Source organism: Macaca nemestrina, chromosome 1 (genome assembly GCF_043159975.1).
Source record: "Macaca nemestrina isolate mMacNem1 chromosome 1, mMacNem.hap1, whole genome shotgun sequence".
NCBI lineage: Eukaryota > Metazoa > Chordata > Mammalia > Primates > Cercopithecidae > Macaca > Macaca nemestrina.
In genome coordinates this window covers 64,127,002-64,238,748 of record NC_092125.1, presented here as the reverse complement: position 1 = coordinate 64,238,748, position 111,747 = coordinate 64,127,002, and the positions used below count along the sequence as shown (strand labels likewise).

At 46.8% G+C, this 111,747-nt stretch overlaps 2 protein-coding genes and 1 long non-coding RNA gene across 7 annotated transcripts; all 3 read left to right on the top strand.

The window, feature by feature from the left end:
- Nucleotides 1-33,171: 33,171 nt before the first annotated feature.
- On the top strand, nucleotides 33,172-49,126 carry LOC105484834 (cathepsin E). 3 transcript variants are annotated; one of them, XR_011613281.1, is made up of 12 exons: nucleotides 33,172-33,526; nucleotides 33,748-34,128; nucleotides 34,225-34,409; nucleotides 35,061-35,217; nucleotides 35,855-35,972; nucleotides 36,957-37,075; nucleotides 41,879-42,078; nucleotides 44,122-44,244; nucleotides 45,608-45,749; nucleotides 45,851-45,949; nucleotides 46,147-46,254; nucleotides 47,904-48,007. XR_011613281.1 is itself a non-coding variant. In XM_011746873.2 (11 exons), exons 3-11 carry the CDS (start codon nucleotides 34,342-34,344, stop codon nucleotides 48,066-48,068), a joined length of 1,191 nt encoding a protein of 396 aa, XP_011745175.2. In that variant the 5' UTR covers nucleotides 33,172-33,526; nucleotides 33,748-34,128; nucleotides 34,225-34,341; the 3' UTR covers nucleotides 48,069-49,126. The 3 variants fall into 3 exon arrangements, 2 of the variants coding, with proteins under 2 accessions (XP_011745175.2, XP_070935298.1); XM_011746873.2 differs by lacking the exon at nucleotides 46,147-46,254 and having other exon boundaries at nucleotides 47,904-49,126; XM_071079197.1 differs by lacking the exon at nucleotides 46,147-46,254 and having other exon boundaries at nucleotides 33,748-34,409; nucleotides 47,904-49,126.
- A 7,465-nt stretch (nucleotides 49,127-56,591) lies between these two features.
- On the top strand, nucleotides 56,592-82,597 carry LOC105484833 (RAB7B, member RAS oncogene family). Of its 3 annotated transcripts, XR_011613278.1 has the most exons (7): nucleotides 56,597-56,816; nucleotides 65,341-65,409; nucleotides 65,942-66,068; nucleotides 66,791-67,006; nucleotides 73,767-73,892; nucleotides 79,927-80,923; nucleotides 82,115-82,597. XR_011613278.1 is itself a non-coding variant. In XM_071079183.1 (6 exons), the coding sequence occupies exons 2-6, from the start codon at nucleotides 65,357-65,359 to the stop codon at nucleotides 75,260-75,262; spliced, it is 570 nt and encodes a 189-aa protein (XP_070935284.1). In that variant the 5' UTR covers nucleotides 56,592-56,816; nucleotides 65,341-65,356; the 3' UTR covers nucleotides 75,263-77,818. The 3 variants fall into 3 exon arrangements, 2 of the variants coding, with proteins under 2 accessions (XP_070935284.1, XP_011745174.1); XM_071079183.1 differs by lacking the exons at nucleotides 79,927-80,923; nucleotides 82,115-82,597 and adding an exon at nucleotides 75,215-77,818 and having other exon boundaries at nucleotides 56,592-56,816; XM_011746872.3 differs by lacking the exon at nucleotides 82,115-82,597 and having other exon boundaries at nucleotides 79,927-82,097.
- Nucleotides 82,598-96,808: 14,211 nt separating this feature from the next.
- LOC105484832 (uncharacterized) lies at nucleotides 96,809-98,934 on the top strand. The gene is made up of 3 exons (XR_989239.2): nucleotides 96,809-96,887; nucleotides 97,735-97,792; nucleotides 98,744-98,934. It is a non-coding gene; the product is annotated as an uncharacterized lncRNA (long non-coding RNA).
- The last annotated feature ends 12,813 nt before the right edge of the window (nucleotides 98,935-111,747 follow it).

Genomic DNA, 111,747 nt, shown 5'->3' with positions numbered 1-111,747 from the left:
AAATCCCTGGGGGGACCAAAGGTGCTGAACATATCCAGCCAGCAGTCTTCCAGGGCCCTATGTGTCGTGGCAGTCTAAACGGTGGTTCTTCTTTTTGGTCCCTTTGGTCCTGAGGCCTAGCCCAGTCCTGGCTAAAGCAGATACAGGCCACTAAAAAACCGAAACACCGATGGTTGGGTCCCCACTGCCTTCTGCACCCCTTCTGTGCAATGTCCCATGCTTCCCACCCTATCACCAAGACCAGGCCAAGCTGAGGGTACAGGGCAAGCAGCTGCCCATTCTGAGACCACATGTGGATGGAGAGGCGTGTTCCCAACATGCTGGTCCTGGCGAGAGGCCTAAGACTTGTTGAGTCCTGGATCCCTGTTGTCCCACAGGCAGGACTTGCCTGTCCCTATCCTCTCACCACCTCTAACTATCAAGCCCATTAGACTTCTCCCTAGGTGGAAGAAGATGAAAGAAGAGGTGGGGTTGCCAGAGCAAGACTCAAGGTAGAAGGCTTCTGGCCTTGTTAATCTTTGACCAGCCTCCCCAGGCACCTTTCCCACTGCCACCATTGGTCCAGTCTATGGGGTCCCTGCCATCCAGAGACTGACCTCAATATGGATTTCTCTCTTCTGCCTGGCGTCCTGCCTTCTAGCTGTCTCCAGAGAAGCATGCAAGTCCTTTTGTTTTGAGGGTTTAACCACTGGGCATTCCTGCATTACTACCTTCTCTACTTCCGCTCTCGCCCCTACAGTCTGGCTCAATACAGAAAAATCTTTTCAAAACACAAGCCATGCTGGAAACTTTCCATTTTCCAAGCCCCCTCCTAATAGTGAAGAACCCTGACTCCCTCCACATCGTTGCTCTGACCCCTGCGATCCCCCAGCTCCACTCCAGACACATTCACCTCCTCGCTTTTCTTTGACCATGCCAGGTACCCATCTACCTCCGGGCCTTTGCACTGCCTTTCCTCCTGTCTGAAATACTCTTTCCCTATTTATCATCAGATGTCACATTCTTACCTTTTTTTTAGGTCAGATGTCAGTGAGACCTTCCCTGAACACCTGATACAAACTAGCAACCCACTCTCACCTCTTACAAGGAAGTGTAGGGTAGAGAATGCTTGCTTTATTTCCCCATAGCACATCCCACCATCTGACATTTTGTGTGTTTGTGTGTTTCTTTGTTCATTCTAGAAGGTAAGCTCTGTGAGGACAAGGCTTTGTCTGTTGGGTTCACTGCTATATTCCCAGGACCTAGATCATGGAAGTGCTTAATGAGTATTTGTGAATGATGAAAAGAAGGAGTGAATCAATTGTAAAGTTCCAGTCATCTACCACAGTTCCCACGGGAGCTGTCTCTGGCCAGCGATGACACACAGCCCACTGCCCGCTTGGCACTCCTTCCCTGCCCTCTTTCTCAGGCGGCCCCCATGCTTCCTGGGAGCTCACCAATTCCTCAGTAGGAAGCACTTCCCAGGCACCTGCAGCCCTGCTGTGCCTCCTCCCCTACACCTGGCATATTGTCCAGCAATTGTACTGTGCAGACACAGCAGGCAGTCAGCCACGCACTTGATCACAGACATGAGCATGACTCCTAAGTTGACTCCCACGGGATGTTAACTCCTGATAGGGCGAGACTGGAGAGACAAAAGCAGCTGGGCCTGAAATGGTCTGAATCCCCCTCCTCAGCCCTTTTGCCCCAGGAGGGGCAGGAGCTCAGAGGGTTCCCTTATTGGCCAGTCTGTCTCACCCCGTGCCTCTGGGGCTGGGGGTGGTCTGGATGAGCATGTCCTGTGTCTCTTGTATGTCACTCCTTCCTATTAGAACTGTACTTTGAGTCTAATAAATTAAAAGAAATGTTCAGCCATCCACTTCCCTCAGAATATGTTTTTATGTTTTTTTGTTTGTTTTTTGTTTTTTGTTTTATTTTATTTATGTATTTTTTTTAGAGATGGAGTCTTACTCTGTTGCCAGGCTGGAGTGCAGTAGTGTGATCTTGGCTCACTGCAACTTCCGCCCCCTGGGTTCAAGTGATTCTCCTGCCTCAGCCTCCCAAGTAGCTGGGATTACAGGCATGTGCCACCACGTCTGGCTAATTTTTGTATCTTTAGTAGAGATGGGGTTTCACCATGTTGGCCAGGATGGTCTCGATATCTTGACCTCATGATCTGCCTGCCTTAGCCTCCAGGGATACAAGTGTGAGCCACTGCTCCCGGCCTATGTATTTTTTTTAACACACACATAAATCTAAAGCAAAGCGTATGCCACGATCCAGCTGGGCCAGGTCTGACCCCCACTCTGAGCATCTCGTTGGCTTCCCATCAGTGGAATTCAATGGAGGCATATTCCACTTGGTCTGGCGATGTCCTCCTGGGGTGATGAAAAGGGGGCATGTTGGCATAGACAGCAAAGTCATCCTCCTTCTGGGGGGCCAGGTTGATCACGTTGGAATATATGGCATCGGCATGGCGGGAAAGATCCTTTAGAGACAGAACCCTGGTTAGAGGCAGACCGCTGGGCGCCAGGGACTCCCAAAGACAAAACCAGGCACTAGGCTGTCCCTACAGGACAGCAAGTAGAATGCTGAGTTCTTGCTGCACAAGCCCTAGATCTGTTTTCAGAAACATTTCCTCCAGATCTGCCCCCTGCCTCATCCCACCACCCTCTCTGTGGGGTCTAGGTAGGTAGGAAGCAGCAAGGAGGCCAGGAGCCCCCCTCTACGTGCGACTGGACTAGCTCCTTACCGAGGACTTGTGGGGAAAGTTGGCCTGATGCCTCAGTTGTTTCTTAAATAGTCCTAGAAAAATGGATAAACTCAGAGTCAGTCTGTGTTGGGTTAATAACCATCTTTACTCAGTTGTTTGCTGGATTTAGGGCTTAACTTCAAAATGCAAAATCCACCTCACTCAGCCTATTGGGCCTCTGAGACTAAGTTAAATTCCCAGGAAGACACAGGAGAAATGAGTACACTTTATAATTTATAATTTTGTTTATGATTTAGAAGAGATTATTTGGCATCAATATTTCTTTTAGCTGAGGCATGTAGACCATAAGCATATATGCAGATGGCTTATACTATATATCGCTTTCAGCATGAAGAACTTGCATGATGAGTAAGTCTTATTGCTGTGCAGAGTCCCCAACAACTCTACAGAAGAGGTCTCCTCTTCATATCTCCTTCATATTACCCTCCCACTACCTGCCCCCTACTCCGACAAGGCTGCCCGTAGGGAAGACACCCCAGTCTCTGCCCCCAGTTTCTCCTCTCTTCATTCCCAGTTCCAGGGCCAGCTTGTTCAACTCACTCTCATGCCTCCATTTCTTCAGGGTCATGGACAAGAGACCCACCAGGAGCAAGATGAGGGCCACCACAGCAATGGAGCCAGAAAGGGCTGTGGCTGCTGTGCTTAGACTGAAGGAAGCAACCAAGAGACATGAGGATCATCCAGCTGCTCTGGCTGGCTTTGGTGACCCTCCACAAAAGTGCCCTGGGGCCTCCTCGCCCCTGTAGGAGCTCTCCCACTTCCAGGCTTCCACCTCCTTAGTGGCCAACCATCTCCTGCCTCCATTTTAGCCCCTCTCTTCAGCTCTAGCCTCCATAGCCGTGGCCCCACTCACACCAATCCCCACAGATCCCTTCTCCAGGAGCCCACCTTCCTCCTTCATGGGTCCAGCCCTTCTCTCACCCACCTGCTGAGTCCTTCAGGGTTAGTCTCTGGCTTCAGGGTGGTGATGTTCTCTGCGTAAGGGAAAGGAGAGGAAAGTAACATGAAGGAGATATGAAAGTAATTCTTGCACACCCATGCAAACGAGCTCTACAGAATCCTAAATGGTAATATTAGCTACTGTTCATTGTGAACTTAATATATACTGGGCACATTCATTATCTTGTTTAGTCTTCATAAATAGACTTGAGATAGGAACAATCATTATTCCTATTATACAGTAAAGAAAAACAGCTCTCGGGGATCACACTTGCTCAGAGTTATAAGACTGATAAGTGGCAGAGTTCGGACGTAAACCTCCATGTCTCTGACTTTAAATCGTGTGTTCATACACAGTACATTCTGCTGCCTCCATGTGATTGGTTCACTCCAGAGATCTACCATTCTTACCAAGGGTTAGCAGATACGATAGGAGGTCCAGAAAAAGAGATAACCAGGATGGTGCAGTGCTAGGTACCTGGGGGAGGAGCAGTGGCTCACGCCTGTAATCCCAGCATTTTGGGAGGGGCACGTGAAAGGGTTGACAGGATCAGGACATAGGCAAGGCCAGTAGAGCTACGACTAGGAAAATGTGGCAGGCGTGAGAGCTTGTCCATGCTCTGGTGGGGAAGGGGAGAATTATTCACACCGGGAAAGAATTTCTCCTGCCTCCAGGGATGGAGACACAAAGCCCATCCCCTCTCCAGCCACATTCCATCTGTAGATTCTCAGAGCTAGAAGGAATCTTAAACTCTCCCATTGCATAGGTGAGGAATCTCAGGGGAAGGCACTTGCCTGAGGCAAATACTGCAGCCAGGACTGGAGTCCGCATTTTGACTCCAAACCCAAAGCTCTCTTTACCTGCATTCAGGCTCCTTCCTGTTTATTCCCCATAAAGTGAAGTTGCATGATTCAGCCCTTATAGTGTGATACCCTACCTTGTTTTAACCTGAATTGACTCTCCCTTAGCTAGGATAGCCAGACAGACTCCATCTTGGCTCCTTCATTTGCGGCCCCTTACCCACCCTCCTTCCTCAAGGACTTAACTTGTGCAAGCGGACTCCCAGCACATCCAAAATGAAATTAACTGATAAGATACTGTGGCAAGCTATATCCGCAGTTCCCAGGAATTCACCCACTTAATAGCACCCAGAGCCCCTGCGTTTGTGTCCGGTTGATAGCACCCAAAGCCCAGCGTCTATCACCTTGTGATAGATTTAAAACCCCTGCACCTGCACCTGGAACTGTTTGCTTTCCTGTAACCATTTATCCTTTTAACTTTTTGCTTACTTCTCTAAGATTGTTTTAACGAGCCTCCCCTTTCTAAATCAAAGTACAAAAGAAAGTCTAGCCCCTTCTTCAGAGCCGAGAAAATTTTGAGCACTAGCCATCTCTTGGTCGCCAACTAATAAAGGACTCCTGAATTCATCTCAGAGTGTGGCGTTTCTCTATAACTCGCTTGGTTACAACAACAGCAGATAGCACCTCTCAGACCACATGTCTTGAGGAGCTGGCTGCACAATGCAGAGACTGCAGCCAAGGTGGGGTGGGGGGAGCTCATTGGATCACTAGAGCAATTTATTAGCCACCTTGGATAAATTGCATCTGGGAACACAAATACCAAGTTTCACAGTCTTTGGGGGCACCAAGGCCAGATGGAATACTGTTGGGTATCCTAACAGCTCCCTTCCTTTCTGCCTTTTTCCCTGTCTCCCTTCTGAGTGACATAGCTGACCTCACCAAGTTTCCCTTTGACAGCTACTGGATGGAGGGTAGGAAGGGGTCTTGGAAACCAGATCTTCCCAGTGCCCAGGGCACCAGCCATGAATCACACAAGACGAGGCACCAAGTCACAGGGCATGATGTATGGGGGAGTGGGGTGGGGCAGATGACACACATAAGCCCTGAGCAATGAGAGGGGAACTTGGGTCACCAGCTGGGGGAGGCTGGTGGGAGTGGAGCACACCTGTTTACAGCAAGGGGGACACAGCATGAGGGTGTCTATCCAGGGCTAGAAAGGCAAGTACCTATCCTGGGCAGGCAGAGGAGGTGGGTAGGGGCGAGAAGAACAAAGGAGGATGTCATGAAAGTGCCTGAGATTTAAAGCTCAGTGACCTAGGTCTCAGACACTTCCTAACTGTGATCTTAGGACAGACACTTAACCTTTCTGAGCCTCATCTGTGAAATGGACAGAATATGAATATCTACCTCATGGAGTTGTTTAAGAACTCAGTGATCAGACTATTATTTAACAGTAACAACAAGCCAGGCGCAGTGGCTCACGCTTATAATCCCAGCACTTTGGGAAGTCGAGGCAGGAGGACCGCCTGAGCTCAGGAGTTTGAGACCAGCCTGGGCAATATTAGACTAGACCTTGCCTCTACTTAAAAAAAAAAAAAAAAAAAAAAAAATTCAAAAATTAGCTGGGTGTGCTGCTGCATGCCTGTAGTCCCAGCTTCTTGAGAGGCTGAGATAGGAGAATTACTTAAGCTAGGGAAGTCGAGGCTGTAGTGAGCCATGATCACACCATTGTACTCCAACCTGGATGACAGAGCAAGACCCTATCACAAAAACAAACAAACAAACAAACAAAAAACAGGAATAGCAACCATTTGTATTGGTCTGGTTTTCAGTTGGTCTTACCTGAGCAGAGTAATTGAGTGGGATTGTCCAGGGAGGCATTGCTGGCTCTCCAGTCCTGGAACCTATGGTTGGTCCAATTCATTTTGCCAAAGGGTCCATCCACGAGGTTCTTGTTCCAAGTATTGAGATTCCTGAGAGAAGTAAGTCCCCTTAGCTAGAAGCAGAGTTTCTGAGAGGTATTTAGCAGCAGCTGGTGGACACAGGACTCAGGGAGCTGGCCCCCCTCTTCCCCTCCATGTCTTTCATTCCTGCATAAGAACCTGTCAGATGGGGAGATTGTTAAAATCTCACCACTGGAGGGGAGGCCCTCAAAAGCCATGGAGACAGCACCTCTCTCTTAGTGAAGGTATCTTCAGATAGAATTCAGCACAAGTCCAAAGGTGGCTCCCCAGCCCCTATCTGTCACATTGCCCTCTTATCTATTAGTATCTGAAGTTACCTTGATCATTTATTTGTTTGCTTGATTACTGTCAGCCTCTCATCACGTGAATGTGAGCTTCATAAGAACAGAGACCTTATCTGTTTTGGCCAACATTTCATCCCCAGTGCCTAGAAAGTGCCTCATGCAATGAATAGGTCCAATACATATTTCTTCAATGAATGAATGAATGAATGAATGAATGAATGAATGAATGAATGAATGAATGCCAGACTCCTTTATAAAAGCCAGGGTCACCTGACCTCTGCCAGAATTTTGGAGAGCCTACACCAAAGACTTTTGAACCTCTTAGCTGATGACAACTCTTTATCCTTTGAAGCAGAAATTGATTTGAAAGAGCCCAAAGTACTCTGGTAAAGTAGGTGATATTGAACTGGGTAATGTCAATTTCAGAAAAGGAGGACACGTGCCTTTGAAACATCAAAAGCAGTGTCCTGGGGTTGGCGAGGACACCTGCCTGGGTGTGGGTGGCCAAGGGGAAGAAGGAAGAGAAAGAACAGGGGAAGAAGCTGTCCCACAGCCACCACCACAGGTGTTCACTGGCCTGAGACGCCAGACCTGCTCAGGGTGAGAGGCAAAGAGGGAGGTACGTTTAAGGCCAAATGAAAGAGGATCTGCCACCCTCTCCTCCCCTCACTCCTACCACATCCTAGCAGAGAGAGCTGCAGGAGCAGTCTGGAAATCTCCTCTCTAACAAAGCAAGCATTAGAACCAAGAGCCCAGGTGGCACTGATGAGTCACTTCACCTACCTGGACTCAGTTCCCCTATTTGTGAAATGAAGCAAGGATGAGAAGAGGAACAAGACATGATTAAGAAAAAGGCGAATATTTTCACAAGTGCCTGTCATTGCCCCCTTCTGTTGTCCCCTTCCACATGTCACCTGGTACTTTGTACATTTATTCTAACAATTGTGTAATTGCCCAGGAAATACACAGAATTCTTTTAGAGAATAGGTTTTCTAAGTGTTAAAATTGTTTTTATTTGTAATTTTGTAAGGGGAGGACATCATCATCTTTTCAGTTTGGGACTTTTAAAGTTTATGTTTCATTAGGTCACATTCCGATGGTTTTAGAATTCAAAAGGTACAAAAGGACAGTCCTGGAAAAGCTGCTCACCTGCTCTTGACCCCAGCCATCTAGTTCTCCTCCCTGGAGGAAACCACATGCCCAGTTTATTGTGCACCTTATGCATACATGAGCAAACACATAGACACAGACACACACTCACTATACAGGCGTCTTCTTTACAGATGATAGTATACTACATACTTTGTTTTGCCTTTTGCTTTTTCACTTAATATATCTAGGAGTTAATTTATTATTAATACATACAGAATTTTTCTCATTCCTTTCTTCCGCTTCAGAGTGTTCTGTTCTATGGTTGCTCACAGTTTATCTAACTGGTCACCTAGTAGTAAATTTAGATTGTTTCCACTTTTTACTCTTGAAATGATGATGTAATTATTAAACTGTGACAAACATCATTTGCATAGGTATAAATATATGTGTAAAATTAGAGAAATGGCCATTAAAGTAGATCTGCCGTCCCAGTTTTAGGAAGACAGTATTCCCTTTTACAAATCCAAAATACAGTGTTACCCAATTTGACTACTCATATTAGAAACCAGATTTCATCACTCTGGCTGTTCCCAAAAATCAAAGTGCTTCTCAGAGAACAAAGATATGGCATCATGGAGGATATTCAACGGAACTACCGATTTCTCTAAAAGCCAGCCTCCAAGGAGAATCCAAACGCCTTCAGCAACAGCAGCATCACTAGAGTGGGTATAGAACGTCCCTGGATGCTGATGATAGAGCAATAAACCCTCATGACACAGACATTTCCAAACAATTCAAGCAAGGTTTACTGAGTGCCAACTACATAGTCTGTTTAAAACCCAGTCTGTCCTATTACATTGGTCTTTAAGTTAAAATAAATAAATAAATAAATAACCCAGTCTGTAAGGATGAACAGAAAATGGCCTTGTCATCAAGAAACCGATGATCTAAGCAGCAGTTCTCAAAGTGTAGAACCCTGGGGGTTCCAGAGATCTTTTCAGAGGGTTCATGAGGTCAAAACCACTCTCTTAATAATACTAAGATACTAGTTGCCTTTTTCACTCTCAGTTTCTCTCAAGCATACAGTGGAGTTTCCCAAAGTCTATGTGACATGTGGTATGGCACGAGACTGAGTGCAAAGGCAGACCTGAGAACTCAGCTGTCTGTTATTGAGCTAGGTATGAATAATGAGATTTGCACATGCATAAAACAGTGCTGCTCTTTTCACTAAATTATTCGTGCTTTGGGAAATACAGTTATATTTTACAAAAAGTGTTATGTTTAAGATGTAGTGGCTTTAGTACTATTTTCTAAGGGGATTAGATAAATATTTTTAAGTTTTCTTAGTTTTAATTTCTGATACGGTCAATATAAATAGACATAAACTACATAAACAATAGCGTTTTGGGTTCCTTAGTAATTTTTGAGAGTGTACATGGGTCTGGAGGCCAAAGAGTTTGAGAATTGCTGATCTAAGGACACATGGCATTTCTTCATCATAGGGCAAGAGAGGAGCGTATTGCCTTATTTGCCAAGAGTGTGCTATGCTACATCCAGGGGTGCAAGCCAAAAGATTCAGGAGGTACAGAAATGGGTGTTCTCAAATAGCGATGTGTCAAGAGGACAGCAATCGCTTGGGCATAAGAATTCCCCCTGGAGCCTCCTGGCTGGCAGTGCAGCGGCTGTGTAGAAAGGCTCTACTAGACGGGCAGCGTCCGGGCATGAGGTAACAAGGAGGCTCTGAGGTTGGGGGAGCCTGGAGAAGAAGCGGAAGCGGAAGCAGGATAAGTCCGCCGCCCTTGGACTAAGCTGCTGACTACCTCCTGCCTTGATTCCAAGAGTCGCTGCCTCCTTGCAGGCGCTGGTGCCTGAAATTCCAGTGGAGATGTTTCATTCCCTTAGCCGAAGGCAAATTCAATCCCAACAATGGCAAGTATCACTCAAGCTTACACAAGTGTGCAAATAACATTATGGAAGATAGATTCGAAGGTCACATTTCAATAAAACAAGAGAGTGTGTCTATAACAGGAGTGGGGTGGGATGGGTGGAGTGGATGGGAAATGGAGAACAAAGAAGACTCAAAAATATGAAATAAATAGAACATAAGAACAGTTCGTGGACCCACGATGTAAGAATGCCACTACGGGGATTGACCAATCTAATTCTGGGCATCTAAAGTAAAAGAAAAAAAAATCCAATTCAAACTTTTCTTTAGCATGTGGTATGTCCTTAGCAGTGTGAGACGGGTTTCAAGGATAGAAAAGAATGAGACATGGGCGCTGGATTTAGGGAGTGCTGCCCCACGCTCAACCCCACCCCTATTTAGCGAGGAAAATATCCGCGGCAACCATAGCAGCTGTAACAAAAGGTAGGTGTATAATCAAAGCTAAAAAGATGTACGAAAACAGGGCTATTGGATCAGAAAGGAGGAGCAGGTTGTTTCTAACTTGAGTGACAAGGGAACACTACATGGAGGAGGTGGCTTTTGTTGTGGTCACGGATGTGTAGGAAGGATTCCTATAGGCAGTGCTGAGGCTGTGGATACACCAGGTGGGAGGGTGCTTGGAGTGAAGGCATGGCAGCTGGAACGCAGCCATTTTTCCTTCAATGAACATCTGAAATCATTGCTAAGCGGGAGAATTGCACACCTAAGGGTGAAAGGAAGGCTGTCACCTAGGATGCAGAAGGAGGGAGGAACAGAACCTAGGAAGACAGAGGGCAAGAAAGACAGTTCATGAACTAGACTTCAAGAGCCCAGTGGACTGAAATCATGTCTAATTTCACTTATCTCCCCAGCTTCTAGGCCAGTGCCTGGAACACAGCAGGCCTCAATAAATGCTCAGTGAATGAATGAGAACTTGGACACATTCCCTTTGCTCATTTTCAGGCTGGCCACAAATGTGCTGGCTTAATCAAATGGAGCCATCAGGAGCAGACGGGAGGGGGATGTTTGAGCAAACTTCCTCCTGGCTTCCTCTGAAGTCAATACTCTCACCATTTCTATGACTTTAAATGTTTTTTTTGGTTGTTTTTGCAGAATTTCATTTCTCAAAATAGAAACCCTGTGTCCTCTTGAGGTTTGTTGCAGAGACATTCATTGGTTGGGGTTGCTTTAAAGATCACCATCAGGTTTTCATTTTGCACAGCAGCTTATTTGCAAATGTCAAACAAGTGCCTTAACATTTGGCATCCTAAGAAAATTAAACTGTCAGCCTCTCGGGCTCCTACAAAAAAGCACCAGTGAACACGTGAAACCAGAACCGTCCACTGGTGACTTAACAGGAACTGATCCCATATTACCATCCTTTACTGGCTCTGCGCATATCCTTCATTCAATTTAAAAACAAAATAAAAAAAAAATTAAGCAAGCACATTTTACTTACTTGTTTATTTAGACAAGAGTCTCCCTCTGTCACCCAGGCTGGAGTGCAGTGGCGTGATCTCGGCTCGCTGCAACCTCCGCCTCTCAGGTTCAAGCGATTCTCCTGTCTCAGCCTCTCGAGTAGCTGGGATTACAGGCACCCACCACAATGTCCAGCTAATTTTTGTATTTTTAGTTGAGATGGAGTTTCACCATGTTGGCCAGGTTTGTCTCAAATTCCTGACCTCAAGTGATCCACCGGCCTCAGCCTCTCAAAGCGCTGGGATTACAGGCATAAGCCACTATGCCCGGCCGCAAGCACATTTTTAACAAGTGCAAAATGGAAACCTTATGCACATCTTATGATTTCATTGACTGTTCAGAACTGGGGATATCTCGTGTGACCTCCGGTCAGCAGTTTGAAGGATGAAGCATACATAACCCCATTTGTAGCTGAGGTAACTGAGTGATAAGTGAATTGCTCAAGGTCACGGTTAGCAAACAACAAAGGTCTCACAATCCCTTAAACTATGCCTCCATTTACTACATAGATTGTTTCTATATTATCTTTATTAGCTGTAATGACTATGTAAATTTTGGAGCTAAGGACAGTTGTTCAGGTTGTTTATTGCTCAAGGGCATGACATCTAAAGAAACTATCCAACCTGTACTCCCAGGACTTTGAGAGGCCAGAGGCCGGCAGATCACCTGAGGTCGGGAATTCAAGACCAGCCTGACCAACATGGAGAAACCCTGTCTCTACTAAAAATACAAAAAATTAGCTACGCATGGTGGTGCATGCCTGTAATCCTAGCTACTCGGGAGGCTGAGGCAGGAGAATCACTTGCACCCAGGAGGTGAAGGTTGCAGTGAGTCAAGACCGCACCATTGGACTCCAGCCTGGGCAACAAGAGTGAAACTCGAAAGAGAGAGAGAGAGAGAGAGAGAGAAGAAAAGAAAGAAAGAAATTATCCACATCACAGACATCATTATGTTGAATTTTTTTCACTTTTTTTATGTAACTGCTAACTCTAAAGGTAGATGACATATTCTTATTACAATAATTTTCTGGCAAATAACAATAAAATGTCTTCTCTAACAAAAATCCTTTTTTATGACAACTTTCTTTCAGGTGGAAATAGGCTTTCTAACAGGGTTGACATTTACTTCATAAGCTGAAACAGAGTGTTTGACAAAGACCTTACTGGCTTAAGTAACGAGTGCCACAATAACTAGTGCTTCCAAACAAGGAGTTGTTTTCCAACTCTTGTTTCGATTTTTATCTAATTTTTTAAAAACTCCTGTGTTAGCATTTGTGTGTTGGCTAAATTTGAAGTTTTGCATTACAGTTCATGTTGTCTGCCTGAATGGTAGCTCTGAATTCCTAGTTTAGATCTACAGATTTTTATTATGACACAACTCACTTTTGTGGTAATTAATGATCAAGGCCATTATCTATTCATAAAATAATTATTTTATATTCATAAATTAGAGACTATCATATCATGAATTGCTAATTGTATCATAACTATTGTTTATGGAGTGTTAAAGAAAATTTCTTCAGGAGAAAAGTTAACTGCTGGTAAAGTTTCACGGTTCATTATATATATATATATATTAAAGTTTTAAGTTCTAGGATAAACTACGCTATTATGTTTTAATTTTATATATATATACATATATAATTTTTTTTTTTTAAGATAGAGTTTCTCACTCTGATGCCCAGGCTGGAGTATAGTGGCATGGTCTCAGCTCACTGCAGCCTCTGCCTCCCGGGTTCAAGCGATTCTCCTGCCTCAGCCTCCTGAGTAGCTGGAATTACAGGCACGCGCCACCACGCCCAGCTAATTTTTATATTTTTAGTAGAGACGGGGTTTCACCATGTTGGTCAGGCTGGTCTTGAACTCTTGACCTCGTGATCCACCCACCTCAGCCTCCCAAAGTGCTGGGATTACAGGCATGAGTCATCATGCCTGGCCTTAATAATATTTCTTTAATATTTAATAAGCTAACATAATATTATTTCTCCCAGGATACTGATAAGAAAAAAAAAAATCAAACTAAAACCAGAAGATGAAAAGCTGTCTAGATAAAAAGTAAAGTAAAACTATTTGGATTATTGAATAAATTTCGGGAGAAAAGGGTGGAATACCAAAAGAAAATAGAGAGTTTAGGGCTGTTTGTTTCAGTGAATGTGTCACAGAAATGTGAGATGTGAATTTACCTTTTAGTTCCATTGTCAACCATAATCAATGAATCTAAAAAAAAAGTAACTTTAAAAGTGCAAAGAATTAAAACACATGGCCAAGTAGTTTGAATAGGAAACAAAGATGTACTCTTGCTGAAAATTGTTCATCTCAAGTAAGAAATTTGTTATCTTTACAAAAGATAATACAAGTTGGAAGTTTTTGGAAATACAATGGACACAATTTTTTTTCCAAATGGTTAGGAGAAATGATAATGACTAGATTCTGATTATTTTACTATACTTCAAAGGACTCTGTATTTTGCCACCTCTTTGAGAACAAAAAATCATCTGGAAAATGGCAAAGATTCTACAGCACTTAGCACATTTTCTTAGTAAACGTGAAGAATCTGAAACAAACATCAATAGGAATGCTAAGTATTCAGATTTCAAAGCTGATTAGAAATATATAATTATTAACGCTGCAAAACAGATTCTATATGATGAGGAAAATATTACACTGAACACATAATAAACTCAATTCTGTTTTGGCAAGACAATATCTAGCATTCAGAGGATCATCTACAAAAATGTATAAGCAGCATAATAACAGGAATTTTCTTCATTTACAAAAAGCATAGAAGCTTAGTAGAACTTGGAGCAGTATACAAATATATATTTCAAATATGCAATATATTTGTATATATACAATATATATTTGTTTATATAAACATATACTTGTATATTATTGTACAAATATTATATACGATATGTTTGTATAAACACCAAATAACATTTACACATTATTTAGCAGGTGAAAAGCAAAACCAAATGATTAAAATATAGCAGATTTGTTGACTGAAATCATTGTGAATCTTGTAAGAAATGGTAAATATCACACAGTTAAATAACTTGAGGTACATTTCCTGATGTAAGCCATGTGGAACAGTTGACAATTATTTTTAGATTTGTAAATTTTCAAAATGCAAATATATATATAGATAAACATTAATTTTATTCTTACAGTAAATGATACAACTGGAGAAGGATTCTTTAGGTTTTTGGTTGAACGTCACCAACAAAAACACTGAACATAGGCTATGATGATTTGAGGGAGCAGGGATACAACAAAGATGAAAAAAATTTACGACAAACTTAATGGATTTCAGCATAAGTCCCCAAAAGATTCTAAGGTTGCCTATTCTTTTTTTTTTTTTTTTTTGAGATGAAGTCTTGCTCTGTTGCCCAGGCTGTAGTGCAGTGGCCTCATCTCGGCTCACTGCAACCTCCGCCTCCCAGGTTCAAGTGATTCTCCTGCCTCAGTCTCCCAAGTAGCTGGGATTATAGGCACGCACCACTGCACCCCGCTAATCTTCTGTATTTTTAGTAGAGATGGGGGGGTTCACCATGTTGGGCAGGCTGGTCTCGAACTCCTGACCTCAGGTAATCCACCCACCTCAGCCTCCCAAAGTGCTAGGATTACAGGCGTGAGCCACCACACCCTGCCAGGTTGCCTATTCTTTAAAGCCAATAGTGTTGCCTATTCTTTAAAGCCAATATTAAAAAGTCCTGTCCGGGTGAGGTGGCTCACGTCTGTAATCCTCTACATTCTGAAGGTCAATAGCAAAATTAATTTTTTTCTATATTGGAAGCAATAATATCTCCTTAAAAGAGAAGTTTATAATAAAGAATATCTCAAGGTCTTTTCAGTATTCTAGATGACATGCATAAATTGAAAAATTATGATAAATATGAGCTTCTGCAACCATTAAAAGTATACAACTGAAATTGAGAAACATAGGAGGAAGAGTGATACTGATGAAGCATTGGTGAAAGAGGAACTAAAATCCTGAAGTCACTTTCTAAAATCTAGTTGACGTGGCTGGGTGTAGTGGCTCACACCTGTAATCACAACACTTTGGGAGGCAGGAGGATTGCTTGAGCTTAGGAGTTCAAAACCAGCTTAGGCAACATGGTGAAACTCTGTATCTATACAAAAATTAGCCAGCATGTTGGTACATGCCTGTAGTCCCAGCTACTTGGGAGGCTGAGAGCAGAGGATTGCTTGAGCCCAGGAGGTTGAGACTGCAGTGAGCCATGATCGTGCCACTGCGTTCAAGCCTGGGTGGCAGAGCAAGACAACAAATGCACCTCAAAAAATAAATAAATAAGTAGATTAATAAAATCTAATTGCCTCCCATGAAGTGCCTCAATATATTTTCAGTAATAATATTCCAGACAGACACATTTTCCTAAAACCGTCGTAGCTCTTAGGATACATTAACTTTGGTGGTATCAGCAAGGAGTGGAAAATATAGATACTTTTAAAACAATTATAAAAAGCTACTTATCCAGAATGTCACAAGAAAGACTATCAATTCTAGTGACCATTTTTATAGAAAATAAGATACTGAGCCGGGCATGGTGGCTCATGCCTATAATTCCAGCACTTTGGGAGGCCGAGGGGGGGTGTGGATCACCTGAGGTCAGGAGTTCGAGACCAGCCTGGCCAACATGGTAAAAGCCCATCTCTACTAAAAATACAAAAATCAGTGGGGCATGGTGGTGCATGCCTGTAATCCCAGCTACTCAGGAGGCTGAGGCAGGAGAATCACTTGAACCCAAGAGACGGAGGTTGCAGTGAGCCGAGATTGCACCACTGCACTCCAGCCTGGGTGACAGAAGGAGACTCCGTCTCAAAAAAAAAAAAAAAAAAAAAAAAAAAAAAACAAACCTGGAACAAGTAGGTATTAAAATTGCCACAGAAAATGTTGTGCCCATGAAAATTATTTTATGACTAAAACTAGCTTATGGCGAATTGTTACATCCCAGAGACTTTCAAATCCTGGGTATTGTGACTAAAAACACTAATTTTCTATTATCTTGGATTTAATAATTTTATGTATGTAATTAATATAGAACCAACTTGTGTTTGTTTCGTTAGGGGCATCCCTTCCTTATCCCACACAAGTGCTGTAGGGGTCAATAGTAACCCAGGACCTTTTAGTGATTTGTTAAAAAGTGACTGGGGCAAGAGGACAGCCAGCAAAGCATCTGTTCTCTTCCACATGCATGTTACCTAGTGCGTGGGATTACTGTGCATGAACCTGACTGACAATGGTTGCCTACTCAGGCATGAAAGGCCTGGCATGATCTGAGTCCTGCCCACCTCCCAGCCAAGCTCTCTTACACTTTATGCTGCAGCCAGCCTGGGCTTCTTGCAGTTTCTCAATGCCCCAGGCTTGTTCTTGCCTGTGCACACTCCGCCCCACCCCTGCATCCCCCTCCCTCACGGGAGGGCTTTGGTTCAGGGGGCTCCCACACAGCACCTGCAATCGTAGCATTCCTCACACAGAGCTGCTGTTACCTCGCCTGCAGTCTGCCTTCCTCCCTAGACTGTCACTCCTTCAGGGAGGATGTGTGTCTCCTGTCCTTGCACACGGGTGCACTGCCCAGTCTCTGCACCTAACTGATGTTCTGTAATGCTCCTATTGGGAGAAAGACACGTGAAGATGGCCAAAGATATCTATGTCTTTAAAGAAGTTCCAACTCTAAAAACTAAATAAATTAAGTTAAAACAATTTGAAACTAATTTTTAAAAATAATTAAAATGCTCTCAGCCCAGCGAAGTCTTCTGCAGACAGACACTTTCTAGCAAGAAGGCAACTTGTAATCATCTCTCTGAAGGGCAATTTGGTGGTGGGTATCAAAAAGCAACGAAAGCCAGCCCCTGTGGCACATGCCTATAATCCTAGCACTTTGGGAGGCCGAGGCTGGTGAATCACCCAAGGACAGGAGTTTAAGACCAGCCTGGCCAACATGGTGAAACCCCATCTCTACTAAAAATACAAAAATTAGCTGGGTATGGTGGTGCATACCTGTAATCCCAGCTACTCAGGAGGCTGAGGCAGAGAATTGCTTGAACCCGGGAGATGGAGGTTTCAGTGAGCCCAGATCGTGCCACTGCACTCCAGCCTGGGCAACAGGGCAAGACTCCGTCTCAAAAAAAAAAAAAAAAAAAAGAGATGAGGGCTTCCTATGTTGCCCAAGCTGGCCTCAAACTCCTTGGCTCAAACAATCCTCCTACCTCCCAAAGTGTTGGGATTACAGGTGTGAGCCACCACACCTGACCTGTTTTCTAATTTTTCTACAGGGACTATATATTTTGCTAACAGAGAGAAGGATGAGAGGAGAGGAGAGAAAAAAATTTAAAACGAGCAGGATGCAGAGAGAACTGGCCTCCCCTGGGAGTGTCTGCCTCCCAGAGGCTGAAAACCAAAGAGAGGAAGTGGTCCAGGAAGAAAGGAGAGATTGGGAGTTAGGAGATGGAGAAGGGGAAGACTGATTTGAAAAGGCTAAGCTCTCCGGTACTGAGGAAACAAGTTTTGAAAAGTAAAGATACTTTTTCAAAGAAGTGTTGAGAGGTGAAAGGAATTGCCAAAGGCAGCCTGGGAATAATGGAAGTTGCCTGTGAACGCAGCACCTGGGGGCAAAAAAATTCTCCTGACAGTTAAACTTTTTTTTACAACCCTTAGAGATTTTCTCCTCTTCCTCCTCCTCCTCCTCCTCCTCCTCTTCTTCTTCCTCTTCTTCTTCTTTCTATTTACAGAGCATCTCTTCTTGCACCTAACAGAGCTCATAATTTATCTTGCCACTCCGATCTCTTTCTAGTAATGCCTGCTACTTTTAATATAGGTTGTTGTTTTTGTTTTTTTTGTTTTCCTGCAATGGATCTATTTTGATATATGATGAGCAAGGGTTAGACTATCTCTAGTTTTACTGAGATGGGTTTTAAAATAGAATCCTATTCTATTTTAAAACCCATCTCAGTAAATGTCCCCTTAATCTGTGTCCCCAAGACTCAGCGCCTGAGTCATGTTGGAGTCACTTTATATGTAGCTCATTTTGAAAATCAAAGCCTTGTGCAGAGTAGATGTTAAGCACGTGTATACTGTAAAGTAAAAGGGAGAGCTGTAAAAGAAAGAGAGCAAGTGAAAGCAGATCCTCTTGCCCCTCATTCCCTTCTCTGAGCTACTTTCCATCACTTCATCACTCGACAGACATTCCAGCCTGTTTTGTTTTGTTTTGTTTTGTTTTGGTTTTGGTGCCACTTTCAGGAAGAACTTCCTGGACCACCCAGAGGGAAGAGGGGTGTCCACCATCCAGCCGTTTCCCCCAGAAGCCTCCCACCCAGGGCTTGCAGTGCCTTTAGGGGCAGTGAAAGTGTGCGCCCTCCGGGGAACTATCGTCTCTCCATCCTCCTTCTCTATCCCCTTCCTCATCTTCACTGCAGACCCAGCACACCCTGGACTGCACTGCCACAGATCTCTTAGGATTTCAAGCCTTGCAGCCACACGGCCAAAGCCAAAGGAAGGGCCCTTTGGCTTTCCCCCCATAGAATGGGCACGTGTGTGCTTCAGTGGAGGCAGAATCCTTGCAGCCACTTCAGGAGCAGGCGACAGGGCTCAGCAAGAATGGCAAGTCAGCAAAGAGTTGGCTCCTCACCAGTTCCTGTTTATTCCGCATTGATTGAGTGCCTACTATGTACTCCCTGCTTTGAAAGGCTCTCAGCCTAATTACAAGTTTACGCAAATTTCCCTCAGCAGTTTCTAAAAATGCCACACTGTTCCCTAGGTTGATAATATGTACTTACAACCTCAGGATTAAGGTCATTTTTGCTTGTTTTTTCAGACACGCCTCCTGTTTTCAAAGGTCATGAATTTGGGGATTGGGGAAGGAATAAATAACAAGCTTTAGCAGTTATAGAAAAACATCTTTAGCTTATTCTTCCCATTAAAGCTTCTCAAGAGTAGGTTACCCTCCATTGGTCTTTTCTTATGGATTTTTACAGGAAAAAAATTGTATTTAAAGGTAACATATATGCCTTGACAATCTCCATTGTTGACATGTTGAAAGATCTTGGAGGGGTCGGGGGCGGTGGCTCACACCTGTAATCCCAGCACTTTGGGAGGCCGAGGCAGGTGGATCTTGAGGTCAGGAGTTCAAGACCAGCCTGACCAATATGGCGAAACCCCATCTCTACTAAAAATACAAAAATTAGCTGGCTATGGTGGCAGGAGCCTGTAATCCCAGCTACTCAGGAGGCTGAGGCAGAAGAATCGCTTGAACCTGGGAGGCAGAAGTTGCAGTGAGCCAAGATCATGCCACTGTACTCCAGCCTGGGCAACAGAGTGAGACTCCATCTCCCCCTCCGCCACACACACAAAAAAGAAGAAAGATTTGGGAGAGTTTGTTTTCCAGAAGTAACTCAATCGGACGCTTGTTTATATGAAATGTTTTTCCTCCTTTTATTTACAGCTACACTATGTTAGGGGGATACATGGAACAACAGGCAGGCCCTTATTGGTACTAGACATGCCTAAGAAATAGGTTCTCACGGCCTAACTAACAATTCTTTCTGTCCCTTTTCCCCAATGCCACCTTCAAACCCCAGAACCAAATTTCAAAGGGAAAGTAGATAAAGGATGTATTCCCTCACCCATGTTTTTTTTTTTTTTTTTTTAAACATCAAGGCTCAAAGACTTGAAGTGAATTAATGTATGGCTCAGCCTAGCTGAACAGATAAAAATCACTAGTCAGCCCAAAATCCATTTGCAAGATCTGACTACTGTGGGACACTTAAATTTACCCTCCAAAGATTTGGAACCAGAAATGGCAACTCATTTGGAAAATTAATCTTCACAGGCCTTCTTAACAGCAATCAGCAGGCATTGAATAAAGAAATTTGGGTAAAGCCTGAGTTGCGGTGGTTGGGGGCGGGAGTGGATATGGGGGCTTAACTGCCTTTGGACTAGTCAGCACAGCTGGGAAGAGCCTCAGGCTGGACTCCATTCACGCTTTACATCCAGTTTTGAAAAAGGAAGAAGCTGTCAGAGTCTTAACGAGGGAGCTCCTAAGGGCGTCCCAGCTTTGATGCTGCTCTAATAACATGGCTTTTCAGGGAGGATTAATAAGCAGACTTATGAAAGGATCTGGCTCTCCTCTCCGATCCACTAAACAGATAATGAGGATTTCTAGCTATTAGAGCAATGATACCAGATCACAACTTCCAAGACATGCACCAGCGTGAAGCCGCTCTGGAAACTGCCTGCTGAGTGGGCAACCTTCAAAAGCCCTCTAATCCTTGCAAATGAACTTGAGGTTTTCTGCCCACCCACATGACATAGACTCATTTGTCTGGAATTTAATGTTCAGGACACTCAACAGAAATTTTGACATGAAGAAATAATAGGCTCTCAGATTTTTTTTTTCAATTCTTATTTAGAAAAAAAAAATCCTCTAATTCCAGGTGTAACCCATTAAATTAAGCTACAAGGCCAGCCAAATGAGGTGGTGAACACCTGTAGTCCCAGCTACTTGAGAGGATGAGGCAGGAAGCTTGCTTGAACCCAGAAGTTGGAGGCTGCAGTGAGCTATGATCATGCCTATAAATAGCACTGCACTCCAGCCTGGGCAACAGTGAGAACTTGTCCCTAAAGCAAACAAAAAATGACAAAGGCAGCCTAATTCAATTTCCACTTTCCCCACCTAACAGGCTTAGGATCACAAACTGTAAAGGTTCTCTTTGTTTTATAGAGACGAGAAGCTACTTGTCCTAGGCACTTAGTAAATTAGGGACGATGCCAGCACTAGAATGTACTCAGGTGCTCCAAGACCTGGATGGACTTGTTCCTTGCACAATCTAGAAATCCGTGATAAAGAATAAATCATACAGGGTGTCCTTAATGAGCCCCTTCCATAGGCAGGTTGAAGGGGGAGACCCCTGTAGATTCATCTCAAGTTATGCAAACTATGAAGCCACGTGCTACTGGTGGGGGGAAAACTTGCTCTTTGAGTCAGGTGCACCAGGGTTCGAGCCCTGACCCTGCATCTCTTTCTATGTGGATGATTTCGGTTGGGACAGATTATCAGAGCTCTTGAGTCTCAGTCTCTTTAGCTGAAAAAAGCAGAGAAAACAATGCCTACCTAACCAAATGAAAATAAATTTAAAGAAGATAACATTTGTAAAGATGCTCAATTAAAGTCAATCCCTCTCCTAATTGCGGCTGCTTGAATTTCTTTCTCTCTTTCTTTCTTTTTTTGAGATGAAGTCTCACTCAGTCACCCAGGATGGAGTGCAGTGGCTTGATTTGGCTCACTGCAACCTCCACCTCCCGGGTTCCAGCGATTCTCCAGCCTCTTGAGTATCTGGGACTATAGGCATGCACCCCCACACTTGGCTAAGTTTTGTATTTTTAGTAGAGATGGGGTTTCACCATGTTGACCAGGCTGGTCTCGAACTCCTGACCTCAGGTGATCTACCTGCCTCAACCTCCCAAAGTGCTGGGATTACAAGCATGAGCTACTGCACTTGGCCTGAATTTCTTTACATTAGAACAAAGGGTGCTATTATAGGGAAGGCTTAAATGACATGACCAACACATTTGCTAAGATATATCAGTGATTGGACAAATGTAAAATACCCAGGAGATCCTGCTCTGACCAATAAAAGATTCTGAGGGCTTTAGACGCCCAGCGAGAAGGACCTCTGTAGTCTGATTAGAGGTTAAAGGGAGCAAGAAAGGATGGGAGAGGGGAGGCCAGCACAATATAAACCAGAGATGTTCAATAGAAACATAACATAAGCCACATGTGTAATTTAAAATGTTTTAGTAGCCGCACTTAAGAAGTAAAAACAAGCATGTAACAGTAATCTTAATAGTACATTTTATTTAACCCAATATATCAAAATGCTATTATATGAACTTGTTCTCATTTAAAAATTATTAGTGTTTTTTGTTCTTTTTTCCTACTGAGTCTTCAGAATCAGGGTATATTTTACACTTGGAGTACACCTCAAGTTCTCACCATTTTGGACAGCACAGGTGTAGAAGTGTAGGCAAATCTCCACGTCCATCCACTGTGCTGGGTGTTGGGGGACCAAAAAGTCTAGATTAGAGCATGGGTTTACCCTCAAGGGACTCAGTATCTAGTTAGGGATCTAGAACAGATGGAGAACATTCACCCAACAATATACATTTGGCTGCAGGTTCCCACACTGCTTATTTTAAGATACTCAACCTGCAGCTCAAGGCTTTTCTTATAAGCCTTAGACATACCCCAAGCACAATATTCTTTCCCATTGTCCACACAAGCAGTTGTCAGATGATGTAATTGATTTGGGGGTTTGGGACTATAGCACCCTAGGAAACGGCTCAAGGGAAGAGGGGGATGCCTTGCTTTCTAGTCCCTTTAGGCTACAGAATGTCCACTTTATATTGTGTGAGCCCAAATTCCAGACAAGTAGGAAAGAAACTGAAAGAGAAGTCTCAACCCTGCACAGAATGTTTACCTGTCTCCTGGAGCAGCAGCGGCAGCGGGAGGAGCCATCCGTGTTGAAGAGGCAGAGTCTCTCACTGCCAGCTGCACCCACCCTGCCACTGTCTCTTTCCCCTGCCCCTCCCTTGAGAGCCTCTTCATTTCCTCCACTGCCTGGCTCAGCTCACAGGGAGACTCAAACAACCCCAAAATGAAAAGCCAGTGGCTGACGTGGCTTGCAGAGCAACCTTCATGCTGTGCAGGCATGAGCCTCAGCAAAACCAGATATTGAAGTTTGCTTTAGATTCCCTAGCATTTTCTGGAAAGCCCTTTCCCCCTTTCTGCAACTCCACCCCTGTAGACTAATCTCAGATAATGCAAAAATGAAGCCGTGTGCTGCTGGGGGGGAAACAACCAGTTTAAGGAAAAACCAGGTTCTTCCTCAGCTATTTCTGCTGAGACACAAATTCGTACTAAGGAGTTAATACTTTGTGGGCCATCTTTCCCAGGGATATTTGCATTTTTTAAAGACTGAATAATAATTTTAAAAAAGAAGAACTCAAATGTATTGAGTGCTTACTAACTATTGGGCACTGTGCTAAGAGAATGATGCCTCACTCCAGGGAATGATAATGGTAGGATTTCAAGCAAGGTGGCACAGGTGGAACAGAGGTACCTTCCTGGTGCTTTCAGTAGACAACTCCTATGCGACCCTAACATGAGGAACAGTCCGCGAAGGATGTAAGACAGCTGCACTTTTTTTTCCCCTTAACTTTTAAATTTTAGCGCCATTTTCTTTGTTTATGGATTAAGGGTAGAGGAATTAAATTTGTTTTCGTCCACCCATTCATTCGCTCATTCATTCAGCAAACATTTACTGAGTGCCTACTCTGAGCCAGGTATTGGACCAAGTGCTGGGGATACAGCAATGATCAAGATGGGCGAAGCTCTGCTCTCATGAAACTTACAATACGGTGGGGAAAGACAGGCAATAAGCAAAGAAACAAAACAAGAGAATTACAGACTGTGATCATCCCATAAACAAAATGAACAAGGGGGTGCGATAGAGGCAACTAGGGAGTAGGATGGAGGCTCTTTAGATCCAGGCTGGGTGGGGAAGCCTCCCCGGAGGAGGTAATGGGGTTTTTCTGCATCCCCACTGGTGCTCCTTCTTGGCCTCCTTGGCTTCCTCTTCCTCCTTCACCTACCTGCAGGCTTCAGAGCACAGTCCTGGGGCTTCTCCTTCATCCACAAACCCTCTCTAGGTGCTCTTGGCCAGTTTCATGACTCTAACCACTTTCTATACACTGATATCTCCCAAATTAATATCTCCAGCCCTAACAAGCCTATAACCACCAGACCCACACATTCAAGAGTCAAGCTGATATCACCTCTGAAAAGTCTACTGGCATCTCAAACTTAATATGCCCAAACAAGTCTCTCGACTCTGCTTCCTACAGCCTGTTTCTGCTGCCTCAGTCCCTGTACTCTGTAAATTATCCACCTGATGGCTCAAACCAAAAAGCTGAGGAGTCACTATTTTTTCATCGTGTTTTAAACTGTTTTTGAATAAGTAACTGTGGTAGGCAGAATATTGGCCTCCAAACATGCTCGTGTCTAATCCCTAGAATCTGTTAATATGTGACTTTACATGGCAAAAGGGACTCTGTGAATGTAATTAAGAACCTTGAGGCGAGTTATCTTGGATTATCTGGATGGGTTGAATTTAGTCACAGGAGTCTTTAAAAGTGGATAACCTTTCCCCTCTGTGGTCAGAGGAAGACATGAATTTGGGAGAAGAGTCAGAGACACTCTGCTGACTGTGAAGACAGAGGAAGGGGCCATGAGCCAAGGCCTGCAGGGAGACTCTAGAAGCTAGAAAAGACCAAGAAACAGTCTCCCCTCCAGCCTCCAGAAAGGAATGCAGCTCACCAATCCCTTTATTTTAGCCCAGTGAGACCTGTGTCAAACTTCTACCCTACAGAACTATAAGATAATAAATTTGCACTGTTTTAAGCCACTACATTTGTGATCATTTGTTATAGCAGTAATAGAAAACTAATAAAGCAACATAGTCACATGACTCAAAATTCAGAGAGTACAAAATAGTAGACAACAAGCTTCCGTCTCACCCTGTCCTTACCCACCAACTTTTCCCCAGAAGTACCTAATGCTACCGACTTCTTGGTATATCTTTCCAGAGACATCCTATTCATATATAAGCAAATGGGGCTATGTATACTTTCACCTTGTATTTTAATACAAATAATAGCATACTATACATACTGTTACATTTTTCAAGTCAACAATATGGTCTACATGTTTTTCTTTGAGGCTTTTTTATTGTTTTAACCTGGCACCACCACATTCCATTGCATAGACGTAATTATTTAGCCATCTCTTATTGTTGGCTATTTCCAAACTTTTTATCACAAACAATGCCCTATGCAGAAATAACCTTGAACTTGCAGCATTTCATGCAGGACTCAGACAGAGACTGATTTGTCTCAGAGTGAGACAAATCCAGGAGTCATCCCTGATTCTTCCTTTCCTTCATTCCTATCTAATCTGCTAGCCTGTCCTGTGGGTTCTATCTCCAAAACAAACTTCAGCCCACCATTTCTTTCCTTGTCCACCATCCCCACTCTATTCTAAGCCACCACTGTCTCTTGCCTGAGCCATTGCAGTGGACACATCTATGGTCAGGAAGACTCTTGAGATTCCTATACTTGTGTCTTGCCCTTTTGAGGAAGAGCCGTCTTGAGGCCTCAGACTTTTTGTTCCTGAAATAGGATCAATGAAAGTAAGCATCCAGATTTTTCTGTGAATGAATGAGTGGTGTTTCCCAAGACTTCAGTAATGGGGTTTCATTTGGAGGCTCTCCTAAAAAAGAAGCTTGTTAAACCTGAAAGGAAGATCAGATGAGTGTCTCTGTGTCTTGGAATATACGTAAATTTAATTGCATCTTTAGTATGTGTTTTCCTTCTGTGGGTTTCCAGGGCACTTAATGGGCTGGGAACAAGACAGGAGTCTTTAGGAATGGAGACAAATTCACCTTAAACAAGAACCTGAGATTAAAGTTCTGCCTTTATTCTACTTAGCCACAGCCTAAATCCTTCCCTGAGGCCTCTTGAGGAAGTTCCAGGATGGAAACTGATTCAGAAAGTCCAGTGGTCCTGGTACAGGAAATAAAACATTAAAGAAACAAGCACTGCAGAGGGAGGCCCCCGTGACTATAAATGTAAAAAAGAAAACTCAAGGAGATTAATGGAAGAAAGGAATCAGATTTATGATGTATTTGCCATGGTATACTCTCTCTTCTTATAATAAAATGTTAATTAATTATTAAGTTTTTACTGTGTGTCATGCATTTTCACATATGCTTTTATTTAATTTCCTAATAACTCCATTTTACAGATAAGGAAACTAAGAGTCAAAGAGTATATTTATTTTGTAGCCTTTCAGTAGTTGAGCCCCTGATCACAGAGTAAGAAGTAAGGACAGGTGGCAACTTCAGCAACTGTCCTGAACAATTAAAATGCACATCAGTGTGAATGACCTTCAGAATGTATTTCAATCTGTTAATATACACAGTAACATATATGTAAACTATACATGACAGCTGAGAGTTGTGTTTAAGATCACAGATTCTTCTGAGACAGAGTCTTGCTCTGTCGCCCAGGCTGGAATGCAGTCGTGCAATCTCAGCTCACTGCAACCTCCGCCTCCGAGGTTCAAGCCACTCTCATGCCTCGGCTTCCTGAGTAGCTGGGGCTACAGTTGCATGCCACCATGCCTGGTTACTTTCTGTATGTTTAGTAGACAGAGTTTCACCATGTTGGCCAGCCTGGTTTTGAATTCCTGAACTCAAGCAAACTACCCGCCTCAGCCTCCCAAAGTGCTGGGATTGCAGGCGTGAGCCACCGCGCCCAGCCAAGATTACAGATTTTATAGAGAGACTTCCTGAGTTTCAGCATGCATAGTTCCATGATTACCTGCTGTGTGGCCTTGGGCAAATTCCTTTCCTTCTCTGGGCCTATTTCCTATTACATTTAAAACACTTAGATCTGTGCATGGCATAAAGTGGAATTTAGCCAGGCTACCCGTAATGAGGGCTTACTTGGTGTCAAGCACTGGGCTATGTAATACATAGAAAGCACTCATCCTGAATATGGTCTCAGGGAATCTTCAGATCATTCTGCAAGGAAATCATTCTTTCTTTTCTGTAGTGAAGGAATCTGAAGCTCTAGAACATCCCCAGTGTCACGCAATCATCTGTTAAGTGGCAGAGTTGGGAATTCAGACCTTGCTTTGTCTGCTTCCAAAGCCTGGGCTCAGTAACAAGCAAAGCAGATGGTGGTGTTAGTGTGCAGTCCTGCTTTTTGGCAAGCCTGAGGCATGAGCTGCTCTTCCTGCTTACAGGTGCAGACACACATACTCCCCGCCACAAAGACACACAGGCAGCATTCAAGTGAGAAATGTCCCCAATGCCTGCGCCCTCTGCTGTCTGTGCTGTAGCAATTTCTGGTCTGAAAGGCACTTTCCTGGAGTAGAATTGCTGTTGGTTTTGGAAATGACTCCAACAAATTGAATCCTTGACGTCGGGAGATACTGAAGACATTGAATCTTTCTTATTTCCAGTTGAATGAAAACAAGAGGCTTTGACGAACCAAAGAAAATTAAGATACACGGAAAAAGTAAGCTTTTAGTGCCAGGTGCTCTCTTTTGGGAATAAAAAAGTGGTTTGAGCACCTTAAATTTTATTTTTTCAGAATTAAGTGTCAAGGATGGGGGGTCAGAGAAAGGTACATGGGGGAGTTTTTGCTCCTATCAGCAATACAATAGTCACCCTTGCTGAGAGGCTCCTTGAAGGCAAAATAGAACATGTTTGCAAAAATATGCAATGAGAAGATATCTCATCATGCAGCTCCTCACCTCCACACCCCACCCTGCACACACCCATTTCTTCTTACAAGAAAAAGGCCTCCAATTTTTACCATGCAAGAAATTATCCTCTGTCCCTCTCTCCTTTTCCTCTCTCCCACTCCTCTGTGCCCTTCTCTTCCAGAAAGAAATTTTAGAATGTCAGACCTTAAAGATGATCCAATGCCGCAGTTAAGAACACTGACTTCAAAGTCAGGTAAACCTGGGTTTGAATCCTGGTTTCAGCACCTTATGCAAGTTACTTAAACCCTCTGTGCCTCAGTTATACCTCATCTGTAAAATGGGCTTAAAAACAATACCTACCTGATAGGATTGGTGAGATACTTGAATGAACTAATGCTTGTAAGTCCCTCAGCTCAGGGCCTGGCAAAGAGCTAATGCCTCCAAAGTGCTCCTTGATATTGTCACCCAATCAAGCTTCTTCATTTTATAGACAAGAAAACTAGATTCAGAAAGAGGGGATTTATCTGCGGTCATGTGGCCAGTTAGTGGCAGAGCCAAGACTGGAGCCAGGCATTTCATCTCATCTCATCTGGTACAGACATCTTTCTACTGTACCACACACAGCATCATGGATTTTCCCTCATTTCCTAACTAAGCAAAAGAGGTTGGGCCATTTCCCAGTTGGCCAGGTTTGTGCTGAACCAGTAACATTGCCAGAGTCAGGCATCCTGGAGTGCATCCTGCAGTGCCGGCTCCCCTGTGAGCAGGAGCCAGCTCATGTCTGACAGTAACAGACTCTGTCCTAGGAGCTATCAAGCCCTGATAAAACTGATCCACAGAGCACTGAGCAACTGTCCTCTTATATTATTATTATTATTATTATTATTATTATTATTATTATTTTGAGACATCTGTTGGCCTCTCAAGATGGAGTGCAGTGGTGCAATCTGGGCTCACTGCAACCTCCACCTCCCAGGTTCAAGAGATTCTCCCGCTTCAGCCTCCCGAGTCGCTGGGATTACAGGCGTGTGCCAACATGCCCGGCTAATTTTTGTATTTTTAGTAGAGACGAGGTTTCACCATGTTAGCCAGGCTGGTCTTGAACTCCTGACCTCACGTGATCTGCCTGCCTCAGCCTCCCAAATGTCCTTTTATTATTAATTTACTTTCTGGTAGCTGAAGCTCCAGAAAGAAGTTCACTAGATAGTGACACCACCACCAGCTTTCAAATGTTCTGGGAATAAAGTCTCTACATCCAGTCAGCCTCCAATCCACATTCCTGAGGGTCTCTCTCTCCTCCCACCCCTCTCTCTCTCTCTCCAAAGACCCTCTCCTAATGCAGAGAGTCTGGGTCATTGCCTATACTATGTGTCACTTTCCCCCACATCATACTATTTTACCTCAAATGCTCTTCTCTTCTCTCTCCCTCTACTCAAAGGACACACACAGACCACCACACATATGCCTAAGGTCTTTTGTTCTTTGGAAAGTATTCAAATTGTCCACAGCAATATTTGGTTCTTGCTGGAAAAAGCCAGTAATCTACAGCCAGGGTAGGTTCAGCTCCCAATGTCTCTGGAGAGGACAGATCTCATTAGCTCTGACAAACATCCCCAGTGTTCCTGCTCCTAACCTTTGTCAAATTTTCCAAAATCCAGCTAGACCCAGGGGCTCCTTGCAGGCAGTCCAGGCTCTGTCTGCTCCACTCAGTATCAGGTGGCCCACAGCTACAAGGACCAGTCAGCTTTTTCTCAAGCCTGGGCCAGGCAAACCCTCTACATTTAGTAAACAGGGGCAAGGGGGATGCGGGGAGACGTCTGAAAGATGGAAAAGGAGGAAGGGGTTATGGTTACGCTCCTTTCAATAGTTCAGTGATAATGATGCTATAATTCTGTAGCAGAAAGATTGCCCACCTAGAAGTTAGGAGGGCTGAGTCCTAATCCTAGATCAGCCACTAAATGAACCATGTGCTCTTGGGCTGATCACTTTGCCTCTCTGCCTCAGTTTTCTCATTCTGCTCTACAAGTGGGTTTGCCTTGAGAGTTTGTAAGAAGCTTTCCAGCACTTCTGAAACGCTGAAGTTTTTAGTGACAATCTTTCGTTCACATGACATGTTACAGTTTTTCAAGAACTTCCATATGCAGGCATCATTTGGAGCTACTGTGGGTTTGGTTCCAGACTACTGCAATAAAGTGAAAATTGCAATAAAGTCAGTCACACAAGTTTTTTGGTTTCCAAATGCATATAAAAGTTATGTTTATGCTGTACTGTAGTCTATTAAGTGTGCAATAGCATTGTGTCTAAAAACATCTTAATGAAAACATGCTTTATTGCTAAAAATGTTAACAATCATTTGAGCCTTCGGGGAGTCATGACCTTTTTGCTGGTGGAGGTCTTGCCTTAACATTAATGGCTGCTGACTGATCAAGGTGATAGTTGCTCCAGGTTTGGGATGGTCATGACAATTTCTTTCTTTTTCTTTTTTTTTTTTTTTTGAGATGGAGTTTCACTTTTGTTGCCCAGGCTAGAGTGCAGTGGCATGATCTTGGCTCACTGCAACCTCCGCCTCCCAGGTTCAATCAATTCTCTTGCCTCAGCCTCCTGAGTAGCTGGGATTATAGGCATATGCCACCATGCCCAGCTATTTTGTATTTTTAGTAGAGATGGAGTTTCTCCATGTTGGTCAGGCTGGTCTCAAACTCCTGACCTCAGGTGATCTGCCCGCCTCAGCCTCCCAAAATACTGGGATTACAGGCATGAGCTACTGTGCCCAGTTCTTAAACTAAGAAAACAACGAAGTTTGCCACATGGATTGACTCTTCCTTTTATGGAGATTTCTCTGTAGCATATGATGCTGTTTGATAGCATTTTACTCACAGTAGAACTTATTTCAAAACTGGAGTAATCTTCTCAAACCCTACTACTGCTATCAACCAAGTTAATGCAATATTCAAAATCTTTTGTTGTCATTTCAACAGTGTTCACAGCATCTTCACCAGGAGTAGATTCCATCTCAAGAAACCACATCCTTTACTCACCCATAAGAAACAACTTCTCATCCATCCAAGTTTGATCATGAGATTGCAGCAATTCAGTCACATCTTCAGGCTCCACTTCTAGTTCTCTTGCTGTTCCCACCACATCTACAGTTACTTTCTCCACTGAAGTTTTGAACCCCTGAAAATTATCCAAGAGGATTGGAATCAACTTCTTCTAAACTCCTTTTAATTTTATATTTTGACTGCCTCCCATGAATCATAAATATTCATAGTAGCATCTAGAATAGTGAATGCTTTCCAGAAGATTTCCATTTACTTTGCCCAGATCCATCAGAATCACTATCTATGGTGGCTATAGCTTTACAAAATGCATTTCTTAAATAATAAGACTTGAAAGTCAAAATTACTCCTTGATCCATGGGCTGCAGAATGAATATTCGGTTAGCAGGCATAAAAACATTTATCTCCTTGTGAATCTCCATCAGAGCTCTTTGGCAATGAGTTGCGTTGTCAATGAGTAGCAAAATTTTGAAAGGAATTTTTTTTTTTTTTTTTTTTTTCCTGAGAGTAGGTCTCAACAGCAAGCTTAAAATATCCAGTAAACCATGCTGTAAACCAATGTGCTGTCATCCAGGGCTGTGTTGTTCCACTGATAGAGTCCAAGCAGACTCTATTTAGCATAGTTCTTTAGGGCCCTAGGATTTTCAGAATGGGCAAATGAGCATTGGCTTCAACTTCATGTCGCCAGCTCCATTATCCCCTAACAAAATATTCAGCCTGTTCTTTGAAGATTTGAAGCCAGGCATTGACTTCTCTCTAGTATGAAAGTCCTAGGTGGTATCTTCTTCCAGTATAAGACTATTTTGTCTATGTTAAAAATCTGTTGTTTATTGTAGCCACCTTCATCAATGATCTTGGCTAGATCTTCTGGATAACTTGCTGCAGCTTCTGCTTTGGGACTTTCTGCTTCACCTTGCAGAAATCTCCATAGGCTTCACCTATGGAGATGGCTTCTTTCTTTAAACCTCATGAGCCAATCTCTGCTAGCTTCCAACTTTTCTTCTGCAGCTTCCTCACCTCTCTCTGCCTTCATAGAATTGAAGAGTGTTAGAGCCTTGCTCTGGATTTGGCTTTGACTTAAGGAAATGTTGTCACTGCTTTGATCTTCTATCCAGACCAATAACGCTTTCTCCATATCAGTAACAAAACTATTTTGCTTTCTTATCATTTGTGTGTTCACTGTAATATCACCTTCAATTTCCCTTAAGAACATTTTCTTTGCATTCATGACTTAGGTAACTGTTTGGTATAACAGGCCTAGCTTTCGTCCCTTCTTGGCTTTCAACATGGCTTCCTCACTAGGCTTAATACTTTCTAGCTTTGAATTTAAAGTGAGGAACATGCAACTCTTCCTTTCACTTAAACACTTAGAGGTCATCCTGGAATTGTTAATTGGCCTAATTTCAATATTGTTGTGTCTCAGGCAATAGGAAGGCCTGAGGGGGAGAGAAAGAGAGGGAGAGAGAGAGAGATAGGGGAATGGCCAGTTAGCAGAGCAATCAGAACACACAATTATACTTATTAAATTCTCTGTCTTATATGGGTGCTGTCTGTGGTACCCCAAAACAATTACAATAGTAACATCAAAGGTCACTGAGTACAGATCACCATAACAGATAAAATAATCATGAAAAAGTTTGAAATATTGTAAGAATTACCAAAATGTGACACAGAGACACAAAATGAACACATGCTATTGGAAAAATGGTGCTATAGACTTGTTTGACACAGGTTAGCCACAAGCCTTCAATTAAAAAAAAAAAAGCAGTATCTGCAAAGTGCAGTAAAGCAGAATGCAGTACAACAAGTACATCTGTACCTTATTATTTAATCCTCCTTAAAAACCCATTGATGTAGGTAGGGTATTTGGCAGATGACAAAACTAAGGTATCTGGTGAGTAAGAAGTTATGGGCAAACCGTGGCAGAGCTTACTGCCAAAATGAATGATCTGCACTTCTAGCCACTTCTGACTGAAGCTGACCTTCTAGGGTTAGACCGCTCTCCCCAGTGAAAGGACAATGAGACGGGCTCCTGGGAAATGCCAAACAGGCTTTGTTGCCTTGGGTTCAGGGGTCAAAGGTCTAGGCTGTTCCTTAAATCCTTTTGATGTCTTTTTAACATTTTTGGACCCAAGGGTAGGTTTGACTTAGCTCCATACTCCACGTTTGCTTGTCTTTTGAACTTCAGAGATGAAAGGCAGATCCCATAGCAGTGAAGAGATTTTCCAGACCACTAGCTGGTCAGGGCAGAGCTAAAGCTAAACCCAGGCCACCTACTTCCTACTGCTGAGCTAGTGCCCTCTGGAAGCATTGGCACATGGTGGTGGCCACTGCTGCCCTGGCTAAGAGGGTCCAATTAACTTGAGTCAGGGTCAGGGTCTTCCTTCCTGTAACCCCTTCATCCCCACCCCAGGCTGTGAAGTCCCACCATCTGTTTATGAGGCGGGTGGTCACAGAGATAGGCTGATGGTGAGGGGGTTTCACACACTGCGGTAACTAAGGCCTGAGCCCCACCCACTCTCCACCCCTGTGCTTAGTCCCACTTAACAGATAGAAGATCCTATTGTCCCTGAGCACTGTTAAGGGCTGAACTCTGTCCCCCAAAATCCATGTTGATGCCCTAACCCCTAGTACCTCAGAATGTGACTGTATTTGGAGACAGGGTCTTTAAAGAGTTATTAAGGATAAATGCAGTCATTAGGGTGAGCCCTACTCCAATATGACTAGTGTCCTTATAAGAGGAAATGTGGTCACAAACACATGCTGAGGGAAGACCCATGTGAAGACACAGAGACAAGGCAGCCATCCGCAAGCCAAGGAGAGAGGACTCCGAAGCAACCAAGTCTGCCAGCACCTTGATCTTGGACTTCCAGCCTCCGGAATAGTGAGAAAATAAATTTCTGTTGTTTCAGGCCTCAGTACTTTGTCATGGCCGCTCTAGTAGACTCATGCGGGCACTTGCTCCAGACGCTGACCCCCTTGACCCTCCCTCACTGCCCCTGCATTCTCCTCTATACACCCCTGAGCCCCAGCCCCAGATTCATCAAGTCCTTGGAGTCAGGAGAGTGCGCTCCATGAATCCGCAGCCACATTTTCCCATTTCAGGACCTTTGAGGAGTGCTGGTTTGTGCTTCAAAGTGGGCCAGGGAAGAGTAAACTGCCTTTGGAGCATTTGAGAGACTGAGGAGAGAAGAACAATCACTGAGAAAACAGACGGATGAATACTTTGCGTGAGAATCCTGCCACCCATGACAAGTCAGCTCCCACGCCTCCAGAGTCTCCAGCTAGAGCTCTCGCGGTAACAGCTCAGTGGGCGCTTCCAGGCAGCCAGGGATGTGCTGCCCTCTGGATTCATTAACACAGGGTTTCTTGGGGTCAGGGGAGGTGCCAAGGCCCTGGGAGAAGCCAAGCCTCAGAGGACCCTCTTGCTCATAGAGAATGCACGGACCCCCAAGTTCTACTCCCAGACTCACACTCCTCTTGTAGGTGGGAAAGGGACGGAGGGGTGGAGGGGGAACGCCCTGTTCCACATGCTGTATTTACTCTGGGCATGGCTAATGACTCCAGGGCCTTATCATTCAGCCCTCAGACTGGGCTGGGTAGGTCTGAGAGTTAGGGAAAGTCCGTTCCCACTGCCCTCGGGGAGAGAAGAAAGGAGGGGGCAAGGGAGAAGCTGCTGGTCGGACCGTCGGACCCACAATGAAAACGCTCCTTCTTTTGCTGCTGGTGCTCCTGGACCTGGGAGAGGCCCAAGGATCACTTCACAGGTGAGGAGACATCCCTGCACTGTGTTCAGCTGGGTAGACCCCTGCCCTGCAGCTCAGGGCTGCTCTGGGATAGGAAAGCTGACGGGGAGATGAAGAGGAGGAGAAGCTGAGGATTTGCATCAGTGCATGGAAGAGGCTTACCCAGTGGTTGCCTGTGTATGGCCTTCATCTCCAGTCCTCAACAAGTCATCCTCCTGCCTCCACCTCCATGGAGGTGTCTTCCCAAGTCCCGGGGAGCTTCTTGTGTTACAAAAGAGCAGAAACCTGCAGTTGTGGTTTGTAGCTCAAAGCACCCCAGTACTTCCCCAGGGGACTGACCATCACTGCCTCCAAGAGTTTTCTGTCCCTTTAAATCAGCCCTTCGTGATGGTCGTGTAAAACTGCAGACCTCCCCACATCTTCCATTTTCCTAGAAGATCTCAAAGAGCTCAGCTCCAGGAGGGGAGCCATTTCCACTCTAAGATTCTAAGACTCTCCAGGGCAGAGATGAGGCCGGGCAGTCTGAATGGCAGAGAGGACGCTGATCCTGCATGCTGTCTTGCAGATCCCCCCCTCTGTCTTCTCTAGTTGGCCCCTGAGAAAATGGGATGGGAACGGGGGGAAGAGGGAGGTAGAAGTACATCTCCTCCTCACACTGGGCTTTGTCTCCAGGGTGCCCCTCAGGAGGCATCCGTCCCTCAAGAAGAAGCTGCGGGCACGGAGCCAGCTCTCTGAGTTCTGGAAATCCCAGAATTTGGACATGATCCAGTTCACCGAGTCCTGCTCAATGGACCAGAGTGCCAACGAACCCCTCATCAACTACTTGGATGTGAGGCCTCCTGGGATCAGGGCTGGGGAGAGGTGGGAGCTGGAGGAAGGCCCAGCATCAGGGCATGGCCAGTGCCATATCAGTAGCGCTGAAGGCCATTGTGGATTTCTTCACTTGGATGGATGATCCATGGGGACTGATTCCCTGGGTCGCCATGGAGTTGGCTAAGCAGGCCCCAATGTACCCAAATGTCAGAGCTCTCTGCAGAAGGAAAGGGCTGGGAGTGAAAGCATCATCCCACACTGAAGGCCCCTGCTTCTGCTTTTCTCAGCTGGGCAGCTTACTGGCTGTGTACCCTTAGGCAAGTTACTTAACCTCTCCCAGCCCTAGTTCCCTAGTCTGTAAAACAGGTGGTTCTTCCTCCACTGCCTCTCCTACAATGTATTTATAAGAATCAGGTTAATGCAAGTAAAATCAAATGATGTAGCCAGAGGCTTGGTTTGATTTCCTCACTCATGGCCATTTCTCTGCTCCTTTTACCTTTTATTTTCCAGCATTGCCACTTCCTAGGCTCTGTAAACTCCAGTCTGTAGTACCCGAGGCTTTGGCCCCAGGGAGCTTTCCCTTGGCTTCCTGGTGAGCACCCTTGTCCCTCGCCACCACCCACACCCGCTTTCCTTCTCACTCTTCCTTGCAGATGGAATACTTCGGCACTATCTCCGTTGGCTCCCCACCACAGAACTTCACTGTCATCTTCGACACTGGCTCCTCCAATCTCTGGGTCCCCTCTGTGTACTGCACCAGCCCAGCCTGCAGTAAGTGGGGCCAGGAGCACCAGCAGAGAATGTCTGGGGGCCAGTCCTGTGAAGCCAAGCCTGATACTCTGGGGAAGCAGGGCTTAGGTTCCAGAAACTGGCCACCCCTGCCACACCAGCTTCCCCTCTCCATCTTTGAGTCTGCCCTGGAACTGCTTACAGCAGAGATAGAGCAAGGCCAAGGAAGAACTAAAATGTGGCTGCTGTCCAAGAGAGCAACTTCCATACAGATCAGAATTAATAGAAAGAAAGCCATTGAAAAGAGAAATCTTTGACATAATGACTCACTTCCTTTGGAACACCCAAAGGAATGTAGGGGAAAGTTTAATTTAATTGGTTATTTCTGAGCAGGTAGGTTAGTTGGGTTCTAGTGTAGAGAGTCTGCTTGCTTCAAGGAGGCTTGGTAGCCTTATCTCCTGGTGCACAGAGGTGCGGCTGGTGGGGCACAATGGCATGGGTGGGTTCATTTGGCCAGAGTTAACTCGGAGGTTTCAGCAAGGATTGGAAAAGAAGAGCTACAGAAAGATGACTTGTTCGACACAGGACAAGTCCCAGAGACAGAATCTCCCTGGAAAGCCCAAGGCTAGAGATGTCCACGGGTTGGGAGAAAAGTTGGGAGTAATTTCCTGGGGCAATTGTTTACCCCTGAGTTTCTTCTGAAGGCCAACCTCTGACCCACAACGGGTGGCCGGGACTGTGGCTGGCGCCTGATAAATGGCACTTATCTTGGTGTGCCTCATGAGGTCATTGTGGACAATCAGGTTTGCTCAGGGACAGCTATTTGGTTTCCAATTAGGCCACATCTGTAGCTAGAGGGAAATGTAATTGCTCACTAGGGAGGGGCATCACCAGGCTTCTAGGGGCTCTCCCTCAGTGTTGAGAGTTAAGGGAAGAGACCCTGACACACTGGGGCTGGGTGGCACCAGGGCGAGGATGCAGGCAGTGAGCAGATGGCATAGGCAAGAGCGATGCACTTCTTTCCAGAGACGCACACCAGGTTCCAGCCTTCCCAGTCCAGCACGTACAGCCAGCCGGGGCAATCTTTCTCCATTCAGTATGGAACTGGGAGCTTGTCTGGGATCATTGGAGCCGACCAAGTCTCTGTGAGTGCAAGTTCTTCATCTTTTCTGTCTTGGCCAAAAACTTGGGAGACTTATTCAGAGGTCTTGGGTTTCAAAACTGCCTCAGGAATGGGTGGAAACAGGGGTTAGGACTAACTTCTAGGGGAAAGGGGGACCAACACTCCCCACCTGAGATGGTAGCAGTGGGTCAGCCTGCACAGCATGCTGTGCCCTAGTTGAGGACAGTGTAGGGGGACTCCGGCAGGAAGCACTGCCCAGTGCACAAAGCCTGGTGACAGGGTGCACAGCTGGATCTCCAGTCTCTAGGGCATTGAGGAGATAAGACCAGGTCGCCATCTTGAAGGATAAAGAAGCCCATGTCAGCGGGCGAGGTTTGGACTCAGTAAAATAAGGGGGCAAGGTCTGAAATGAGAGCCCAGTCACAGAGCCAAGGCAGAAACCCAGTTGTCCAAAGGCCAAGGCCCAAACTGAACTCAGTGCTGAGCTCATGAGCTGTTCCTCAAACTCCCTCTGACCTCTGACCCTCTGACTCCCTCTGAAGTCCTATGGGTCCGAGAACTATGGGAATCAGACAAATGTGGGGACAGAGAACCAGGTACTTTTTCAGGCTTATAGACAGCAATATATGCCTGGGCCTTGGGAGAAACAGAGGTTGACCTATTCCTGGTGAGCATTGGTCCATGAGGGGGTATTCCCAAGGCCAGGAGGGCACAGCTTTCATCAACATCCCTTAGAGTGGGTGGAGTAGGACATATTATCAGCTGAAAGAATGCCAGAAGCAGAAAAACACCATCTATGTAAAAATATCATACAGATAAAACAATGCACTGCATTTTCTATTGGAACTATCTGTGTGTGTGTGCATACACACATTACATATATAATATATAATATCCGTATGTACGAATATATAATATATAGTATACTGTATATATCCATCTGTATATTTTATATAGATATATATTAGATATAGTCTATAATAATTGCATAATTTTATTATATAATATGTTATATATTATATACTTAATATGAGATGTAATACATTATATTAATATGTTATATAATATTAATTATATATTGTAAGTGATATAATGTATTATATTAATAGTATATTATGTGTTATATATTAATATGTTGTGTATATTAATATATAATATAATATACTAATCTATTATATAATATATTAACAACATATCATATATGTAATGTGTATATATTATATGATCTGTAAAATTATATATATTATGACATATACATATACATTATATATCTAATTACACATAATATATATGTAAAAGTACAAATAACTATTTAGAAGGCTACATCCCAAACTGATCATCACAATAACCTCTGAGATGCAGGGAAGGCACTGAAATAGAATAGAAAGGGGAATTCGCGCCTATAGCTTGTCACCTATCTGTTGGCTCACCTGGCTGGTGTAGGGCAGCAGCCAAGCCCACAGCAATGTCAGTTGCACTGCTCCTTCCCTCAGTTTTTCTGGCTCCAGGGCCAGGTGTGCACTTACCTCTATAAAGAATCATCAGATTTTGCTGCAGAACATCCCCATCATTGAGGATGGAGACTTGGGGACAGGGAGAGAACAATGAGGGTTCCAGTCCACCCTCACACTCATGGGTTCCAACTGGCCCTTTTTCTCCCACTTGACATCTATCTTCCCTTTCTGCTGTGCAAACTGTAGACAGCAGCTGCAGCACCAGGCCAGAAACAAGTACACTATTTAACTAGCACCCACAGTTGCATATAATCAATATCTATATCCATATCGTTTCATCTATATCTATAGTACCTCCTAATGGCTCTGCTTCTCCTTATCAAACCCTGACTGACATAATAAAGATAGGACATGCCAAAATGTGTAGATGAAGCTAATGCAGCCCTTAAAGGGACCGTTTAGCCTAAAATGCATGTATTATTAATAGAAATGCTAATAATCAATTATCTAAGTTCCTATTTCAAGAAACAAATAACAAGAAAATGAGCAAACCATAAACAAATAATAGTACATCAAACCCAAAGAAATCAAAAGGAAGGAAATAATAAAGAGTAGAATGGGACATTAATGAAATAGAGAGATCACACAGGAAATTAACAAAGCCAAGAATTAATTCTTTGCAAGAGTAATAAAATTGGTTAACCTCTGACATGACTAATTAAGAAAAAAGAAAGAAAATACAATTTAACAGTATTAGAAATGAGAAAGAGAACCCTAAAGTTATCAAGAATAATTTTATATTGATAAATTTTACAATCTTCAAAAAATCAACAAATGCCTTGAGAAATACAGCATACCAAAACTGATGCAAAAACAAAAGTTAGAAAATGTGAATCTTTTAAAGATATACTCTGTTATTAAAAAATCCTTCCACAAAGAAAACTCCACAAAGAAAAGCCTCACTGATAAATTCTTCTAAACACTTAAAAAAAAAAAAAAAATTCACAAACTCTTCCAGATATTTGATAAAGTAAAAACACTTTATGACTCATTTTATGAAACCAGCACAACTTTAATAATGAAACTTGAAAAGGACATTATAACAAAAGAAAATATAAAATTACAGACCAATCTTTCTCTCATGAATGTAGATGCAAAAGTTCTAAATGAAATACTAGCAAATAAAATCTTGTGTTGTATAAAAAGATAATACATCTTAACCAAGGGTCATCTTTCTAGGAATTTATCATTTAGCAGAATAAAAGGAGAGAAATCATATGACCAATATGATTATATTAATAGATTAATAACATTCAACATCTATTCATGACTTCAAGAAAAACCCTTAGCAAACTAGGAATAGAAAGTAACTCCCTTAATCTGATAAAGATGAAGGGCTTCATCTACAAAGAAGCCCACAGCAAACTTTATACTTAATGGTGAATTGTCGAGAGACTTCTCCATACGATCAAGAATGAGACAAGGACACTCAATCTCACCACTTCTATTCCACATTGTACTGAAAATCCTAGCCAGTGCAACAAGAAAAAAAGAAACGAAGAACATTAAGATGGAAAAGGAAGAAATAACACTGTTGTTATTAATGTATGACAAGATTCCATAAGTAGAAAATCCAAAAATATCTACAGAAAGGATATTGGGATTAATATGTGAACTTAGCAAAGTTGCTGGATATGAGGTCAACATAAAAAAATCATTTAGGGCCAGGCATGGTGGCTCACGCCTGTAATCCCAGCACTTTGGGAGGCTGAGACGGGTGGATCATAAGGTCAGGAGTTTGAGACCAGCCTGACCAACATGGAGAGACCCCATCTTTACTAAAAATACAAAAATTAGCCAAGCGTGGTGGCGCACACCTGTAGTCCCAGTTACTCAGGAGGCTGAGGCAGAAGAATTGCTTGAACCCAGGAGGCGGAGGTTGCAGTAGAACCGAGATCATGCCACGGCACTCCAGCCCGGGTGACAGAATGAGACTCCGTCTCAAAGAAAAATCATTTGGATTTATATATACAGGTTGTGGATCCTTATCACAAATATTTGGGACCGGAAGTCTTTTAGGTTTCAAATTTTTTCAGATTTTGAAATATTTGCATTACACCTACCAGTTTAGTATCTCAAATCTGAAAATCCATAATCTGTAGTACTCCAGTGAGCATTTTCTTTTAGCGTCATGTTGGCACTCAAAAAGTTTTGGATTTTGAAGCACTTCAATTTCAGATTTTCAGATTTGTGATGCTCAACCTGTAGCAAGTAAAACAAATGGCAAATAGATTTTTAATGACACTATAACACCATCAAAACCATAGCTACTTTGAAGCAAATTTAACCAAAAAATGTGCAAGAACTCTACTCTGATAATAGAAAACTTTACTAAATAAAAGTAAAAGACTTGCATAAAAATCACAAATGTTACTGAATAAAATTAAAAGAAGACCTGTATTGAAAACTAAACCATGCTCATAGATTGAATGACTCTGTTTTATTTAAAAGTCAATTTTTTTCCAATTGATCTATAGAACCAATTTTATTCCAATTAAAACAAGAGCACTTTTTCTTAGAAATTAACAAACTGATTCTAACATTTATATGGATGTGTAATACACCAAAACAACCTTGCTGAAGAAAAACACTGGTAAATATTAAGATTTATTATAAAGTTACAGCAATGTAGATGTGTGGTGTTGGCACAGAATTTTAAAAATATACAAATGGAACAGAACAGAAAATACAAAACCTATCCACACAGTCATCTGATTTATGTTGAACATGACACTGCAGTAAGTGGAGGAAATGGTGGTATATTTATTAAGTAGTGCCAGGTCATATGAATATCCAGATAGAAAAAAATAAATCTTGACTCCTACCTTACACATTACCACATTTCAGATAGACTCCAGATCTCAATGTGAAAGGTAAACAATAAAGCTTTTAGAAGAAAACATGGGAAAATGTTTTCAAAATCTTAGGGGAGGCAAAATTTTCTGAAACAAGTTACAAAAAAACAGTGTGCAATAAGCACAATGTTGAGTGACAGAAGCCAGATACCAAAGCGTTCATATGGGATGATTCCATTTATATAAATCCAAAAAATTGGCAAAACCAATATACGCTATTAGAAGTCAGGAGACTGGCTCTTCTTGAGTAGGAGCGCAATGATTGGCAGGTGCATGAGGGCTTCTGAGGTTTTGGAATGTTCTGTTTCTTGAGAATATAGCAAGCATCTTTGTGCTTATTTAGTCAAGGAAAGTTGGGAAGGAGAAGAATTAACTTCAAGACAGAGGAGAATCCAGGAATCAAACTCTTTGCCAGCAATCCCCTGTGCCATTTTCCTGTGGGCTTTCTCCTGCCAGGTGGAAGGACTGACTGTGGTTGGCCAGCAGTTTGGAGAAAGTGTCACAGAGCCAGGCCAGACCTTTGTGGATGCAGAGTTTGATGGAATTCTGGGCCTGGGATACCCCTCCTTGGCTGTGGGAGGAGTGACTCCAGTGTTTGACAACATGATGGCTCAGAACCTGGTGGACTTGCCAATGTTTTCTGTCTACATGAGCAGGTAAGACCCATCAAGACTGTGAGGTTAAAGTCAGTTATAACTATAGGGAGACAACACGTGCTCTTGACTTAGCCGTCAAAAGACCTGATTTGGGTCTTTAGCTTGGTCTATTATCAGCTGTGTGATCTTAGTCAAAACATTTAACCTCTCTGAATATTGAGGAAATGGGATTTGCTTCATCAAGTAGTTGTGAAAGCACTTTGTAAACTCTACTACACTGGCTTAAATTTAAGGAATCTCTGGGATTGGTTCTTCACTGATGCTGTCACTAAATATCAAGCTCCTATTATATGCTGAGTATGATGCTCACACTGGGGACACAGTGAAACAAGAACGACAGCACCTGCAGGAGGAGCAGGCAGAAACAAATGAAAAGTTAAGCTGACAATGAAATAATTGCATACTGATGGATGAGTAAACAAAATGTGGCATATCCAAACAATCAGATATTATTCAGTCTTAGAAAGGAAGAAAATTCTGAGATACGCTACAATACAGAAGAAACTTGAGGACATAATGCGAAGTGAAATAAGCTAGTCATAAAAAGACAAATACTGTATGATTCCACTTAGGTGAGGTACCTAGAGTAGTCAAATTCGCAGGCAGAAAGTGGACTGCCAGTTGCCAGAGCCTGGGGAGGGGAAGTGAGGAGTTCTTAAACCATTGTTGATGGCCTAATGGGTATAAAACTCCAGTTCTGTAAAATGAAAGGTCTGGATTTTACACAGTGTGCACATACTTAACACTACTGAATTGTAGACTCAAAAATGGGTAAGATAGTACATTTCATGCTACATATTTTTACAACAATTTTTAAAAATTGCATTGTTGTTGGAAAACAACAACAATGTTTGTTGTTTCTAGGCACTCTTGCCCGGCATCCTTGGAGGGTCATTTCCTCTTCCTCCTTACACAGGAAGGTGATTTCTGACCTTCCTGACTGCTTCCACGTCAGACCTGGCCTGCACTCACTCTGTTTCAGCATAAGCCCATTCCTCTCATTCCCCTCTCCCACATGGAGGGTCCTGGATTTTCCCTATCAAGCTGTGCTTCCTCTCCAGCATGACAGCACTCAGTACCAGGCCTAGGCAGAGCTGTGAGTGAGAGAGGCAGGTTGTCTAGACACTTCTGCTTCCCCTTGCAGAACTTCCTTTTCCCGTCGCCTGGGAAAAGTGGGCTGTAATGGGGAATATCGAGGCTTGGCAGTCAGACCGACCTGAATTTGAATCCTGCCACTTACATTGCTTCATCTCACTGAGGCTCAGTTTCTTCCACGGACCACTAGGTTGATGTGAGTTAAATAAGTTTAGATAGACAAAATCCCCAGTACAGGGCCTTGCACCAAGGTAATCAACAAATGTGAGTTCCTTTCCCCACTCCCTCTCTAAAACCACTGTCCTAAAATTCCTACAGGTATTCCCTTCTCTCCTTCTTTACTACCCTGATTTCAGTTTTGTATCTTTCTGATCCTTTTCCTCCTCAAAATGAATCTGTCTTAGGTCCGATTTCTCCAGAATCTTGCTAGGTTCCAGAACATAATCTGAGATATCAATACCAATGGAAATAAGTGTTCAAGCTCTAGTAAGTCATGATACATTCAAATCGGCCTCTTTGCCTTAACATAATGAGTGAAGAACACAAAAACACCAGGTGCTGTCACAACCATAGTGGGGAAGATACCTTGGGAAAAGGTGTCTTTGGGGGTTGCTTCAAGTCACACAATGTGTACCCACCCAGGATGGTCCTGGCCTTGGTTCTGAATGACAGATCTGCTGGCCCCATTTCCCAACTCCTTAACCTTTTTATCCAAGAAGCAGAAGGACATTCACAAATGGTCAAGGGGAGCTGTTTCTAATCTTGTGTCAAAAAGGCCCAGACCAATCCACTTGCAGTAGTCAGAGTCCTGGTCTCAAAGCCAAGGCTGATGTTTCTGCCTACCTGGCTGCTTGGTATGAGACCAAGAAGCAAAGTGTCTTAGCTGAGACTCACCCCTAGAGTTTTGCAGTGGCCCTTCCTGTACAGTTTGTATTTCTCTCCATGTAGTAACCCAGAAGGTGGTGCGGGGAGTGAGCTGATTTTCGGAGGCTACGACCACTCCCATTTCTCTGGGAGCCTGAATTGGGTCCCAGTCACCAAGCAAGGCTACTGGCAGATTGCGCTGGATAAGTGAGTATTCCCCATGAAGTAGTTACAGTACTAGGGGTACTGTACTCAAAAGAGGCACAACTCAAACGGAATTAACTGAAAAACCACTGGTCGCTAGCAGAGGATGCCAGAAGCTTACTGTGGTTGAAGGTATGGAGGTGCTGAGCAAGTGTGCAGGAAGGGACCTCTGTAACCAGGGCAGCAGACAAAGCTTCCTTCCTTGTACATGTGGCGTGCCTTTAATTCAACAGACAGTCAATACTAGCGCACAGCCTGCTCCCCTTTGTTCTTTCAACACTGACACACAAGGCGAGGGATGAGTAACATGGGGGTTTGCACAGGTGAATTGGATTCAGATCTTGCCCTCAAAAAACTTGTACAGAAGATGAGAGGCACCCAAACCGCTATCCTATAAAATGGAAGGTGGTCAGTGGTCCAAGAGAGGTGCCATCAACGTGGTCCAGCAGGCAGGCACGACAGCTTCTATCTGAAGAACCCTCCAGTGCGTCATGGAGGGGATTACATTGAAACTGAGCTGGGAAATATATACAGTATCTGGGCATGAAGCAATTGGGGAAGTGGGACTACATGCCTGCCTCATACCTAGTGCCGTGCTAGACAATGCAGGAATTGGAAAAGTGCAGTTCAAGTTTCAATTTAGCTAGGATTGAGTTCCTGCAAGGTATCAGGCATTAGGAATGCAAAAAATAAAAGGTCTCAATGCTCACTGTCTATTGAGGGTTTTTCACACTGTAGGAATTCACCTATTTATGGGTCATGACATCATTTTAGAAGATCCTGACCAGGCGTGGTGGCTCACACCTGTAATCCCAGGACTTTGGGAGGACGAGGCAGGTGGATCACAAGTTGAGAGACTCAGACCATCCTTGCCAACGTGGTGAAACACTGTCTCTACTAAATATACAAAAATTAGCCAGGCATGGTGCCACACGCCTGTAGTCCCAGTTACTCGGGAAGCTGAGGTAGGAGAATCACTTGAACCTGGGAGGCAAAGGTTGCAGTGAGCTGAGGCCGAGCCACTGCACTCCAGCCTAGGTGACAGAGTGAGACTCCATCTCAAATAAGTAAATAAATAAATAAATAAATAAGATCATAAGATCATGACCTACATTTTTTGATGAATTGGAATGTGGTAGAAAATACCAGAGTGCACCTCAATTGCATGAATGGGTGTGTGTGTGCACTGGATCAAGAAGTAAACAGATTTCTTCCTATGGATCTCAGTAGAAAACAACTGAGGAACACTCATATGGTGGGGGGAAATCATTAATGTGCTCCAGGTGCTGGAGAGCCCACAAAAGAGTGGGAGTTTCCTAGGAGCCAGGGGAGGGAAGGTGGGCTGACTGCAACTCTGTCGCCTCAGCATCCAGGTGGGAGGCACTGTGATGTTCTGCTCTGAGGGCTGCCAGGCCATTGTGGACACAGGGACTTCCCTCATCACTGGCCCTTCTGACAAGATTAAGCAGCTGCAAAATGCCATCGGGGCAGCACCCGTGGATGGAGAAGTGAGTGCCTGCCTGGGGAAGGGAATGGTGGGGGCAGGAGAGCCAGGCCTTCTCTTGGGAGGTGGGAAGGCTCTAAACAGATCCTCCGTATTGGGTTTTAGTATGCTGTGGAGTGTGCCAACCTTAATGTCATGCCGGATGTCACCTTCACCATCAACGGAGTCCCCTACACCCTCAGCCCAACTGCCTACACCCTGCTGGTAAGAACTATTTCCTTATTCTGCAGGCCACAAGGCCCTCCCCACTTGCCTACCACTTCCCCTTTTCAGTCGCCTGCACTTTGCCCCACTTTACCCTAAGCCCCGCCCCGCATTGTTCTGCTCTGAGGTGGCATTCCCTCTGGGAGGGACACAGCTGCCTGTGATGGAAAGACCACGGGGCTTGTTCTAATTTCCAGTTCTGCCGTGAAGCAGTAGTAAAGTTCGGGCAAGCCATTTAAGGAAGTCTTCTGATATTGCCATGTAGGACTTTTCAACTGACAAAGTTTAATCTCCTCTACCACCAGGTCAGACTGGAACTATTACTATCTCATTTTATAGGTGAGAATATCGAGACTCAGAGAGTCAAATAAATGGTTCAAGATATGAGCTGTTTGCAGGGAGGAGTGGAGAATAAGATTATATTTGTCCTAACATTCAAATTAACATTCCTCCTCTAGCAAGAAAATGTCTTTTGTTGCAGTAAATTCTCAAGTTTGGAGGGTGAAGTAGAAAGGGAACTCCTGGACCTTTTGGACACCTGTGAGCACTTCACACCACAGTTGGTCTGAATTTCCAGCATTGTAGGTATTTGGCACTACACTTCAACACACTAATTTTTCCAAGAGTCACTGACAGCATCAGGGTAACTGCATCAGAAGAGAGGTTCTAAGATAGAGACTGAGGGCTTCAGTCCTACCCCTAAGCCTCTATTAACTCCTTCCCAAAGCTACCAACAGACAATCCAAATAAAAACAAATGTTTGCTTTAAAACACAGCTTCATGGTAAGTCCCCTAAGCTCCTGCCACATAGGGATTCTGGAGCTGCCACTGTGAACACCACACTGAGGACCAGTGAGACATTTAGACTGAGCCCAGTTCATCAGTCCACACGCCCATCAACACCCTAGCACACCCACACTCTCACCTTCCCCCATGTGAGTTGAGTCCCTGCCCAGGTGGAAATCACTGATGTACTCCAGGTGCTGGAGAGCCCAAAAAAGAGTGGGAGTTTCCTAGAAGCCAGGGGAGGGGAGGTGCGTGGTTCTTTCCCAGTACGGTGCATGGTTCCTTTAGAAGATCATTTTAGAAGATCATGACCTGACCGAGCGTTGTGACTCACACCTGTAATCCCAGGACTTTGGGAGGCCGAGGCAGGTGGATCACAAGGTCTTGTGCTGGTTCTTTCCCAGTATGGTGCATGGTTCTTTCTCACCAGCAGATTTCAATCAGAGTCACCTCAATCCATCAAAACTGCTGTAAAAACGTTGACTTTTCATGTCCTTCCTCTCAAGAAGTCTCCCTGAGCCCTCTGAAAATTTTCCCACACCCTCATCAGCAACTTCAAATTTCAAGTCTTGGAAAGGCCACACTTGCCTGGTAGAGCACGTCTTTGCCAAACTAAAAATTAAGATTGGAGAACGTGACACTCTTCTCTTGAACAAGGGATGCCTACTTGCCTCATCTAAAGGGGGTCACTCAAATGTTTGTTCCCAGAACATCAACAAGAAAATAGCAGTGGGTAGCCACTAACAGAGTTCTTTCTCTCCCTTAACAAAAACCAAGCTGAGCTTCACTAGAAACCAAAGAAACCAGAATTTAAACCAAGGTCTTCCGATGCCAACCGTTTTGCTCTTCTAGCCATGCAATGAGGGTTTCCCAGTTGTAAAATGATGGTGGTAGGGGCAGGTGGAAGTATATAACAGACGAACCCTTCTCAAAATTGTAGAACATAGACCCCAGGCCCATAAGAATGGACTTGTGTAGACAAACAATTTATTGAGAAAACTAGGGTAGGGACATATGAAGCAGGAGGAAGAACCCACCGACCAAAATGGTGGAACCCACCAGCTGTCCAAGGCCATCCAGTGCCAGCCACCACCACCACACAGGCAGCCGCCAGGGAGCACTACTTCCTTCTTTCCCATGTCATTTGCATCCTTTTTTCCAACCCCAGGACTTCGTGGATGGAATGCAGTTCTGCAGCAGCGGCTTTCAAGGACTTGACATCCACCCTCCAGCTGGGCCCCTCTGGATCCTGGGGGATGTCTTCATTCGACAGTTTTACTCGGTCTTCGACCGTGGGAATAACCGTGTGGGACTGGCCCCAGCAGTCCCCTAAGGAGGGGCCTTGTGTCTGTGCCTGCCTGTCTGACACCCCTTGAATCTGTTAGGTTGGGGCATTCTTTACACCTGTAAAAAGTGATTTTCCAGAGAATGTAGCTGTTTCCAGGGTTGCAACTTGAATTAAGACCAAACAGAACATGAGAACACACACACACACACACATTTCACACATACACACACACACACATTTCACACATACACACCACTCCCACCACCGTCATGATGGAGGAATTAAGTTGTATATCTATATTTTTTATTGACTTTTGATTATGAAAATCAGAAAATTTTCACATTTGATTATGAAAATCTCCAAACATACGTACAAGCAGAGATCATAGTATAATAAATCCCTGTGCAACTCCACTCAGCTCTGACAACCCATCCACACGGCCAGGCCTGTTTATCTGCACTGCTGCCCACTCCTCCAGCTCCACATGCTGTACCTGGATTATTCTGAAGCAAATTCCGAGCATTACATCATTTTGTACATAAATATTTCTAACATCCTTAAATTTAAACATACAGTTGGAATTCAAGCATCTCCCATTGTCCCACAAATGTTTGGCTGTTTTTATAGTTGGATTGTTTGTATTAGGATTCAAGCAAGGCCTATAAATTGCATTTATTTGAAATGTCTATAGGTGTCTTTCCTTCTAAGGAGTTTAGCACATATGAAACGTTCCTGGCTGAAATTCCAAGGTGTCATTTGACATAGTTCTCTGAACTTATCTTTCCTATAAAATGGTAGCTAGATCTGGAGGTCTGGTTTTGTGGCAAAAATACTTCCTAGATGGCACTGGGTACTTCCTGTGGTCTCCCGTCGGGAGGCAGATAATGCTGGTGCCTCTCTATCGGTGATGTTAAGACTGATGGGTGGGTTTGGAGTTATTGGCTTCAATCATTCATTACAAAGTTCAGCATTTTACCTGATCGTTTCAGCGGTCGTTGATGATCATTGCTGAGATCTGTGCTATAATTAGGGGTTGTAGAACAGGGCTTTTTCTAATTCTGCTATCCCTTTGGCATTTGTTTGTTGGAATTCTTCTATTAAAGAAATGGGCCGGGTGCAGTCGCTCACGCTTGTAATCCCAGCACTTTGGGAGGCCGAGGTGGGTGGATCACGAGGTCAAGAGATTGAGACCATCCTGGCCTACATGGTGAAACCCCATCTCTACTAAAAATACAAAAATTAGGCCAGGCGTAGTGGCTCACGTCTGTAATCCCAGCACCTTGGGAGGTTGAGGCAGGTGGATCACGAGGTCAGAAGTTTGAGACCAGCCTGGCCAATATGGTGAAACTCCGTCTCTACTAAAAATACAAAAATCAGCTGGGTGTGGTGGCACGCACCTGTAGTCCCAGCTACTCGGGAGGCTGAGGCAGAAGACTTGCTTGCAGTGAGTAGAGATTGCGCCACTGTACTCTAGCCTGAGTGACAGAGCAAGACTCCATCTCAAAAAAAAATACAAAAATTAGCTGGGTGTGGTGGCATGCACCTGTAGTCCCAGCTACTTAGGAGGCTGAGGCAGGAGAATCGTTTGAACCCAGGAGACAGAGATTGCAGTGAGCCAAGATTGCACCACTGTACTCCAGCCTGACAACAGAGCGAGACTCCATCAAAAAAAAAAAAAAAAAAAAAAAAAAAACCTTGGGTGGGCACGATGGCTCACACCTGTCCCAGCACTCTGGGAAGCCGAGGAAGGAGGATCACTTGAGTCGAGGGGGTCAAATCTGCAGCGAGCCATGACCGTGCCACTGTACTCCAATCTGGGTAAGATTTTGTCTCAAAATCTTACAAAATCAAGTAAGACCTTGTCTCAAAAACAAACAAAACAAAACAAAACCTTTCCCTCATCAACCATTTGCCCAGGAAAGAAGACAATTACTTGGAGTTTTATTTCCTTTATTTACCAGTTTTCAGAATGAGTTGGTGCTATATTAAACACCAAAGGATTTTAAACGTATTTGATGTGTTTCAGCTCACCAGTTTTTTCTTTAATGCCAGATCACTCTATCGTTAGCCAGTGGGTGATCTTCAAGTTAGTTCCTGTAAACTTTTCCAGCCCATCTTGCACACTTCCAGTCCCATATGTGGCATCAGCCATTGTCCTGCAGAGTCCTGGTTCCTTGTAGCATGCCCATATGTATGTTGTAAATAAAAATATTTCATAGTACATTGGAGATGGAGTGAGAGACGGAGAGAGATATTGAGAAAGAGAGAGAGATTGAGAGAGCACCTGTTTCACCCTGGGGACTGAGGGCCCACCCTGAGAGATCTGACATGGAGAATCCTGGCCTGAGCACATCCCCCTTCTGGTGGTATCTATTGCCATCAGAAACAACTTATTTTTTCTTCCCCCTTTTAGCTTTTGCTTCCTTCAAAATGAAAGTATCTTCTGTTTTTTCTTATTGTAAAGCATGTGAAAATCCTCCATGACCTTATTCCTCAGAGAAAAGTACCATTATCAATTTGAAGTCATTTTATACAGACTTTTCTTTGCACATATTAACAGAGGTGGCTATTGGTAAGGAAACTTTTTCTAAAGGAATCATACCCTACATGTAAGAGGCATTGGAAACAGAGTGACTCCATCTTGAATAGGGGATGGGGACAATGAGGCTGAGACCTGGCTGGGCTGCATTCCCAGGAGGTCAGGCATTTTTAGTCACAGGATGAGATAGGAAGTCGACAGGACTGGTTTCACAAGATACAGGTTACAAAGACCCTGCTGATAAAACCAGATGTGGTAAAGAAGCCAGCCAAAACCCACCAAAATCAAGATGGTGATGAAAGCCACCTCTGGTGGTCCTCATTGATCATTGTAGGCTAATTATAATGCAATAGCATGTTAAAAAGACACTCCCATCAGCACCATGGCAGTTTACAAATGCCACAGCAACAACCAGAAGTTATCCTAGATGGTCTACGAAGGGGAGGAACCCTCAGTTCCTGGGACTCCCTACTCCTTTCCCGGGAAACTCATGAATAGTCCACCCCTTATTTAGCATATAATCAAGGCATAACCATAAGTATATTTGGTCAAGCGGCCCATACCACTGCTCTGCCTGTAGAGTTGCTACCCTTGAATTCCTTTACTTTTCTTAATAATCTTGCTTTCACTTTACTCTGTTGGCTTGCTTTTGAATTCTTTCCTGCATGAAGTCAAGAACCCATGTGGCCTCCCAGGCTGGACCCCAGTTGTGGCGTTCACTCTGTGCCAGAATGACTCTTCTCTAAACTACTTTTTTCATTTAACAGTAGATTCCCTGTCATTGCTGATAGCTCATTCTTCTAACATCTATGCAGTGTCCATTTATTTATCAGATCCTCTCTTAATGAACGTTAGGTTCATTTGGGGTTCAATTCAATCCAATACAACAAATATTTATTTTATGCCAGACACTAAGCGAAGTACTCGAAAACCTGCAACATAACTGGGAGAGGCCCTGGCTGTCAGTTTTTGACTGCAGGGATCACAGAAGACACACCAGGCTGAAAGTCAAATAGCCTTGGTTTACGTCTGTGCTCGGTGGCCTTGGGTAATGACTTCATGTCTCTAAGACACTCACCTCAGAGCTGTTGGGAAGAATCCGTGATCTTACCTGGGTGGGAGCACTTGGCTAAGAGTGGTACCTTCCCTTCTGATTTGGGTGTCATGCTCAGAGTAGATCACAACTACACACCTGCACACATACATTTTTTGTTTGGTTTTTACTTTTATTTTTCCTTTTTAACCAAATTATTGCTTTTAAAGTCAATTTAGAACAGCCTGATCCAAACAAGCTATCAAAGCAACGTAGTAGAACAGTTAACAACACTGGCTCCAGAGTCAGGCAGGCTCGGACTTCATTCCTAGCATCAGTTGTGGGACCTCTGCACCTCAGTTTGTTCATCTGTCAAATAGGCATGATAGTAGGAACTACAGTTGACCCCCGAACAACACAGGTTTGGACTTGCACGAGTTCACTTATTAACAGATTTTATTTTTTCAACCAAAGGCAGACCAAAAATATAGTATTCAGCTGGTGCAGTGGCTCACATCTGTAATCCCAGCACTTCGGGAGGCTGAGGCGGGTAGATCACTTGAGATCAGGAGTTCAAGACCAGCCTGGCCAACATGGTGAAACCCCATCCTACTAAAAATACAAAAATTAGCCGGGCATAGTGGCAGGTGCCTGTAATCCCAGCTACTCGGGAGGCTGAGGCAGGAGAATTGCTTGAACCCAGGAGGCAGAGGTTGCAGTGAGCCAAGACGGTGCCACTGCACTCCAGCCTCAGCGACAGAAAGAAACTCCATCTCAAAAACAGCAACAACAACAAAATACGGTATTCTCGGGATGCAAATCCTATGTATATGGAGCACGGATTTATCCTATATGTGGGTTCTTTGGGGCCAACTGCAGGACTTGAGTGTGCTCAAAGTTTAGTGTACTTGGGGGTCCTGAAACCAGTTCCCCACATGTACCAAGGGATGACTGTGTTGCATTGGGTTATTTTGAGGATGCAATCACATTGCACTTATGTAAACATTTACCTAGCTTACATGCCTATGCTCATCAGGCCACAGACCTTCACTCCACATAAGCGAGTCTCATAAAAGGCAGAAAGCCGTAGAGTAAATGGTTTTATGATTTTTTCGTCTAAGACAAAGCACCCCAAGAGCCATGTGGAAGCCCATTGTTAGACAGCACCCCTGCAGGCTTTTGGAATGGCCGTTTCTGTGCAAGGGCCGCCCCGACTGTTGAATCTGCTGGTCTGGTGTTGGCCAGGAGTCTGAGTGATGGCGGCTGCAGTGTGAAAATGATGCCTAAGCCACACAACATCATTCAGTCTTCACAAAGACCCTGCTGGTTCTGCCACAGAAATGCCTCTGTGACCTATTTCCTTGTCCCCACCCTCCAGTCATTACCTTTCACCAGAAATATTCCAGGAACATCCTGACACTGATTCTGTCTCTTGCCCTCCGACAAACCAGTGCCTGATAGGTACATATTTCTGAAGCCCAGCTCTAATCACACCCTTCCCCTGCCGTACACTTCACAGTGGTGCCCCGCCGCACGCCAAATGCAATCCAAGCTGGCGCAATTTCCAGGGCTCCCAGGGCCTTGCCTCAGTTTGACCACCTGTTCTCCCTGGACATCTAGTCTACCCTGCACCAAACGGAATCATCCCGATTTTCTTACTTGTACACTTAGTCCTAGAATTCCTTCTCTTCTGTTCATCAGAGGAACATGCTGTTTCCCCAAAATGACTCCCTTACAATGAGTGTTAAGATGACAGTGAAAAGCTGTCAGACACAGTGCTGTGAGACACAAGACTGAAATCTCAGCCCATGGGATGCACTGTGAAGGTGCTCAGCTATGACTTGGAGCCCTTCCCATGCACTCGCTCTTCTGCCAGCCAGAGGTTCAGCATCTCCTCTCCCTGGCCCCACATCGCTTCTCTGCATATTGAGCCTGAATCCCTGCTCCATTCACCACACATCTGCACATTCCTATCCTCCACGTCCTTCAAGCTCCAATTCATATGCCTTCTTTCCATAAAGCCCTCTTTGACGTCTCCTAACTAGAATTAATCTCTCCTTCCTCTAAATCCCCACAACCCTTAAGCTGTGTTTTTTATGCCATTGTTTGCTCCGTGTTTTATTTCCACTGATAAAATACAATTCTCCATTTCTGCACCCCCGAAAGGATCTGACGGGCTCAGATCATTGAATGAACACCTACAGGAGGGAAGGAAGGAAGCAGTGAGGGAATGCAGCGTCAGGACCTCCTCCGCAGGGTCGAGGCTGGCGTCATTCTCCTCTGGAGCATGTGTCACAGGAACAGAAGGGAAGTTGGCTGACTCTTTATCCACGTGGCTGGAGGAAGTGGGGACTAGAGTCTGAGGGTGGCTGGCGACTTGGCTTCCAAAGGTGTTAGGATAGTTCTGCAAATAGACCCTGAAAGTACCAGTTTCAGTCCCATGTGCAAAGGCTGTAAGGACCAGCATGGACAGTTCACTTCCCATTCCCAAAGCACCCTCGGCAGCAGCGGGCCCCACGAGAATGCTCACATCTTCTCCAAAAGAGGGTCAAATGTGCCTCTACACCCCTATGTGGGCTCCCTGTCTAATCCCTTCTCTCTGTCTCTCTCTCTCTGTCTGTCACACACACACACACACACACGTTCACTTAAAACTTGGCCTCAGAAACAAGTAGAAGACTATGGGGAACAATTCTAAAGGGCAACAATTTAAGAACAAGTCAGTCGTCAAACATTAGTGGTTGGCCTGATGCCCGCTTTCCCAAGTCACCCAAATGGAACATTTGGGGTGAACGTGCTCTGGGGTAGAGGTTTCCCAGTTTCAGTGTGTGCCGCCCAGTTTGGCTCTCCATGGAAACTTTTGCCTCCTCCCTCCAGGCATGTTTGCTAATTGAAACAATGAAATGAGCTTCAACTTTTCTTCCACTGAAGAAACCACACACAACATACCCAGGCCAGGCCTGTAGCTGGCACCGTGAGCTGCCCAGTGTGGTTGGTATTCAAGGATTCTCGCTCTGTGCCCCCCTGAGAAATGTGAAGTCTGATCGGCCAGATGAGACGTAGACAGCGGTCACAGAGCAGAGTCAGAGGCTTCTGTTGGACACGAGCAAGAACTCCCTGACCCAGAGGATTATTAGACAACGAATGGGCCCAAGGAGGCAAAATCTGCCCCCAGAGATGTGGGGGAAGAAGGGGGCATCCAATGCATTACAAGCCTTGAGGGGGCTCTGGCAACGTCTGATATCCCCTGACTGAGGCCCGTTTAAACTCACTTCATTCTCCATTCATCCGCCAGTCATAGCGATTCCAGGCACGGTTCCAGGCAGCTCAAAGACACACCAAATTAGCCGCATGCTAGCGGCGTTTTAAATTGCTGTGGTCTCCTAGGTATTTCAGGTTGGGTCACAATCCTCACTTGAGAGGAGACATCAGGACTTACTTCACATCTCACAAGCCTGGTGTGGAGTTTAATGTATGTATGTGTTGTGTGTGTGTGTGCGTGTGTGCGTGGCATGGGTGTGTATGATGTGTTTGTGTGATGTGCATTGTCTGTGGTATCTATATGTGTTGTTCGTGTGTGTGGCGTGTGTGTGTGCAATGTGTGTGTGGTGTGTGTGTGGCATGTATGTAGTTTGTGTGTGTGGAGCGTATACTGTGTGTGGTATGTATATGTGTTGTTTCTGTGTGTGATGTGTATGTATGTGTGTGTGGTGTGTGTGTATATGTGTGTGTGTGTATGTGGTGTGTGTGTGCGGTGGTGTGTATGGTGTGTATGTGATGTGTTTGTGTGTGGTGTGTATGTGGTGTGTTTGTGCAGTATGTGTGTATTGTGTGTGGTATGTATGCAGTTTGTGTGTGTGGTGTGTATACTGTGTGTGGTATGTATATGTATTGTTTCTGTGTGTGATGTGTATGTATGTGTGTGTGGTGTGTGTATGTGTGTATGTGTGTGTATGTGGTGTGTGTGCATGGTGGTGTGTATGGTGTGTATGTGGTATGTTTGTGTGTGGTGTGTATGTGGTGTGTTTGTGTAGTATGTGTGTATTGTGTGTGGTGTGTATGTGTGGTGTGTATGTGTGTAGTGTGTGTTGTGTGTGATATGTATGTATGGTGTTTGTGTGTGGTGTGTATGTGTGGTGTGTATCTTGTATGTGGTATGTATGTGTGCTGTGTGTGGTGTGTTTGTGCTTTGTGTGTATTGTGGTATGTATGCATGATATTTGTGTATGGTGTGTATGTGTGGTGTGTTTATGTAGTGTGTGTTGTGTGTGGTATGTATGTGTGGTGTTCAGTGTGTTTGTTGTGTGTGTTGTGTGTGATATGTATCTGTGATGTTTGTGTGTGGTGTGTATGTGTGGTGTGTGTGTGAAGTGTGTGTGTTGTGTGGTATGTATGTGTGGTGTTTGTGTGTGGTGTGCATGTGTGGTGTGTTTGTGTGATGTGTGTGATGTGTGGTGTTTGTGTATGTGGTGTGTATGTGTGTGTGGTGTGTATATTGTGTGTATATTGTGCGTGGTATGTGTGGGTGTTGTTTGTGTGTGTGATGTGCATGTGTGGGGTGTGTGTGGGTAGTGCGTGTGGTGTGTGGCATGTATGTGTTTTATCTGTGTGTGTGCTGTGTGTGTTGGCGTAGGGGAGGAGTGTGTGTGTGTGTGTGTGTGTGTGTGTGTGTGTACAGGTACTGGGGTAAGGGCAAAGCATGAGGACCAGAACCTCTTCCTACCAGGCTGATGGTAGACTGAATCTTCTACCCATGTGTATCTAAAACCTCAACGAAAACAAAAGGGTGCCTTCCAGCAGCAGCAGAAGTTTCTAAAGCCAACCAGAGGCTGTTTATGGTGCCCACAAATGGGGCATGTTACCCTGCAGGCCCCTGACCCACAGCTCCCATCACCATGGGCCAGGGTTCCTATAAATGAAATTCTTCAAGGGCCCAAATCCAGTCAGCCTTTCCATTCCACTCCACCCCCTCCACCCACACAGCTGAGGTCACCCGGCCCAGCCTCTTTTGCAACTTTCCCAAGTCTGTGCACGAGAGGGAGAGGAGGAAAACTCAGAGGGAAGTGGCGTGGCTTCAACAGACTTTTTTTTTGGCCCGTCTTTGTCCCAAAGCCTTTTGCTTGGCCCTGCTGAGACCATCGCTCTAAGAAGAGACCACGAGACTGAGAGAGGACTCCCAGCCGCCCTCAGAGCGGAGGCCGAGTGCTGCGCAGCCACAGCTGTAAGTGCCCCGGGAGTTTGTCTCAGTGCTTCTGTCTGCCCCTGCAGCCCTGGGAGTTATTTGGGTGTTTGGGTGGAGGAGTGGAGGCAGGGAATGCAAGGATGAGATTTCCAATCTGGCAGCTTCAGAGTTTAGATCCAGCCCAAAGATCCCACCCTGGAGAAGCTCCCAGGGTGTGGCAGCAAGAAAGGACTTCCCTGCCTGTGCGAAGAGCTGGGGCCCAGCTCGCGACCCACAGAGGCCATCAGTCCCAGGACGCAGCTGCTGGCCCCGTCAGAAGAGGGCGGCGCTGCTGCCTCAAACCTGCAGGACCTGCCAGAAACTAGAGCCCTGGATGAGGGCAAAACCCTGCTGGCACCCAGAGTCCCCTTGTGACATTGACAGAGTGCCTTCTGGGATGCAACTGTGTTGGCCAGGGTCTCATCAGGGGAAGCTTGGCCCCTGGAGTAGGAAATTGTCACTCCTGTTCTAAATCATAAATATTTCTCCTTGCCCACTGCTGCAATGCCAGGGGAGCCAATGAATAGGGTCAGACGGATCTGGGTTCTATACCCAGTTTACCACCAACTAGTTGTTCTTGACCCAGGAGTCCACTGGGCTTCAGTGGCATTTTGTAAACTGCAAGTGCTCTATAATTGCTAGGTATTATGTATTAATACAAATAATTTCTTTGGGCTTACAGATCAATCTCCCACCAAAAAGTTCCCACGGAGATAGTAACTTGTCTATATCTTTAGACCTACACAGTGCTGGGGCTTAGTAAGCACACCCTGCCTGTGCCGGACAGATGAACAGATGGATGGATGAGTGGATGGACGGTTGTTCATGGAAACCTCTAGAATCCCAGCATTGGTCAGGCTCTTTAGTGGGATACAGAGAAGTGTGAGGCACAGCCCTGCCCTCCAGGAATGGACAGTCTACTCGAGGAGACAAAACCCACAAATAACCTAAAGGAAAAGAGCACCGAGCCTCCTGAAACCAGGGCTGTAGGTGCACTTCCCAGAGGGAGCAGGTCTAGACCTGCTAGGGTTGAGGTGGGTGAGGCGGAATTGAGAGCATTACTGGGAGGTAACAAAGCCTTGTGCTCTCTACATAGCCTCTTTTCACAGACAAACTTTGCTTCCAAGACTGTAGGTCCCATTATTTTTTAGGGTGGATATATTTGTCCTTTTCCAAGGTATGGGATCGGGAGGGAAGGTCCTGAAAGTGGACGAGAGCCTAGTAAGATAGTATGATGGGGGCGGGAGACTCTGTCTGCTTCAGAATCCTCACCTGCCCCTGCTCACTAGTCTCCTGTCAGCAGAAGTGATACCCTACACAACACAGATGGGACAGAAGATTGTGCCTGGTTTCAGGTTGGAGTCAGCGGGGTAAGGAGAGAAAGGAAGTGAGAAGTGAGAGCAAAGGGGGTTCCAATGTTTTTGGAGGGCTGGTCCCAGGCCCAGGGGCTTGGCAACAACTCAGTCCTTCTTACTCCACAGGGGCTGAGCTACCCTGTAGCTTTGGCAAATGGGCAGGACCAGGACTCCAGGCTTAGAAGTGCTGCTAGGCAAGAAGGGGAAAGAGTTAGGGACCTCCAGTGGGGAGTGAGTCACTGCAAGTTCTGCTCTGTGTGGACCAGGGCTGGCAGAAGGCAGAGTCTTGCATTTCAATCCTGCTTTTCACTGTTACTTAACTGTAGAGGATGACTCAGCCTGGCCTCTAGGAGGATTCCCTGGTTTGAAGCATCTGAGTCAGCTGAGTGGGTGGGATGAGGCTTAAAAAGACAGCTACTGCCAAAGCCCAGCAGAGATGACATGGAAAGGGACTCCAACCACTGTATGAGATCTGAATGTGCCTCCTAGGTGAGCCAGCCTGTGTCACCCCACACGCCGCCCCCACTTCCCACAGACCTGGTCCCAGTCACTCTCTCGTTGCTCCTAGTGACACTGGGCCCAAGGACTAGGCTCTTATAAAATAGCAGCCTCAGCAAACTCCTACCCTTCTGGGATGGGGTAGGGGAACCTGCAGCGGCAGCACACCCAGAGTGAGCATCCAGGGGAAAGAAGCAGGGAGGAGGTGAGATGCAGGAGTCCAAAGTTAAGGCCGAGGTAACTTACAAGGATCTTGAGCACTTTTTGTGTGGCCCTCAGGAGAAATACTCCCAGGAGCGGGAGGCAGCTCCATGGGGCCGGTCTGGCTCTACCTTTTGTGGATGTGGAAGAGATGACTCAAGCACAGGGTGGTGCTTGGCATCAATGACATTTGAGGTCCTTGTAGGAGTGTACTGGAGCAGGCTCCATGCTGGTGGCTTGAAGTCAGCCATGGTGTAAGTGTTTACACCATAGGAAGTGGCAAGCATGACCAACCAGGACCGTGGCCTCTAGACTCACCCCGTCTCCCAGTTGGTAAACAATTATCTGGATCCTTCCCAACTTGGGGACCCTGCTGTGCTATAAGATCATGACACATGTCACCTGCAGAGGAAGCCACAGCCACGAGTGATGTCCATTTTACCCATGAGGGAACAAATGCCCCAAGGTTCAGTAACCCACCCAAGGTCACAGATGTGTGGAGCTGGGATGAGAATTCTGAGTCCTGAACTCACGATCACTCCATGGCACCAGACGGCCTCACTCTCTTGCCCACAGAAGGAATTTGTCCTATCTGAAATCACGCTCAAATTACTTTGGCCTGCCATCCACACGTCTTTTTAAAGAAATGTTAAGTGATTAGTTGATATTCTTAAATTACAAAAACAACTTAGGCTTGTGTAACAAATTTTTAAAGCAAAACATATATAACATAAAACGATAGCTCTCAGCCTCTAATCTACCTTTCCCATCTCTCTTATGAATCATTTAATGTATATCTCCCCTTAGCTTTCTGTATCACACCATATAAAACATTCAGTGATTTTCTTTTTTCTTACTTAAAGGCCTCATGTATAGCTTCCCACTTCATTATTTCGTGTTTTTAAAACTGCCCTTGGCCCGGCGTGGTGGCTTACACCTGGAATGCCAGTATTTTGAGAGGCCAAGGTGGGAGGATCACTTGAAGCCAGGAGTTTGATACCAACTGGGGCTACAAAGCATGATTCCATCTCTACAAAAAATGAAAAATAAAAAATCAGCCAGTCATGGTGGCATACACCTGTAGTCCCAGCTACTTGGGAGGCTGGGGCGGGAGGATCACTTCAGCCCACGAATTTGAGGTGGCAGGGAGCTATGATCATGCCACTGCACTCCAGCCTGGGCAAAAGAATGAAGCCCTGTCTCTAAATAGATAGATAAATAAATAAATAATAAAACTTCCAATTGTTCCAGAGTATTAATGGATCAGACTTTATGTAGAGAGTCTCATACTGGTGGACAGTTAGATTACAACAATGCTTTAGCAATCACCTTTGTACACATATGTGTTTGAGCTTATGTGTGAGTATTACTGTAGGACAGATTCCTAGAATGAGAACCTAGGCTGTGTGCATATTAAGTTTTGATATTGTCCAATTGCCTTCCAAAAAGACCATGCTAATTCATGCTCTACCAATAATATACAAGAGTGTTTCCCCAACACACTTGCCAACCCCAAACATTGTCATCAATCTTTTTAAATTTTTGCCACTCTACTGGGTGAAAATAAATGGTATTTTGAAATGTCAATTTCCTTGATAGTAAGGTTGAGTGTGTTTTCAAAGCTTACTAATTCTTTATAAGATTTCAATTGGTAACTTGTTCATGTTCTTTGCCCATTTTTGATAGGTGTGTTGCCTTTTATTATCTATGAGTGCTTTACACATTGTGCATAGTGATCTACCATTATGTGTCTCACACATACCTTCTACCTTCCTCGTCGTGGCCTCCCTGCATCAAACCCTCACCCATCCAGCCCCTGAGCTCTCTAACAGGGGCACTATGGAGCAGGGCATGTAAGTCTCATTCTAGTTTTACAGACAGTAGAACCCAGTAGTTAAGAGAGCCGGCTCTCGGGTTAGGCCTGGACTCCAATCCCAGCTTCAAACCCTGCTCTGACACATGCAGGCTTTCTATCTTTAGGGCTGAACTGCTTAACCGCTCTAAGCGTCCGTTTCTTCAATGGTAAAACAGAGATAATAATAGTATCAGTCTCACAGGCTATCTTTGTGTGCGATAAAATAGCTAACGTTTCTTGAGTCCTTAATTTCTGCCAGTAAATGTATAACAATATTCTATGAATATTGTATTCTATGTGTTCAGTGTATTATAATAATGTATAATTTGTTTAACCCTCACAATGCTATTGTGTATTTGTGTATTCACAAAGCCCTCAGCACAGTGCCCACCAAACAAATGTTAGCTTGTAACATGAGATGTACTCCAGCACTGCTGCATGGTCCTGTGACAGCGTGTGAAAGCATTGCCCTCTGCCTAGCATGCTGTGTCTCTGACCCTGTGGTCAGTCCTTACATATAGCACCTGTTGGGCAACTCCAGTTCTCTCTATCCCCACTGTACCTCTCTGCCACTTTGGCAGCCTTTCTCTGTCTTCTCCAACTCTCCTAGGATTTTGTTGAAATTCACCAAATCTGAGCCCAATCCCCTAGATTCCTGTGCACACAGATTCTATGGGTTCAAACTCTGATGATTAGGAGGCATGACACAGGAAAGTCTTCTCAGCGTTTTTTGTTTGTTTGTTTGAAACGGAGTCTCACTCTGTCACCCAAGCTGGAGTGCAGTAGCGTGATCTCGGCTCACTGCAACCTCTGCCTCCCGGGTTCAAAGGATTCTCCTGCCTCAGCCTCCTAAGTAGCTGGGATTACAGGTGTGCGCCAACAAGCCCAGCTATTTTTTTTTTTTTTTTTTGTATTTTTAATAGAGATGGGGTTTCACCATGTTGGCCAGGCTGGTCTCAAACTCCTGACCTCGTGATCCGCCCACCTCAGCCTCCCAAAGTGCTGGGATTACAGGCTTGAGCCACTGCACCCTGCCTTCTCAGACTTTGATTCAAATACTAGCTCTTCTACTTACCCCCTGTGCAGGCTTGGGTGAATTGTGATTACTCAGCTTCTTGGAGCTTGGTTGTACTTGTCTCAGAGAGTGATGGTGAAGATGGCCTGCCCTCGGTGGAATACTTAGCACAGCCCACTGCAGGGGCTCAGCCAGTGCTGCCTCTTCTCCCGCTTTTTCCTGCCTGCCTTTGGTTCTGACTTTCTTTCTAAGGTATTGTGTTGCTTTTTAAAGCTAAGCTAGCATGTTGTATCAATGCCTTTAGGAAACAGCTTCCCTTTGCTCCTAGGCCCCTTCCAAAGTGATAACAAATACTTCGAGAGCCATGCTTTTTCAGGGGTTTCTGAACCATTTCTCCTTTGACTGATTTCCCTCGTGGACAGCAGCATCCGTTACAAAATGCCAGCCCAAGTTCAAGCCTTGAACTGCCTTATTCTACATGTTGGAATATAGGAAATGTTTGCTGAGTGAATGAATGAATGAATGATTGAGTCAATGCCAGGATCTTTGGTCAGATATTCACAGTCCATCTTAATCTTGCTTTCTCTCCAGCCTTTCCTTCCTTTACACCTTTCACCTCACCCTTCCCTGAAGCAAATCGGCCACTTTCTCCATTCATCTGTTCCCAAGGCTTTGGTTATTTCATTCCCTCCCCAACCACATGCTTCATTTCTTCAGGACCTAGTTCTGCTGAATTCTCAAGCACTTTCCCTGTGCCTCTCCTGGGGTGCTGTGTACTTTCTCTCTGGTGCCATCACTCAGCCCCTGTCCTTTCTTCTTTGATGACTCCCTGTGGTGGATTCCTATTTGTTCCATCTCTGTGCTGTTCCCAGTGTCTAGTACAAGACTTTGCATGCAGTAGGCATGTAGGCATTTGAAGCATGAATGGATGGACCATCAAGAAGACCCATTGCTCACCATGCCAACCCAGCACTCTCGGGTTACAGCAGAAGTTCCAGTGCCACCAACTCCAGCTCCTGGGACAAACAGCTCTGAGCAGAGCTTCACAATCACCTTTGGTCCATGATATGGTTTGGCTTTGTCCCCACCCAAAATCTCATCTTGAATTGTAATCTGAATTGTAATTCCCATGTGTTGGGGAAGAGACCTTGTGGGAGGTAATTAGATCATGGGAGTGGTTCCCCCATGCTGTTCTTATAATAGTGAGTGAATTCTCACAAGATCTGATGGTTGTTTAAGGGGCTTTTCCTCACTTTGCTATACACTTCTCTCTCCTGCTGCCATGTAAAGAAGGATGTGCTTGCTTCCCCTTCCATCATGACTGTAAGTTTCCTGAGGCCTCCCCAGCCACGCGAAACCAACTGAACCTCTTTCCTTCATAAATTACCCAGTCTTAGGCAGTTCTTTATAGCATGAGAACAGACTAATACAGTCCATGACATGGTTCATGAAGGGGACACTAACAATCCTAAATCTCTGGGGGATTCCCGTTTTAACTTTGTGTCTCAACTCTCATGGCCAATGAGGTCCAGCTCCAGCAGATAAGGCATTTTTCACCAACAAGACATCTTGAGTCTTTGGGGCTTAGCTGGTTCATTCTCCAGTTGGAAAGCCCAGACTCAGAGAGGGGAAGTAACTGGCCCATGGTCACACATTGGCAAAGTGAGAACCAGAACTAACACCTTAGGATGTCCTATTTACAGCTTTGTTCCAAGTACCAGGGGAAATACAAGCTGGCCGACTTTTGACACCTCATCTGAGCAGAGTCAAATCAAGGTTTACTCAGCATGCTTAGTGCATCCAAAGACAAACGACCCGGATGCATATGTGCATGTATGGGTGAAACAAAGGGCCAGTTAAGCGTGTATCCTACAACAGTTTTGCTTTACCTTGTTAAACACACACACACACACACACACACACACACACACACACACATTTACATTTCTCTTATAGGAACAAGACATATTTATTGTAAAAAAAAAAAAAGAACGTATTAAAAAGCATAGAGAAAAAAATTAAAATCATGTGATTTCCTACCACCCAGAATTAATAACCTACGTTTTTTAATTGACAGATAAAAATCGTACACACTTACCATATACAAGATGTTGTTTTGAAATATGCATACATTGTGGAATGGCTAAATTGAGGTAATTAACATCTGCATTATCTCACATACTTATCTTTTAGTGGTGAGGACACTTAATATAAACTCTAGTAGGAATTTTCAAGAATACAACACATTGTTGTTAACTGTAGTCACCATGCTGTGTAATATATCTATTGAATTTACTCCTAGCTAACTGAAATAGTTTATCCTCTGACCAACATCTCCCCAACTGCCCACCCAGCCCAGCCCCTGGTAACCACTGTTCTACTCTCTACTTCTATGAGTTCAAATTTTTTAGATTCCACATACAAGTGAGATCATATGGTATTTGTCTCTTTCCCTGAGTTATTTCACGTAACATAAGATCCTCCAGATTTACCCATGGTGTCATAAATTGTAAGTTTTTTTTAAAGCTGAACAGTATCCATTGTGTACATATACTGCATTTTCTTTCATTGATGGACACTTAGGTTGATTCCATATCTTGGCTACTATGAACAATGCTGCAGTGAACACGGGAGTGTAGACATACTGATTTCATTTCCTTTGTCTATATATCCTGTGGTGGAATTGCTGGAATTTTTAATATATTTCTTTCCAGGCCTTTTTCTATACAAGTGGGAACTCCTTTAAGTGTTGGGGTGGTATTTTGTGTACAGTTTACCATCTTCCGTTTTCCATTTAGATCTTAAGGCATCCTAGGATCCTATTTAGATCCTAGGGCATGAGCGTTTCCCCATATTATTGTAATATTCTCAAAAACTCCATTTAATGGCTGCTTAATAGTTCATTGTGTGCTATGGTTTAACCACTACTTTAGTGTTGGATATTTATAAACAGTACAGTGAAGAACATTCTTGAACAAGTCTTTACTCACATTTCAGATAATTTCTTTAGGACAAATTCCTAGAAGTGGAGGGTGGGAACATTTTTAAGGCTCTCAACACTTGCTGCCAATAGCTTTCCAGAAACATGGATGAATTACACCCCTGCCAGCTGCATTAGAGAGGAGCCTTTTGATTCTGCAGTTGCAGCAAGACCTCAGACTGGGGGAGGGGCACTCTTCCACCCAGAGCCTCTGGGCAGTCCTGACAATGGACCCCTTGTCCTGCCCACCCCCATCTCTTCCTCCTGCATGCCCCTCCATCCCTGGCTCCAGGCTGGGCTGTCTGCAAGGCCTGTGTTCAATCCGGTCCTGCCTTCTTGGCACTCCAGGCTGCCTCCAAGAGCTGGGTTGGTAGAGCTGAGGGATGAGAGATTTACCCGTTCTGGAGGGTCACCACCCTTCCAGCTTTGGGGAGGCCCCCAGGGAAAGTGAGGGAGAAGATGTATGAAGATTGCTGAATTATGTGCCTCTTTCGGAGAACCCCACCCAGTCTCCAGGGCAGTAACTTGCCCATTTAAAAGGGGAAAGCAGAGGCCACACTCAGTGACAATGGCTGTAAGGAACACTGGCCAGCATGTGGATGACCTCTGTTTCCTTACAGGCTCTGAAGCCCCTCCATGAATCCCCGGAAGAAGGTGGACCTGAAACTCATAATCGTCGGAGCCATTGGGTAAGCCAAGCTCAGCTCTGGGAGTTGGGAAGCAGCCCCTCACCCAAGGACAGTGAGACTCCCGGTGTGTTCCCATCTCCCATAGGTCCCTTTCTGATTCAGGGTGACACCAGCAACGGTATCCCACCCTCCAAAAAGCTTAGTTGGGAGAAAGAAGCTGTGTGTAAACAGATGGTTTCTAGTCCTAGATCTGCAGTGACTCTGCAGTAACCAGCTGTGTGAATTAGGCAAGCCATTTAGCATCTATCTGTCCTCCCACGTCCTACACACACAGAAAAAACCTGACCATCACTGTAAGATATTCCACTGTCTCCAGACTACTCTGCTCACTCTGCTTGGCTTCTACTTCTGGAAACCATTTCCTACTCCCTTGCTATTCAAAGTGTGGTCCATGGACCACAGAAATTTGAAATTCAGAATCTCAGGGAGAGACAGTGGCAAGAGGGGCCTGGGGAGATTCTGAGAATGGTATGGAAGCATGTGCACGTGTGTTTGCATGTGTGTGTTCACATGTGTCTGGAATTTTCCTCAGTGTGGGAAAGACCTCCCTCCTTCACCAATATGTGCACAAGACGTTTTATGAAGAATACCAGACCACGCTGGGGGCCAGCATTCTCTCCAAGATTATCATATTGGGTGACACAACTTTGAAGCTACAGGTGAGCAGCCTTCCTTTTCCCTCTTCAAAGTACATACACTGAAAATCCGCCCCACACCCCAACAGCCACTCATGTAGGAATGTGCACCAGAGCTGGAAAGGTCTAGAGCAGAAATGGGCAAACTTCAGCTCATGGACCAAATCTGGTCCACCTCCTATTTTTGTAAATAAGACTGCACTGGGGCACAACCATACCCATTGGTTAACTTATCATGTTATGCACTACAATGGCAGAGTTGAGTAATAATTGGCATACAGAGACAGAATGACCTGCAAAGCCTAAAATATTTACTATCTGCTCCTTATAGAAAAAAAAGCTGATGCCTGATCTAGAAGGAAGGGCATTAATCCAGGAGTTGAGAGTCCCCATGCCTAGTCTCAGGTTCTCTGGAAAACTTGGCAGGTGATCTTAGGCAAGACATTCCCAAGGTCCAAGTTTCCAAATCTGTCAGATGGGAATAACAATTCCCACCTTGATGACCCAGAGGAAAAATGAGAGGTCGGATGTGAAATTACTCTCAGGATGTTAAATGTTACCGCAGAGGTGTTGGAGTGTATGTGTGTGGGAGGGTCAAGATGCCTCGGTGTGAAAGAACCATATGCACCTGTACCAGGGCTTGCTGCTCCCTACCCAGCACAAGAAGCCTTGACATGATGTAACCCAGCTGGGCCACCTTCCAGCCACTCATCACAGTCCCATGGGGCGGCTGCTTTCCCCTCCAGATATGGGACACGGGCGGTCAGGAGCGGTTCCGCTCCATGGTGTCCACGTTCTACAAAGGCTCTGATGGCTGCATCCTAGCTTTTGATGTCACCGACCTGGAGTCTTTTGAAGCCCTGGATATCTGGCGGGGTGACGTCCTGGCCAAGATTGTCCCCATGGAGCAGTCCTATCCCATGGTGTTGTTGGGGAACAAGATTGATCTGGCAGACCGGAAGGTACTGTTCATTCATTTATTCATTCAACAAATATTATATGAGCATCCACTATGTGCCCAGCACAGTGTTAGGTCCCACACATACAGAGCTGAATCAGGCATAGTCCTTACTTCAGGAATTTCACAGTCTAGTAGTGGATACAGACACTTTAAAAGATAATTATAAAATAAAATGATAATTACGATACCATATGGTAAATGAAATAATAGAGATATACCTTGGGCATTAAGGAGCCATAATAAAGGGGCATCTACCCAAGCCTAGAATATAGGACAGGCTTCCTAGAAGAGTTGCGTTCTGGGCTGAATAAACAGCATGATATAAACTGAGAGCTAAAGGCAATTAAGGCATCAGATGTAGGCAGGAGGCAGGTCTCAGTGGAATTTGAATTAATCTGTAGCACAGGGTTTCTGCCTAGGTCAAGTTGGAGGTCTGCAGTTATAAATTCTTGGGTATACAAGTTTTCTGGGGAAGTAATAATTTTTTTATTAGCTGAACCATATTCCAGACCATCGGGTTAACCGCTTGACAGCTGGTCTGCCCTGTGACTACAGTGACCCCACTTGTGTTTACCATTACAGGGCACTGAGAAGACAGCACTTTTAATCCTTGCCTACTAATGAGGAAAGAATATGGCAGACTGAATTTGTAAAAGATGCTCTTGGGCCAAAAGTCCAGATGCCACCAAAAAGAGCTGTTTAAACCAAGTTTCTCTTTTTAGTGTTTCAAATAGAGAAAAGTAATGGGGAACTGGATCATCTTGTCTGAACTGCATTTTCACAATGGTTCAAATTGAGAAAAGCAATGGAAATGAGGCATCATTTGGCGTGATGAAGTGTGTTTATGCATGGAGAAAGGGAGGGAGGGATGGTGCTTCCAACTGAGCTACCATCTACAGAAGAGAGAGCCTCTGGTTCATAGAGAAAGAAACATTTTTTGTTTGGACATGCTGAGTTTGAGGAGCTTGTACAACTAGTTGGAAATGGCCAGCAGGCTTTGGAATGCATAAGAATGAAATTTCAAAGGAGAAGTATGTGCTGGAAATAGAGATCTAGGAGTCATCTGTTCCGTGGTCACTTCAGGTTGTAAACTCCATGTCAATTCTCTAATTACAAATATCCAGCCTCAGATAATAAGCAAGGTCTTAAGTTCATTCAAAGGCAAGGTGTCTCCATTTTTCCCCCACTGGGATCAGCTGTGGGTGAGAACCTTGTGGTCTAAGAGAGGGAATAGGTCCTTGGAATCTCACCGCCAAGCTTAATGTCCATCCACACTTCCTCCTCTTGTCTGGGGTAGTAATTCCAGTTTCAGACCCTGCCAGGAGTAAAGCAGGAAGAGGGAGAAGAGGTCAGGAGAGCAGGGCAATTCTAATTTGACTGGTACTATCATAAGACAGTCTTGGCTGGGCGCGGTGGCTCATGCCGGTGATCCCAACACTTTGGGAGGCCAAGGCAGGCGAATCATGAGGTCTGGAGTTTAATATCAGACTTGCCAACATGGTGAAACCCCGACTCTACTAAAAATACAAAAGATTAGCTGGGCATGGTGGTGGGTGCCTGTAATCCCAGCTACTTGGGAAGCTGAGGCAGGAGAATCGCTTGAACCAGGGAGGCGGAGGTTGCAGTGAGCCGAGATCGTACCACTGCACTCCATCCTGGGCAACAATGTGAGACTTTGTCTCAAAAAAAAAAAAAAAAAAAAAAGACAGTCTCGCACTCTCTGGCCTGACAGGTGTTGCAAGCTCTTTCTTCTGTGGGTCACTCGTGTGGGTCCTTTGGAAGTCTCCACTGGGAACATTTCACTGTACCTCCCATGACAAGGGTCTTGCATTCTCCTCCCCAACCCCTAGCTTTCAGCATCCCCACCCCATGGGGGTCACCTTTTCCTCCAAGCAGTTTCTAAGTGGGATTTAGCCAGCCCCAGCCTGTTGTGCACTCTCTTTCTCTCCCTTGCTCTCTCTCTCTCTTTGTTGAATCCACATGTCCTTCACAAGGTACACACATGCGTTCTGGCTCCACTGGGGGACAAGGGTAAGCTGGTGCTCGGTGCAGCCTCTTCTCTCTCTGCCCTGTTGCCTGTTGCCTCAGATACCTCAGGTATGTGTCAGACACCAGTCCACCATGTCCACCAAACTCCAGGGGTTGTACATTAACGACTCTCCTCAACACCATCTTTCAGCTAGAGGTGAGTCCTTACCTGTTCCTCCTCTTGGGAGAAGCAGGGGTAGTTGTACCCACAATACAACTCTCTCCAAGGAAATCCCTCCTAATCCTCATTTTCAAGCCTTTTATATCCATGCTGTGGGATTTCAAGTCATCCAAGGGAGTCTTGGTCATGAGCCTTTGGGGATATGTACCCAGGGTGGACTGTCTCCACTTGCTTTATCTCTGACATCTGTCCAGTTGTTGTGCCTCTGCCAAAACTTTCATTTTAACTTCCATCTTGTTTCTTGTCTGTAGGGTCGGGGGAGGGAAACTGGGGAAGTACAAGACCAAGAGTCAGTGAAATAAGAGGTGCCATCTTCTGTTGAAAGGGAGGAAACCAATACGAGGCTTAAGAACCATGAGGAAGCTTTGCCAGTTACTCTTGGAAGAAGTGGGAGGAGGAGCCACTTGGGGACAAGGACAAGATCTGATGGGTGACACCAAGGACTCCACCGAAGGAGGAGACCATGAGTTTGAGGTGGGGTCTGTGTAGGGTACAAGCCAGGAGCAAGGAACTTTGGACTAGGGCTTTTCCAACCAAGAGAAGAGGAAGGACAGAGCTGTGAGGGCACCAAGAAACCATGAAGGAAAGAAGAGGGACCAGGGAAGGCGGAAGGGCCAGGGCTGGGGTGGCAGAGGCTGGGGAGCAGGGCAGCAGGAGGGAGGGCCTGAGGGGGTTGAGGGAAAGGAGATCAGGGCACAGGAGACCAGGTTTCTTCTTTTACAGAGGTCCTGAGAGGAAGAGGCTGACATGGAGAGAATGTGGGCAGCAAAGGATTTCTGAGGCTACCATGAGAGGTGGCCGTTGTGTGTTGAGGGGTTAGGAAGCCTCACTAGATGGCAAGTGTTTAGTGAATGAGGGGCATCTGGCAAGGTGAGGAAGGCAGGTGTTGACTTGCGGGAGTAGAGGGGGTCCAATCCAAGCCTCAGGGTTGGGTGAGCTTTGGTGCCCAGAGAGAGGAAGAACAAAGGTTTGAAAGAGGCAGTGAGGCACCAGGCAAGCCAGCCCCCTCTCTCGGATCTGTGATGAGTAAAGTCTGCAAATAGCCCCAGTGCGGAAGGCAAGAGGGGGCGCTGGGGAAGCATGACTCTAGGAAAAACCAGGGTTCAGCCAGACAGGGAGGTCCCTGGAGAGGTGGAGGAGGGGTGAGGAGAGGATGGAGGAGAGGGGAGCCTGTCTCCCAACAAGGTAGGCCCAGGGATGGGGTTTGTAGGGGAGGTGGACTAGGATAGGGGAGGGGAGGAGGCACTGAGTGATAGTGAAATCAGAACAGGGACGTGGAGAGGAGGAGATGGGTGGGAGAGAGCAGAAGGACTTTAATTCTGAGACCTGGGATTATAAAGCCCCAAGAGGGGAGGCTGGGAAGTGCCAGCCTTCAAATGTCTTTACTCTGCACAAACCTAGCAAGGGCTCTGCCTTCCCCTGGCCAGGTGTTGACATGGAGAAGGAGCCAAGAGGTACGTTCTTGTGGGGCGCCTTCTTCTCGGAGCCCGTCCCGCAGATGCGGGCTCACACCCGCCCACCTGGTCCATATGCCTCCGTTACCTCCTCTGCGGGGTGGAAACCAGAACACAGACTTCCTGAGACTGAGTAATAATAGGAAGGATGTGATTTCCATAATGGAAATGATGGAACGAGGAAATGATCCTCCTTATTATTATCTCCAAGGGACAGCTGGGAAAATACAGCAGCTTCTCCTATCTAATAAGAAGAAAATTAGTATTTAAAATGTACTGCAGCTTGGTCCAGCGGCTCACGCCTGCAATCCCAACACTTTGGAGGACCAAAGTTGGGGGACAGCTTGAGCCCAGAGTTCGGAACCATCCTGGGCAACATGTCGAGACCCCATCTCCACAAAAAAAAAAAATTTTTTTTTTTAATTAACCGAGTGTGGTGGCACACCTGTATTCTGAGCTACTCGGGAGGCTGAGCTGGGAGGATCTCTTGAACACGGGAGGAAGAGGCTGCAGTGAGCTAAGATCACACCACTGCACTCCAGCCTGGGCGACAGAGCAAGACACTGTCAAAAACAAAACAAAACAAAACAAAAAACCGCACACACACACACATACATCATATATACACACATATACATACATATATATATACACACACACATTTATAATATATATATAGCCAGTTTAGGAAGGTGAGAAAGTTCTGAAGATGAATAGTGGGGAATGTACAGTGTGAATACAATATGAATGTACTGAATACCCATGAACTGTATGCTTAAAAATGGTTACAATGAGTCAGGTACATTTTATCTGTAATCCCAGCACTATGGGAGGCTGAGGTGGGAGAATCGCTTGAGGTCAGGAGTTCAAGACCAACCTGGGCAGCATAGCAAGACCCCCCCATCTCTCCAAAAACAAAACAAAACAAAACAAAAATTCAAAAAAAAAAAAGTATTTCATTTAAAAATAGTAAATTTTATTAGGTATATTTACCACAATAAAAACAGGCATATATGGCCAGAATAATTTTAAAGAAATTACTGATTTAGCTTAAAAAAAATCCCTGCTCCTTCTACAGAAGGTAATAGGGAAAAAAATAGTTTGTTAGAAAGAACAGCTTTGCTGGCATCTGTGCTACCAGGAGTTTATTCACTGGGGCACGAATTATTTGCTGTGTGCTCAGGTGGGTAATTTCTGATTTACCAGTGATTCCATAGACTTAAGATCATGTTTTCTAAAAATATCCTTTGTTATTTTTAGTGATGGCTTAATGGTTTAGTAATTAGTATTTGACATGCTAATTTTAGCACTTGTATAATCGATTATTTTAAATGCACATGAGATGGAAAAGCATCATAAATAAAATGATGCCAGCTGGACTAATTTTGTCAAATGTTTGCCTTCCAATGAACAAGCAAAATTGTAACCAGAAAAGTGAAATGTCAATAGTATATTGTTGACCAAAAGTAACATTAATGCAAGCAATACTTGCAGAATTGTCATACTTCCCAAGTCCCCAGTTATCACACCCTGAGCTTATTTTCAGAGTCAGAGCCTAAATTATAAATAACTTTCATTTTATAAATAAAAGATGAGACAATTTTTAAAATCATGAAACTGTCTCTGGGATTGGAAGAGAAAAGTGAAAAATACTGTCTGGGTAGCTTTCTTTCCAGGCCAGCTTTCTGAGGTTGGGGTGGGGAGGAGGGGGAGATATAAAAAGAATGTTAATTTGCAACATAATCACAATGATATTTCGGAGTCTGTATGCAATCATACAAAACCAAACAGAGAGCAGGGAGAAATGAGATTAAAAGTCTGTCATAACCGGGCACTTGGGTAGATCTGGTCATGGTAAGTCAGAGGAAAGGGTCAGCTGAGATCAGCTGGGACTTTTTATCCCAGTAAGACAGACATTCCCAGGACCTGCAGGAGCCACAGAGACAATTAAACAGGGGCAGTGTTTGATCTGCCTCGGCCTGCACTGTGTTCTGAGAGGGATGGAATGGTCCTTTCTCCATGAGAAAGACCTTGGCTCTCCTAAATACATTGAAATGGTGATTATAAAGTACCAGGCTCAGCAAATGCTCAATATGTGCTCGTTTCCCCTTCCCCAAATAATCAGACATCAAACTCGGTGTACCAATTGTCTTTGGAAGGAACCCAGAGGGCTTCCAGAGCATTTCCAGGCCAACATCACAAGTTGAACGCCGTTAGCACTTGAGTGGAGATGTAGTCATTCAGCCTGTGCCTAGTGGCTCGTGTGTGCCAGGCCAAGAGCTGAGCTCCTGACCCTGAGCTCCCAGAGGAAGACAGAAAAGGAGAGGCATGGTTCTTATGCAGCGCCCTGTAGAGGGCGACTCAGACTTCAGGGGGAGCACTGAGCTGGGGCTGCATCCAAGCTCTGCCTTCTCTCAGCTGTGTGATCTGGGGCAAGTTGCTGAACCTCTCTGAGCCTCAGTGTTTTTGTCTATAAAGTGGAACTGACAATGCCCATCTCACAGGGTTATGGAGAGGATGAGATGAGTTCATATGTGATAAAGTGACGTTTAACACAGTGCCTTGGCCCATAGTAGGAGCTTATTAATTGTTCCTAGGACCCTACCCTGGGGAAGCAGGGTCAGCCAAGACCCGAGTCTCTGCCCAGCAACAGGTCTCCTGAGTGTGAGCCTCCTTAGCTGGGCTGGAGAAGAAAGTCCTCCATTCCAGCCCTTCCTGGTTGGTGTCTCTCATGTGCAGCTCTCTTTGAAGGGACTGACAAAGGAGGCAATGGTGGAAGAAGTTCTTAGTTTAGGCTTAGGAAGGCAGCAAAATGCAGTGGGCTGTAATTCCACCAGGCCTGTGTTCAAATCCTGCTCAACCTCACAAACTCTGGGCAAGTTTTTTTTTTCTCCAGGCCTCCGTTTTTTCATCTGTGAAATGGAGCTAACAGTTCCCACCTCCTACATTTATATGTAAAGTTATAGACACTTGGGAGGTTCTCAATAAATGGGAGTGGTGGTGGGCCTGGTGGGGATGGTGAGGATGTGATGGTGGCAATGGTGGTGATGGCGATGATGATAATACAGGAACCATGCTTATTTCTTCCCCTCATTCAGGTACCCCAGGAAGTAGCTCAAGGCTGGTGTAGAGAGAAAGATATTCCTTACTTTGAAGTCAGTGCCAAGAATGATATCAACGTGGTGCAAGCCTTTGAGATGCTGGCCAGTCGGGCTCTGTCGAGGGTGAGTGGCTGTGGTGGCAAGACCTGCTAAGACCGCCCCCTGGATTGGGGAGGGTCTCAGGAGCTTCCAGAGAAGAACATCTGGGGTACGGGCAGGGATGTGGGTGGGACGGGATTGCTCATCGTCTCAGTTAATTAGCTATGGAATGGGTTCAACAGCACTCCAGTTCTGGAACCGCAGAATGCCAGAGGTAGAAAGCTACCTTAGAGGGTGCAGTCAGCGGTCTGTCAGTCCAGCTAACTAACCAAATCCCTTGTGGAGTATCTAAAAACTCCAGTCCTGTACCTCAGCCGTGGAGATCCTAACTGAGGAAGGGTTTGAGAAGTGATGGTCTAGTCCAACCTTCATTGGCAGGAGGTGCCAGGCATTCACCCAAGTGAAATATCAAACCTGCAGGAGTTACTGACATCTTCCAATCAAAAAGATTAATAGACGTAGACCCCTAGGTATGAAGGTTCGTCAAGAATGTGTTGAGTGTGTGGCAGGCGCTGTACAGGCCCCGGGACCCTCTGTCTGAAGAGGCAGGCAGATAGGCCCCTAAGTGATTGTAATACAATGTGGCATGGTGGGACAGGACTTGGGGTAGGGCCTAGAGGAGGGGCACGCAGACAGCCCATGCCGCAGGGCAGGGGAGGGGGTGAGGAGGAGGGAAAGTGAAGAAGGGATTGGGAGAAGGGAGCAGTTTAGGTTGATGGCCAGGTTTCCAGCTTGGCAAATGAAGGGACAATGGATTAGTGATTCCATGAGCCAAGCAAGACAGGGAACAAAGGAGAAAGCAGGGGCTTCATGAGAGAAACGAGTAATGACGTCCATGTGAGCACATTGCATTCAAGGTTCCTTGAGACACCAGGTGAAAACGTCTGAATTCGGCAAGGAGGTGGGGAAGACCATGGAAGGCTGCCTGGAAGCAGTGGCATGGTTTTAACGTCAGTCTGGTGTGGAGTTTGGAAGCCCTGGGATTGGCAGGGGGAGGGACTCGGCTTGTGTCATCGTTCTGCCACATCTCATCAACATGGGCTTCTTAGGAGAGGGGAAAGCATCATCGCAGCAATGGTTCTGAATTGAGGAAATGGGCAAATAAGGGTAGGGGACTGGAGGCTTCCCCTATGTGGAAGCATCCACCGCCCCCATGGGCTACCCTCTGCAGCTGCGCTGGAAAGAAGCGCTCCAGGCCCCAGTGAGGGGTTGTCCCAGACAGAGAGAGGCAGCAGCTACCTCTAGCGGCTGCTCAGGGAGAAGCTCCCAGCTAGGCATCCTCAGGCTTCAGAGCCCTGATCTTAGGGTTCCCCTGACCCTCACTGGCTCTTCTGCTTCCCCTCCAGCCCTCACTGTCTCGGGAAAGGGAAAGCAGCGAGGTGTCCATCTCTTAGTGCTTGGTCAAGAAGTGGGCGGTGTAGTCTGCTCCCGAAGCACAGGCGTGCCTGCTCTTGCCGTCCTCCTGGAGTGCTGAGGAATGCTGTTTGCCCTTAGTGGTGATATTGATCAATAATCCTCCACAAGCACAGTGTGCAGCGACTGCCAAATGCTTAGTCACCAGGAAGCGTCCATCAGCCCACAGCCCGTGTCTGTGCATGGTTAACACCTGTGCTATCTGAGGAAGGAGTATCCTTTCTTCTTCAAATGATGTCCTTCCTACTGTATTGTGGGTAAATTAGGACCTTCTGACTCTGTCGCTGTTATGACATGGTGCTGTTTAGTAGACAGTGGCTTGTCTGCTTGTTGCTTTTTTTAAACACCCTTTCTTGGCAAAAGACTAAATGGGTAGCAATCCATGTCAGTCCCCCATGTTTATGGGGCATGTGCACTGATCAGAAGTCTGAAAGTCACAGGTGTGGTACCTGCGGTCAGACTGGCCTGGATTTGAATCCTGCCCTGGTTCTTTCAAGTGGACCCCTTGGCAAGACATATGACTATTCTGCGCTTCCATTTCCTCTCCATAAAACGAAAATAATTTGAGTCCATAAATATCCATTGAGTTGTCAGGCTAGACCTGGAGATACAGCCCTCAGTGCACTTGAGGTCAGTAGAGTGAGATATCCATAAGTGACTGTCCCGGAGTGACGTGAGTGCTGTGGGGTGTGGGATTAAGGTGAGAAGGTGACTCCCAGGCAGCTGGTGGCGAGGATGAGTGAGGATGCCTGCTCGGAGAAGTGACATGTCAGAAGGTTTGGAAGGCAATTCACAGTTTGCAGGTGGAGATGGTAGGCCATGGTGGGTGTAAGCAGGAGGGGAAGAAGGGCAGAGAGAAGGCCAAGGCCAGAGACCCAGGCATGAGTTCATGGGGCTTACAGGAGACACCTACTGTAGGTCTCGTTGGCAAGAAGAAGAAACCTGGCGTGGAGGAATGTCAGAGCATGGGGACGTAGTTCGTGATGAAGCCAGCAAGGCCACCAAGGCCTGGTGAAGCCCAGCCAGGAGTTCAGACGCCATACCACAGGCCCACGCCTTCCACATGGCACTGCTAGGCCACCCAGGGTACTCAGGAGCTCACCCAGGACCTTGAAACCCAACAGGGCACGACTTTCTGCAGTGTCTTTTTTGCTTAAAAACTTGAAGGAGAAATATTTTCACATAAAAACAAACACACTTAACTGGACATAGAATGTAAAATTCACATCGATTCTTAAGATGAAACAGAAGTTTACAAATACAGATTTTGAAGTCAAAGAAAAGTTTTCAAAGGCATTTCCTATAAGGAACTTCCCTTCCTTCCCAGGGAGATTGTGGGTTCATTTGCTCCAGCCCAGGGTGTTTTGAGAGGAGGATGTGGAAGGTGCTTCTACAATAAGGAGTGAGCCCCCAACAGGGGTGGGGCTCTGAAGTTGGAACGATCTGGCTTTATACTCAGCTCTACGTCTCACTGTGTGTCCCTGAGCAAGTCATGCAGCCTCCCTAAGCCACCACTTCCCTAACTTTAAAGTACAAATAATAATATCTTCCCCATGAGGTTATTGTGAGGGTTAAATAAAATACTATTGTAGTGCAGAGAGGGCATTACGTGCTGTTTTAAAATGGAGCTGTGTCATAGGGTTTTCAGCAGGGCAGCTTCGTGCTGCTGAAAGGATGGGCTCCATGGGTGGTGATGAAGAGGCTACTGCAATAGTCCAGGCGTGAGAGGATAGAGCTGGCAAGGTGAGGGTGAATTAAAGAGACTTTGGAGGTAGAAACTTCAGGAGCTGATGATGATCAGATGCAGGGAGAAAGGAACAGGAGCAGTTTAGGCTGATGACCAGGTTTCTAGCTTGGCAAATGAAGGGACAATGGATTAGTGATTCCTTGAGCCAAACAAGACAGGGAACAAAGGAGAAAGCAGGGGCTTCATGAGAGAAAGGGGTAATGACGTCCACATGAGCACATTGAATTCAAGGTTCCTCGAGACACCCGGTGGAAACATCTGAGTTCTGCAAGTGAGCCTTGTAGTAAAAAGAGCAATATGTGAGGCACCTGCTGAGTGCAGAGTAGGTGTTCAGTTAACATACTGAAAGAGACCAGAGTAGGTGTCCAATTAATATTCTGAAAGAAACCAGAGTAGGTGTTCCGTTAACATGCTGAAAGAAACCAGAGTAAGTGTTCAGTTAACATTCTGAAAGAAATCAGAGTAGGTGTTCAGTTAACATTCTGAAAGAGACCAGAGTAGGTGTTCAGTTAACATTCTGAAAGGAAAGAAGGTAGGTACATTACTTTAGTAACCAATTTAGCCACATTCAAGGTTTAGGGTATTTAGTTATTACAAAATATGACGAAGGATGCCCTAATAATTAAAGAAGAGATACCCACCAGCTTTGAAAGATGTGGGGTGGTGAGGTTTTGCTCCTAGAAAGTTAGCAATGCCAGCGGGGCATGGTGGCTCACACCTGTAATCCCAGCATTTTGGGATTACATCCGCCAAGGCAGATGGATTGTTTGAGCCCATGAGTTTGAGACCAGCCTGGTTGAAACCCCATCTCTACCAAAAATATAAAAAACTAGCCGGGCATGGTGGCACGTGCCTGTAGTCCCAGCTACTTGGGAGGCTGAGGTGGGAGGATCACCTGAGCCCGGGAAGTCAGGCCACTGTGAGCCGTGATTGTGCCACTGCACTCCAGCCTGGGCCATAGGAGTGAGACCCTGTCAAAGAAAGGAGGAAAGGGGAAGGGGAAGGGGAAGGGAGAGGGGAAGGGGGAGAGGAAGGGGAGGGGGAGGGGAAGGGAGGGAGGGGGAGGGGAGGGGGAGGAAAAGTTAGCAATACCATCCCTGCTGGGGCTTGTCAGGCCCAGCTCCAGTAGCACCGGTAGTACCGCCTAGAGGCCCAGTTCTGTTGGGGTTAATTGGAAAAAGACAGAATCACCACATCCAGTGGAGGGAAGCGGGCTGGCTGGTGGCTGCTCGGTGAATCACAGCAGCTTTACACGGTCCTCAGGATGCAGGACTTAAGGCAAGGCCACTGGGCCACTGTGGGGGACAGGGACAGACTCCCACAGTCACACCCCCACTGTAATGCTGCAAGCATTGGAATAGCATTTTATTACTTGCACAGTTAGATTCACAAGTTGTCAAGAGGCCTGGGGCCTGGAGAACAGAATGACATAGAAACCTAATTATGGCCTGGAAGTTTTGCAGAAAATCTGAGGAATAAGATGCTGCCATTGTCAGTGAAAATGATGTCATTAATGGGAGGGTGCAGATGTTATTAGGGCAACACTGGCATGAAAACCTCAGGCTCTGCCCATACAACAAATGAGGACGCCTCTCACACCTACCCCCGACGGCACTTGCTTTGCTGGCCCCAAGATCCTACCAGGGTGGGGTGAGGGATGGGGGATCCCCAAGAAACCAACTCTGTGACGAAGGACTGGACCCCAGGTTCAGCATCACGAGCTCTGTGCCATCGGGTTAAATTACTGCTCAGTCTGGGGATGGCAGGGAGTGATGAGGTGTCAAGGGATCTTCTTATGTATTTGGGGGGCCCAGCATCATCAAGGTGCAGGAGGCAGGGCTGGACACCGCCTCCTGAGGTCCAGGGTCACGAGCATTCACCAGCTGGGTGTCTGGCCTGAGCCTGGGAGCTGCCAGGGAGATAACATCAGAGAGGAGGAGGCAGCACCCCTGTCACTGGAGGTTGCCCCCCTGAGTAGGACACTTGAGATGGACTGCCAGGGACAGTTTTGTGTGACACACAGGAGGCTCCGCCCTTGCTCAGGTCCACGCCAATGCAGCACAAACCCCTTCCACACAGAGTGAATGCTCATCACTCACCCCGAGGACCACAGTACTGGCTGTGGGAGGAACATGAAGGAGATTGAGCTCTGTGACTAGCGGAGGCCACAGCAGCGTGAAGAGATGGGATTCCTTGAAGAAGAAACCCTTCAGCCTGAGGAACCCATCTGCTTAAAGAAGGGCCCCCTCCATATCACCCCAACCCCTGAACTGGGTCGGGGGCAGGCTCTTGGTGAGAAGTGGAGCCAGCTGGAAAGGCAGAAGCTTGACAGACTGAGAAGGGGCTTCCTTTGAACCCTTGTTGGGACAGGAGAGGCTGGAGAAGCAAAAGGGCCCAGGATTAACATTGAGTCCATTTTAGGGAGGGCTCCCTGGACGCAGCCAGCACAGAGGACCAACTGGGTTTTTCCAGGCACGAGTAGGGGAAGCTGGGAGATGGGCAGAATGAAAAGGAGGTTGGGGGTATTGGGAAATTTGCGGGAAGAGGTCTCCAGGAGAAATGAGGAGTGGCCATCACCTCTCTGCCTGAGCCCAAATGACAACTCAGCTGTCCCCTCTGGAGAATGGAAAATTATAGGACTTGGCTGGAGGTGAGGAGACTTGGACCGCTAATTCAGACACTGACCTGCTCTGGGCTCCTGGGAAGAGGCTGGAGGGGGAACACAGGGAAGAAGGAGGGTGGGGAACACCAGTGGCTTCCCTGTCTGGGCCTCAGTTTCCCACAAGTACAATAGGGAGGAAACAAGAGCCCAGGCTATGAGGCCCATTAAGAAATGAAGGGTGGGCGGTGCTCTCTGCACCTCAGGACATGAATGCTGGCCTCTCTTTCCTTCCCCAGTACCAGAGCATCTTAGAGAATCACCTCACAGAATCCATCAAACTCTCGCCAGACCAGTCAAGGAGCAGATGCTGCTGACCTCCGGACGCCTGCTCTAGACGCCCAGAAACAAAGCCTGCCCCAGGCCTGGTCATCCCAGGCTTGAGAACAGATAACCATCACCCTCCAGCCCCACTGCCTGCCCAAGCACAGCGCAGGGGACCTAGGCTCTGCGGCAGAGCCCTTGACCCGGTGCTGGGCCCAGAGTCAGAGGGCAGCCCCTGGCTCAGGCTGAGTCTAGTGACAGCGTCTGGGTGAAGCCGGAAATGTCACAGCCAAACCCTGGCCCTGCAGAAGTCACAGTTTCCACAGTGGCTGCACGTTTCCCCACCCGTCCACCCCTCAAACACTCCTGCTCCAGAACGCATATCTCCGCAGACCGGCCACTGACTGGAGTCTGGTTACATCCTCCTGTGGACAGACCTTCCTCACCCCCTCCCACCTCACACCCCTCAGCCACAAGCAAAGCTTTGGACAATGGCACAGCTCAGCCTCCCTCAACAAGCAGACGAAGGAGTAAAGCTCTGGACCCCACGGGCTGGGCCTGCCTCACCTCCTGGCAGAAGCTCGCGTGCCTGAGACCCCCTCTGCTCCCTCCAGGGTAGAGGACTGAGGGAGCACAGGAGAAGGCACGAGGGACCCTGGCTCATTCCTCCTTGCCGGGTGCTCAGGCAACTCACTGAGTCTCCATTTGTTTATCTGTCCTGTGGGGGTGATATTTGCCTTGCCTGTATCACAGTGCGGTTTTGAGACCAGAAGCTGTGCTTAAATCTAGTAGCTGTTGTTGATATGCATTTATTTACCTCTTTGACAAGTATTTTTGCGTATCTACTATATACAATGCATTGAAGTCCAGTGACAAACAAAACAGACAGGGACCCTGCCCTCCTGGAGCCGACATCTGGTGAGGGAGAGAGGCAATGGATGCAGACTCTAGAGAGATACTTCCAAATAGCAGGTAAGTGCTATAAACAAGGGGAAACAGGGCAATGGGATAGAGTGACAGGGGCTGGGATGAGTTGCTATTTTAGACGAAGTGGTCCAGGAGGGCTTCCCTGAGGAGGTGGCATTTGGTCTGGCGGCTAGAGAATGAGAAGGCAGCTGTCACCTGAGAGCTGGAGAAAGAACATTCCAGGGAGAGGGAGAATCAAGGCCCAAGGCCCTGAGGCAAGAACAAGCTTGCCATTTTCCAGGAACAGTGAAAGGACATCCATTGACCTAAGACTCAAAGCTACTGTCCCAAAGACAAAGCAAAGGGGGCCCAGTTCCCTTGGGAGGCTCCTTGATGCTCTGCTGCCTGACCACCAGAGGGCAGCAGTGCTCCTTGTCTTCCAGGCTGAACAGAAAGTGGGTGCTCATGAACGCTTTAGGAGCTGGGGTTTTGTCCTTCACATGCTCAAAATTTGTTCACGGGCTTGGGGCATGTTCAGCCCTTTGGGATTTGTGAGGCAGAGAATTCCAATTTCTTAGGCCTAGTAAGAAATGAGCAAAAACTTCAATATACATGACTCAGGCAAGAAATCAGCATCTGTGGCAAACGCTGGAATGAGATGCAAGAAAGCTCATGGAGTTTCCATCCCAGCAGATTGTAAGGCTGGAATCTTTTGCTTCCGGCTCCAGGCAGCACAGACAGGGCCCAGCCTGCAGAGGGTGGGCAAGATGTCCTCTCAGGGTCTTCAATGGCCAAGTCCATGCCCACCGCAGAATCTTTCTTCTACCCAGAAGTATCCTTTCCTGAGTTCCAAGCAGAGCTGGGGATGTTAGCCTATGACTGTCATCTGACTTGGAAGGTACACCTAGGGGTCAGGGGGAGATCAGCAGGGGAGTCTGGGAGCCGCTTCTCCCCGCACCTGGCTCTGGAGTGGACACCAGCATGGAGCCAGCACAGGAACGGGGGTGCGGGGGGGGCACGGCCTACAGCACAAGCTCTATCTGTGTCCTTCAGAAGTCCCGGGGAAAAATGATGTGCCCTCATGGGAATGGCATTTTGCACATCACACAGGCTGTCCTGGGAGTCAGGCAGACTGGATTGTCAAGTGTGGTGTGTATATAGCAGCTTGTACACTGCAGTGGACATGTGGACCATTTCTAAAGGTCACAGCAAATAATAAATGTGTCCTTCTTTGTTTTTATCTTTTGTGCTACTTAGATTTTATAGTTATAAAAATACATCTACATGGTTTGACATGAAAAAGATACTAAAAGGCAGACAACTAAAAGTGAACTGAGACTGGCTACATAATGTACAGAACCCAGGGCAAAATGGAGATGCCGGGTCTCTTGTTCAGACATTGTTAAGAGTTTCAAGACAGCAACAACAGAGCCTTCAATCAAGGATGGGCCCCGCTGAGGGCAGGTCACTCATTCATGAAATCAATCCTTAGCAAACAATGAGTCTCAGACACACTGCAGCTAGAATGGAAAAGATTCTGGGTCTGCAAGAGCCAGAGCCACGCTGAGATTCAATGCGAGTTCCAAACCACACATTTTGCACCTTCTTCAGACTCAGGAGCCAGGACAGAATGTTCCACATGTAGGGTGGGGATTGCAGGGGCTGAGAACCCACAGCCTCCATTCTGTCACAACCAGGGGACACCTCAACCCATCCCCCAAGCAGAGGGAACTGAGCCAACAATCAGGGCCACATAGAGGCCCTCCCTGTGCACCACCCCCACCCCACTCCCACCCTGCTCCCAAGTCTGGGACTGGCCCTCGGTGCCCACCCCAGCAGGTATAGGGATTGGCAGAGGAAGGCAGCATCTGGGGGCTGTGACTTCAGGCCGGCACAAGTGGCACCCACTGGAGCCTGGCTGGGGCTGTACAGGCACCTCTTCTGGAGCCCTTCATCACCATCCCTGTGAAGAAGAGGGCCAGGATGAATAAGACCACCCCGTGTCCAGCACAGCCCCGCTCTGAGGCACAGCTCCAGGCTGCCACCCAACAACAGAGGTAATCCGGGCCAGGGCTCTGGGTGGCACACGCCCTTGCGGCTTGGGAAAAAACAAAACCAAATCTTATCACCAAATAAACCTGGGCTGGGCCTGGGCGGGTGCCAAACCGCCCATGGGGATTTGGGGAAATGCTGACTGTTCCTGCCATTGACTCCCACTCAACAGATGTCCCCAACCCTCACTGCGTGAGTCCACCAGCCACAGGCAATACCTTAAGCAGGTCCCTGCAAGGTCAGGCGCCAGGCAGCACCCATAGTGTGGGAGTCCTGGGACTGCACAGTCCAATGGGGTCCGCAAAACAGTCACACAGGCAGTGACACTGGACTGGCTGAGAGGTGTGTGGCAGCCTAGCCATGACAGTGGGCTGTGCGCACTCTGGGACGCTCCCTAATGTGCGATGGGGACGGGCCAGGCTAGGCAGGAAGTTGAACTCCTGCAGAGGGTCAATGGCCTGTACCAAGATTGTGTACGTGTCTGGGGGTGGTGTGTGTTGTGTGTGGGGGGGTGGTATGTGGTATGTGTGTGTCTTTGATGTGGCTGTGTGTGTGTGGTGTGTGTATGGTATGTGGTATGTGTGATGTATATGTTGTGTGTATAGTATGATATGCATTTACAGTGTGTGTGGTGTGTGTGTGTATGATGTGTGTTTGTATATGGTATGTATGGGTGGGGTCTGAGCATGAGTGTGTGGGTGGGTGGGTGTAGGTGGCATGTGTGTATGTGTGATGTGTGTGTGGTGTAATGTGTGTGGTGTGTGGGTACGTACATGTGTGGCGTGTGTGGTGTGATGTGCATATGTATGTGGTGTGCATGTGTATGATGTGTGGTGTGGTGTATGTATGTGTGCATGTGTGCTGTATGTAGTGTGACCTGTTTGTATGTGGTGTGTGTAGTGTGGTGTATGTGTGCTTGTGTGTAGTATGTGGTGTGTGCATGTGTGGTGTGTGTGTGGTATGTGTGTGGTATGAGTACTGTGTGTGGTATGTGTGATGTAATGTGTGTGTATAGGTTTGTGTTGTGTGTGTATATGTTTGTGTTGTGTGTGAGGGGTGTGGGGGTAGTATGTGTGGTGTAATGTGTGTGTATGTGGTATGTGGTGTGAGGGGTGTGTAGGTATGTACGTGTGTGTGTCCATGTGTGTGGTATGTGGTATGTGTACATGTGGTGTGGTGTGTGTGTGGTGTGTGTATAGTATGTGTGGTGTAATGTGTGTGTATGTGGTGTGCGGTGTGGTATGTGGTGTGTTGATGTGTGGTGTGTTGTGTAGGGGGTGTGTGTGTGGTATGTGTGGTGTAGTGTGTGTGTATGTGGTGTGTGCATGTGGGGTGTGTTGTGTGTGTGGTGTAATGTGTGTATGTATGTGGTGTGGAGTGTCTGTGTATGTGCGTGTGTGTATGTGTGTGGTATGTGGTGTGGGCATATGATGTCTGTATGTGTGATGTGTGTAGTGTATGTATGATGTGTGTGTTGTGTGTGAATATGTTGTGTGTTTGTGGTGTATGGTGTTTGTGGTGTGGTGTGGTGTGGGTGGGATCTGTAGGGGGGGTGGGTGTGGGTGGTTGTGCTGTGTTTGCATGTGTGGTGTATGGTGTGTGTGTGGAGGGGTGTATATGTGATGTGTGGATACGTGCATGTGTAGTGTGATGTGCCTATGTATGTGGTGTGCATGTGTATATGTGGTGTGTATGTATGTGTGCACGTGTGGTGTAGTGTGAAGTGTGTATGTATGTGATATATGTGGTGTGGTGTGTGCCTGTGTGTAGTATGTGGTGTGTGTGATGTGTGTGTGGTATGTGTGGTGTAGTGTGTGTGGTATGTGTGGTGTAATGTGTGTGTGTGTGGTGTAGGGGGATGTGTATGGAGGGTGTGTGGTGTAATGTGTGTGTATGTGGTGTGTGGTGTGGGGTGTGTATGTGCCCGCATGTGTGTGGTATATGGTGTGTGCATGTGTGGTGTGTTTGGTGTGTGTGGTATTTGTGGTAGAATGTATGTGTGTGGTGTAGGGTGTGGTATGTTGTATGTGCACGTGTGGTGTGTGTGTGGTGTGCAGTGTGAGGGGTGTGTGTATGCGTGGTATAATGTGTGTGTGTGGTGTGAGGTGTGGTATGTGTTGTGGTATGTGCATGTGTGGTGTGTGTGTGTAGTGTAGTGTATGTGTATGTGGTGTGCAGTGTGAGGGGTGTGTGTATATTTGGTATGATGTGTGTGTGGTATGCGGTGCAGTATGTGGTGTGTGCAGGTATGGTGTAGTGTGTGTGTGGTGTGCAGTGCAAGGGGTGTGTGTGTATGTGTGTGGTGTGCAATGTGGCATGTGCATGTGTGGTGTGTGTGTGGTGTAGTGTGTGTGTGGTATGTGGTGTGAGGGGGTATGTATGTGTGGTGTGTGGTGTGGTGTTTGGTATGTGGTGTGTGCATGTGGTGTGTGTTGTGGTGTAGTGTAAGGGGTGTGTGTCCGTGGTGTGGTGTGATGTGTGTGTGATGTGTGGTGTGGTATGTGGTGTGTGCATGTGTGTGTGCAGTGTGCGGTGTGGCATGTGGTGTGTGCATGTGTGGGGTGTGTGTGTAGTGTGTGTATGTGGTGTGTGCATGTGTGGGGTGTGTGTGTGTAGTGTGTGTATGTGGTGTGCAGTGTGAGGGGTATATGTGTATGCATGGTGCGATGTGTGTGTGTGGTGTGCAGTGTGGTATGTGGTGTGTGCATGTGTGTTGTGTGTGTGGTGTGCGGTGTGGAATGTGGTGTGTGCATGTGTGGTGTGTGTGTGTTGTGTGTGTGGTGTGCAGTGTGACATGTGGTGTGTGCATGTGTGGCGTTTGTGTGATGTAGTGTGTGTGTATGTGGTGTGTGGTGTGAGGGGTGTGTGTGTGTATGCATGGTGTGGTGTGTGCATGTGGTGTGCAGTGTGGTATGTGGTGTGTGCATATGTGGTATGTGTGGTGTGTGTGTAGTGTGCAGTGTGGAATGTGGTGTGTGCATGTGTGGTGTGGTGTAGTGTGTGTGTACGTGGTGTGTGGTGTGAGGGGTGTGTATGTATGCATGTTGTGATGTGTGTGTGTGATTTGCAGTGTGGTATGTGGTGTGTGCATGTGTGTGGGTGGGTGTGTGGTGTGAGGGGTGTGTGTGTGCATGGTGTGGTGTGATGTGTGTGTGATATGTGGTGTGGTATGTGGTGCGTGCATGTGTATGTGTGCAGTGTGCGGTGTGGCATGCGGCATGTGCATGTGGTGTGTGTGTGTTGTGTGTGTTGTATGTGTGTGATGGGGAGGGGAGTGGGCTGAGAAGGCAGGAAGGCAGAGTGCCTGCTGGAGTATGGACACCATGGCTCAGGGGTGAGGTGGGGGCAGCACGGGAGCAGATGAAGGGATGGGTCTGGGGCTGTGGCACAGCACCACTGCCCTGAGCCTTACTTGTATCAGAGAGTCTCAGAGCAGCCCAGGGACAGGGTCATTTGCCTCATTTTATATGAGAGGACTGAGACTTCCGTTCCCTCCTGGTCAAATCCAACCAAGTCCTGCCAACACCACCCTCATTATCTCTCGGTCCACCTATTTCGTCCAGGTAGCCTTCCCTGACCCCCAGACCGGGTTAGGGGCCCCGCCATGTGCCCACCCCCAACTCTCCCTTATCACAGTGCCAGAGCATCAACTCTGCTAGGACAGAAGTGCCACGGGGCAGGGATTTTCATGGGTTTTATTTTCCATCATCTCCCCTCTGCCCAGAGCAATGCTTGACAAGCAGTTGGTACTTCATATTTTGGGAATGAATAACTCCTGCAGTATTTCATCATAATCGTTTGTCTATTTGCCCTTAGGCTGTACTCTCCTTAAAGGCAGGACCTCTTTTGATTCATCATTTTGACCCCAGCACCCAGCAAAGAGATTTGTGCACAGTAAGTGAGAAATATTAGTGGAATACAATAGAATATTAACACAGCTTTTTAAAAAGAATAACGAAATGTTTATTATGATGATTTGGACTAGACATCCAAGATACCTCTTTATGAGAAAAGGCAAAGGCAGAATCATGTGTATAGTATGCTATCTTTTCTATAATAGGAGGTTTTAATAAGACTTTATATTCATATTTGCTTATACATTTAAAAACTTGGCCAGGCACAGTGGCTCATATCTGTAATCCCAGCATTTTGGCAGGCCAAGGCCAGTGGATCACTTGAGCCCAAGAGTTTGAGACCAGCCTGTGCAACATGACAAAACCCCATATCTACAAAAAAAACAAAGCAAAACAAAAAATATAAAAAAATAGCCAGGCCTGGTGGTGTGCACCTGTAGTCCCAGCTACTCAGGAGGTTGAGGCTGGAGGATGACTTGAGCCCAGGAGTTCCAAGCTGCAGTGATCCGTGATTGCACCGCTGCACTCCAGCCTGGGTAACCGAGTGAGACACTTTCAGAAATAACACACACCAAAAACAAAACAAAACAAAACAAAATCCGATTCTAGAAGGATATATAACAAAAGTGATGACCTTCAATAAAAGGTAGCAGGCAAGTGGCAGTGAGTAGTGGGAGCAAGACTTTCCCTCACAGTTTTACACTTTCAACTTCCACCTCTTTGAATGCATTACCCAATCAAAAATATAAAAGAAGGACATAAATATTAGTAGAAGGCAAGGGAGTGAGAAGGAGGAAGAGCAAGCAGGGAGAGAGGCGGAATCCCAGCCAGGATCTAGCTGCCTCCAGTCAGTCACATCACATGCCCTTGAATCCAAGGCTGACAAATTTAGATTCTGCTGCAAGAGAAGGACACGCTTTAAAAATCCCACAAGCTCACATGCTCTGGCATAGATGCCAAGTCTCGCAGGTCGGGTGAGATGGGCACAAATGTTCTTGGTTCTCCTGTGTCAGTTAAGAGGCCAGTTTTCTCCTGGGACGCTGATCAGTAACTGCAGGTGTTTCCAACCTCAGAGGCTCAGCTCTGGAGATAAATGTCAAGCCTGCGCACTGCTCCGTGGACTGCCATATAAATTACCATTCTTGGGGTAGATGGTTCTCAAGGTTAATCTCAAGGTTTGCTAGGTAGTCAACACTTTGGAGCCCCCTTTCCTAAGCTCAACAGTGGCCCCTCAGAAGACTCTCTTCCAGCTTATAAGCTGCAAGGAAAATGGTACAACTACTGTGGAGCCGTATTGAGTAAAAATATGCTACACACAAGCCCTGCAACCCTGCAAGCCCACCCCTGCACCTACATAACGCCGTCAGGTGCATCAGAAGACATGATGAAGAATTTTCTTTGTAGCGTTGTTTGCAATAGCAAAACAAAACCAAAAAAAACCACAACTGAAAATGACCTAGACGTCCTTCTACAGGACATTGGATACATAAAATGTGGTACAGTGTGTTCAAACAATGGAATTTCACAGCAGTGGAAATGAATAAACTGAAGCCGCGTATATCAGCTGGGTGAATCTCAGAAGCCTGTGGAAGATGCAAAGCAAGCTGCAGAAGATATCACAAAACATTACATAAAGTTCAAAACAAAACAAAACTGAAGGGTTCTCTTCACACATGTTTATCAGAAACGCGTGGTGAAAACAACCAAAAACATAGCAAGGGAATGATGAAACTGGGATTTAGATAGCGGTCACCTTGGAGTGGGGGTGGTAGGGAAACGGGAGAATGTAGTAGGGGTGAGGCACACACCATGACAGGCCTTATTGGAAATGGTTTATTCCTTGATCACTGTCAGTCATTTTATTACCGTACTTTTGATCTTAGTTGTGCATTAACACATACTCTTTTTTTGTTGTTTTTTTCTGAGACGGAGTCTTGCTCTGTCGCCGAGGCTGGAGTGCAGTGGTGCGACCTTGGCTCACTGCAACCTCTGCCTCCTGGGTTCAAGCGATTCTCCTGCCTCAGCCTCCTGAGTAGCTGGGATTACAGGCATGTGCCACCATGCCTGGCTAATTTTTTTGTATTTTTAGTAGAGACAGGATTTCACTATGTTGGCCAGGCTGGTCTCGAACTCCTGACCTCAGGTGATCCACCTGCCTCGGCCTCCCAAAGTGCTGGGATTATAGGCATGAGCCACCCTGCCCGGCCAACACATACTCTTTTTTATGACTCAAATATTCCAGTGTAAAGATCTAAACCATAGCCTGAGCTGTGGAGTCAGGCAGGCCTCCTGGGTGTGAATACTGACTTTTCCATGACATGCCTTGGGCATGTCACTTAGCCTCTGAGTCTCCCTTGTCTCACCAGGATGATGATACTTCCCTCGAAGGACTCTACTTATGTATGAAACGTGGCCGGCACATAGTAGATACTCAATGCATTTTTTTACAATCTATTTGTGAATTCGGGCATTGGACTCTGGGACTCCCCGTTGTAGGCTAAGGATACGATAAATGAGAGCTGAATGAATGAATGAGTGAGCAAACGAAAGAAGTCAAGAATTCTTTTACCACCTCTACATCTCCTCCTCTGAATGCCCTCTGGAACTCAAATCATCTGGTTAGCTTTGGGGTCACTTAAAACAAAACTTAAAATCCAATTCTTACACCTACTTAGAGTCTCTGGAAGCAGGTAGTGGACGAGCTTAGCCCCATGAAGATTCTGCCTCCACCCTCCAAACTGGACAAAAGATCCCTTCGGGACAAACTCGCCGTGTCTTCCCTGCCCCCACAGCACCTGGCACGTTCTGGGCCCACTAGATGCTCCTCATGAAAGCAGCCACTCATTGGAAGGAAAGGCCACCCGTAGTTGGCAGGTATCTCCCCAGATATTTACAGGCTTGGGTCAGTCCCTTTTGAATCTATAGGAGTTTCCCCTGACTTTAAACTCTCCAGCATCTTTGGTCTTATTTAGACAGCCTATGATTAGAGAAACTTAATGGATTTCCAAACCCTGAAAATAGGCCTTCTTTTAGACCTTATGAGAATCTCTGCTAGGCTTTGATTTCTTTCCCCCTTTGGCTTGTTTGTTTGTTTTCTTTCAGGCTAGATCTGGGGAAGGAGATTACCTGCAGAATCATAGAGAAATATATTTGAAGTCAGACAATAAAGCCTGTTTGACCTTGAGCCAGACCTGTCATTTCCAGCTTCATTCAGCTTTCTCCCCTGTAAAATGGCAATAGTAATGATTTATTGCTTACTTCACAAGGATGCTGAAAAGAGAAAATAAAGCCATGAATATATTGGTGATTTTGAAACTATAAAGTTCTTTATAATCTGGTACAGAGAAAGAATACTGGATTTGGAGTCAAGATACCTAGTATTTTCTCTTTAAGTGTTGTGGCATATTATGTACCAGGCATGTTCTGAGCACTTTATGAATGTTAACTCATGGTAATTGTCACAATAATCTTATGAACTAGGTATTATATTATCTTTCCCATTAGGCAGATGAGGAAAGTGGGGCACAGAGAAGTTAAGTAACTTGTCAAGTGGCACAGCTATTATGTGGCAAAGCTGAGATCCAAACCCAAACAGCTCGGCTCCAGAAACTGGTCCCCTTAACTAGCTTTTCTCACTCCTGCTTGAGAAGTTTGAGCCTAGCTCTGCCACTCACTAACTCTTCTGTCCTTCATTCATTCATTCCACATACACTTACTGAGTGCTTACTATGTGCCAGTACTGTTCTAGGGGCTGGGCATGGAGCAATGAACAAAACAGGCTGTCACAGAGCTTGCATTCCAGCAATTACACAAGGTGTCCAGAGGATTCAATGCTGTGGAAGATGAATAAAGCAGAGCGACGGGCTAGAGTGTGACCTTGAGCCCATGGTGTCTTCTCTTTGAACCTCTGCTCTCCTATTATACAATGTAGATACTGAGGCCTGCCCCACCTCCTTCAAAGGTTTAGGGGGCAATCAAATGAACTATATCCTATATAGAGGTGCATATAGGATATAAACCTTAAAACACTATTCTCGTGAAGAGGTTGTACATTCACTGCTCTTGCCTCTTTGTTCCTATGGTGCCTTTTCATACCTCTAAGCTACAGTCACCCTTGTTTCATAATTGGCCAGGCACGTCTCTGTGTCATCCAATAAACTAAATATTTGAGGGCAGGACCAGATCCTGGTACAGAGTAAGTGTGAAACAAAGGTATCATTATTAGTATTAATAATCACAATTTAATGAGTCCCTAACAGAGCCAATTACCACCAGACCCTTATGTACAATGCTGAAATTAACCTTCAGTGTAGAAGTTATTATTATCCTGGTCCCAGGGGAGAAATGGAGGCCCAGAGAGCTGAGAAATCTGCCCATGGCCATTCACCAGTGAGCGACAAAACCACAATCAGAACAGCCTCCAAACTCCACCATCTGTCACCAACCCCCAACTCATCCACACTTGTCCAGTCAACAAATCTGGCTTGAGCACCTACTATGCTCTTGGTGCTTTGCCGGATACTGGAGACACAGAGATGGAGAAAGCAGGTGAGGTCTCTGTCCATGCGAAAAATAGGACAAACGAGTTATCACGTAAATAAGGTGGGCACGGGTTGATCCACGGGGAGGGCCTACCTAGGCTGGGAGGTGGAGGAAGGCCTGTCTGAGGAAGGGACATCAGAGCTGAGCCCTGAGCAGTGACAGGGAGCTGGTAGACCTTCGAGGGACCTGGGAGGAAGGGCTGAGGTGTGAATGAGCTCGGAAACTTCTCCAAGCAGGAGGCGGCCTGTGCGCCTGAAGAGTCCCAAGAAAGGGAGACAGAGGTAAGAGGTGCAGTGAGAGGAAGGTGTGTCACCACCATACAGGCCCTAACAGACCTGGACAGGCGTGGGGGCAGCCACCGAAGCTTTCCAGGTAGTACAGCAATGTGATCTGAGGTCGATTTTGGAACAATTATGAATCGTTGAAATAACATTAGAGTCTGCTAATCATTATTATAACAATGTTTCCAAAAAGCTTGTTTAGGAGATAAGAGAGAAGAGTGAAAAAGGCCAGAGAAGGTAGAAGTAGGCTGGGAGCAGAGAAAGGTATTCAGCCAGCAAATGACTCTTGCTGGTGTTTCCCTTCAGTTTAGCTTCAGCTGAATCCAGCCTCCTTTATCTTATACACAGTCATAACTGACTGTCAATGGAAATCGCTAAATAGATTTCCAGGCTTCTGCTATGAGAAGGATCAGTTTTCTTCCCCCTTCTCTTCCCACCCCAAGGAAAGAGAAGGCCCATAACCCGGAAGAAGAGGGGCCCTTCGTGACTGCTTGGGGCAGGGTGTCTGCTGAGAGGCTCGGAGGATGCTTCTTAAGACAGTGTCTTGTCCTCAGGGGCAAGGCTTTTGATTTCTAGATGCAGGTGGGTCTCTGCCAAAATGTGGCCTGGGAGTTGGGCTTTCTGGGTGGCTTTGGCTGCCCTATGAAAAATGAACAGATAAACCAGCCTCATCCCTGCTCCACTCCCACATATCTGTGAGTGGAAATTAGAGCCCACAGGGCGGGCTTAAGGAGAACATGCCAGACTTGAGGATCTTTGGGGCATCCTGGATGGACTGGTGGAGGAGGGAGGTGGCACTGCTGGGACCTGGCAGAAACCTCAGATGTCTACACTCAGATGTCTACACTGCCTGTGTTCACCTCCCCACCCCCTGCACCATGCTGCTACCCAGTCCACTTCTCCCTCCTGGAGAGGAGGCAGATCCACGTCTTAGGAAGCTGACAAGAAGCAAAGGAAAGAAAACTCAAAGAAAGAAGAACCTTTTAGGAAACAAAAAGATTGAATTAAAAGATGTCTCAAAAACTGAATAATTCTGCCCATGCAAATTACATTAAATTATGTAAATTTATGTAAATCAGTCACATTTCTCCCTCTTCTTTCCGAACCCATCATTTTGCACCCCTGGAGGTGTCTGGAAGTGAGGGATCCTGACCGAGCTCCTTGTGCTAACACAAAGCTTGAAGAGTTGGGTTTTCCAATCTCTCCCACTCCTGGGATTGCAGATTTCTCCCTTGGGCTCTGCTTCACCCCACTCTGACCACAAGAAAACCCCTTTCCCAACAGCCCCCACCCCTCACGACTCCCTTGTGCTGGCGACTGGACAGGACATTTATGTAGCATATTTAGAGATGGTGGGGCAGATTTGGAGGAGGGAGGAGCTGAAAATAGACTTCATGCAAATATAATCTCTTTATGCTAATGATATGCAAATATAACGTTTCCCTCTCCTTGGCCCCCTGAAGCCAAGAAATGACTTGTCTGTGTGCAGTGGACCAAAAAGAGGCCAGGAGAGAAAGCCGGAGGGAGAGAGAGAGGAGAGAGGCCTGAGAGCCCTGGCTGACCCCTACCCCCATTCCCACCCCCAGACGCAAGTGACCCCCCGTGAAGGAACAGCTGCCAAGACAGCCCAGGTCTGGAGAGAGCTGTAGTCCAGGCATGGGGCTTGGGGCGCATGGGGGTATGGGGAGAGTCGCCTGTGCTTCCGAGCTTTCAGGACAGGTGCTGTCCCCCCTCACCCTCCCTCCTGTGGGGAGTGTCTCTCACCACCTCCCTCCACCTGTGTAGAGATTGTCTCCCTGGGCGCTATTATCTCCTGCAGTTGCTCGTAAATGACAGCACCCCCAGTGGCTGGCCCACCCAGCACTCAAACCCCTTCTGGCTGGGCTGCTTGCCGGAGGATTAGCTCCTCTTTGGAGAACCCACAATAGCCCTCCACATCCTTTGTGCTTCTGTTTGCAGCAAATATTGAAGCTCTCTCCTGAAACCCATTATGCGCCGCTGGGACAAAGGCTTTCCACTGGTCTCCAGGACAGAGCCAATAGCAGGATGTTCCTTGCTACTGTACCTGCCGCCTCACCTGCGCTTCTTCTCCAGTTACCCCCGGAAGGAGATGATCCACATTCAGATGAGGCATCTCTGTGCCAAGGCAGCGGACACAGCAGATGCCATGATGCCCACACCAGGGTTTCCCCATTGGGGGGGATGCGCCCATTGCCCATTGGGTGGGCGGGGGTCACAAGTAGTTGGGAGATGCAAAGATCAAGGGCAAGGGAGCCTGGGCGGGAGCTGAGTAAGCAGCAGCAGGTGCGCTGAGCTCCCCCGCAATCAGGGCTTCACAACTGCTGTTTGCTCTGCCATGAACATCCCTCCCTTCCACTCCCTACCTAATTTTCAGGGGCCAGTTTTATTCATCTTTCAAGTCTCAGCCTAGACTTCCCCTCATTACCTCCTCCAGGAAGCCACCCTTGCCTCCCACATTGAGGTGTTCCTCCTCACACTCACATCGGGTATTTTAACGGCCGGCCTGCTCACTTTCTGCTTCCCTTATTCCGGCCTCCGAGCTCCTGAGGCATTTTCGTGCTGAAAACCTCTGACACAACTCCTAAACGTGGCAGATCAATGTGACTGAATAAATGAACGACTGAATGAATGCAGCAAGCATGGGCTGTGCCTCATCCTGGAGTCCTCAGAATTCTGATTCAAGGGGTGTTAGGCCATGAAGGGCCCTGGGAGCAGGGCCGAGAATCTTTCATGGCCTTCCACGTGGACACCTCAGTTTGGTGAAGGGCAGGCTGGGGTGAAAGTCCACCAACCATGCGGCCCCGGGTGAGTCTCTGAACCAAGCCAGGCCTCTCAGTCCCCTCATCTGGCAAATGGGAAGAACAGCATTGGAAAGACAGAGCGGGAGAATGCTCTGAAAACAGCAAAGGAGTTGGTGGAGCTGAGGCGCCTGAGCATGGTTATGTGGAGGGGACGTTATGGACCTCAGTTTGGGGCAAGAGAAGAAACATAGGTGTTTTCCAGCAGGTGTGTTGCTCTGGCAGGCAACCGGCGGTCACTCTGTAGCATGCACTGGGCGGGAGAGGACTTGGGGGTCCTGTTTCCAGGTCTGAGGGAGGAGGCGGCATCTCTGGGCCCGGAACTTCCAGTGGCAACCCTGGGGCCTGGGAGCCGCTGGCCACACTCCCCTGCCTGCCCTTCCTCTCTCCTGGTCACTGCCAGTACGGAGCCTGGTCCAACAGGCTGGGAGCCTACTCCAACTCACTGCTGGGCAAGTTACTCCTTTCCCCTCACCTCGGTTTCCTCTTCTATTAAATAGAAATAATAACAGTGCTACTGCATAGGGCTGCTAAGATGATGAAATGCGATCAACTATATAAAGTACTCAGCACTGCTCCCAGCACATGATAGGTGCTCAGTAAACACAATCCGTCATCCCACCCACTCCTTTACTCATCCTGCCTTGGTTCTGGGAATCACAGAAATCACCCTCCCATTTTACAGAGGGAGAATCCGAGAGGTTCTGGAACTTACCAGAGGTCACCGGTGACTCAGGAATGGGAGTTAGACACAGACCTGGGGTGCCTGGGGTTCTACTCCCATTTCCCTGTGTTTTGGGGCTTGAATGAATGAATCATTTGGGGCTTGAATCATTGCTCCATATGTACAAATCCAGGTCACCCTGAGAGGCTGCAACAGAGGCTTCTCCTGCACTCCTCTTATTCCCTTGGAAATGCTGGGCTATAGAAACCCTCAAAAAATAAAGTGGGTTGGCTGATATATTAAGAGACAGACAGCAAAGCAGAAACAATTCCCTGACCCCCACCAGGTTCTCCGAGAGGAAGCTGAAGTGAGCTGAGGACCCCAGTGAGGAAAAGAGGTATCTGAAAACCAGACGTCCAGCTGGGGAAAAGTAGGGCCCAGGCAGCTCCAGCAGCCACGGGGTTGAGGAGGGTTCCTCGAAGTCCTGGCAAGCCAGGCTGGGGCACCTGCTCTGAAATGGAGCTTTCCCCAGCAGGATGTCAGAGTTTGGGTGGCAGCCTGGGCTGCTCGGTGTGGCTGTCTCATAGCCTTTTAGTCACATAGGAGGCTGCTGTGGAAAGGAGGTGACATGCTTGACAGCTGGCAGCAGTCAACCTTCTACATATGTCCCTGCATAAAGTGAGAGGCAGGTGGCAGGGGAGGGGGCACCCACAGGAAGGAGAGTGACTCCACAGAAGGGCATCCAGCCTGCCAGGTACAACCTCCCACTCCCACCCAGGATCCCTGGTACAGCCTCACCCCACCTCCCAATTCCCCTTGGGGATCCAAGCCATGCCAGGCTGTTTGGGCAAGAACCACACCTGTGCGTGCCACCCAGGTATCTGCCTGTGGACAGGGACAAGGAAAAGGCTTTCCAGACAGACAGGACACTCTCCCTGACCTTCAGCTCATGAGGGAGGAATCAGGTGTCCCTTGTTCAGGCTCCGTTCCCTGTACTGAGCAAGTGCCAGGCACGTAGTAGACAGTAAAACACCTTTGAGGAGCAGCTGAATGAACTAATGAACTGTCCTCCAAAACCACCAGGCTGGGAGCGTCCACAGCTCCCTCCTGGACCCGTATCAGTAACTCACAGGTCCCTCCCTCTGCTCTCACCTGAGTCCCTTCAGCTGTCATTTAATCTCCAGTTGCTCGGTCAAGAGTCTGATAAATAAGCCTCTCCCAGTTCTTGGATGGTGATAAAGTGCCTCCTCAGCCTTTTTTGGAAGAAGTAATCCTAAAAATATCTTTCATTACTTCCTTGGCTCTCGCCTTGGCCCATCTCCAAGCCCTTCCTCGGCTTTCCTCTTTGAACCTGAACCTGCTCGTTCCTGGTTGGCTCTGCCGGAGGGAGAGGGCTCTTGAGTGAAGAAGTCTGAGGTGGGGGTGGCATGGGAGTGGCAGACCAGGAGGTGAGAAAGCACTTTTCTGCTTCAGGGGCATCCAGCCAGGGTAAAGCCTTCCCGCCTGTTTCTGAAACTCTGCTCATTCAGCCGGTCTTATCTTACTGCCACCAACCCACACTCCCTCCTGGCATCCTGGGAGAGCAGTCTCCCCAGCCAGGGGATGGAGAGATGATCTCATGTGGTGGCTCTAGGCTTTACTGTTCCTAAGAACTCCTGGGAGAACTTGTTAGAATGCGGATTCCTGGGTTCCATTCCCCAACATTCTGATTCTAAAAACCTGGAATGAGGTCCAGCCAGCTCATTCTTCACAAGCTCCCTGGAGGATGCTGACGGTCCAGGAACGCTGCTCCCAGACCACCTTCCCAAAAGACCAAAGGTATTTGGTAGATGGATCCTGCAAGGAGGATGGATCCTGCCCACATCAAGCAGGAGGCAGATGGAGAGGCAGGCTCAGGACCTAGGATCTGCCCACTGAAGGACAGTGAAACCCTCTCCCACCATCCCCCAGCTCTGGGCCCAGAGCAGCAGGAAGCCAGAGGAGGAAGGGGTAGGAAAGTCCCAGAGAAGAAAAGAAATGACACAGCCTGGCCTGGCCCCAGCTTCTTCAGTGACAAGAGGTTTCACTTGGTCCCAGGCCCCAAACCAGCAGAGACTGGCTTCCTTGTTAATGAAGAAGTTTGGCTGCTGGATGAAGAGGGGAGAAGGGCAGGTGGTGGCTGACTTCCAGCCTGAGTGAGGATCTGTAAGCCTGTCCAGTCCACCCTCTCATCTCTGCCTCCCTGTCTCAGGAGTCACTCCAGCCCTGAACCTGATAGCCCAGCTCAAGGCTCCTGAGCCTCCCCGAGCAGCAAACACTCCCCGACTGCTTCTTCACCCCGTTCAGGGGAGACTCCACCCCATTCCTGTAGCCCTGACCTCTAGATTCAATCAGTCTCTGTGCAAGCCTGCTGCCTACCCACCCTCACCCCAGAGAAGCTCCCAGGAGTTCCAGACACCCTTGTATTCAGAACTTCAAGTGCAGAGTCCTGGGCTGGGGATTCTGGCTGTTGCTAACTAGGCCTGTGATCTGGGGCAGGCGACTGGCATTCCTGAGCCCCAGGATTTTCAGTTATAAAGTGGGGTTCATGATCCCTGCCTCCCTATGAGGATGAATGAGACAAGCCATGTGGAGTCCTCTAGTATAAAACTCTCACTTTGAGTATTCACTATATTTCTACCATAAGCTCAGCTTCGAGAAACAATGAAAAGGAACATCTATCCAGCTCCCTGGTAGTCAAAGAGGTAGGTGGCTTCCGGAAAAAGGTGGCTTCAACCATTGTCCTCCCTCTGCATGGTATCTGGTACTCTCCAGAAGGGGAGTGCTTGATCGATCCAATGCCTGCTCTGTTGAATAGACACTGCCTACTCAGCCTCAGCCAGCCTGGCCTTGCCACTGGCCCTCGGACACCCAACTCTCAACCCCCCACAACAGACCCTCCCTCTAACATACCCAAATCATAAGCACCTTTCAAAGCCCAGCTCAACCCCAGCCCTCAAGAGCCCCTGCAGACTCCAGTGCTCAATGAGTACTCCCCACATCAGGGTCACCCATCAGTGTTCCCTCCCCAACTAGAGCCCACACTCCTCAAGAGCAGAATCACATTCCAAAAAAGTCAAAAGACGCATCACACAAACTGTCCTCACATCTGCCCCTTGCTGGGGACTGGGAAGGAGCAGCATCAGGTAGTGTCACAGTGCCCAGTGTCACAGCACAGAAATCCAGGGTCAGGGGTGTTCCAGCTGGTGGCCTGCCAGTCTCCATGTTCCCAGTTCTGACTGGCAGGGGCTATGGCGCAAGAGAGAGAGAGCTGGCCACTGAAAGAGCCTTTTTTCTCATGACCAAATGATAGCCCAAGGACTTGGGGGCACTTTGCAGAACATTTTACTTCTCAGAACAATTTGAATGTGAAAGGCTGGCAGGGGCCTTCGGAACCATCTTGTCCAACACTCCTGGCTCCATGTTACAGATGAGGAAACAGATGCACCCATAGTCACCTGGGCTGAGAGGCAGAGCTAAAGTCCAGGTTTCTAGCACCCTGATCTTACTTTGAACCCCCTGGGGTTGGGGTTAGGGGGAGGTAGAACAAAGAGCTATGGAATTGACAGAGCCTCCAATGTTCACATGTAATTTAGTCTTCCTCCCTAACCTGTGACATAGGTATTACTGAACGCATTCTAATTTTCCTGTTGCAGGAGGAGGCTCAGAGTGGTTATGGCACCTGCCAAAGGTCACACAGCTGGTACATCTGGAGCTCTGCCCCTGGGAGCCAAGCATGCCAAGCTTTATTAGAGACCTGAGCTCTTGGTATTTCACTGGGCTTGAGGGAAAGGGCCTCCTTGCCTCCTAAGTGGGGGTGGGAGTGTAGCCATGGTGGGAGGTAGGAGGGAGCCTCACTTTATAAATTCTTATTCTCATGGCATCCTGAGAGGACTTCCCTCAACATTACACAGCTAATATAAGTTAGTGGAAGCTTTGGGGGCTCAGCAACATGGAGCTCTTCTGTTTTGGGGTGGTTGCCCCTCTCTGCAGCTCTCTACCTGTATATAAAAGTCCCATAGTGGGGACACCTGTGGTGACCCAGAACTTATTCACTCACTCACTCATTCAACAAATACCTGTTGAGTACCAACCATGTGCTAGGCAGTGTGCTAGACACTGAGGATGCTAAAGTGGATGGGACAGTCTGACAGAGCCAGAGGGGCTGGGGCTCCTAGGGAGGGAACTGGGGTCCACCTTGGCCCTCACCTCTTAGCCACTAACCTATACTATATTCTAGTAGGGGACACAGATGTGCAAACAGAGAAGAGTTGATCATTCACTGTGCTGGTGCCATGACAGCGCTGTTCAGAGGGTCAAGGAGCCCAGGGGAAGGTACCTGTTCCAGGCTGGGGGGGCGACAGAAAGAGAAAGTTTGCTAAGTTCAGAAGGCTGTGCAGAAGTCAGCCTGGCAAAGGAGAAGAAAGGGCATTCCAGGAAGCAGGGCAGACAGTATGGGCAAAGGCATGGGGAAACAAACAGCTTGGCACATGAAGCTGTTTGTACACACTTAAGAGAAAGATCTGAAAGGGTGTATACCCAACTGCTAAGGCGGGTTATCTCAGGAAAATGAGATTATTTAGACTGGCTTTTTTATTTGCACATTACTATCTTGTTTGCATTTTTATAGTGGGCAAAAAATTACTTTCATAAGCAGAAAAACATATAACTAATAAAGAGCGTTCTGTGCATGATGGAACTTTGAGAAGCATGATGTTTAGAAACAGAAAATTGGAGGGGTTACTGCTGGGAGTGGAGGAGGAAAGCCAGGGAGCCGTCACAAGTCCCCGGACCCGGGGAAGCAGCAGGTTGACACCAGCCTCCAGGCGGTGGCCTGGGGTGTTCATTAATTGGGTGATTCCTTTCCTGGGAAGCTGCAGGGCAGACCCAGGGACCTGAGGGGAGATGTCAGTCAGTTCAAGCTGATGTCTTCCAGCTAAAGCTCCAGGGAGTAAGCAGATTTTTGGGGTTCTGGTTGCCCCGTCAAGCTAAAATTCTCATGTTCCTTTGAGCAGGAGCCATGCTAGAGTGAGGCTGAGAGGTGGTTCCAGCAGAATCAGGGGGTTCTAATTGGAGTGTCTTTCTTGACCTCTGACTCTTTTTCACCATCTCACTCTCCAGCCTGGACCTGGGCTGGACTGCTAAAGGACAAAATGCCTGAAGCTCTTTGAACAAGGTCATTTGCAAAAAAAACCAAAACACACACACACACACACACACACACACACACACACACACACACACATCTTAACCTTTCGAATGAGTTTTTGCAGACTTCAGTCATTTTTCTCTAGAAAATTCTCTATCTGTCCTTTGCCAGAGGAGGCAGAAATAACCAGCAAACTGTAACTCAGGTGTGTCATTCAAACACACACACGCATTTAGTTTCTTCTCCATTCAGTGTGTTCCATAGGAAGTGGCTGCAATTTGAGGAGTTGGACAACACTGTCCCCAATTCAGAATAACTTCTTCTTCGCTGATGCTTGGAATTTTGTTTTGGGGTTATCATCTTCGTCCTAAAGCTTGTTTGCTCAGTCTCCCGCCTTTCTTTTCTTTTTCTTTTTCTTTTTCCCTACAATGGATGCGGTGGAATGGTTAGGAGGGGTGATTTCCCAGTCATTTAATGCAGGTTCGTTGGTGCCTGTTTTCCGAAGTGGAGGTCACAGGCTGAGATGGTATTATCAGTTCCACTGCTTAATGTAAGCTCAGTAAGGAAATGCAGTGCCTGTGGACAAGATACGGGTTCTGGCCGATGTACATAACCAATACGTTCTCCTCACCTTGGGGACTGTGGAGAGTCTCCCCCAAAAAAGATTGGAAGAATCCAGTTGTTCAGAGGAAGAGGGGCTTGATTTGGGGCTGAGACAGACACACATGGAGCCAGGCCCCAATGTGACCGTTTCGCTCTTGGCTAAAAAAATGTAGAGCTGCACTCTCTCCCAGCTGGGGCTGCCTTCTGGAGCCTCCAGAGTTAGGAGCAGCTCCGAGAGACAGGGATGAGGCTTCTACAATGACACTGCTGATAAAGATGATGGGCCTCAGGGACGGGGTAGAAACAGTAGGCAGACACAGGGACGTTTCAGAGAGTATCTGATTTTAAAAGTGATGATGTGGAAAATCATCAATTACCAATCAAAGTCATGTCATGTGTTCCAGAAAACATAGAACACATATTTGGGAGGCAAGTGGGGAAAGAAGGCAGGTTTGGGGGTAAGGCAGGGCACCCCTGACCTAGTTGTGTGTTTGAATCAGTTGAGGAGCTTTGACACAATGCTCACAACCAGGTCCCATCAAGGCACAGTCAACCTGAATTTCTTGGTACAAGGCCTAAGAATCTGTACTTTTAAAAACTCCTCCAGAAGGTTCTGAAATACAACCAAGTTAGATAAACCTAACTGTGGTTAAGATGAAGTTGGGAGCTGGAGGAACAACCACAGGGTTAGGGCAGGAGGGAGAAGGGAGCCTAGGTCTGGAAGGGAAGGACTGGAGGGAACAGGCTGGCGGCAGGTAGCTCTGTGCCCATTTCTGGTGGCCTCCTGATGCCGAGAGAGCCAGTGGAGAAAGAACCAGAACCCTTTCACTCTGAGTTGCTTCAGAAGCAAGCTTCCCGTGGCTCAGTCAGCCTCCCCAGGGGCAGAGGCCATTTGGGGAGGAGGAACACCCCCTCTTCCAACCAAAGCCCAGATAAAAGGAACGACTAGGGTTTCCCTTCAGGACCAGCAGGATGGACTAAGAGCAATTTTCTGGGTCCCTCAGGCCCCACATACCACTTGTCATTTCCCATCAATGCCTAAAATGCCTTTGCCAAAAGCTGTGCCTCTCCTGTGAAGCCATGCCATTGCGGGTCAGGGAACTCCAAGTGAAGGAAAAACTGTGACACAGAACCTAGTGCCTCGCTTTTCTTCGCATGTGGCAGTGTGGGGAGGGGAGAATTGCTTTCATATCACAGATAAACTTGGGCATAGTGGAGAGTGGATGCCTCATTCACATGCACTTTTTTAATGTAAGAGACAGGATCAGCTGGGCACAGCGGCTCACTTTGAGAGGCCGAGGGGAGCAGATCTCTTGAGCCCAGGAGTTCGGGATCAGCCCAAACAATATAATGAGACCCTGTATAAAGAAGAAAGAAAGAGAGAAAGAGAGAGAGAGAGAAAGAGAGAGAGAGAAGGAAGGAAGGAAGGAAGGAAGGAAGGAAGGAAGGAAGGAAGGAAGGAAGGAAGGAAGGAAGGAAGGAAGGAAGGAGAAAAGAGAAGAGAAGAAAAGAAAAAAGAAAAGAAAGGCAGCCTTGCTGTGTTGCTCAGGCTGGTCTCAAACTCCCAGCCTCAATTGATCCTCTCACCTCTGCCTCCTGTGTAGCTGGGATTACAGGCATGAGCCACTGTACCCAGCTCACATGCATTTTTGAGGTAATATATGATTCTTCAATGACACATCTCCTGAAACTGTTCCAACCTCTCCTCTCCCTTTTCTTAATTTTGTTATTTTGGGTCTTCTGGTTGCTGCCTTTGGGACTTTCAATATCTTTAAATCTTTCTATCTCTCTACCTATCTACTTTCCTTCCTTCCCTCCTTCCCTCCCTCCCTCCTTCCCTCCCTCCCTCCCTTCCTTCCTTGTTTCCTTCCTTCCTTCCTTCCTTGCTTCTTTTCTTCCTTCCTTCCTTTCCTTATTTCTTATTATTAATGCATCATCTCTAGATAGTGCCTATCACCCGCCTCTGGGAGGGATGTGGGAATCTGTATCCTCTGCCCCTCCTCCAGGTTTCTGTGAGCCACAGCGTTACTTTTATATCATCACAGTTTTAAGTCTTCCGCACTTTGTCTATGGGTTGTGTCTAAGAATGAAGCTGCGCCCACTGAGTGCTGCTGAGTTGCACCTTCGCATTCCTGTGGAGACACAGTCACACTCCCCGTTCTTAGAGGAGCCTTGGGGAGAAGTCCAAGAGGTGCAAGGCTGCGGAGCCTATCAGGTCCCATTCAGAGATAAACCCAAGTCAATACCTTGTAGAGGCAACACCTCCGTGGAAGGCGGTGCAGTCACAGTGTAACCGGGACTATCAGTCATCTAGTGTAAAGGGCTGGTGGTCAGATCCTTCTGGTTTTGTTAGGGAGGTGGAGGAGGGCATGAAGAAGGCAGAGCCCTATGTACCTGGAGTGGGAATAGTCCATGAGGCTGGGGGCAGGTGGTGCCCCAAAGAGCAGTTAGTAGCAGAAACAGGAGACTAGGAGCTAAAAAACTTAGCCCAGCTCGCAGATGTCTCTTGGCTCAGCCCTGTTTACCTTCAGGTGGTCAAGGACAAATAGTATGAGTGCTCTGGGGTGTTGACCATGCCCTTGTAAACACAGCTTCCCTGGACTTAATGAAGATTAGATGTGGGGGCATGATTTTTGGTGGTTAAAAAGAAAAAGAAAAAAAAAAAAAGTCTGGCTTTTTATAAAGCAGACTCTTTCCCATGTCTGCAAGAGTCATTATGCTGAGGGAAGAAACCTTCACCCAAGTCCATATTGTATGATTTCATGTATATGGATGAAATCATAGAACAGGCAAAACTAAATCTGGTAGGAAAAAAGAATCAGAATAGTTGTTGCTTGGGGATGGGGCAGGGATTTATTGGGCATGGGGGCGCTTTCTAGAGTCATCCTCATGTTCTGTACCTTGATAAGGATTTGAGTTGCACAGGTGTAGGTGTTTGTCAGAACTCATGTGCGACACATTGGAGAATTGTGCATTTCCTTGTATGTAAAGCTTATCTCCATAGAAAAAAATAACTGTGACAAATATTGAACTTTGCTAATGATATGGTGCTGAAGTATTGGCCTAAATGGCTACTAATGTCTGCACTGTGCTTTGAAATGCTTCCAAAAATACAAGGGATCTATGGATGGATAGAGGAATGGGTAGTTGGGTAGACATGTGTTCTGCAACACAGAACAAATGTTAAGGGAGGACTCTAAGTGGCAGGTGTACGATGTTCACCATAGAAGTCTTTCAACTTTTCTGTACGTTTAAAATGTTTCATGATAAAATGTGGAAATAGGAAGAATTAGGGTCCGAGAATCATCCTACCTCCGTAGGACCCTCTCAGCTGCTCTCCCAAGGCCTTGGTTTGTTTGCTTTCGTGGAGCAGAGGCCAGCAGCCACTCTGTAGCTCTCCTCCCTGGCTTCCCTCTCACACTATCCCCTGAGTTCATTTGCTTGGGCAGTCCAAATAACCACTGTAGATGTCACTGGACCACCAGACACGCGGAAATCTGCATCTCACAGACCCCCCACCATTTCCCTGTTCTGAGAGTCAAAGGGTCCTGCTTCCCTGGTAACCACTCGCCCAGCAGGCAATTAGTTCCCCTTCTCTGTATTGGAAGCCAAGAATGATCTTTCCCCCTCCCAGGCATAGACATAAGCAAGGGGTATAGTTCCTACGTGCCTCTTGCTTCATTCTTTCATTGTTTTTCTTTCTGCCTGGGCTTGAAGGCTTTGACCAGTAAGGTTTTACACATTATTCATCCAGCTACCTCTAGGCAAGTCCACTTGAACTGTCTCTACCAGCCCCACCCCCACCTCCTTCACCAGAGGATAAGCATTTTTTTCATGTTTATAGAAACTATCATACACCCTTCAGAAAATTCCACACTATCCAGTCTCTGATCTAATACCCATACCCTGGGAAGTTTTCCTTTGTGTCTAACCTGAATCCTGCATGCTGCTTTTCTATAGAAGCTGAGGGGCCTGGGGCTTGGGGTCTGTGGTTCTTGATGTGGGTGTGCTCATGTCAGGTGTGCAGGGCTGTGTTTGTGTAATTGGTGGGGCAGCAAAATCAGGGGCATTAGGGTCAAACCAACCTTTCTTCCCCACTGGCCCTTTATCCTACACTCCACCCAGGCACCTGGTGTGGCTGGGCTACTCGAGGTGAAAGAGCAAGTCCTCACCTCAGCCCCATCCCTGTCTCCCTGGGCTGAGGACTTGTCTCAGATGACACTTCCCCACCCAGAGGACAGCCTGGTGTGGTTCACCTCGGGGTAACTTACCTGCAAGCAGCAGCCCCAGGACACATCTTCCTCTCAAACCCCGACTTCCTCAGACAAATCTAAGCCCACAGACCAATTCACCTTACAGTCTTAGAGTAAGGGCAGGAATTGGAATAGGGACCATGTGTGTGACAACAACAAACTCTCTGCTTGGTCTGGGAGAGGTCGGCATGTCTTTCACATTTACACAAGGAACTGAGACCTCAGTTGGTGAAATGCCTCCCCCAGAGTGAACACAATGCCCTCGTCTCGAAGCCATCCTCAATGTTCACAACTTCCTGAGTTAAGTCACAAAACATTATTGTTCAGCCTGGCAGTGTATAGAAATAAGAGCACAAGGCTAGAAGTCGGGAAACCTGAGAGCTAACCCAAGCTTGGGCATATCCTAGGTGGGGGTAACTGATCCTCAGTCTCCACATATGCAAAATGGGGATAAATAGCTTCAGATAATGCATGCTAAAGCACTCTATAAACTCTAAGTGCTCTACAAATGCAAGGAACTTTTAAAGCACTATTTTTTCTTAACCTCAATTAGTAGCACAACTTCATCTATCACCTGCTTACTATAAGAGACAGTAAGAGGGGCCTGGAAGTTACTAACCCACAGGGTTCTTTTCTGATCCGAAAGACCTCCAATGCCTGCTTTCTCTTACTCTAAGCAGGAGACAGAGGTGAGCCAAGCAGGAGGACTGAGCCTTCATTCAATGAGGCTTAACTTATGCTGGGGCATTAATTACTAAGCTTCCGTTGTTAAAGATGCACATGGCTAGGTGACCCGGATGACCCTATACTAGAATCCAGAGTCTGGGTAGGTCTGATGAGCTAGTGAATCAAAGGTCCTCCAGACCTGCATTTACAGGAAAGGAAGAGTCCCTGTGATCAAATCCCTTGGCGCAGAGAAGGAGAACTCAGGAAATGGGCTTCTATGACCTCTTTCCCCAGTTAGGCCCTTGGGTTCCATTCAGCCTTTAGAGAGGGTGTGGCGCGCAGCGGGGTGGATGTGGTGCCGGACTACAGCAGAAGCAGAAAGAGCTGTTCTCACCAGGGACTTAATGAGACTCAGGGCCCATGTGTGTGTTAAAGACTAAAGTCCCATTATAAAGAGAACCTCAGTATGGTAGATTACAGAGTACAGGAGTTTTTCTCTTCTTGGGGCACTAGTGAGTCTCGAAGTGAGCAGTCCAGGCTGCTGGCATTCTCCGCTTCCTGAGGTCATTCACAGGCCCAGGTTCCTTCCCTCTGTTGCTTTCCCATTTGCCAGGCCATTGTCATCATGCATAGTGAAAGCTGGGTCACCACCTCATCTAGGCTCCAGCTGGCAGGAAGCAGAGAGGGCATACAGGAAGCATGCCCAACAACTCAAGACCCAGACCTGTAAGTGACCGGCCTCGTTCTCCGTTCCAGAGTCCAGTGAGGACTCAGCCACATGGCCACACCTCATTCCAAGGAAGGCTGGGAAGTGGAGTCTCACTTGGCCACCATGTGTCCTACCATAATTCGTCTCTGATGGTGGATAACTAGCATTCTGCGCCATAGCACCCTTAGGGTTGGGACAACACAATGCGATGCAGATTGGAGAGATGCCACAACCCACACTTCTCATGGCACACGATGTGGCAGCTGGTCATAGTGTGCCCTGAGATATGGACCCTCAAGGGTTGGAGCTCCAGGACTTGGCACCAGAGCAAGAGGGCAGAATTCTCAGGAGGGACTCTGTCTCCATGACCCCTGGGCAAGAGACAATAAGAGCAAGTCTGGAGCAGAAGAGCCTACCCAGAGACACCCCAGAGACTCCCAAGCATAACCACAGCAAACTGTAGCTGAGGAAGGACACGAGCTCTGAGTCAGAGGGAGGGGACACAAGCCAGCAAAATGTGGGTAAGTCACACTCACATGAGCTTACCAGCTGGTGGGGTGTGGCTGCAATTGAAGCACATCTTTGGAACCCTCGGATCTCCAAAGAGCATAACTACAACCACAATAAATTATGGTTACTCTAATTGCCCAGGGGCAGGACCCAGGACGGGTACGTTCAGTCAACAGGTAAGCACTCTTGTTAAAATGCTTAGTATGTTTTGGTCCGCAAAGGAGACAAAACAAGCAAACATCCCAAATCTTATGCTCCAGGAATGAAGCCTCCCATTAGAGCCAAATCCCTGACAACACGTGGTCAAGTATCTAACTGCAGTTACCACCTGAGAGTGCTAAGGGAGTGTGGGTACAGCCAGAGCAAGCGGCAGGCGGCAGGCAGATGTGGCTTGAGTTGAAGTACTTGGGAAGACGAGGCGAGAAGGGAGAGCCATCCAAGCTGGCTGAGGAGAGAGCATAGAGAAAGGGCAGTGTTCGTGGGCTGGGCCCTCTGGAGCTGAGAAGTGTTAGACCTTGAGCTAAGTGCTTTTCATGCATTACTTTGTTTAATCTTCACAAAGTCGCTCTGAGGTAGGTGCTGCTACATCTTGCAGATGAGGAGGCCAAGAGCTCAGGGAGGTTTATTAACCCACCCATAATCACACAGCTTGTTTCTGGAGGGGACAGAGCCAATCTCAGGACACTGGTTGCAGACAGAGCCTGCACTCAGTCTCCTTGCCAGGGCCAGCGGGGCTCTCAGAACTTCTCAAGCAAACTTGCTCCTGCCCTTGGCAAACAGCCCCAGATGGTCACATCCCACGCTGGCGAGCCCCTGCTGCTTCTGAGCTCCCGGCTCGGTGGAGCCGCTCAAGTCCTGCCCGCAAGCTTGGCGTCCTGCCTGCCCCATGAAGATGTCTGCAGCAGGAATCACAGCCAACAAATGTCCCAGCAGGACGAGACAAGCTAAATGCTCAAGAGACTCCCAGGGAACAATGCAGCCCTGTGAGCAGGCCAGGCCAGAGCACAGTCCTGGAGGGCTGACAGGAATTAGCCCCAGCTGACCAAGAACCCACTCGTTCAGTGGCCTGTTTCCTGTACTCTGGGGGTGAAGGTATTTCTTGAGGGCTGGACCCCAGCGCCACTCAGCCAGCCTTTGTCACACCTACCTAGGGCCTGCCTGCTGTGCTGGGAGACCCAGAGAAGTGGCCCCAGCTGAGGTCCCAGCAGGCCAGTCCCTGTTTTCCTCCTCCACCCTCATACTGGGCCCACCTTGCTCAGGGAATCCCATGCACAGTTCACACTTGACCCCAATCCCAGATGGAGAGTGGAGTTTAGGCTGCTCAGGGCACCCAAGTGTGTCCCAGACTAAAGCCCTGGCTTGGTTCCAGTCTCCTTCCTAGGATGGACATGCCCTTTCTCTAGGGCTGCAAGCCTATCCTTGACACTGCTACCATCTCCACTTTAGCCCTCAGTGATCAGTTCTGGGGAGGGTGCTGGAAAGAGAGAGAGGGTAGAATCAGGGAGCTAAGTACCCTGACCTTGGAAGGTAAAAAACCCCACAGCAATAGGAGGTTTACTTTGCAGAGGGGTGCTGATAAATTTCTGGGCTTGTCCCCCAAACACTCATGGTAGACACATGCCCCTCCACACTCCCTTCTCTCCAGTGTGAACTGGAGCAGCCCCTGCTGCAAGGCTCTGTTCTTGCAAAAGCTGCCTACACCTGTGGGTCTGGCTCTAGAGAGTCTGGTTCATTCCTTAGGCAGGAAAGCTCCAGGTGTCTAGAGGGTGAGAGGGCTCAGCTGCATCCAGGGCTAGGCAAAGATCACTGGTCACTAGGGAGCATGTGGAGGTGAGGAGGGAGAAAGAGGAAAGGTGTACTATATACCCAAGTATCCCTCTCTTTTAGAAAAGCATTCTCACTCCTGTTCAAAATTCACACTGCAGACACCACACACACATACACACACACGCATTCACTCACACCCTTTCCACCTGGCACATTCCAAAAGGAGAAGAAGCAGAGGGGGCTGGGGTTCCAGGGCTCAGGTGCAGTTACTGCCACCATGGTTTTGCTCTGCTGGAGAAGCTTGGGAGGGGAGCCTTCTGGAACCCATTCTGCCACTTGGCTGTATCTCTGGGAGATGGTGAGGCAAGACCTGCAAATGGGAGCTCAGCACTACTGGCTCCCCGGGACAAGGGAACAAGGGCCATTCATTGTGCAGTTGAGAAGGGTCTTGCCTAGCTGGGGTGTGGTTGAAGGGCTGATACACTGCGCTCTCAGAGAGATGATGGAGATAAGCAAATGGCCATGCCACCAGTGGTCATTCCTAGGCCCTGTCTTTCCTGGGCCCTGTCTTTGTGCCCAAAGGAAAGGAATTCACCTTACAATCGCACCTCCTTTTTTGTCACTCGGCCCCCTTCGCAGATGAATAAATTGAGCCTGGGAGTTTAATACTTTGCCCCAAGTCTCATGGCTAGCAAATCCCAGAGCCAAGATCTGAGCCTAAAGTTTTCTTTCTTCCAGTACATTCTGATGTCTCACAAGTGCTTGTGATACAGTCCAGGGCTTCAAGGAACCACCCTCACCCAGGCCAATTTCTGGTTCGGAGCAGAATCCTTTCCTCCTTCTAGAAGCTGCAGGACCCACCCACCTAGGAGTTGTATCCCCCTGCGCTCCCAAGCCCTGACACTGCAGACCTGCTTCCCCCACACCCCCAATCCCAACCCTAAACCACTCCTTTAACAAGGTCAGCCGAGTTCACAGAGGCAGAACAGTCCCTCTGCAGCGGCAGCCGGCACATGCGCACCTCAGAGCACAGGGTGTGTACTAAACCTGACCTAGAAGACCTAGAATACCTCACCTTCCGCCGGCTGTGAGGTTCAGACTGCACAGCTGTTGGCATTCAGAAAACAGGGGTCTATGTGGTCAGGAGTCACCAGGGAGGAAGAGTCAGGTGGGCTGGATCAGGTGGTGGGTGTTAGGCACCTTCCAGTCTCAGACTCTTTCCTGGAGAATGTGGAATAGGAAGAGAGAGATGGGAAGGTATCATTTTCCTACGGCTTTACTGCAGTCAGAAAACACCACCTCTGCCGTAATACCCTCGCTGCCTAAGCCAGGTCCTAGAGACAGGGTGAGGCCTGGTGCCCAAGATTCTCAATTCCATGCTTCTCCAGCTCTCTCAGTTCTCCCTGAATTGGGGTCTACATCCCACCCTTAGAAGCAGCCCCTATGCCCAGGTTAATATGTGCTTGGTTTAAGGCCCCAGTGTCAGGATTGCAGCCAGGAGGCCCATCAGTCAACAGTAACCACCTGGAACTCACCTCCTCCCCAGCTCCAGCCCCAATCTCAGCATTCCCAGGGCAGTGTGAACTGCCCTGAACACCCCCACCCAGGCCAATTTCTGGTTCGGAGCAGAATCCTTTCCTCCTTCTAGAAGCTGCAGGACCCACCCGCCTAGGAGTTGTATCCCCCTGCGCTCCCAAGCCTGACGCTGCAGACCTGCTTCCCCCACACCTCCAACCCTGACCCTAAACCACTCCTTTAACAAAGTCAACCGAGTTCAGACAGGCAGAACAGTCCCTCTGCAGCGGCAGCCGGCACATGCCCACCTCGGAGCACAGGGTGTGTCTGGGTAATGACCAAATGGGGAGTGGGAGGAGGTCCCCACATGACTTCTTGCCCTCTTTGTGGAGAGAGGGCTTGGTTTGTGCTCCAGAGCCAGGGCAGAGGGATAGGCTGGGGTCCTGAGGCAGACACCAACCTGAGCCATCTCCTCAGCTCTGCCATTATCTCTCTCGGTGACTTTGGGCAGGTCCCTGGCCCTTTTTGGAGCCTCAGGTATCTCATATGTAAAATGAGGGAGGTGAACCAGATGGACCCTAAGGCCCCTTCCTTGTCTCCCGTTCTATGGTTTGTGACACATCCTTTCCTCCGGCCTCAGATGTGCAGAGATCATGATCAATGCTGACCTGACTGTTTCCAGACAAGAACTGTCCAGACCCTTGCCACCTCAGAGTCCACCCTAAGGTTCCTCCTAACATACTGTCCCCTAGCTCTGTTGTTGTGTATATTCTAGAAGCCTCCTCTGCCTGCTCCTGCCAGGGTCTTGATCTTCCAAGGACTGGTTCTCACTGGGTCTTGCATGCCCAGTGCCTAGCACAGTGCTGGGTACATGCTAGGAGTTCCCTGTGTTGAAAGACCAAGCACTGGTTGGCATCACCCTGCTCACCTTGCCTTCCATGTCTCCTGACCAGCCTAAGATACTCACAGCTGGGGGACTTGAGCCCCTGGGCTTCCCAGGGGAGAGAAGTGAGGATTCGCCTCTTCTTGGGTATCTCTGCAGTCCCACCAGTTCTCAAGCACTCATGAAACTGGCAGCCATGCGGGGCCAGGTCAGATCCTGCCACTGCAGGGCAGGGTGGTGAAGACTTTGCTGTCTTCAGCCTTAAGGTGTTTGCTTAAGTCACTGGGCTGGTCTGCCCAGAACATGTTCCTGCCCACACCCTTGGCACCCACACAGGGCACACGTGCAAGAAGCCAGCAGGTGCAGATAAGACCAGAGCCCCAAGGATGGACAGAGGTGGCAGAATTCATCTCCTTTTGGCAGGTCTAGCCTGAGTTTGCTCATCTGAAAACCAGCTGTTTCTTAGCAAGGTCAGCTCAAAGGTGAGATGCGTCAGGAGAGAACCTTAGGAATACTTTGGCTTTATCTGCATAACTCAGTGTTATGTGTGACTGTTCAGCGTGACTGTGTGTGTGTGTGGTCGCAAGCTCTGGATCACAGGGGAA

Bases quoted from the DNA above. Each gene is read 5' to 3' on its own strand.
- LOC105484834 (XM_011746873.2), top strand. From the start codon at position 34,342: ATGAAAACGCTCCTTCTTTTGCTGCTGGTGCTCCTGGACCTGGGAGAG. The intron at 35,218-35,854 runs GTGAGGCCTCCT...TCTTCCTTGCAG, and splicing joins CCCTCATCAACTACTTGGAT to ATGGAATACTTCGGCACTAT. The intron at 37,076-41,878 runs GTGAGTGCAAGT...TTCTCCTGCCAG, and splicing joins TTGGAGCCGACCAAGTCTCT to GTGGAAGGACTGACTGTGGT.
- LOC105484833 (XM_011746872.3), top strand. From the start codon at position 65,357: ATGAATCCCCGGAAGAAGGTGGACCTGAAACTCATAATCGTCGGAGCC. The intron at 65,410-65,941 runs GTAAGCCAAGCT...AATTTTCCTCAG, and splicing joins ATAATCGTCGGAGCCATTGG to TGTGGGAAAGACCTCCCTCC. The intron at 73,893-79,926 runs GTGAGTGGCTGT...TTCCTTCCCCAG, and splicing joins CCAGTCGGGCTCTGTCGAGG to TACCAGAGCATCTTAGAGAA.